Below are 144,179 nucleotides of genomic sequence, written 5' to 3'. Positions count from 1 at the left end.
GAGAGAGTATCCACAGCGCCGAGACCTACAAACAGTGTGAGTACAGAGGCACTGAACTCTGCGTTGCTCTGCATCGAGTAGAACTGTACAGGTGCACGGTTTCTGTTTAATCACTGACAGTTTCCTTACCCAGTCTTGGAGAGCCGAAGTAATAATTATTATCTCGTAATGATGTGAGTGTTTGGTCAGGTTGCCATCTTGCTGGGTCACGCAGTGTTCAGTGACGCTTATATCAGATCTGGGCCCCGTTGCTCGACGCTGCTTTAACTCGTTCAGGCTAATCGGCCGGATTCTCCTATGCTAATTGACTCAGCTGAGCTTGCTTTGAGGAAAAGCCGGACTCTGTCAGGTCATCCCGAAAGTTATCTGACTTGTCTTACTCAGTAGCCAGCTACGAGGAGCGGGCCCTGTGTCATTAAACTCGATGCCTTAAAGAACAAAAACGTCATCATGGAGATGAGAATTTAGTTGGTTTTATTACAAAAAGCAATACCTTCGTACAGTGACGTCACGCCATTGAGGCACCGGGGGCCTGTGCCATCGGACATAATTTCCATTGTTTTAGTGTTAAAAAAAACAAAAACATAATTGTACACTTTCCCTTTTCTTAACATAGCATGGGGTATAAATACATCTGGAAGGCACTGTACAGTAACAATTAGTGCCATGTTTGTGCTACTGTGTAGAGATGTAGACATACAAGTATGTTGAGCATGAATGCAGAGCAGAATATTAAGGTTTTTAAAAAAGCCGCTGTGAAGTCTCCCCTGAGGCCAGTTGTAATATCATTATTACCAGCAGCAGTCAGGTTCAGAAAGCTGGGAGGTGGAGTTTAAGTGATTACTGTTTAATGTGACAGAGTTCAAACATAAATAGTTCAACAAGAACAAATAATTGCTTTACTAATACTTTCAAGTGGGACTAAACACTTAGTTTGCAATTATATTTTTTTACCTGATCGTTCTTATACTTTGTACAATACAATATGAACACCATTTTTACGTTTTTTTTTTTTTTTTTTTCAATAAGAAACAGACTAGTTTAATTGTGCCAAAGATCGACTGGCAAGAGATGAATGTATAATGATGGGTTCCACTACAGCAGTGCTAGATGCTACCCTTACACTTTGTTTGGAACCAAGTGAAGATGTTTTTACAGTAATTACACAACACAAACAGCCGAGCAATTCTATTGAATAAGTATGTAGAGCAGTACAATAAAGTACCATTATATTTAAAATAACTTAGAATACCCTATAGATGTAGATAAAAGCATGAAATGCCAACCAAGCAATCATAATTTGTACCAATCATAATTTATTTTCCGACAGTGCTCCCCCCAAAGCATTTAGCTGCATGATGCCACTGCCTACATAAGAAATAACACCCCCATTGTGTCGAATCAAACCTACAACGTCATGTTTGCAGCAGTGTTTCTATACCACCACTATACCAGCAAATACATGTGTAATGCCTCATGTGAAAGCTTCTTTAGGTAGCCTACTAACCAGCCAGCTGTCCTAATTACGTGTAATCTCTATGTTAGACCCGCAAACGTAACAACATCCCTCAAACGTAATAAACCACAAACGTAATACAAATCTGCAGCTTTTAATGTAATAATCCCACTAACGTAATAGGTTTTGCAGGGATTTGTTTTACGTTTGCGGGAAGGTGAAAATGTTCAGATTTCTAAATCATAATAACTTCCCACAAATGTAATAAATCAGTAATATATCTGCAGTTTATACAAGTTGTCTTTAATGTCTTTAACAGCCAATGACATTTTCTTCCCACATATTCTTGTCCTTTAGATTCTTGCCTATTTAGTCTGATCAAGTGTTGTGTATACAAATGAGCAATAAATCCCAATCCTATTTATTCCAGATTTCTTCAAGGTTTTACTACAAAGACAAGTGCTGGAATAAATGTGGAATTAATATGATGGGGTTTAATTGCAAAAACAATTGATCAGTCTAAACATGCAAGAACCTACAGGACAAGAATATGTGGGAAGAAAATGTCATTGGCTGTTAAAGACATTTAGAGTGAACAACTTGTATAAGCTGCAGATTTTGATCATATTAGTGATTTATTACACATTTATTATCAAATCCCTGCAAACGTAATAGTTATAACGTATTACATTTGTGGTAGGCAACTGCTATTATGTTTGTGGGAAACTTTTTACTTTAGTGGGATTATTACATTAAAAGCTGCAGATTTGTATTACGTCTGGTTTATTACGTTTGTGGGATGTTGTTACGTTTGCAGGTCTAACACTCTGACTGAATTATTGGAGTTAGTTTCAAATAAATTGGGGGGAAAATGTGTGTGCATGTGTATGTGAGTGTATATATATGTATATGTTCTATAGCTCTACAATTAATCCACTCATACTTAAAATTGCTCATGTGGAGAACATAGGATTGGGGGTGAATCATCAGGGGTGAAATGTGCTGGTCTGTAGGAAATGCAGTTGCAAAGGGAGTGCTGTTTTTCATTTTTCACCAATGCATCATCATTATCATCCTGTCCATCTTGAAGCGGGGATGAACATGCATCTGCAATAGCGTTTGACATTGCATTTTCATTTTGGCCCAAATAATGCGTGCATAGATGGAACATGAATATGCAGATTTGGGATTTTATCATCATGTTACATTTTGAATTAACATTTGAACTAAGTTCTCTATATGCTTCCATAGATCAGTGTTTCTAGGACCCATCTTCCACCCCTGCAGACTATTATAGAACCATGATTAGAACTACACATTACTATGTATGTGATTAAAAAAGGAAGTTGACATTGATCACTTTTTTAAGTCTCATTTGTTATTGTATTGTATACCAATTGCAGCAGTGAAGAAGGAGGACCTGCTCAGCGACTGCATGAATAAAGGAGTCTCAGAGGGGCAGGGCCCCGTGCTGCATGCAGAGGAATCCCTGACGATTGCGTGCTCCGATGTGGACAGCAAGGAGTCTGTGGACAGGAAGGAGTCTGTGGGCAGCGGCTGCTTGCTGGAAGCACCATGTCCGCAGACTCCGGAGCTAATTATCTGGGAGATGGAGATTCCCCAGGTGAGAACACCTGAAGTGACGCCAGACAGTCTGAGGCAGGCTAGCAGGGAAACCCCAGACCTTAAGTAGCCGAGACTGAGCAAATTGGAGGGTCATATTTATTTCATACATTTACTACTTTGTCAGACTGCCTGTATTTCCCCAACCGTTTCAGAGAATATGCATCATCTCTACGACAGCCTGTGTTGTCTTTCAGACGTTTCGTTTATTTGTGTTTTTCTTTTGACATCAAACATTTCCTAAGTAATTGCACGTAAATGATGAATGTATTAGGATTCATTTAAACCTTGGGTGCAGGTAAGGTTGTGCTTTCAGGATGTTAACTGAGATCAAGGTGTATTATTATCTTTCACAGATAAGTTGGCACTGAGTGTGGTGTGGTCTGTGTGGAGTGTATAATGAGCATTTTTATTTATGTATTTATTTTAAACAGCATCTGGTTGGGAAGTTCCTCGGGGCGCACTGGAGACACATTCAGTGCCTGAAGTTGTCTTCGGGAGTTTCCTTTGTGGACGTCTCGAGAGAAACATCCCGGGACTTCCAGATCTGCCACATCGAAGGTGGGTGGAGATTTGTGTGGTGAATGACCCCCATTGCGTCTGACTCTCTTACTCGACTCCTAGGAGGCATCCTGATCAGCCCTGTGTTGTGTGGCAACATCTACTGCTTAACAGTAATTTATAATTAAGAGTATAATATTTTTAAATGTTTCCTGTACAGAAATAAAAACAACACAATGGCCACAGGAGACTGTAAAAATTTGATATTTAACACATTTCTAATGAAAGTGTGAGTGACTTGGCATGTGACTTGATCGGTGAGTCCCAGTCATTCGGCTGTAGCCACTGCTGCTGAGACACCAGAGTTTGAATTGGTTGCCATATGGAAGTGCAGACTGGTTACATTGCTGCCAAATCTATTGAAAATCTCTGACGGAGTCCAATGCCCCGTCTATTGATTCTCAGCCGACTGATAATAACTTATTGGGTTTTGTTTTCCTGTTGGTTTTATCAGGTACCCAGGAGCAGGTGGAGGCAGCCCTCACGGTGATTCGTGAGCGGTTTCCAGAGCTGGATACTGCCAACGTCTACGCACCTCCGCTGCCAAAGCTGCCAAGTGGTCCTGGGTGAGCACTTGCTTTGAGCGAATATATTGCCAGACCCCCGGTGTGTGGAATGCTGGTTAGCGGCGATTCCCACCGGCCCTACACACGTTGGGCTTCATTTCCACGTCAGAAATCTGGGAAATCAAACGATAATGTCCGCATTCTGTCCATTGAGTGAGAGTTCATGGTATTCAGTGGCTGATATATAAATGATGTTCAAACCCAGTATCTACTTTTAACAACTTTTTTTTTTTCAATGTTGGATTATGATGACCTTTTGTATTGTCCTCCCCTCTCTCAGCTCCTGCCCAAGGAGGGGAACTGCTTTTGCCCGGTGGAGAGCTGTCAGGAAGCGGCTCTTCAGATCCGGGCCCAGCTCCAGCTGGCCGCAGCGGATTCAGTGGCTTGTGGCTAAAGCACGGAAGTCGCGGAGTGGAAAATTGAAGAAAAAGAGTAAGAGGAAGTTGCCGCGACAGGACGTTGCAGCCACAGGACGTGAGGCCGCAGGGGGCGAAGTTGACTCTGGCAGCAGCATCTTCCCATTGGAGGATGGGATCAGCAGCGAGGACCTCTCGCAAAACACAGGGCTGTCCAGTCCGTTGCCTGAGAGCAAGGAGGACCTGCTCATCGTCTGGGAGATGGAGGTTCCCCAGGTGAGAATTCCTGAAGTGAGGTCAGACAGTCTGAGGCAGGCTAGCAGGGAAACCCCAGACCTTAAGTAGCCGAGACTGAGCGTGTTGGGGACTCACAGTTATTGGTTATATTTAAGTACATTACCAGACTGCGTGTATTTCCCTAACCATTTCAGAGAATATGCATCATCTCTACGGCAGCCTTGTTCATTAATCTTCCTGACAGTCTGCCCGGGCGAAGCGAGAGTGAAGGGCAGGGCCCGTGCGGACTTTCAGACGTTTCGTTTGTTGTTTTTTTATTTTGACATGAAACATTCCTTAAGTAATTGCACATAAATGATGAATGTGTTAGGATTGATTAAAACCTTGGGCGCAGGTAGGGTTGTGCTTTCAGGATGTTAACTGGGATCAAGTTGTATTATTATTTTTCACAGGAGTTTGTCAGATAAATCTTGAAGTCGGCACTGAGTGTGGTGTGGTCTGTGTGGAGTGTATAATGAGCATTTTTATTTATGTATTTATTTTAAACAGTATGCAGTTGGGCGGCTCATTGGAAAGTACTGGAGACACATGAAGTACATGAAGCGGTGCTCAGGGATTTCCAAAATCGACTTCTTGAGACTGCCTGACACCCAGGAGTTCCAGATCTGCCACATCGAAGGTGGGTGGAGATTTGTGTGGTGAATGACCCCCATTGCGTCTGACTCTCTTACTCGACCCCTAGGAGGCATCCTGATCAGCCCTGTGTTGTGTGACAACATCTACAGCTTAACAAAGTAATTTATAATGGTCTTTACTCTTTTTAATATGTGTTTCCTGTACTTCAGTTTATTTATTTGATTTGTGCAGGAATTGCAAACAGAAATAGAAATAACACAATGGCCACAGGAGGCTGAAATATAGGATAATTAACACATTTCTAATGAAAGTGTGAGTGACTTGGCATGTGACTTGATCGGTGAGTCCCAGTCATTCGGCTGTAGCCATTGCTGCTGAGACACCAGAGTTTGAATTGGTTGCCATAGGGAAGTGCAGACTTGTTACGTTGCTGCCAAATCTATTGAAAATCTCTGACGGAGTCCAATGCCCTGTCTCTTGATTCTCAGCCGACTGGTAATAACTTATTGGGTTTTGTTTTCCTGTTGTTTTTGTCAGGTACACAGGAGCAGGTGGACAAAGTCCTCACAGTGATTCACGAGAGGTTTCCAAAGCTGGACCTTACCAACATCTCCGCGCCTCCGCTGCCGACGCTGCCAAGTAGTCCTGGGTGAGCGCTTGCTTTGAGCGAATATATTGCCAGACCCCCGGTGTGTGGAATGCTGGTTAGCGGCGATTCCCACCGGCCCTACACACGTTGGGCTTCATTTCCAGGTCAGAAGGGATGTTTAAAACAGACAAAATCTGGGAAATCAAATGATGTCCGCATTCTGTCCATTGAGTCAGTGATCATGGTATTCAGTGGCTGATATATAAATGATGCTCAAACCCAGTATGTACTTTCAACAGCCAAATGCCAATTTTTTTTTCAATGTTGGATTGTGATGAACTTTTGTATTGTCTTCCCCTCTCTCAGCTCCTGCGCATTGGAGGTCGGGATCGGGAGTGAGGACCTCCCACAGAGCACAGGCCTGTCCTGTCCATTGCCTGAGAGCAAGGAGGACCTGCTCATCGTCTGGGAGATCGAGGTTCCCCAGGTGAGAACGCCTGAAGTGAGGTCAGACAGTCTGAGGTAGACTAGCAGGGAAGCCCCAGACGTTAAATAGCCGAGACTGAGCACATTTGGGGGTCAGATTTATTGGTTACATTTAAGTACATTGCCAGACTGCCTGTATTTCCCCAACCATTTCAGAGAATATGCATCATCTCTACGGCAGCCTTTTTCATCAATCTTCCTGACAGTCTGCCCGGGCGAAGCGAGAGTGAAGGGCAGGGCCCGTGCGGACTTTCAGACGTTTCGTTTGTTGTTTTTTTCTTTTGACATCAAACATTTCCTAAGTAATTGCACATAAATTATGAATATGTTAGGATTGATTAAAACCTTGGGCGCAGGTAGGGTTGTGCTTTCAGGATGTTAACTGAGATCAAGGTGTATTATTATCTTTCACAGGAGTTTGACAGATAATTCTTGAAGTTGGCACTGAGTGTGGTGTGGTCTGTGTGGAGTGTATAATGAGCATTTTTATTCATGTATCTATTTTTAAACAGTATGCAATTCCACGTCTCATCGGAAAGCACTGGAGACACATGAAGTACATGAAGCGGTGCTCAGGGATTTCCAACATCGACTTCTTGAGACTGCCTGACACCCAGGAGTTCCAGATCTGCCACATCGAAGGTGGGTGGAGATATGTGTGGTGAATGACCCCCATTGCGTCTGACTCTCTTACTCAACACCTAGGAGGCATCCTGATCAGCCCTGTGTTGTGTGGCAACATCCACAGCTTAACAAAGTAATTTATAATGGTAAATTCTATTTTTTCTATTTAACACATTTCTAATGAAGGTGTGAGTGACTTGGCTTGTGACTTGATTGGTGGGTCCCAGTCATTCGGCTGTAGCCATTGCTGCTGAGACACCAGAGTTTGAATTGATTGACATAGGGAAGGGCAGACTGGTTACGTTGCTGCCAAATCTATTGAAAATCTCTGACGGAGCCCAATACCCCCTCTCTTGATTCTGGTAAGATATTATTGGGTTTTGTTTTCCTGTTGTTTTTGTCAGGTACCCAGGAGCAGGTGGAGACAGTCCTCACGGTGATTGGTAGGAGGTTTCCAGAGCTGGATCTTGCCAACGTCTATGCCCCTCCTCCGCTGCAGCCACCGCAATGACGTCCTCGGTGAGCACTTGCTTTCAGCGAAGTCACGGCCAGTCCCTGCCCTTAATCCACTCGGCAGCAATGTGAAAAACAAACTCCTGTTGCTTTGTCTTAAATGCAGGCCTACATATGAAAAGTTTTTCCATATTGGTATGCTAGATCAGTGACAAAATAGTAATGTATTTAAGAGCCTACTAATCATCATAGCTAATAAAGAAAACACAAAGGAAAAAACAGGCAAAGGACTTATCCTCATTATACCTTATGAAAACATTAGGCTTGTCTTGGGGGAATTGACCCACTGGTGTCACAGCTAATGAGCGCAGTGAAGCTGTGACTTTGTGAGAAGTATTTCATTATAGTCAGGAGAAAAGTTGGTCATTGTCATTCGCAGAATGTCACACAGATTTCAGTCAGAGTAACATTTTCACTTTCTCCCACCATGCCTTGCAGCTGTTTCTACCACAGAGTACTCCAAGATAAATGAATAAATACTAATATTAGGCAACATTAACCTACCTAACATAACAACAACAAGAATAATAATAATTAATCTGTCTTGCAGATAAAAGTTCCTGAAGTGACATCCCGATGAAGCGGAAGTCTTATTGGACTGTACCGCGCCCCTGCCAGGTACGCCATCAATGCTAAAAGCCGGCATCTGCAATTCTTTTTTTGTTTGGTAATCAGGTGTGTGCGAAGAAAAGCAGTGTAGCAGCTGCTTCTCATGTGTTCACGCCCTCTGTCTGGATTGAAGTCCTTTCACACTTGTTACCTGACTCAGCAATACAGTCAATGAATAGAGCGCATAATAAAACCTACTTTCCTTTGTTCTAGGAGAGCATCCGTATTCCAAGGGGCAATATTGGCATGAGAAGAAATTAACTACCAACAGGTAAAAAAATGAATAACTTTATATATATAAATTTTACAGGAATACAGTTGTGTACAGACACAGAACCCTTAAATAAAGTTGCTCTCTACTGATCTCATGGACTGGAGGCTCATTCGTGAGACAGCCATGGGTTCCCTCTGGAGACCCCCCCGAGATCCATGTCTGAAATCTCCTCATCTCTGGAGGACTTGGCTCAATCTGAAGCCACACATTGTTTCCAGTGAATGGTGTCTAGAGTCGTGCCTATGTGATGTGAAGCTCTGCTCCACTACAGGCAGTTTGTTCGGCTTTTATTCAGCCTTTGCTTTTCAATCCTGCATTTAACTTGTGTATTGATAACAAAGAAGGCTTGAAGGGAAATCCCTTCTACAAATCCCATCAGTCGTCTTCCGCTCCCCCAATCAGGTCACAGAGGATGACTGGCACACTGCAAATTCCTCAGGTGATTCCTGGGTAACACCTGAACGTCTCATTCACATCCTACAAGCACTAACCCAGCTCTAGTCTGCAGCCCTGTCTCTAACCGTAACTGTCACCCACGTGACTAACTCTGAAGAATCCCACCAGACAGCCAGGGGTTATTCTTCTGTGCATTCGTTCATTCAGGAGGGAGGACGGAGGAGATCCAGGGCTGTGGAGTTGATGGACAGACAGGACGAGACGTGAGAGGACAGAGGGAAACCAGGGAGGAGGTGAGGCAGGAGAACAAAGTGGAAGTAGCACAGCTAACAGACTGATGAAAAAAACAGCCGATGGGAGGTAAGAGGGTGAGAGCAGGGGCCAGGGTGGAGGGGGAGACAGAGCGGAGATTACGGCGGAAGGTGCCAGGGGAGTGGGTGTGGTGGGGAGGGAGGAGAGAGAAAGGTAAAAGAGATGAAGTGGTGGTCTGAGATGACCAGGGGTGTCACAGAGAGAGCAGAAGGGGAGCAGCCTCTTGAGAAGACAAGATCCAGTTGGCGTCATGGCCTGTGAGTGGGGGGAGACGGTGACAGGAAAGAGTGGAGGAGGGGAAGAAATATGGCAGAGGGGGAGGGGTTGGAGCGGTGGATGTTGAAGTCTCCCAGGAGGATGGTAGGGGAGGAGAGTGAAGGGAGGGAGGAGAGAAGGAAGTCCAGTGGACCAGGAGGACGGTAGAGAACTAGAGGGAAGAGGTGACAGGGAGAAGTGAGTTCTACTGCATGGAATTCAAAGCTGTTAGTTGAGACAGAGGAGAGAAAAGAGGGGACAGAGAAGAGGAGAGGAGGGGAGAGCAGCAGCTCTTTCCCTCCTCCCTGCCCAGTAGGATGAGGGGAGTGGGACAGGACAAACAGAGAGGACAGGGCAGCAGGGGTGGTCAAGTTCTCAGGGGAGATCCATGTCTCAGTGAGAGCAAGGAAATCTAGAGAGAGAGGTGGGAGGCGAAGGCAGAGATGAAGTTGGCCTTGTTGGAAGCTGAGTGGTAGTTCCACAGACCTCCTGTGAGGGGAATGGAGGGGAGGGAGGAGGAAGGGAGAGGCAGAGAGATGAGGTTGGAGGGATTAGGGAGGCAGTGGTGAGCAGGTGTCCACCGAGAGGCAGGAGAGAGCAGGACAGGAATTGGAGAGATAGTCATAGCTGCCTAGTGTTGATGTGTTGTCTCCTCACTGGAGTCCTACAGCCAGAGTCCTCGCCCTTTGGAAGTGGGGCCCTTCGGGGGGGGGTCACTGACTGAAGGCTGCTGGCGCTGACTGCTGGTGCGGAGGTCCTGGAGGCTGTTAAATAGTCCACCTGGAACTAACTGGGACAGCGCACTCCTGAACTGCGCTGAATTACACTGCCTTGGCAAGAGCGCGCAAGTCCCTCCCCAGTGCAGCGACTGGGCGAATGCAAACTAAGTGTCTGAATGTCAGGAATGCAAACACAATGAACAGCCTGTTCTGATTGCAGAAAAGACGGCCAAACGCACAACTACACTGTACAATATCACAACAATAATGTGCAATGCAACTGTTTCTGATTACAGAAACTGTGGTGATAAATAGTAAAAATGCTAAGTAAGTAAGTAACTAACAAACTAGCTGCCATGCTTAAGGTTACCAATACAGGTGCAATATGTATTCAATGAAACAAGCTAAAACAGCCGGTACTTAGCTGAGCTCGGTGACTACGACCGCTGTGCCGTGTACGCGTCCTGGGATGAACGGGAAACAACAAAGTGCAAAACAAGCACTTGATCTGAAATGTTATAATGTATTATTGCACTTTTGTAATGCTTATATATTTTGTAAGTGTATAAGTTGTCTGCTATGAAATAATGATAAATAAATCGATTATAATCATATCCTGTGTCACAGTAATCCTCTTTAAATTGCACAAAACCACCAATAACCCTGCATGTGTCTGGATTTCTCACTTCCATTTTGTATAGACATCAGCACTTGACCCGAGTCCCAATAGTGTTTTCTGCTGTTTCTCCGGCAAACTCTCTTCAACGTTCTGCAACTCATAATAACACCATGACCATGTGCTAACATTGCCAAGATCTCCTTATTACTAAATGCAAGCCTGAAGTAAATCTTACAAGATCTGCTATTTGAGGCATTTTGTAGATTTTGAGACACTATTTTAAGAAAATGAAATTCGGGAAAGCAAATACTTAGAAGTCAGTGTTACCTCTTGTTTTGGCACTATAAATACATTGCAAATATCATTTACTTTTGTTCCTCAATATTAGCTTCACATTCACCCTGAAATTTGCAGAACATTGCCTGTCAAACACTCTACTGCCCTCCAGTGGAAACATTACATAAGAACATAAAGTTTACAATCGAGAGGAGGCCATTCGTCCCATCGTGCTCGTTTGGTGTCCATTAATAACTAAGTGATCCAAGGATCCTATCCAGTCTATTTTTAAATGTTCCCAAATTTTCAGCTTCAGCTGGGGAGTTTGTTTAGATTGTGACGCCTCTCTGTGTGAAGAAGTGTCTCCTGTTTTCTGTCAAACATTGATCATTTGGATTCTACATACAGGTGTGGTTTTATCTAATGATACTAGGCCAACTAAAATAATTTGGCCATAACTGTAGATCAATCTTACCAGCTCTGTATGAAGCAGTGCTTCCTGCTGCAGTAATCATCATCATCATCATCACCAGCAGCAGCAGCAGCAGCCTTTGTCAATCTACTGCTGGATGAAGGCCTCCCCAGTATGTTTCCACTGGTTTTCAAATGAACACTTCTCCAGCTCACAGCAGCACAACTTCTGATTTCATATTCCCATCTTCTATGTGTGTTTCTTCTTTTTGTATTTCTTGAGATCCATTGTAAAGCTTCTTACGTTCATCTTTGGTCTGTTCTTCTCTCAGTGTGTCCGGCCCATTGTTATTTTAACATCTTCACTCTTTCAGTTATGTCATACAGTATATGTTTGTTTGTTTGTTCTCTGATCTATTTATTTGTTTTTCTATCTCTTTTTATCATTCCAAGCAGACATCTTCCCATGCTTGTTTGTGTTGTTTCCAGTTTCTGTATACATTTAGTATGAATTTGTCAAAACTACATCTTAATGAATCATGGGACGGTGTTTTAAATGAAACAAACACTGAGCATTACAGACATCAGTGCTGTGTTTGGCACAGACAGTATGAGGCTCATTCTGAGGAGAACATAATTCCTTCTGCAGAATATGAAGGTGGATCTGTTTTGCTTGGGGTTGTTTTACATCTTCTGGTCCTGGCCCTTGTTAAAATTGAAGGAACAATTCATTCAAGTATTTACTAGTTCAGATATTTTGGCCAAAAACCTGTTTCCCTCTGGTAAGAATTCAGACTTGCATGCATGTGGGTCTAAAAAAGCAATGGTGAAGACAAAATCAATGTTCTTGAATGGCCACCGCAATCTCCAAACCTACGTCTGATCTGTAGTTTGAACTCAAAGCAGAAAGTAACAAGTGAAAACCAAGAAATCTGAGGGAGCTGGAGAAATCCTGCCAGGAACAGGGGTCAAAAATCCCTCCTGAGTCAGAACTTTATGAAAGAATACAGGTAGCAGACATATGCTTTAAAATAAATGAATTCATATTATATTATTTGTCAAATATGATGCTTTTGCAGTGTTGTTAATATTAATATTTATACATATTTTAATTAATGAACTATGTTTGTCTTTATGTCTTTAAGTGCACAGCCTCTAGCACCAAAATTGTCCACTTGTCTCTTAGATTCTTCTTATATGAAACAAAAGCAGTATAACACTGAATACATCATTTAGGTGAAGTGTAAAATAATATCATACATTATAAATAATATTATCAATGACTAAACAATAACCAAGTAGTTGTGGACAAATGTTTGACCTGAATGTGGTTAGTTGCAGACTCTGACCGCCCAGCATCTCATTTTGCTCTTGATGTGTAATTTATGCTAACAGTTATTTAAATGATCCTTTCCTGTCATCCAGCAGATTGTTCATGACTGGCAAACTATTGTTATATAGTTGAGTACAATTTTTAGCAAAATATTTAACATATACACAGTAACATACAAGAGGCAGTAGAAAACACATAAGTACATAAGGCCTGTCCTAGTCCTAATTCACTATGTCAAGTATTTACAAAAATAAATCAAGCCCAACGCGTTGCTAAATCAAAAATATAATTTCCTGTAACAATGACCTTTCCCCTCCTTGAGGCTCCTTTCTGCTCAGACTCTCAGTTCATATTGGACATCGGCCTGAAGATGTTGAATTGTGGTCAAATAGTTTTTCTTCTAACCACATCTGCTCTCTCTCTCATCCTCACTCTCACTTTCAGTGTTTCCTTTTTTGACACCTCTAAACAGAGTCCATAATCTCATTACGCATCACTGACAAATTCCTTTTTATTTTTTGAAGTGCAATATACATTCTACATTCATACATTTAGTAAATGTCCAGAAAGGATTATCTGATAGATTTATTCAGAGGACTGGATGTGCTGAAGTTGCAATCTTCATCAAAGGCTTGTGTTTCTTTTTTAGTAAATGTTTTAAAGATTTAAATGTACAAAAAACATTCAGCACACATAAGTGATTTATCAACGTTTCTGTGGAATTCTATACTCAAACAAGCATTTCTCATTTAAGGATGGAGAAGGACACTACAAATATAAAGTTATATTCTTACACATCAAAATAATAATAATGAGCCACCTGTGTCAGGTTGCAGATCTCTCTAAACTAGTAGACGGGCTACTGGCCAAAGCCGGGGGAAATCCACTGGTCATGGTCCACATTGGAACCAATGACAAAGGAAAAGGTAGGACAGAGTTTCTGCAAGACAAATTTAAAAAGTTAGGAACAAAACTAAAGAGCAGAACCTGCATGGTAGTTTTCTCCAAAATACTTCTGGTACCACGTGCATGGCCAGGGAGACAGGCAGAGATTAGACACCTGGTTGAAATCTTGGTGTAGGGAAGAGGGGTTTAGGTTTATGGAGCATTGGTCTTTCTTCTGGGATAGATGGGACCTGTACAAACCGGACGGTCTACATCTACGCAGAAGGGGGCTAATGCATTGGGAGAGCGTATGTGCAGAGTAATTGAAAATCTTTTAAACTAGGGACCAGGGGGGCAGGGAGCTCTGACAATGGGAGATGTTCCACTAAAGAAAGAAAACAAAGGGAAACTGCTAGTAGGAAAGTCCTGAAATGTTTGTACCTCAATGCTAGGAGTATAAGGAACAAGACATTAGACCTAGAAGCCACAGTGCTGGCGGGTGACTATGATGTTGTAGGAGTGACAGAAACATGGCTTACAGAAAATGATGGGGATGAATACAAGTTGAAAGGATACACACAGTTTAGGAGAGACAGGCAAAATCGAAGAGGGGGTGGGGTAGCATTATATGTCAGAAATGACATTGAGGCAGAAGAACTCAAATTAGACCCTAGAAACTAAACAATCTTTGTGGATTAAACATCTGAAAAAAAGATCTTGAGGATTAGCTGTAGGAGTGTGTTACCACCAAACTCAGATATTAATTGCACAGTGCAATCAGGAATGCATGTAGCAAGGATGTGGCTGTGGTAATGGGGATTTCAATTTCCCAAACATAGACTGGGAAAGTCTAGTTGGGACTACAGAAGCAGAAATATAAATGGTTGAGATGGTGAATAACTGCTTTCTAACTCAAGAGAGTGCATGCATTGACTTGATCTTTTCAAATGACCAAGATAGAGTCAGGGGGACACTAGTTAGAGAACCAATGGCAAACTGTGATCACAATATGGTTAGCTTTGAGGCATACTTTCAAAAAACAAGAACCAAGTCTAAAATAATGGTCTACAAATTTAGAAAAGCAAACCTTGAAGGTATGAGGTGGCACTTAGAAGAGGTAGACTGGAGCACACAGGATACAGATTCAGTTGAAAATGGATGGTTATATTTTAACAATATACTACTTGAGGTTCAGCAGAAATGTGTACCTAAACATCAAATTGAGGACCAAAAAAACATTGGCCAAAATGAAAGAAAGAAAGAAAATGTTGTATAGCGCATACCAAAGGGATAGAGATTAAACAAAATACAAATAATATGTATAAAGAACTGCAGAGAGATCTCAAGAAAGTGATCAGGAAAGCAAAGAGGGAAATAGAAAGAAACATAGCTCTTGGAGCTAAAACTAATGCAAAGAGTTTTTTTCAATACTACAACAGCAATATAAACAGCAGATAAATAGCAAAAATGGAAGTCTATTAGTAAACCAACAAGATGTAGCAGAGGTTCTCAATGAGTATTTCACTGTTTTTTTTTAGAAAAGAAAAAACAGATAACATGCCACAGGTTAACAATATGTCCAGTCAAACCCTAAGAGAGATCAGGATAAATGAGGAGGAGGTACTAAAGGGACTAGCAGAATTAAAAACCAACAAATCACCTGGGCCAGATGGGATATTTCCTACAGTACTTAAAGAAATGAGGGACATGATTTATGGGCCACTAACTAAAATACTGCAAAAGACACTTAGAACAGGGGATGTGCCAATTGACTGGAAGACAGCAAATGTCCAATCCACAAGAAAGGGGACAAAACTGAGCCAGGAAATTACAGACCACTCAGTCTCACCTGCATCACCTGTAAAATGTTAGAAAAAATTATTACAGAGGTGCATCTTAATGAAAACCATATTCTTGGAGATGGGTTTAAACATGGGTTTAGATGAGGCAAATCATGTCTTACTAATTTATTAGAGTTTTATGAACATGCAACTACAGCTGTAGATCATGTGAAAGCATATGATATGATATACTTAGATTTTCAGAAAGCTTTTGATAAGGTTCCACACCAAAGACTGATCCTCAAATTGGAAGCTGTAGGCGTTCAGGGTAATGTAAGTAGATGGATTATGAACTGGTTGATGTATAGGAAACAGAGGGTGTTGATTAGAGGAGTCGCTTCTAACTGGAGTGAGGTTGTTAGTGGAGTTCCACAGGGATCAGTACTAGGGCCTTTGCTTTTTCTAATCTATATTAATGATCTGGACTCTGGGATATTTAGCAAACTTGTCAAATTTGCAGATGATACTAAAATAGGTGGCTCAGCAGATACAATCTCGGCAGCACAGGCTATTCAAAGGGACTTGGATAATATTCAGTTGTGGACTGACACCTGGCAGATGAAATTCAATGTGGACAAGTGCAAGGTATTACATGCAGGTAACAAACATGTCCACTATAATTACACTATGGGAGGAATAGAACTAGATGAAGTAACGCATGAGAAAGACCTAGGAGTCTATGTGGACTCCTCACTTTCTCCATCCAAACAGTGTGGGGAAGCAATAAAAAAGGCAAACACAATGTTAGAGTATATTGTCAAAAGTGTAGAATTGAGAACAAGGGCAGTCATGTTCAGACTGTACAATGCACTAGTTAGAGCTCATCTGGATACTGTATACTGTTCTGGGCTCCACACTTCAAGAAAGATATCGCTGCTCTAGAGGCAGTTCAGAGGAGAGCAACCAGACTTATTCCAGGTCTGAAGGGAATGTCCTACTGAGAGACTGAGGGACTGAACCTTTTCACTCTGGAACAGAGGAGACTACATGGGGACTTGATTCAAGTCTTAAAAATCATGAATGGCATCAACCACATCAGACCAGAGGAGCTTTTTCAGATCAGCAGGGACACACGCACCCGGGGACACAAATGGAAATTGGGCTTCATGGCATTCAAGACAGAAAACAGGAGACACTTCTTCACACAGTGATGTGGTTGAAGCTGAAAATTTAAAAATAGACTGGATAGGATCCTTGGATCACTCAGTTATTAATGGACACCAAATGAATGCGATGGGTGGAATGGCCTCCTCTCGTTTGTAAACTTTCTTATGTTCTTATGGTAGAAAGCTTTGTCCCTGACTATTTACACTGTGTCCTCCTTGGGGATGTAAGACACATCTGGGCACGCTGTAAATATTAAAAACCCAAGTGTTACACAGGACATAGACCATCGTGTGAAAACAGTTAATCCACCTTGTGAAACAACTGCAACCAAGATCCATCCACAAAAAAAAAAAACACGTCTTCCTTCTCTTTACTACAATCACTGGATGCTGCTTGTTTATGCAATATATTCAATGACAAAGAGCAGCATTAACAGTTTTGACATTGAGAATTCACACTTAGCTCTTTGTGATTTTGTGGTTCTGGTAGAATCATTGTACAGTAAGGAGGTTATTGCATATAATGTTCATTTTTTGACACATCTGTCAGACAATGTTAAAAGACTCGAGCCCTCGTCTCTCACATCAGCATTTCCGTTTGAAAGTAATGGAGGTAAAACTTTTCAATGGCACACAGCATGTACAGTGAAGGAAAAAAGTATTTGATCCCCTGCTGATTTTGTACGTTTGCCCACTGACAAAGAAATGATCAGTCTATAGTTTTACTGGTAGGTGTATTTTAACAGTGAGAGACAGAATAACAACAAAAAAATCCAGAAAAACACATTTCAACAAAGTTATAAATTGATTTGCATGTTAATGAGGGAAATAAGTATTTGACCCCTTCGACTTAGTACTTGGTGGCAAAACCCTTGTTGGCGATCACAGAGGTCAGACGTTTCTTGTAGTTCATTCCTCCTCCTCCAAACACGGCGAGTTGAGTTGATGCCAAAGAGCTTGATTTTGGTCTCATCTGACCACAACACTTTCACCCAGTTCTCCTCTGAATCATTCAGATGTTGACAAACTTCAGACGGGCCTGTACATGTGCTTTCTTGAGCAGGGGGACCTTGCGGGCGCTGCAGGATTTCAGTCCTTCACGGCGTAGTGTGTTACCAATTGTTTTCTTGGTGACTATGGTCCCAGCTGCCTTGAGATCATTAACAAGATCCTCCCGTGTAGTTCTGGGCTGATTCCTCACCGTTCTCATGATCATTGAAACTCCACGAGGTGAGATCTTGCATGGAGCCCCAGACCGAGGGAGACTGACAGTTATTTTGTGTTTCTTCCATTTGCGAATAATCGCACCAACTGTTGTCACCTTCTCACCAAGCTGCTTGGCGATGGTCTTGTAGCCCATTCCAGCCTTGCGTAGGTCTACAATCTTGTCCCTGACATCCTTGGACAGCTCTTTGGTCTTGGCCATGGTGGAGAGTTTGGAATCTGATTGATTGATTGCTTCTGTGGACAGGTGTCTTTTATACAGGTAACGAGCTGAGATTAGGAGCAGTCCCTTTAAGAGAGTGCTCCTAATCTCAGCTCGTTACCTGTATAAAAGACACCTGGGAGCCAGAAATCTTGCTGATTGATAGGGGATCAAATACTTATTTCCCTCATTAACATGCAAATCAATATATAACTTTTTTGAAATGCGTTTTTCTGGATTTTGTTGTTATTCTGTCTCTCACTGTTAAAATACACCTACCATTAAAATTATAGACTGATCATTTCTTTGTCAGTGGGCAAACGTACAAAATCAGCAGGGGATCAAATACTTTTTCCCCTCACTGTAATTACTTTTCAGTCTGAAATACCATATATAATGTATAGTTATTCTCAAATCAAACCCTATACCTGATATCAATAACACTGCAAGTATTTTCCTATCAGCTAAATTAAGAATGTTTGTGGCATTATATTGTTCTTGACTTTACATAATAACTAAGTTCACACTCTGAAATTTAAACCTGCTCTGCAGTTCATGGGGAAAAAAATACTTATTCTGTCTTTACTATATATAACATTTTGCACAAATACACATTTTGCTGTGAAATTGAGAATTGTGGTCAATGGCTTTTTGTATATACCTGCAGAAACCACTGATAAAGTCATCTGATATAGATAAAGCTGGCATGGCACTTGTGCAAGTATAAGATCTACATTCAATATTATTTAATAACACTAGTTAGTCACCTTTTAAGTCTGCTTACCTTATAGGAAGGATATAGGGTGTTATCTTCTGGTAGGCCAGTGCACCTACAGCTGAAACTGAAAAGAAAAGCATTTAAAGCAGGTGGGATCAATACAGCACTAGACTGACACAGACACAATGGGTGGCTTTCTTTATGCTGGAGAGATGGTCAGTATAGCATTGCGAAAAAGATACATAAACCACAGCCTTAGCCTTTATAACTATATGTTTTAAGAAATGTAATGTTTTTTTAGGGCTGTCTGTTATAAGAGCTCTTTCTTATTCCTGTTTAGAATGTTATCAGAACATTTCCGGTTGTTATTTTGGACAAGTCTACATTGCTTTCTTAGTTACATATTCCTCTGTTAGTTCAATACATTCTGGCACAATACACAATTATTATTATTACAATGAATTGTCATAGGTTTCACTTATGAGGAATAGTATGATCATAGTCTTCATGGTGTCTCTGGGTTCAGTGTTGTCCTGCTGAGGAGCAGTCAGCTCTATTTCTGCAGGAGAATTCACACCTCTCTCCCTTCATCCTACTGCCACAGGGTGCATGATTTAATAGTTTGCATAATTCAACAACAAAGCAGCTGACACGTCTTGTTATAACACTGTGATCATTTCTTATCTTTCAATGCTGCAGGCACTAGAGATAAATCAAACATCACAAAACAAATCATGGAAATGTTTGCAAATGATTCACACACTCATTGGCTCAATTGCAATGACCTCACAGAGTTAGTATGCAGTTCTGTACTAAGCTGCAGACTAGCTAGTACGGTACTATTTCAGGATCATCCCCGGCTGCGGACTAAAGTTAGTTCCCATTGTAACGAAAAAATATATATAAATATATTTCAATTTAAACTCAAGACAATATTGGGTACAAACATATTTTTATGACACAAAATTCATATCTAAAGCTAAATTGCATTTCCCATTGCAAATTCCCGAAGGTCATCAACTACATTGTTGCTTTAAGCAACCAGCTGCAAGCAAGGCTCCCAGACAACCTAGAAGCCTTGCGAAACATGGCCTTGTTCAGTGTTAAGGAAACGCTAAAGCACAATAAAGGCACCACTGAAATTATTAAAGTAGCTGAGCTGCTTGTGTACCAGCCCCAAACAACTGACAACATTGTTTCCCAATGGAGAAACATCCATCTGTTTAGGTGGGACTCAACTGAAAATACAGTCGAGTTTTAGAGTGAAGTGAATAACTACACGGACTCTTCCAGGTCAAATCCATTTGCAGAACTGTGCGACGCTGCACTCGCTGCCCTCTCCTTGCCACACTCAAACGCGGAGGTTGAACGACGGTTCAGCCAAATGAGTGCGGTCAAGTCAAAGTTAAGAAATAGAATGTTACTGCACACTCAACTCCATGCTCCTGGTGCGGTATGGACTGAAGCTGGCTGGTGATACCTGTTACCAGTATAAACTACCAAGTGAAGTTCTGCAACAGTTTGGCACCACAGCAGCATACAGCTTTAAGGCCACTCCATCCTCTTCTGCTGGTTCCAGCTCCATGACCATGCAGTTGGACAGTGAAGATGAAGAGGATTTCCTTGCCAATCTATGATTCATCATATTTACAGTACGTATGCAAGGAGTGGACTTTCTAGAATTGGCGGAGACACACAGCTGATGGTGGCAGTGTGCACTGCAGTGTGAGCGAGAACAGTGGCGATGTCATTGAGCAGCTAGCCAGCCAAGCAGCCTGGAGAGAGCTGGAGAGAGATGCCTAGCGCACACATCATTATTTCAGTTAATTTGCTTGTTCAATAAGATAGCATATATATACCTTGTTATTAGCTTGTACCTATAATTGTTGATCAGTTAGGTAGCATGTTAACTAACTACCAATACACTGCTTAAAACTAGAATTGTTCAAGACAGCTGTGCCTCTCCCTGTCCTGTCCTACAATCATATTGATTCAGCCTGGAGAAAACTGTAATGCTTCCCCTGTATTGAACTGAGTGAAGACAGGGATTGTGTAATCCACCAGATTGCCACTCCATAAAATAAAATAAATCACAACATTGAGTGGAAGTATTATTACAGTTGGAGATTTATACTTCAATGGTTCTTTCCCATCCTGAGATGTTTATAGTAAAAGGTAAGTTGAATATTCCAGTGCACAGCTCAAAACAATATAATCATTACAAAGATGCTTTTGTTTAAATACTTTATTGAGAATTTATTTCAAACTATCACCTAAATCCCTTTCTTTTTTCTGAATTTTGTATGGTCACAGCTGGAGAATTATGTCTGATGGTATATTATGATATTTTGTAATAATCAGCTGATATGTGGTATATTTCTGATGGTGGTAGTGGTTTCTTGCACATGATTTGCAAATATTATTAAGCTTAATTAAATGGCATTAATTAATTCTCTCTAGTTTGTGACCCTGCTATATCTATATTATTGACTTTTCCTGTCAGGTGACTACTACACAACCCTCCTGTGTGCCAACCTGAGTGTCGATATTATCTCCCCAAAGGGCTACCTATGGAGGCTTTGCTGCTCAGGAAGCAGAATGCTTCATTTGTGGGACATGTTGTTCTTATCCTGTAGATAACATCAATACATTATATTCTATTACAAAAAGTTGGTTGGGAAAGTTGGGAGGGAATTAAAACAAAATCTACAATACTTTATTCAGAATTAATGGAATATTGAACAGAATAGTGATACGCAATAGATTATTACATTATTTTGTTTTATTATCTTCAATTTAAATGACCTGTAAAATGTGTTATGGAACTTATCTGAGAGGCTACATGAAATTGCATTTGTTTTATGTTGGTCTAAATGGCATTGTACAATGTTGATGCTTCAGTGTGTTAAGGAAGAGAGGACAAATTTATAGCAAGTATTTATGTATTATTATTCTGAAACAAAATACACCATGTTAAAAAATATATGCATGTATATACGTTTACAGAGTAATTACAATAGTCAAGGCAAGTCAGTTATGCAAGTCAAAGCACGTGTAGCAAACAAATTAATCAATAATGCAACTATTGCTTTATATGCATTCAGATTGTAGACACTGGAAATTGCAAGGTAATTCTATACTGAATTAAGTCATCTTAAACAGATCTACTAGGCTGTACATTAAGCAGTTATGCAGTGCAAATATTGATATAGAGTAGAATTTAGAAACATACAGAACATGTACAGTATGCATTAAACTTAAAAGTCTTCAAAATCATGAAGGGCATCGACCACATCAAACCAGAGGAGCTTTTCCAGATCAGCAGGGACACACGCACCCGGGGACACAAATGGAAATTGGGCTTCAAGGCATTCAAGACAGAAAACAGGAGACACTTCTTCACACAGAGAGTCTCACAATCTGAACAAACTCCCCAGCGATGTGGCTGAAGCTGCAATTTTGGGAACATTTAAAAATAGACTGGATAGGATCCTTGGATCACTTAGTTATTAATAGAAACCAAACAAGCACAATGGAGTGAATAGCCGCCTCTCATTAGTAAACTTTCTTATTTTCTTAACTAATTATTCAACAAATGGAGGGTGTGAATACTTTCCACCCAACCTATAAGAATACAGTTCACGTCATAAAGTACATATGACCCCATCCACAGTTACTAGGTGGCCCTGGGCCATCTCAAGTTAAGTCCTGTTTTATTTCCTGTTCACAGTTGAGGTTTTAGGAGGCCTAAGCGCGTTCACACATGTAGCTGAAAAGCAGACCTAAACTTGTGACAAAAAAAAATCTGCTAAAACAAAGCAGTTACGTACGACGTACTTAATGACATACACTGTATTCTTATAGGTTGGGTGGAAAGTATTCACACCCTTCATTTACATCTTATTTGGTAAATCATTTAGTTTAATGTACACTCCCCTAAAGGATTATTAGGAACACCATACTAATACTGTGTTTGACACCCTTTTGCCTTCAGAACTGCCTTAATTCTACGTGGCATTGATTCAACAAGGTGCTGAAAGCATTCTTTAGAAATGTTGGCCCATATTGATAGGATAGCATCTTGCAGTTGATGGAGATTTGTGGGATGCACATCCAGGGCACGAAGCTCCCGTTCCACCACATCCCAAAGATGCTCTATTGGGTTGAGATCTGGTGACTGTGGGGGCCAGTTTAGTACAGTGAACTCATTGTCATGTTCAAGAAACCAATTTGAAATGATTCGACCTGTGTGACATGGTGCATTATCCTGCTGGAAGTAGCCATCAGAGGATGGGTACATGGTGGTCATAAAGGGATGGACATGGTCAGAAACAATGCTCAGGTAGGCCGTGGCATTTAAACGATGCCCAATTGGCACTAAGGGGCCTAAAGTGTGCCAAGAAAACATCCCCCACACCATTACACCACCACCACCAGCCTGCACAGTGGTAACAAGGCATGATGGATCCATGCTCTCATTCTGTTTACGCCAAATTCTAACTCTACCATCTGAATGTCTCAACAGAAATCGAGACTCATCAGACCAGGCAACATTTTTCCAGTCTTCAACTGTCCAATTTTGGTGAGCTTGTGCAAATTGTAGCCTCTTTTTCCTATTTGTAGTGGAGATGAGTGGTACCCGGTGGGGTCTTCTGCTGTTGTAGCCCATCCGCCTCAAGGTTGTACGTGTTGTGGCTTCACAAATGCTTTGCTGCATACCTCGGTTGTAACGAGTGGTTATTTCAGTCAAAGTTGCTCTTCTATCAGCTTGAATCAGTCGGCCCATTCTCCTCTGACCTCTAGCATCAACAAGGCATTTTCGCCCACAGGACTGCCGCATACTGGATGTTTTTCCCTTTTCACACCATTCTTTGTAAACCCTAGAAATGGTTGTGCGTGAAAATCCCAGTAACTGAGCAGATTGTGAAATACTCAGACCGGCCCGTCTGGCACCAACAACCATGCCACGCTCAAAATTGCTTAAATCACCTTTCTTTCCCATTCAGACATTCAGTTTGGAGTTCAGGAGATTGTCTTGACCAGGACCACACCCCTAAATGCATTGAAGCAACTGCCATGTGATTGGTTGGTTAGATAATTGCATTAATGAGAAATTGAACAGGTGTTCCTAATAATCCTTTAGGTGAGTGTATATATGTGTTTTTAAAAAGCTATTATCAAGCATAACGTGTATTGTACACCGTGCGGTTCTCAATAAGTATACAAAAAATATTAATTATTTATAAAACATTATTTGTATTTATTATCAATATAGTTACATTTAATTGATATATTTATCATCTATGAAGCTCATTTCACATTATTATAAGTGTACGTATTAGTGTACTATTGATTTATGAGCCATGCTAATTTATAATATTCTTTAATATTATTATGATTATTATTATTATTAAGTTTAAGCATGATTATTACACATTATTAGGATAATTAACTTGCTTATGTTTTATTTAATTATTAGTTATAATTATATTTTTTATATGTTTTATCTATGTTTATAACAAGAAAACATTTATGTGTTCAGACTGATTGGTTTTATTTATTTATTGATATTAACAAGTATTAGCTGTCATTTTAAACTAAATGTATCAGAGAGACTGCATGATTAAATAAGGTTTTTTTAAATATATCATGTTATTCTATGAGTTATTATGAAGCATAGTGTTTATTATACCCCATGCGGTTCTATGAAAAATATGTATGAATTATGAGGGTGTATTTATTTATTTATGAAGCCATATTATTATTTATCATCATTATACTTATATTTATATTATTACCTATGATGTCTATTACACATTATTATGGGAATATGTTTGTATCTACTATTTACTAAGCATGTTTATTTATTTTATATTAGTTGTTTATTATGTCTAAGTAAGATTATTACACATTATAATGAGGATACGTTTATTCATTTTATTGAGATTGCATGTTTTTTTAAATATTATAGCTAATAATAATAAATATAATAGGATATGAGCTCTAATGTTCACAACAAACTATGTTTTGCGTATAACCGAACAAAACGGCTCAATTCTGCCTGAACGCTTCATTGGCCCGTAGGCTTAACTGAACAACAGATGGTGGCCTTTTCAGAGATCTGCAGCTCTGAGGAGCTCTGTAGTCATTTTGAACCACATGCCAAGACCCTGTTTCTCTTCCTTCATGATAATAAATACTTTGGGAAAGTACCGATGTATAGCGAAGTTGGGGGTAAAAACCTTACTGTGATAAAACAAGCAGCATCCAGTGATTGTAGTAAAGAGAAGGAAGCCGTGTTTTTTTTTTTTTGGTGGATGGATCTTGGTTGCAGAGTTATTTCACAAGGTGGTTTAACCGTTTTCACACGATCTCCTGTGTAACACATGGGTTTTTAATATTTACAGCGTGCCCAGATGTGTCTTACATCCCCAAGGAGGACACAGTGTAAATAGTCAGGGACAAAGCTTTCTACCAAAGATTACAGAGAAAGATTACAAACGAGAGGAGGCCATTCAACCCATCGTGCTCGTTTGGTGTCCAAGTGATCGAAGGATCCTATCAAGTCTATTTTTAAATGTTCCCAAATTGTTGCTTCAACCACATCGCTGGGGAGTTTGCCCAATTTCCATTTGTGTCCCCAAATCTAAAAAAACCTGTGGAGATACAGTACTGTGCAAAAGTTTTAGGCAGGTGAGAAAAAATGCTGTAAAGTAAGAATGCTTTCAAAAATAGAAATGTTAATAGATTATATTTATCAATTAACAAAATACAAATCTACATCAAATCCATATTTGGTGTGACCACCCTTTGCCTTCAAAACAGCATCAGTTCTTCTAGGTACACTTGCACACAAACATCTTGGAGAACTAACCACAGTTCTTCTGTGGATTTAGGCAGCCTCAGTTGCTTCTCTCTCTTCATGTAATCCCAGACAGACTCGATGATGTTGAGATCAGGGCTCTGTGGGGGCCAAACCATCACTTCCAGGACTCCTTGTTCTTCTTTACACTGAAGATAGTTCTTAATGACTTTTGCTGTACGTTTGGGGTCGTTGTCATGCTGCAGATTAAATTTGGGGCCAATCAGATGCCTCCCTGATGGTATTGCATGATGGATAAGAATCTGCTTGTACTTCTCAGCATTGAGGAGACCATTAATTCTGACCAAATCCCCAACTCCATTTGCAGAAATGCAGCCCCAAACTTGCAAGGAACCTCCACCATGCTTCACTGTTTCCTGCAGACACTCATTTGTGTGCCGCTCTCCAGCCCTTCAGTGAACAAACTGCCTTCTGCTACAGCCAAATATTTCACATTTTGACTCATCAGTCCAGAGCACCTGCTGCCATTTTTCTGCACCCCAGATCCTGTGTTTTCATGCACAGTTGAATCACTTGGCCTTGTTACCACGTCAGAGGTATGGTTTTTTGGCCACAAGTCTTCCATGAAGGCCACTTCTGACCAGACTTCTCCGGACAGTAGATGGGTGTACCAGGGTCCCACTGTTTTCTGCCAATTCTGAGCTGATGGCACTGCTGGACATCTTCCGATTGCGAACGTGTCTTTCATCTGCTGCAATAAGTTTCCTTGGCCGACCACTGCGTCTACGGTCCTCAGCGTTGCCCGTTTCTTTTTGCTTCTTCATAAGAGCTTGGACAGCACATCTTGAAACCCCTGTCTGCCTTGAAATGTCAGCCTGGGAGAGACCTTGCTGATGCAGTATAACTTCCTCACCCAGTTTTATTCCTCCTACACAGCGGTTTCTGTTTCAGTTAATGATTGTGTTTCAACCTACACATTGAATTGATGATCATTAGCACCTGTTTGGTATAATTGTTTAATCATACACCTGACTATATGCCTACAAAATCCCTGGCTTTATACAAGTGTTCCTAGAAGAATTGATGCTGTTTTGAAGGCAAAGGCTGGTCACCCCAAATATGGATTTGATTTAGATTTTTCTTCTGTTCACTCACTTTGCATTTAGTTAATTGATACATATAATCTATTAACATGTCTATTTTTGAAAGCATTCTTACTTTACAGCATTTGTTCACACCTGCCTAAAACTTTTGCACAGTACTGTATATACTTTGAAGGAAAGAATGAAAGCTTTAGGAAACACCTATGGGTTAACTGTGATAGTGATTTGGGAACATGAGTGGGCAGCTCTGAAGCGGCAGGATGAGGCTCCTGCCTTCCTGGATTCCTTTGATTTTCAGGAATGTCCTGAACCCCGGGAGGCGCTATGTGGCGGGTGTACTAACACCCTATGTTTATACTACGAGATTAAGGCCGGTGAGATCCTAGATTACTGACTTCAGTAGGCTGTATACTTTTGTCAACATGACCAGAATTTATACCGTAGGGCATCCGACCATAATTTATCGCAACTTTCTTGATCTCCAGCATTACTTTGGTTTGATCAATATGAGCATGTACCCACCTTGAGGATTTTTCTTACCAGTGATACCTTCAGGGAAACTGATGTCACTGCTATGTAGAACATGTGGAACTGAAAATCAGACGGTTGCCTGTCACCACAGCGCTGAGGCGAGGGTATTGACGGGGCTGTGGTGTACCATCGAGATTGCTAAGGCCAGGGTCAAAGGTTATAGGGTCGGTAGAGTGTATGAGGTCTGGCATTTTTCTGAAAAGAAACTTGTCATAAAGAGGCCACCAACAATTGTTTTATTTGAAAAGACATCAGCAAATGTAAGCATTGTTAAAAAGATCATCTGGGCGCTCGCCAAGTAGCCACGGTGAACTGATCCATGGGAACAGTAAAATCATCCTTTAAAAATGAGGTCAGAGTCATATTAAGATATAAAGCGGTTTGTGTATTAGGTAAAAACAGTGTGATGTGAACTTTATATACAGTAGTTACGATAAGCAGCTCTCAGCCCCTCTGAAGCCAGTTTCTCCTTGTCCTGACATTTTGGTATTTTCCAAGTATTGTCATTTTCCTGAGGTGTATTAAATGGAAAACATACAATGACTTTAATCTCCTCTCGCCAATCACTGTGAGGACTGTGTCTACCTGCTCCTGTGTACCCGACAAAGAAAAAGAGACGGGGCATTGGGCTCCGTCAGAGATTTTCAGCAATGGCTACAGCCGAATGACTGGGACCCACAGATCAAGTCAGAAGCCAAGTCACTCACACTTTCATTAGAAATGTGTTAAATATCCTATTTTCCAGCCTCCGATGGCCATCTATTTCTGTTTGCAATTCCTGCACAAATAAGAGAAATGAACTGAAGTACAGGAAACGCATCTTAAAAAGAGAAATTACTATTATAAATGACTTTGTTAAAGTCTAGATGTTGCCACACAACACAGGGCTGATCAGGATGCCTCCTAGGGGTCGAGTAAGAGAGTCAGACGCAATGGGTCATTCACCAGACAAATCTCCTCCCACCTTCGACGTGGCAGATCTGGAAGTCTCGGGAGGTGTCTCTTGAGATGTCGACTATGGAAACACCCAAAGACAACTTCAGGCATTGCATGTGTCTCCAGTGCGCCCCGAGGAACTGCCCAACCAGATGCTGTTTAAAATAAATACATAAATAAAAATGCTCATTATACACTCCACACAGACCACACCACACTCAGTGCTGACTTCAAGATTTATCTGACAAACTCCTGTGAAAGATAATAATACACCTTGATCTCAGTTAACATCCTGAAAGCACAACCCTACCTGCGCCCAAGGTTTTAATCAATCCTAACACATTAATGAAGATTAATGAACAAGGCTGTTGTAGAGATGATGCATAGTCTCTGAAATGGTTGGGAAAACACAGGCAGTCTGGTAATGTACTTAAATGTAACCAATAACTGTGAGTCCCCAACATGCTCAGTCTGGGCTACTTAAGGTCTGGGGTTTCCCTGCTAGTCTGCCTCAGACGGTCTGACCTCACTTCAAGTGTTCTCACCTGGGGAACCTCCATCTCCCAGACGGTGAGCTCCAGTGTCTGCAGACATGGTGCTTCGCTGGCGCAGTGGGGGATCTCTCCTGTTTCCAGCAAGCAGCCGCTGTCCACAGAGACCTTGCTGTCCACATTGGAGCCTGCAAACAGCACAGCAGCCTCCAGGGATTCCTCTGCACTGAGCACAGCGTCCCCCTCTGAGGATCCTTCAATCATGCCAACACTGAGCAGGTCCTCTCAGGCAACGGACAGGACAGCCCTGTGCCCTGCTGGAGGTCCTCGCTCCCGATCCCGCCCTCCAATGGGATGGTGCTGCTGCCAGAATCCTCTGCGCCCCCTTCGGCCTCACATCTTGTCGCTGCAACGTCCTCTTAATCATATTTTTCTTTAACTTTGTGCTCCTTGGCTTCCCTGCTGCAGCCACAATCTGCTGCATCCGTTGCGGCCAGCTGGAGTTGGGCCAGGATCTGAAGCGCCGCTTCCTGACCGCTCTTCACTGGGCAATAGCAGTTCCCCTCCTTGGGCAGGAGCTGAGAGAGGGGAGGACAATAACACAACAATAATACAACATTGAAAACAAAGATTGGCATTTGGTTGTTGACAGTATATACTGGGTTTGAACATAATTTATACATCGGCCACTGAATACCATGAACTCTCACTCAATGGACAAAATGTGGACATTATCGTTTGATTTCCCAGATTCCCCAGATTTCCCTTCTGACCTAGAAATTATCCCCAACACGTGTAGGGAATCGCCGCTAACCAGCATTCGACACACCAGGAAAGTGGCAATAACTTCACTCAAAGCAAGTGCTCACCTAGGACGTCTTGGCAGCAACAGCGGAGGAGGGGCGTAGAGGTTGGCAAGATCCAGGTCTGGAAACCTCTCGCCAATCACCTGCTCCTGTGAACCGGACAAACGGCAGCAGCTGAGGGTGGTAGTAGGTAGTGGTTATAAACATACAATAAAATAAACTACAAATGATGCCCACACAGAAGTGATTTTTCACTCAAAAGTGAAATAAACCTAATGAACATCTATTATGAATCATAAAGAGCATGGCCATTATAAAATATAAAGATCCAATTGCTATTATATTTCACATACTGTAGTGCCATTGGACACCTTTCTATAAGATATGCACTGAATGTCAAAAGTTGACTGTTAGTCAGGACTTCAGACGTCAGGAATCTAAAATCTGCCTCAAGTCTGTGTAAGAGTCTAGTCTAGATGTCTCTCCCTCATGTCCCTACCCAGGACATTGGGACTGACCTGGTTTTAGCACGCCCAGTCTCTGGTTTCCAAGCATTCAGTGGTTTATCTGCAACTTACTGAAGACCATAGCACCTCTCCGCTCCCCGCAGCTGCACTCTGCCCCACAAGAAACTGCCTGCAGATCTGGGCAACAGCCTCTGCAAAGACAGATTGCAGTGCATTGCATGTCCGTGTCAAACATCTCTATACACAGGGCTGCACAATGAAAAGGAAATGGCCACCAGTGCCCCAGGATGGATTCGAACTGGAATTAGCCAACCAGAAACAGCTGACTCTTCTCTAATGGACTTGTTGGCAATAGATAGTAGTGATACAGTTGCAACAGCACAGAAAAGACTTGACGACAGTCATATCTTCACTGACTAGCATCTCTACTGCAGCGTTTAATGCTTCAGAAAGGAGGAACAGAAAAAACACAGCCAACACAGAGGAAGAGCTTCACTCAGATAACAGATCCGCTCTTGCATACACTCTCATCACCCCCATCACCTGACGTGCTTCTGAAGGCATGCATCTCAGTTGCCTGTGTTATGATGCAGGGGGAATGCGAGGTTGTTGCGGTGGCTGCTGTCTGTCCGTTGCTGTCTGGGTGAGCGATGCTTGCGGCTGGCTGTTATGCCTTCCTAGAGGGGGGGCTCTGTCCCTCTGGGTGGCCGGTGCCCACACTACTCAGTGCTATGAGGCCCGCACTCCGGCCTCGTGGCAGGATTTCTCTGGGTCTGAGCCATCTCCGACAGGCCTGCTCCTCTTCCTCTTAAGTTCGATGTCTGGGTCCCCTGCGGAGGAGTCCAGGCCTACTTGACTTCTACAAGAGGGACAGTAACAGGCACACCAGACTGGATTAAAAACACACCGCTTGATTACAGTGGGACGAGCTCTCTTTCCTATGCTAATATGTTGTCCATATGTTCCTATTGCTGGACCTGCTGTTATTGAGCAGGGAGTCCCTAACGTGCTTAATGAATCACTGATGTTTTCCTGTGTTTTTTACACCACTTTACACCATTAAAGGGTCTATGGAATTTTCAGTGCAGATGTTTTTTTTTTCCAACTACTTTGGATAAAGACAGCAGCAAAGTAACTAAATAACACCAGGATCCCAGAGGATCTCAGGCCTCGAACCGCAGGACTGATGGGACCGTTTCTTTACATCTGAGTTCAACCCTCTCAATAGGCTTTTTTAAGGCCTCCGCTCATGACTTTGAGAGCTCACCTCCGCTGCCTATCTTTGGACTTTGTCCTTTTCTTTACCTCGCTCTCACAGGAGGATTCGTCTGGCAGCCGGCACTTCTCCCAGTTGTATGAGGAAGAGGAGGAAGAGGAGGAGCAGCCAGGCCAGTGCAGGCTCTCTAGGGGGCCGTGTTGCGAGGGCACTTCCTTCAGAGACCCATTGCCAGTTACGTAGCTGGAGGTCTACAGCAGGAGAGCAATGTGGGAGTTGGGTGCAAAGGTACTCTACCTGAAAGTGTGCATCCTGCCTCCTCTAGAAAACAGTTTGTGTTCATGCATTCACAGCGCCTCCACATTGACAACTTTCCATGAAGGTAAAAATGTTGTGAAGCCCCTAGAATGCAATGTAACAGCAGCCTGGTGTGCCTTGTCTATTCCCCTACTTCATTCCTCACTTCCCTACACACTAGGCCCGACCCACACAGCCGTGACGTGACTGCTACCTGTCTGGAAATCTCTTACCTTGATGTAGCAGAAGCCATGACAGTACATCCATGGTGCACCACAGCACTGAGACATGGATGGACAGAGATCCAGGTGCCCGGATAGTCAACATACTGTAGAAGAGGACAACGGGTCACCGATCAGTATCCAATGCATCGCCTTGTTAGTCAATTCAAAGAATAAAGCTTGTTCCTAAATCTTCTGAATAGGACAATTAACTCAATGTGGACGGATACGCAGGACAAGGACCTAACCAGTGCAGGGCAAGCATGCTGGATACCTTGGCAATCTTGTCTCCGCAATATCAGCGATATCATGAACGCGTTCGAGCTGCAATGAACAGTCTGCATCTTTAAGGGCCGCCACCATCTTCCTACATTTCAGTAGCACAAGGTTAAAAAGAAATGGATTAACAAATGAGTGAATCAAATAATGAATGCAAGGATACATGAATGTACAAACACATACATAAGCAAATTAATTAATTAAATGTAAGCAACAACAGAAAATGAAGGATGTCTACTTGTGGAATAACCCCTAACCCAGGTTACATCAGGGATTATATTCCATAGGTAATCCTCCTTAAAAAGTTAATCCCAGTTTGAATGGAAAGGAAGGATTGAAGAAATAAACCTTCCTTAGAGGTGGTTTAAGCTGTCCCATTATGGCAGCACATGTCAGGTAGACTTGAGCTACAAGAAAGAGCTCCACAAAGGAAACTCAGAGAGACTAAATCCGTTCAAATTTCCCACATTAGGATTTTTAAAAGACATTCCTGCTCAGTCCAAAGTTGTATAACAGTATAACTGTGTAGAGAAACAGAAGCCCAGGCACCCATTGAGGAAGCTCCTCGATTTTAACAATTTTTAAACCCTAAAACAAATAATCTATGAAATATAAGGGTTGTATTAGCATTCAAATGTACCTTAGCACAGACTTATACATGTATGTAAATATTGTGATGAGATCTGTTGTATGATGAGAAGTTAAACTTCCATTCAACAATTTGTACATAAAGCATTCAAATATCCATCATCAAATATATTCACATTTCTATTGAAATGATATGTTGCAATCTGTTTGATGTTCACACACCAGCGCAATACAATATCAAATTATTTTCCTACAATTTATATACAAGCGTTCAAGTGATTGATGTGATCAATCGAATAGATATATATTCCTATTATCACGAATATATTAACAGCATAGTTCATCTCCATTTCCCTTCTCCACTCAGGCAAGATTGTGCATGTTGCCTCTCAAACGGAAAGGATCTGGAACGAGACAGGCTTTTCGCTCTGAAGTGGACGTTCTCCCTGGTTGACATCAACAGCTGCTGTGTTTATATATTAGAGAGACTATAGAGGTTATTAGATTTGGAATAAAATATGGCCATTAGCACGGGTTCCCTTATAATCATTCCGAGCCTAATCTCACATGGGCAAACACACCAGACTTGTGAAAGGCAAGCCTACAGAGAACCGGCTCAGACAGTCCAGGGATAAATATAGCTGGGTCTGCATCAGCACATGGTTGTGGGTTTGTTTCGTGTCATTGGGGCAGTTATTTCCCAATGCAGTAGCTTTCTAAATGTGGAAAGCTCGGTCATCCCTTAGCTTCACACTCTGGACTTGACTCATCTTTAATACCATTTCAAGATAGACGCTTTTTGATGTGGACTGCGTAAGGTAAGATTTGTTTCATCTGGCTTGTTTTACTAGACTTTCAACACTACCGTATAGTAAAATTAGGTCTAGTCTATTTTTTGATTATGTTGTACTCTCAACAGCATGTATGTTTTCGGTAAAATCAGTTAGTAAGCACTTAAACAACCAAATGATACAGCTGTCACTATTTGTTTTGCAGCCATTAACCTGTAACCCGAGGATGACAGTGACGTATTCCAGTAAGGTTGCCAACGCGACGTTCTTTGGTTTCCACCGGCTGCTGCTCCGCTGGAAGGGCAGCATTTACAAACTGCTGTACCGGGAGTTCGGGGTGTTCGTGCTGCTGTACACCGTGCTCAGCGTCGTGTACAGGTACTGAGCTATTCATTGCCTGCTGTAAATCACTTTCCAATAAGGGGCACCGATTCTTCATGAATTAATATATGAATCCTACAGGTTAACATATGAGCTTCCACATATAACCCTAAAGCTAGTCTGTAACTTGATCCCTACCCTCTAACCTTGTTCTACATGTGACTGAACTCATATTAAATGCATAAGGTATTCTGGTGTTATTCATATGGTATGCATACATCAATTCATTAAGAATTGAGGCCCAGTATTGGAAAAATACATGTGATCAATGGCTTTAATTCACATGAACAGACACGGTGCCGTTCGTAAAATATGTATTCATCAGTTTATATTAGAGAGCATATTTCATTCTGGTTTTATGTTCTGAGAGGGGCAGTTTATTAAACAATATGCTCTCTGTAGCTTCTGTAATGCATTCCAAACAAGTGGGCTGTTTACTTGTATAGTTTTCATAATTTGTTTCCTACAGTTAACAAGCTAATATTTCATGCTGAATAGAAAATGTCACCAGGTATAATTTACTATACCACCACAAGCCACATATGTCTGATTGAAATGCTTTCAGACAAACACAAATATGTAATAAAAAGTGCAATGCATTTTACTTTGTAATCAATATGTTTTAAATGGAGTGAGGACCCGTTGAGAATGTTGATAGCAGAGCAGAGACTGGAACAGGATCGCTGGAACGCAGAGGGATGAGCCACGGGTATCCCCACAGCAACTACTGTATCTGTCTCTTTGTAGTTTAATTAAAAGCATGAAATATCCAATCCAGCGCTGATCAGACTACTCTCACATTGCCTACACACAGTATAGAACAACCAAGCTTGATTGGTTGGGGTTTGGGGGGGGGGGGGTGAAGCAGGGGGTAAAAAATGTCCCAAATATCAATTTTCTATCCACTCTAGATTCTTTCTTTCAGAAACGCAAAAACGTTACTTTGAAAAGTTGTCTCTTTACTGTGATAAATACGCTGAGCAAATCCCAGTAACGTTTGTGCTAGGTAAGTACATTCCCTTGGAGACACACAAAGAAAGCTGCCTTTGAAATGGCTCAGCTGACATTGCATGAAGCATTGCATGTTTTTGTGTAGAGATGAATGTAGAGCAGATACATGCGCAGTTAAGCTAATAATACTGTGGGTTTTTTGGGAGGCTGCTTGCAGTTGACTAACATTGTGCACTTTGTTTCTGCCTGTCCTGCTTCTGCAATCCTGTAGGCAAAAGGCACAGTTTTAAAGGTGTTGCTAAAAAGTTTTTACCTTTCCATTGACTCGCAGATCTTACAGACCCCTCATACATAAATGTACACCGATCAGCCATAACATTATGACCACCTGCCTAATATTGTGTAGGTCCCCCTTTTTCCGCCAAAACAGCCCTGACCCGTCGAGGCATGGACTCCACTAGACCTCTGAAGGTGTGCTGTGGTATCTGGCACCAAGATGTTAGCAGCAGATCCTTTAAGTCCTGTAAGTTGCGAGGTGGGGCCTCCATGGATCGGAATTGTTTGTCCAGCACATCCCACAGATGCTCGATTGGATTGAGATCTGGGGAATTTGCAGGCCAAGTCAGCACCTTGAACTCGTGATTCATCAGACCAGGCCACCTTCTTCCATTGCTCTGTGGTCCAGTTCTGATGCTCACATGCCCATTGTAGGTGCTTTCGGCAGTGGACAGGGGTCAGCATGGGCACCCTGACTGGTCTGCGGCTACGCAGCCCCATACGCAACAAACTGCGATGCACTGTGTGTTCTGACACCTTTCTATCACAACCAGCATTCAATATTTCAGTAATTTGAGCTACAGTAGCTCGTCTGTTGGATCGGACCACACGGGCCAGCCTTCGCTCCCCACGTGCATCAGTGAGCCTTGGCCGCCCATGACCCTGTCGCCGGTTCATCCGCTTTTCCTTCCTTGGACCACTTTTGATAGGTACTGACCACTGCAGACCGGGAACACCCCACAAGAGCTGCAGTTTTGGAGATGCTCTGACCCAGTCGTCTAACCATCACAATTTGGCCCTTGTCAAAGTGGCTCAGATCCTTACACTTGCCCATTTTTCCTGCTTCTAATACATCAACTTTGAGGACAAAATGTTCACTTGCTGCCTAATATATCCCACCCACTGACAGGTGCCATGATAACGAGATTATCAGTGTTATTCACTTCACCCGTCAGTGGTTATAATGTTATGGCTGATCGGTGTATGTATTCCTTTCAAGTCGTTTAATTTATCAGAAAAGCATATATAGTTTATTTCAATCCACAGCTATGGCAAGAAAGATGGTTGATATGTACAACAACCAGAAACCAAATGTCACAAGACACTCCAACTAAACAGAACCATAGATTCTCATAGCAAAAACCAGCAACAAAAATAAATGCCTCAAACTCATCCAATAAGCTAGAAGAAACAAAATAAGATTATCAGAACTAGAACTAAAATTGGCAAGGGTGGAATACCAGCCCCAACCACCAGGTGGAACTCTTTCTACCAACTATCTATGAATTAAAGCTATAATAAATTAGGTTGCAATTACATAGACCACACAAACAGGTCTGCCGCACTGCCCTGATGACTGGAATATTTTACAAAGAAACACCACTAAGAAACTTTCACTTTCCCAAAAATCTTTTGTGTAAAATGGCATTTAAAGGGATGGTCTCACTACATGTAATGTATATATGTTGCTTGCCATTTGTGTGGGACAAGCCCCATTTAGTTTTTCTGCTTCTGCGAGTATGATTGTAAGGAATGTGCACCTATCACACTGTAATGTCTGTCCATTATTAATACAGTCTGCTCCATTGCAAAATTTGAAATGTTGAAATTTTGTGGCAGAAATAGAGTACTAGTGAAACAATACAACGTTAGATTCTTGTTAATTTTAATATGATCAGATCTGCTCCCTTCCAGGGAATCTAAACAGCAGCAGGAGTTCTGCACTGTAGCTAGGAAGAGTGCTGCCCTAATGTTTCTGATGCCCCGCAATTTGAGTGCCAACATTTCCCTTCACAGCCTGGCAGAGTAGCATTATATTGACAATATTTTCCAATGGAGTATATGTAAGCTATATCTGGTGTGGTTTTCATGGGTCATTGGCAAGCAGCCCATGTGTTGTGACCCACCTCCCCATTAATCCTGTGCGTTGCCGGTGTTGTGCTGTTGTGTGGCCCCAGGTTTCTATGTGACACTGGTGGTGAACCGGTGGTGGAACCAGTTTGTGAACCTGCCATGGCCCGACCGCCTGATGATGCTGATCTCCAGCTGTGTGCAGGGCCGCGACGAGCAGGGGCGGCTCCTGCGCCGGACACTGATGCGTTACGTCAACCTCACCTCCCTACTCATCTTCCGCTCCGTCAGCACAGCTGTCTGCAAGCGCTTCCCAACCATGGACCATGTGGTCGAAGCAGGTAGCTTGGCTATTCAAGAATCTCACCGCACCAGAAATAAACACACTACAGCCATGTTGTTTACTAAACCCCTGCTTACCTGAGTTGACTACTGAGCTTGGAAAAAAAAAAAAAAAGATCTCTGCTGTTAATAACCCTGCATCAGGTTGCCAAATAACAGGGTTCAGCTTTTGGAAAAAGGCTTCTTTCAAACTCTGATCACAGAAGCCCAGAAGGACGAAACACAGGCAGTTATTTCAGTATGAATGTGGGGAAATGTCCAAAACAGGAGCTGTGTGACCCTCTGCGTCTGCAGCAGTGTAGGATCAAATGTCACTCAGAGATCGGTGCTTGTAAGGACAGCGAGACGGAAAAGGAAACTTTCTGTTCCCTTGAACACAGGTTTCATGACGGCAGAGGAAAGAAAGATCTTTGAAAACCTCAAGTCTCCTCACTTGAAGTACTGGGTCCCAGTTGTGTGGTTCGTGAACCTGGCATCCAAGGCCAGGAAGGAGGGCCGGATACAGGACAGTGTGGACCTGCAGACCATCTTGAACGTGAGCTCACCACTACCGCTTACCAGCCAGCAACAATCTCAGAAAGCAGTACTCCAGTGTCTTCTACCCTTCAGCCTTATTCCCAAAGCTTTGACTCACGCGTGTCTGTACACCTTGATATCCATGTAACTTTTCTGTTGCATTTAAAACAAGTACCATTTCAAGGATATCAGACTGTAACTCGCTTCAATAGTCTTTTGATTTGGCATTCTGTGTTGTTTAATTACCATATTAAATATTAGCAGAAGCAATGCATTTATCAGCAGATTAAGATAATGTATTAAAGCCTTAGCAGTAAAAACTTAACTCTTGTACATAAAGTCCAAGCAGATTTAATCTGTGATAAGATCAGTCAGCACATAATTGAATCTGTGCTTTTCCTTCTATACATGACAACATTGATTTAAATTATATTCATATATGAGGTTGATGATGAAGAACATAGTTTCAATACTTTTTTTTTTTCCTCTCCCAATACTTAAGGAAATTAACAAGTTTCGCACTTGGTGTTCCACCCTTTTTGGATATGACTGGGTGGGGATTCCACTCGTCTACACACAGGTAATTACTTATTGTTTTAGTTGCTTTAAACTGCTGTGTGAAGAACTGGCTATTGAAAACATGTATTTAAGATAGAGTATAACCCACTGTACTGGGAGATCACAGGTCGTTTACGGAGATGGAATCAGAAGAGTGTGCTGCCCAAACCTGCATTGAACTTTAGTTCCACGTTTTGCAAAACAGAATAATCTCTTTCTCAGTTCAGCAGGGGGGAAGCAAATCTAGACTGTAAAAGCTGCTGGGTCTTGACCCATCCTTAGCTCTTGAATGAATGATTTGCTTGGCTGGATACGTACTGCATTGGCTCAAGCTTTGGAAGTCCAGGTTGTCTCCTTCCTTGAAGTGCCCATCAGGCCTCACCTAAAGTGAGGCAGGACATGTGTTTAATGTTTCTCATTTTGTCTGGCTTCATTAGCAATCTGCAGTTACTGTTGACCACATCACACTCTTAAATTCACAGTGCTTCTTGTTTAACTCAAATTTAATCTCCTTATAATTTCTGAAAAGAATCGTTACAGATTAGAACAATAATTAAGAGGAACAGTAGGTGTGAGGAAAAGATTACCTACAATATGGTTATGAATATGAAAGCTTAAACTGATACTCCTCAGGTAGTGACTCTGGCCGTCTACACCTTCTTCTGTGGCTGCTTGATTGGACGCCAGTTCCTGGACCCCGCTCAGGGCTACCCCGGCCACGATCTGGACCTGTACGTGCCGGTCTTCACCCTGCTGCAGTTCTTCTTCTACTCCGGTTGGCTCAAGGTCAGGCGGCAGCTGCCAAGTTAGATCTAACTTTCCATCAAGCCTGGTGACACAGCCCACTAGGACGCGCAAGGAAAAGGTCTCCGAGATCTGGACACATTCCTTTACACATAGTCACCATTTGCAAGCACAGGCCGCCCTACTGCCAGTACAGGGCGAACACACACTTCCCAGCTTCTGAGGAAGGAAGAATAACAATGTACTGAACAGCAAAGCAGAACGGCTGGGGTTTCTTCTTTTCTATATATTCGTATCTCCAATTAGGTTTGAAAGCCTGAAGCCGATGCCTGAAGGAACATTTTAATGAGTCGGGTCATCAGCCCATTTCCAGGTTACTGGTTTATGGCAAATATAGATAATGGATTGTGTGTATTTATAAAAACTACAGGAAGCATGTCATTTATAACTGGACATCACTGTTGTTCCTAATCACCCCTTCAGTGCAGGAAACGTGACCATTTACCAAGGTTACTATGATCAGATACTGAAATAGCCAGGTTTGCACATGTATTATGTACATCTCTCTCTCTCCAGTTTCTTAATTGTTTCCTTCTGAAAGCAGGCATTTCAACTATATTTCCTCAGGTGGCCGAGCAGCTTATTAACCCGTTCGGGGAGGATGATGACGATTTTGAGGCTAACTGGTGCATAGACAGAAACCTGCAGGTCAGATTACTTTAAAAGGAAAGCGAATGGGAAATTGTAGTATTCCTATTCGTTCGAATTGTGCATGAAACTGTGCATGGCTGAACTTGTGGTCCAGTATACCAGGGTATGGGGTCTTCAGCTGTTCTCTGTAATGGGAAGGTTTCCCTGATGGCTGTGGATGAAATGCACATGAACATCCCTCACATGACCAAGGACATCTACTGGAACGACTCAGATGTCCGGCCTCCCTACACCATCGCTGCGGCCGACTACTGCATCCCGTCCTTCCTGGGCTCCACAACAGACATGGGGTAAGAGAACGGACTGCTGGCACTGGGGCACAGAGACAGCTTGTTTGCTCTGTATTGTATCGCATCTGCTTCATGCATACTTCTGAGATTGAGAGATCAAGACTGAATTGCATGCTACAGCAGTCTAATAGCAGGCAGAGGGAGACTTACAGAGGTCTTGCATTAATGAAGGTGGGGGATGGAAGCCTTTATGACATCACGTGCTGCCAAGAATATTGTGTACTTTGTAATTCCACAGTTTTAATATTGCTCTGTACATCTGTGGTCTTTCCTCAGTATTGGAATAAACCAGTATATTACCTATGCTGTGGAAGTTAACTTATTGGTTCTTACAATAACTAATTATTAAGTACTTGCCACTATGTAACTCCCCATTAAAGTATTTGAAAGTTGAATTAATAGGATGGAAGTTTTAGATTTAATACATTTTGGGTGGAAGAAAATTAAATTGGGAAACTGGGAAAGATGAGCAATGAAATTAGATGTATAAATTAGTCTTCAGATAATTCCCAAGTGTCTGCAGTGCCTGCACAGGCATTCATTAAAGAGAAACTACTTGAATGTCTAGTGCTGGTGAAAAAAATATTTTATTTAATAGACAGAGCACGTTCTGCTTGAAGCCTCCTGCCTCTGGGTCCAGTAAGTACCCCGAGTGATGAACGTGCAGAGGTTTTTAATTATTACCTTCCAAATGAAACAAAGATGTACAGAGCTGTAGAGAACATGGAGGTTTCCATACAGTCATCTCAGTCTCTCTATTGAAGTGTTAGATATTACATTCAAATGTTTGATGAACATCACTCTACTCACTTGTTTTTGGAGCAGGACTCTGGAAATGGCCGGAACTCTCTGGCCTCTGCCCCCAGCCCTCGTTTTGCACCACCCAGTAACATCTCCTTGCTCTTCATCACAGGCTATCCGAGATCGAGCTGCTGAGATACGAGGACTTTGTGCCAGAGGAGTTAAAATTCCGGCGTCGAGAGTCGGTCCGGGACCTTGTCCGCCGGCTGTTCAGCGTTCAGGAGAACCCCAACACCGCCCGCGGACGGGCCTCCTTCAAGCGCCACAGCAGCGAGTACTCCAGTGTCTTCTACCCTTTACCCACCGACCACTGGCCCTCCCACGGCCCAGAGGAGCTGACCAACAAGGTCCCACCAGACCACCGCTTAAAACATCCCTCCCAACATCTGTCCACACTGCAAGAGGTCAGCACCCAATCAACACCCAGCACCCATCCCCCCTCCCCTGTCTTTGAGGAAGTACCCATGGTGGTGGTCACCCCACCCCAAGCCAGCAGAGGAGACGGGCAGCAAGGCAACCTAAACACCCACAGCAACATGGCGGGGGGAGCAGACACACAAACCGGCACTGCTCAGGACACGTCCCAGTTCACAGAGAAGGACCCTGCAGCAGCTAGGGGACAGCCCTCCCCAGCAGAAGCACAAGGACCAAAAGAGCAGGGATCTAGCACACACCGGTGGAGCGTTCCGGCAGCCAGGAAGAAGATGAGGAGTCGTCAGTTCTCCCACCAAGGCTTCAAGGGCTCTCTGTGCAGCCTGCCCAGTCCCAAGGGCCCGGGAGGAAGGAAATGCCTAACCAGGACCCCCAGTACCCCTGCAGGACCGATCCCGAGCAGCAGATTCCAGAGGACTAGTAGCACTGGCCCAGACAGCACAGAGGAACCACGAGAAACTGACATCTTAGAGTCCAACAGCGAGGAGAAAGTATGGAGTCATGGCACTGGAGGACAGGAGTCTCTGAACTCATAGTAATCAGACCCCGTTTACAAAGAAGGCCAGCCATCTAATAAGGCCTCATTTGTAAAAGTAGGTAAGCAAATTAACACTAATACATACACAGTGTTCTCATAAGGGAAACAAAAACTTAAGCATCAGTGTATTAAATAAAAACCATCCAAATATTTCTGGTAAATTGCCATGGACATCTCTATTGCAGAAAACAGGAACAATTCCTTAAATTGTGGAAAATATTAAAACAAACTAAAAAGAAACTAATGAAATGAAAAGTAAGAATTTTAAATTAGTCATGTAAAATAAATGTAACCACACTTCAAGAACAAAACGATCCAATTGGGTCTTGCTATTCAATCACACAATATACATAGTTGTAGATTAGATCCATTTAATTAACCAAAAACACATGCGTATCTCAGTTTCGAAGAGGTTTTATTTCTCCTGCTGTAGTTTCACAGTGGCAGTCATCACAGGTTATGGAGAGAGTCTTTCTCCATTGGCCGGTCTACAGCGCCACTGGACTGCCATGCCAGGCGCGTGCAAACCCTACCCTGTCGTTGCCCCGGTCAAAGATACTGTAGAACTCAGAGATGAAGACGTCCCCCAGGATCCAGAGGGGGCCGGAGGCAGTGTGGATGTCCACGGCCTGGAATCCACTGTAGCAGATGTGCTTGCCTCCGTACATTTCCTTAAAAGAGAAGATCATTGATGGATTCATTGACAGTCAGGTCATTTCTAGTATGCACACTATGGACACAGAATGCCACCATCCTATAAACAGGAGATCAAGTGCTCAATTCAACCTACAAATTGAATGTAATTTGGTATTTATAGAGGGTATTTATAAGATTAGTAGGCATAATCAAACAACCAGTGTAAAAACTTTACATTTCAAGACCATTTCAATTGGAACATAGTAGACCTGGAATTGTGTGAGGAGGGTGAACGGATTCTAAATAAAAGCATTTGTTTGTACATGAGATTGTATTGATTGTACCCTTTACATTAATTCATTATTTTTCATTCAAGCAGTCATTCTGTTGCCTCCCTGACAAGTTTCAGACAAATTCAAGTTGTCACTCTCGCACATAGTGGTATTGTTGCAGCTCACCTTCCTCACATACGACTCCGCAGCCAACTTATACTCCACGTCTTGGATGGTGAACTCCACCTGGGGCAAGCTGGACAGCCGGGCACAGTCAATTTGAAACTGAAACAAAAACAAAAAGACCTTTCACTACACAGAGCTGACCTTGACTCAAAACAGCTCCACTTCTTAAACTCCCATTAAAAAGTTATAGACATTTATTTTTAAGGAGACCATTTCGATCTGGTCAAAAGATCGGGTTTCTGCAGACCCCCAGTGACAGAGCAGTGCGATCTTCCTCCTCACCTCCCCCTGCAGTGCCGGCGTGGCCCCGATGAGCTCCTGCAGCTTCAGGATGTGCTTCGTGGGCCCGGTGATGAGAGAGGTGCCCGTGTCCACGATGGCCTGGCAGCCAGACGCACAGAACGCCATCTCCCCCTGCACCTTAATACTGCAATCACAAACACAGACCAGCTGCCCTTCATTCACAAGACCATTAAACAGAATTAAAACGATCACCAAAAGTATATATACACTGATCAGCCATAACTTTATGACCACCTGCCTAATATTGTGTAGGTCCCCCTTTTGCCACCAAAACAGCCCTGACCCGTTGAGGCATGGACTCCACTAGACCTCTGAAGGTGTGCTGTGGTATCTGGCACCAAGACGTTAGCTGCATAGCCTTTAAGTCCTGTAAGTTGCGAGGTGGTGCCTCCATGGATCGGACTTGTTTGTCCAGTACATCCCACAGATGCTCGATTGGATTGAGATCTGGGGAATTTGCAGGCCAAGTCAGCACCTTGAACTCGTGATTCATCAGACCAGGCCACCTTCTTCCATTGCTCTGTGGTCCAGTTCTGATGCTCACGTGCCCATTGTAGGTGCTTTCGGCAGTGGACAGGGGTCAGCATGGGCTCCCTGACTGGTCTGCAGCTACGCAGCCCCATACGCAACAAACTGCGATGCACTGTGTGTCCTGACACCTTTCTATCACAACCAGCAATCACTTTTTCAGCAATTTGAGCTACAGTAGCTCGTCTGTTGGATCGGACCACACGGGCCAGCCTTCGCTCCCCACGTGCATCAATGAGCCTTGGCCGCCCATGACCCTGTGGCCGGTTCACCGCTTTTCCTTCCTTGGACCACTTTTGATAGGTACTGACCACTGCAGACCGGGAACACCCCATAAGAGCTGCAGTTTTGAAGATGCTCTGACCCAGTCGTCTAGCCATCACAATTTGGCCCTTGTCAAAGTCACTCAGATCCTTACTCTTGCCCATTTTTCCTGCTTCTAACACATCAACTTTGAGGACAAAATGTTCACTTGCTGCCTAATATATCCCATCCACTGACAGGTGCCATGATAACGAGATTATCAGTGTTATTCACTTCACCCGTCAGTGGTCATAATGTTATGGCTGATCGGTGTGTGTGTACACACATGCATATTGCATTCTGTTCAACTGCTGATTTCAGTGACTGTACTTACAAAGGTTTGTGTTTTTCCAGAATAGGATTATCCTCACATTTTCTTTATTTGGTGTGTAGGAGATCTTCACTGTATGTCCCATTATAAGATTATAAATCTCCCCTGTACATTTGTTTTTGGTTTTCAATTAAATGCAGCTTATTATTAACATTTCAACATATAAAATTAGAATGACATAAATTAAGGACTAGAGACCCGAGGTGGAATGAGAACCAAACTGCCCTGCAGACCATGAGGATTACAACTGCCCAGCCCTGCCCTGGAGTTTACCATGTCACTAAATTTTCTGCGCAATACGGAATTCCCATTAAAAAATGCAGGGAAAAAAACAGCTTCACTCTGGACTTTATAGAACGGTTATACAGGAGTATTAAAAAATTCACTTACTTGTCTATTTTGATTTGCCAGTATGTTTTCTCAGTCACTGGGACCCAGTTAATGGGGCCCCTGTACAGAGACTCATCAACTCCACCCAGGATTAGCTCTCCACTGTCCTCCGTCCCTCTGGAATGAACAGAAGTACACCGAGAACTACAACACCTTTGTACATTTGAGTTTAGAAGGCTACACATTTTCCTATAAATGCTACAGTTCTGATCAAAACAAAGAAAAGAAAAGTAATCCATCAGCATTTAGTGTCCAAGACTAACCTGAACTTGCTCCTGGGGAAAAAACTGTTAATTTAATCAAAATGAGCAGATGAGACTTGTAGTCATGACATCAACGTAACAAGATAAGAGAACAGAAATGAATGGGAAGACAAACCTGCTGAGAAAGAAGGAAAACACAGGGTGCTTCACCAGGCTCTGTGACAATATGTTGTCAAACACAGGAGTGCTGCCCGCTTCAGCCAGCGACGGGTAGCCCAGCCCCAGGACGCCATCAAACTTAGCCAGGACGAAGGTGAAGCCCGGCTCAAACACAGACTCCCCAAACTCCTGGTCAGTCACAACTAAATTTCCGATCTTGGGTATGAACAGAATCAACAGCAGCCATTAGAGATACAATAACCCCAAAAGGTTGTTTCGCTACAATCAGAACTACAGACGGTTGACAAATTAAAGGAAAAAACACGAGCCGCCAGATCAGCTTCAATGCTCTTGGCACAGATTCTACGAGTCTCTGACTCTACTGGAGGGATGAACACCATTCTTCCAAAAGATATTCCCTCATTTGGGGTTTTGATGATGGTGGTGGAGAGCGCCGTCTAATACGTCGGTCCAATATCTCCCATAGGTGTTCAATTGGGTTGAGATCTGGTGACTGCGAAGGCCATAGAATATGATTCACATTTTCATACTCAAACCATTCAGTGACCCCTCATGCCCTGTGGATGGGGGCATCGTCATCCTGGAAGAGACTCCCATCAGGATAGAAATGTGTCACCATAGGATAAAGGTGATCACTCAGAATAACTGTAATGATTTGCAGTGACCCATTGCCTCTAAGGGGACAAGTGGAGCCAAACCATGCCAGGAAAATGCCCCCCACAGCATAACAGAGCCTCCAGACTCCCTCACTGTAGGGGTCAAGCAGTCAGGCCTGTACCATTCTCTTGGTGTCGCCTCACATGCACTCGCCCACTCAAACACGAGCCAGTTGAGCGTCTTTGTGTCTGAAGCTCCTGCCATTCGTGCCCCAATAATGATGCCTCTTTCAAAGTCACCGAGATCCTTTCCTTGCCATTTTTAACCAAAAATCGGGGTCAACTGGGCCTGCTCAGCATTTTTTATACATGCCACAGAGCATGATAGGATGTTAATTGCTTAATTGTATCATGCAGTACACCTGTTTGGAGGCATCTACATTCATTATGTCCCTCCACTCATTTATTCAGGTTTGTCCTTTAATTTGTCACCAGTCTGTATATTATCTGTACAGTTAGAAGGAATGTCCATCCGTTTTTAACCTTTTCGCATTGGTGAGGTTTACCAAAATATAATGTTGCCATAACTTTCAAGAAATCAAATCACAGGATGATTGACATGCCCTGGATTATACATTTCAGAGCTATCAAGGCCAGTGTAGTCTTTACCTTCAAAATGTCCATTGCCACCACACCCAGAAGGTGTCCCGAGCCATAATGAATGGAGAAGGTCTTCTCACCGTGACTATACGTTGCGGATTCGAAGGACCTGAATCTACGGTGTGTATCTGAACGGAGAAAGGCAGGGAAGTGTAAAATGACTTTAAAGCTATGAGAAAAGTTGTTAATGGTCTTCCTTTGTTTGAGGCCTTGAGCTAAACCCGAGTCCTTCACAGCTTCATATATTCAAATCTGCCGTGAATTAACTTTTAGATTCACCTCGGGTCTAACATAACTATTCCTAAACACAATTGAAATAGACACTGCTGTAGGAGCAATGCCATAAACTGCTGAAGATGCTGCACTTTGCAGGGAGCTCCGACTCTTAGGTACTTGCTATTGAGATGTCCATTTTGTATGTCTTGGAATGAGTTTATTAAATCATAGGTATATCATAATTATGCGTATTCGGTAGGATTAAGCAGGATAAAGGGTTTTTTTTCTCCCCAGGTTCAAATCAAAGGCACTTACTACAGGCGTCACTGACACAGTACACTGAGGGCACCCAGAGGTTTGATGAGCCGGTGTCAAAGACCACTGTGAAGTTCTGAGGTGGGGTCCCAATACTCAATTCACCGTAATACTGAGCCTATGAGCAATGAAAAGCAAGAGGTGGGTCACTGGAACCGTACGGTCAGAAACGTACAGGACTGATTTATACACACAATCAACAGAACACCGTCAGTCTAATTGGAACGGCACTGTTACAGTGGCAATATTCCCCAATTCATCTATACAGTATGATTGACATGTGACCAACATTCAAGCTAGCTTGGCAAGATGTGAATGTGATTTGGTGAAAATAAACCTTCTATTGCATTGTATGGGACACATCACTAGGCGGCGACAACACCCAAAATAGAAATCCATCAACATCGCACAAACAAATCTGATTACCGATTACATCTACTAGATCGTTTGGCCCCTAGAGGACTCCATGGTCCACCGGTCGGGGATCAATGACAGTGCAGTATTGTTTATACGGGCTTACGTCCATGAAGTTGTACAGTGTTTCCCTGGTGGTCCTGAGGCTGGAGGTCGGCAGCCGGGTGGGGTAGCACTGAGAGTATCTCCGAGCGAACACGTCCGGCTGGTGGTCCCTTAGGAAGCTGTCCAACTGCTGTGTGGCCCGCAGCTCACTCCTCAGGGACGAGAAGCGCCTCAGTGGGACCCTGCGGGAGGACTGGGTTCATCTCACTACACCACCGTGTACTCTAGGACTGCCTTCGTGTAGTGCAGACCTGCACAATCCCACCCACCCCATTGGCGGAGCAGCGCAGAACTGCGGACATCTGCGCCACATCTATGCGACCTATGTGCTGTAGAATAAATGTCTTCTTTAAAAGTACTTTTGTTCCCAGAGGATTCGTTAACCGAGGTGTCACTGTGTGTGTGTGTGTGTGTGTGTGTATTATATACACACACACACACACACACACACACACACACACACACACACACACACACACACACACACACACACACACACACACACGATGTGAAAGCCTTTGATTTGGAAAAATACATATACAAAATAAAATCAATGGAAATATACAGTATACTTGCACCACCTGAGCAGTTTGATGATAAAGTATCAGCAACGTGTTCTATATATATAGTATTTATTTATGGTATCCTCATGCCTTGCTTTGCATATAATTTAATTAAAATATTTGTATGAACATGTATTCATATTACTAGGAGGTACCATTCAAGAAACAGCATGAGGAAATTCTTGAAGCAGACAAATCAAACTGTATTGTTAAATGTAAAAAAAAAAAAACAAATATATGCCCTCCATTGCAGTGAATAAATAATCCAATAATGCAATTAAGATAAAAACTCAGACAGTGCAGGCTTACTCACCTTGTGAAACAGTCAGCGGCTGGACGAGCGCACAGGAACGCCACAATGATCCACTTCATGCTGAGTTGGTGCTTCATGCTCATCTCCCCTGACTCTCGGTGTGTCACTCTGAGGGGCAGTGTATTGGGCATGGGTTTGAGGTCAGACTGCCACAGGTGCACTGTGCCAAGGCCTGCCACAGAGGGGGGGGGCGCATTTCTGGCTCACTTTCACATTAAATTGAGAGTAATGTTGATACCACATAAGCAGAGCTTGTGTCACTACACACACACACACGTGTCGTCATTAAAAACTTCATAGCAAGGCTTGCCAACCACCCAACAACACAGCGACACTAGAGGGAGTATGAACCAGCTAATGCTTTCTCACCTCAGTAAAGAGTGATCATTTTATCTACACTCATAAACCTAGCATGCAGCTGAAATGTTTAAGCACTTCATTTTATTTAAATGATCAGCAAGGATCTTCTGTAATCACTTCTGGAAACACATTACCAATAAACTAGCAAATATATGTGCTTGGCTTGTAGGATCACTGGTTAGAGAGCAGTGGGTTTTCATACTACAGGAGAGGGCATTTTGACCTCAGTTTGTCCAAACAGGGTCTACATATTCTGTCTAATCAAACATTTGGTAAATAATCTACTGCTTATCTATTCAAAAGTACCTCTAAAGCAGGATTTCAGATCTGTACTCTTGTAGGCATTGATCAGCTGTTATTAATTCTAATAATATAGCTATTTTCTTTGTTACTTATTACAATTAAATGTGCAATGATCTTTGTGTTGCACTGCCAATAACCTTCAAAACCAATCAAGCAACTTGATGAGCTAAAAGAACAATTCACTTTTTTGAATTTAATTCAGCCAGACTTGTATTTTAGAAATCAAATTAACAACATCAACAAGAGAGCTCTAGAAGCGGTGGGGAGTTTAGAGACAATAGCAGGGTTAAAAACACCTGAGGTTAAAGATAGTTGTAAAAGTCCAACTAGCTGAGAGTGTAGAGAAATGCAGGAAGCTCAAAAACACAGTTCTGTTTGTTTTAATCCATTTATCATAAAGGCAAATTTACAAGAAAATGAATAAAAACTCACCTTTTAGAGATGAAGTGGCTGAGTGTTCTTTATGGCCCAATAGGTTCCATCTTTCAATCGTTATTTTCTCTCAGTCAGCTGCATTTGCACATAATAATTAGTCTCATTAAAGAATCACAGATGCAGGATTGTCTGTTAAACTTCAGTTGCGATCCTATTAAAATGCTGGAGAGTTCGCGGAGAACTCAGACTTCAGTTCACGGATTAGTTAAATTACAACAAAAATAATAATTAAAATTATAACTAGACAGACAGACATTAAAAAAAAAACAGACTGTTCAGTTTGTCAGAAGTAAACAATACAATCCAGAAATAGTTTTTTTCTTTAAACTTTGGCGTTGATTATAGCCAAATTCGATACATCTTGTTAATTGATGGGTTAATGCACACAGCTGCTGCGAAATAATCAAATTGTAACTAATTGAGATGTACTTCAAGGCCAGGCATTGGTCCCAGTAAATGGGTAAAGACACTGCATTGTTTTGTAACGAATAAGAGTTATCACATTCTTATCACAAGTAGGAAGTCTGTGTTTTAATTCTTACTGAGCTACACATAGAGTTCAATGCTTTCTTAATTGGACCAATTAACACATTTATCATGGTCTTCAGCTGTTGATTTTATATATATATATATATATATATATATATAAAATCAACAGCTGAAGACCATGAATTATATATATATATATATATATATTTTTTTTTTTTTTTCTCTCTTGTGTGACAAAACAGCAGACACTTAGCAGAGCCCCACTCTTACCATCTCTGCTTGGAAAAGGCTATTTTAAGGCTGCAATAAGACTGTAAACAGTGTCAGTGATTTCCATTTCCGGCCCTTTATTCCCGAGGTCCTATGAGGGGATTGCTCAAGCTCCAGTGTGTTCAGTTATCATGCAATAGTTTGTTCGGGGGCAGATGTTTTGTTTCAAATGGTGATGGCATGTGGAGGCGGTCACAAATTCTAGGAATTGTTCTTGATAGAAAGGCCACTTAAGTGCACTGATAACGTTAGGGATCCCAGCCGTTTCGTGGCATCTAAATGGCAGGAGCGTGACTGAACTGGAGTGCTGTGTCCAGATCTGCGATCACCGGACACGTCCTCAGTTGTCACAGGCATTCCACAGGCCCTGGAAGGCGGGACGCGACATCCATTGCAGGAGGGACTGTGCTGGTTGGTCTTTTCACACACACAGTGAACGCCTGCGAGGAGCACGCCGGAGCTGAGATTTCTGGCATTCCTGGTCTCATTCTGCAGTGCTCACTAAAATGGGACACAACACTGAAGAAAACTGATTTTGAAACACTTCTTCCACAGAACTTCAAGCCCTAACTGAAGAAGAAAATGGCTCACACCCGTTTGTTATAATTTGCCACAGAATTTGTCACCTTATTGGGAGTTTTTTCCAGACCGTGCAGACGATGGGAAACACAATCCGAGGAGCCATCGCCTTCGTTCCCTCTGAGAAGTGCCAGAGATTCCTGGTGGGGGAGCTGAAGGAGATGCCCATGGACCGCATGGTGGACCTCAGCGGGAGGCAGCTGCGGAGGGTCCCCCTATCAGTGTGCTGCTTCGGCGAGCTGGTCAAGCTCTACCTGAGCGACAACAACCTGCGCAGCCTCCCCCCGGAGCTGGAGAGCCTGCACAAGCTCCAGATCCTGGCGCTGGACTTCAACCTCTTTGGAGAGCTGCCACTGGTGGTGTGCAGTCTCAGGCAGCTCAACATCCTCTACCTGGGAAACAACCGGCTGCACGCCCTGCCCTGGGAGCTGAGCCTGCTCACCGAGTTGAAGACGCTGTGGATCGAGACCAACTACTTCACCGAGTTCCCCGAGGTCATCTGCCAGCTGAGCAACCTCAAGACCCTCCACATGGGCTACAACCAGCTCCACTCCCTGCCTGAAGAGCTGTGCGGCCTGCAGGAGCTGCGCAGCATCTGGCTCTCCGGCAACCAGCTGACCGAGTTTCCCGACGTGCTGCTGGAGATGCACTTCCTGGACGTGATCGACGTCGACAGGAACAAGATCCGCCGTTTCCCCAGCCTGGTGCACCTGAAGGGCCTCAAGCTGGTCATCTATGACCACAACCCCTGCGTCAACGCCCCCGCCGTGTCAGAGGGGGCCCGGAGAGTGGGCCGCTGGGCCAACAACAAAGAGGAGGTCACAGAGGAGAAAGGGAAGAGAGCCGAGCCACCGCCTGCGCCAACTGAAACCGAGGAGCCCCCTACTGAGATGCAGGCCGAGCCATGCCAAGAACCTGTGGCCTAGGGCAGCGAGGAAAGTGTCTGGCGTTCTTACTGTGAAGTTCTTATTTTAAACAGGATCACTGGGAACTACAGGATTAGAGCGACACTGTGAATTGTCAACATCTCACACAATGCTTACATGCTTAGTTACATCACTACTGAGCACGGCACTTCGTGGGTCCATTTATGGGAGTTACAAAACTAAAACATTTGATTGTGGATCTTACTTGCTGAGGATACACAAGGTCAACTCAATTTTCTTCTCATAGAATAAGAATGACTCTATGGGCTTCAATGCCTCTTCACATTCCTGAGGAGCTCAACATGGAAGGTCAGCATCAAAGGATCACAATCCATGGACTAGTCGTGAGTGTAAGGATGTGGGCATGTTAAAGGTGGGCTTGGTAAGTGAACGCTCGCTACGGACCCATTTCCTGTGTCGGACTATAGAGAGCTGGGTGCGCTCTTAACTCAGTAACTCATGCCTGAAGTGAATGGCTATCAAATCTTAAGCAGCAACCTATATTCTACTTCATATTCTATTATCTAATATGTTAATTATCAAAATCAAGTGCATTTAAAAAAAATGCACCCTCCCCAATTACTTTATCTGGTGTTACCATGTTAATAAAACACCTGGCATTATAAAAGCATAATGAATGAGCTGTGCTGAATACACAAAGCAGAACTGCCCGTCTATGGTTTGACATCCGTTTTTAAACTCCTCAGCTCTGATTCTCCTCACCTGCACCCCAAAGTAAAGACAAGTTTGAAGTATTCAGAAAAATAATGGATGTAGTATAAGCTGATTTTTCAGACATTGCATTCGCAAATTAACTTTACCTAAAAAAACATTGTATAAATGTACTAAATCAGCTTTTCTATGTAGGTGTCAGTTATTTTAACTTTCAACACTGTTTTGAACCATAAATCCTGTAGTGAAAGCTTCAAATAAACAATTTTAAAAAGATTAAAAGCAGTTATTTTCTATTAAGATCATCCACCACAATGAATTAGAGCTCCTTATTCATTTCTGAGAGCTGTAATGTTACATTTGGCAAAACGGGATGCCTTCTTTCCCTCCCACCCCTGGAAGACTGGGCCGTGTTTAAGCTGAAGCCACTCACAATACTTGATGCTTAAGCCCCAGTTCAACCAGGACTGGACTCTAGAATTGTTTGAATCCATTCCTACAAATGGGGGAAATAAAATGTAGCAGAGCACATATCAAACAAGACCAGACTGTTTTCCCCTTTTATGCAGGTTTTATTCTTTATCAAATAAGTCAATACAGTTGCCTTGATACAGGTACATTGATGGAAACAGCTACACTTGGAAGCATCTACACTCAACAGGAAGGCAGCGCCCTCAGTGGTAATAAATAGCCAAGCTGGTCCACGTCCTCTGCCAGCCCAGAGCAGGCCCCCACAATTCCTCCGAGCCCCCACCCTCACCACACATGCAAGACACACTACAGGGTCCCGATGCTCTTAACAGGGGTGGTGGTCCGGTACTCGTTTCCTGGAAGCAAAGAGGGAGAGAAACAAATGAGGAATGTCCGTCACACTTCTGTTCAGGTCTCTACATTAAATGTGCAGGTGAGCATCATATTCTTGTGAAATGTAGTAGCCTATTCTCCCGATTAACTTTTTCAAAACCTGCAATGTTTCACAGCCCTGGAGCCTTTATGTGGCTGCGGCCCCTCCAGGGTATTGTGTGATGCTTTTGGCGTATCTGTGGCCCTGGGGCCTCACCGTGGCGCAGCCTTGATGATGTCATCCACGCGCAGGATCATCTCCGCAGCCTCGGCCGCGCTCAGCAGCACCTGTCTCTTCACCTGGAAGCTCTCTGTGATGCCCAGCTCGGCCATGTCGCCCACAGTGCCATCGATCATGTCTGGGAAGGAAACCGCACACATTTTCACTAGGAAAAACCAAGAGCATCTGGTACGATCCAGAACGTCACCCTAACTAGCTTATTTGTGGTTTTATTAAAATGTGTTTAACTGCCACAGGTCCTGCACTTACTGAGCCCAAAGGTGGTCTTATTGTCCATGTGAGCCGCTCGAAGTTGGGCCACCAGATCTGCACTGTCATAGCCAGCGTTGTCTGCAATGATGGTCGGCAGCTGAAAGAGAATTGATTAGATGATCCTCCCTCATGAGAAAATGGTCTATCCTCATTACTACAAATAGCTTTACATCCAGGGGAACAACAGACAAAACTATGTACAAAATAAGCAGTGAACAGCATTGTTAACAAGCAAATAGATCACCAAGCTACAATTTTAAGATGCAATTAAATCTTAATTTATGAAGTGAGTAGACCAGCTGCTCACTGCATCGCTTAGGGGTTGTGCATTAAAACCCTGCTGATCTTTTACCATCCCCCAAAAGATCGAGTGGGACTGAGATCTAGATGCATAGCTGTGAACATGTATGGTTTACGGGTCACTTAAACATTAACAGCCCGAAATAGCACAGTAAAGTGAAGACATGAGCTACACTCAGATCCTCACCATTCGCAGCGCTTTGGCAAAAGACTCCATGGCCACAGCTTCCTTGCCAGGGGTTCTGTTTGCCAGGTCTGTCACTACATTGGCCATCAGCATCTCTGAGCAGCCTGTGGAAAGGACACGAGAACAGATGAGCAGACTGCTCTCACCAACAACCCACAAGCACAGAGACCACGGCATTGGGTTCACACAGCTACTCACCTCCACCAAACACTGTCCTGGTCTCCTTGATGGTCTGGGCGAGGACGCAGAGGGCGTCGTGCAGAGATCTCTCCGCCTCGTCCAGGATCTGCTGTGTGGCTCCACGGAGCACAATGGTGCAGGCCTCGCCTTCAGAGAAACACAAGAATGACTCGCAGCCCTGCAGAGCACGGCAGCCCCTGCCTCCCACCAGTAAAATCACACTGAGATTTCAAAGAGAACACTTTAAAACCGAAATGTCTGTGTTTTAGGAAAATATTCACTATTAATGGCTAATAAATCTACAAGCAAAATCTCAGCGTAGTGTAATTCAGCATATTCCAGGCAAATTACGGTCAGGCTTACCCATGGCCACCCCCGAGAAGTGGATCAGCTTGTCCTCTCCAATCATCACCTCTTCAATCAGCTTGCAGCTGCCCAGCTTCACCAGCTCAGGGTGGTCGAAGGTGGAGGAGATTTCTCCCCCTGACAGGCGGACAGTGTTACAGGACACGTCACTCTGATGCCCACAGTTTAATACACAAGATTACTTTTGAAAAAAACTGCAGTTTTCCTAATCAAACTATGATGGCTGTTGTCCCTCCTCTCCTCTCCGGCTGTTTTAATGCTGAAGTGTGTTTATAGTATACTGGTGCAGAGTCATTACTGTATTCATTCACAGGGGTTTCAAATGGCTGCAACCAGGCTGTTATTCTATTAGGATTTAGTCCAAAAATCAAATTGCTTCCTAAACAAGGGAACATTGCAACACTTCAAAATTTCCACTGACTGCACACTTGTGAAGGACGGGTTTCTGCTTCTTATGCAAGAGTGCTTACCTGTAACAAGAGCTAGACGCTCAACACCCATAAAATCTGCATGTTCAATAGCCATGACACCCGCCGCGGCAAACATCTGCTCAGGGTAGTTATAGATGAGCTGCCTGTGAAACAAAGTTACAATCATGCGGCTTGAAGGAACTCTGAGCTCAACAATTATTTTCCCAGGAAAGCACAGAGACATTACGCATGAGCTGCCGATGCCGAGAACTGGTTCACTGCGACTTTGACACCATACAGTCCCATTCCCTTTTATAGGCACACTGTCACTGAATAGTTTGTCTACAGCACGAGTACAGTAGGAAAAATGTTACTTAAACTAACAATCCAAATTCCCAAACATGAACAGCGAAGGGAACACGAGATAAGGTTTAAACGCTCAGAGGACTACAGGGCCGATTTTTGGCCCAGACTTCCACCCCCATTTTAGCCTTAAAAATTCTACATAGCAACAAGTCTTAACCATTAGGAGAGAGGTTTGTTGTGAGTATTAACCAATCAAAAAGCTTTTAAAACAGTATTGTTTTTATTGGTTAAAAAACCCATCTCTTAGGGCAGATGGCGACATGCTGTGCTCACTAAACGAGAGCGCTTTTAACTGCGTCTGAGACTAAAAAAATTGGTTGATTAAGTTTAATCATTGTAAACTTCATTGGGCACATTTTTGGGAGGTAGAAGTTCAACACGAGAATGTAAATGGGAGGGGGTGAAGGTACCGAGTAAGAAGTTTCTAGTTTATTTCAGATGGTTAACCTAAATGTCAGAATCCCCCCTTTCAACCCAAATTAGATAACCGCTAAGATTAAGAAATACACAGAATCATTAGTCCAAGATACACGATCGTCCGATTTCTGGAGAAAACACATCGGCACCTATTAAAACATACGCGTTTACAATCATTGCAAAGTAAGCCATGTACATTAATTGTTACGATTAAATTACTGGTAGTAATAACGACACGTACATTCGAAGATGCTTTTATATTTATTCAATATAGCAAAGTCCGACCGGCTGATTTAGTTTGTGTTGTTTTGCCTGTAGTTCTGACAAGCTTCTAGACAGGTGCTCCTCACCAAACTGCTCCCTCTTGAACAGTTATTTGTAAACTTTTTTTTTTGTATTTTAAAAATAACATTCTGGGGATTCGTATACATGATTTTTCAAGTATTTATAAGCCGGGATAATTTGGAAAATCAACATCGTTTTGAGAACAATGGTATCTGTATAACATAGGTTTCTTTGCTAATGCACATTTCTGTATTAATTCCAAAACTAAACGAATTATAGAATGAACAACTTCAATGTCGTGATATAGGTTTCATATGATCATTACTTAATTTTACAGAAATATAATTAGCTGTGCGATACCAAGCACTGTGATTTGTGCAAGAGCGCTGTAGTCCGGACGCGTAGAGCGGTCGCTGTGAGCTCAGTGCTCTGGGGGGTTTAGTCTCAGCTAGTTATGATTCATCATACTTTAAAAAAATATATACATTTCAAATAGTTGTCCTACCTGGGTTAGAACATAAAGATGCCTTTAAAGATGCTTAATAACAGTATTCGGTGTTGTGTGTAATAAATCACAGCATTAAAACTGATAAACATGAAGACAGGTTTTCAGTTGGCTGTAGGATCACTACAAGGTTCCCTCAGTGTATCCCTTCAGTGGCTTGAAACCTGGTCTGCTAAAATTAAATCAAAATGATAAAACAAGATCTGTCAGTGGAGAGGTCTTGGCACATCGCGTACCTGTTAATGAAGCAGTTGATGCCATGCTTTAGGATGCGCTCCACCTTCTCCTTCATCTTCTCTTTCTCGGCCTGCTCAATCTCGGCAACCTTGGCGGTAGAATCGACACGCACCCGAGAACCAAAGATCTGAGGGACCGGACACACAAACATCACAACAGGGCCACTGGATCTTTTTTCGGCCTAATGAATTAAATCAAGATACATAACCTATAGCTATATGGTTGTACTCTAACTTTCCCACATACCTTGATCTTGTCTGTGTCCATGCCAGTATTAGCAATAAGTATCTTTGCATTCTCAATTCTTTTAGGCTGGTTGACACCAATCTTCTTATCCAGCAGAAAGCCTACAAATAAAGGGGCAAATTGATCGAGACAAAATTATTCTCGATCACACTCAATGACTAAAAAAAAAAAAGACCAATATAAAACTTGTTACTTTTAATTCAGCAAAGTACAAAACGTCTTTAAAGTTTTGAAATAAAAATAAGGATTACCCTCATCCAGATAGGAGTCAGTCAGACTGCCGCCCAGTTTCTTGATGACGTGGATTGCCTCCAAGTTGCCAGAGCCCTTGAGTCTGAGCACGGCCTCCACAGCCAGCTTGGAGAAGTGCTCTTTGTGGTGAGTCAGCAGCTTGGAGGACAGGGTGGTCCTGGCGATGTTCATCAGGTCCACTCGGAACTTAGTCTCATCGTTTCTATGAAAGTGCAACACAAGGGAAGGGTAAACCTCAGAGAAAAGACTTCACACGATGCTTCCACACCTCCAACACATTGCCCTGGATTACTTGAAGGGATTTATTGCTTCTTTACCATCAAAATGGTCTAGGTTAGTGGTACTTGTCCAGCTTTCTCTCAGAACAGTAAAATATCTGTACAGAGAGCTCACCATCTTAGGTCTCCCCTCTCCTATGGTACAGTGACCCCTGGTGGACGCACATTGAGGAGGAGAGAGGTTTTTCTGTCAAATCACTCGGTAATATAGTGTATCGGGACCAGACAATCCCTTTGTTCCTCACCCATGATCCACAGCTGCGTTCTTCAGAGCTTCCCTGGCTGCCTGTGTGGCCTTCCTCCAGCCAGCAATGATGGTCTGGGGGTGGATCTTCTTAGCGATGAGGAGTTCAGCTTCCTGCAGTCAACAACACAGATATTAATTCTACACAGAACAAAGCTAAAATAGTTTTTAATAACCTGGAATTAAAACAATACATTTCAATAGATTAACTAAGTTTGTGTGTGGGGCAGGGAGCTCTTGCAGGACATAAAAATACAGCACTTTAATATATTTCAACCAGTGGTGACACTTTGGGGGTTTACAATTTGAATTCAGCTGTAATACAAAAATGCTTCTGAGCCATAAAGACTGAAGCAACATTTAAAATGTATACCTATAGCCCCCATGGGTAATAATTCCAAACTACTGTGATTACTATACAAAACCGACAACACACAACTGGTCCTTACCCTCAACAACTCTGCTGCAAGCACTGTGACAGATGTGGTGCCGTCCCCAACCTCATCATCCTGCACTTTGGACATGTCTGAAAACAAACCAGCAACATTGAAGGTCTAAAACATACAAGTCAAATGACATACAACTATCCTTGTCTTAACCTGGAGTCCACTACAAAAACCCAAAGTTATTTATGCACAGTAATATTAATTAAAAATCACTGTTCTTATAAGTTAGAATTATGCATGTCTGCATCACCCTGGGTAGACAGTTAAGAATAATCAAACATTTAAACACTTGGCAAATCTACCTTTAGATTAAGCTACTAAAGTCAAAAAAGGAAACATTTCAGCCTCCAAGCCCGAAGCTGTGGCCTTCAACCCAGCAGCACACTCACCAACAAGCACTTTAGCAGCAGGGTTGTCCACTCCAATGGCCTTGAGAATTGTGGCCCCATCGTTTGTGACAGTGACCAACCCCTCCCTGCCACCACCCAGGAGGATCTTGTCCTGTGCAGAGGACAAAAGTATTTTATATAAAACATGCATGCTTGGGGATAAGGCCAGAGTTGCAGGACAGTCTGAAGGCCCTGTGCGAGTTGTGGGTGTAAAACCTTTCCCCCCCTCCGCTTTCCTCGATGACACAAATCACATTTATGACACGTACCATTCCTTTTGGTCCCAGAGTGCTCTTCACCAGGTCTCCAATGGCTATGGCACCAATAAACGAAGACTAAAGAGAGAGAGAGGGGAAACATTTCTTTAATGAAATGACTAGCGCACAAGTCAAAGTGCTGCACACAACATCAGGAGAAGAGTCCCAGAGGATCGTGCAAGGATGTACAGCGCAAGACTCACCAGTCGAGCGGTTTCCGCCTTCTCCTCATCCGCGCCATGCCGGAAGATATTGACCGGTGCCATTGAAAGGGATGCCTGCAAAACAGTCAAGTTAGTCCTTTTGAATGCAGTCAAAATAATCCACAGTCAAAACCTGTCCTGTTAAAAGTCACTTCAGACAATGGGAGGAGACTGGCTTTGAGTGACAGACTGACCCATACAGGTTATCCTAATTCTACACTAAATACAACTGACCTATGATGAAGAAACCAGAATGAAGAAAGATTCAAATTAAGAACTATTTAGACATTCACAAACTTATTTTATTCATAAAGATACAGCTACGCAAATTTAAAACGGAAAACACAACCCTAACACAATCATAGAAAATAACACTTCCACTCATTATGCCCTGGGGCCCAGTATTGCAAAGAGACCATCAAAGTTATATGAATGTAGCTAACGAGCAGAAGAAAAAACTATATGAAATGACTAATGTTTCCGGATACAAAACGCAGGGCACCGAGTCTGCAGATGAATGAAACGCAAAGCTGCCAGCCGGACAGCAAACGGCGTTCAGACCCTAAATGGCAGCAGCGCCTCTCTCACTGCGCAGCTGCGGAGCTCCTCCTGGAAACCACTAGAAGCCGGTATGGCGGCCTGCGGCCCTTCACTGCGACCAGCTTCACATTTCTGTCAGCCACGCCGCAACGGCCGCGAAATACAAGCAAGACACAAGCGAAGCAAAGACTACTGTCCACAAAATGGAGTAAAATGAGCCCGCACTAGTTACAGACGAAAATGGCTAAGACGAGAAATGGCCCAAAATGATGTGGCAGAAAACGGCAGTTCTTTCATTCGGACCCTTTTCGAGCAAATGCGTCCTGCGCTTCCACACACGGCAGACTCGGACGCGGCGGTGTGGACAGTAAACCCGCCTCTTACACCGTCTCTGTCCGAGAGATGGATCCGTGCGGGATGCGAGAGCCGGACCCCGGTCTGGGAGTGGAGCCCATGTGCTTCTCCGCACTGACAATCGCACACAATACCGCACTGTGCGCCACTTACGAGGGGGGCATTTTGTGTATCCGAAGTGCCTCACTAACACCTGACAATCCTGCATATAACGTAAATACATTTTAAGCAGTATCTTAAAACCGAGAACAGGAACCCCGCTCACCATGTTTCCTCCGGTATAAAGGGCTGCAAACACTCAGTCAACTGTCTGTCGCGGCGGGTGCAATGGCGTCTAGTAGAATGACGTAGTGACGTCACGACGCGCCGTTCCTTAAAGATACACACACTATTTGAGTTCCTGAGTCTATTTTGTGAAGACTCTTACTTATAATAAAACAATATTAAACGTCATGGTCCGCTGGCTAAATCGCAATTTTTACTTTACAGATAGTTCTGAAAACATTTAAGTAAACGTGTTAGGAGTCAGGACGTTCACATTTGTGCAAGTTATCTTGGAATATATTTGTCATTGCGAAATGGCTTGCTGGTTTCTATGGGAATGTAAATATGCCTTAACTACTTTACATCATATCAGTATGTAATTGAACAAAACAACTCTCTCTCTCTCATATTGCTGTTGTTTGTTTTGTTCAATTACATACTGATATGATCTAAAGTATATAACTGACTGACAGTTCAGTGTTTCACTTCCACTCAATGGACATGCTTGCTATACTTGTTCATGCTTTCATAAAAAAATAAATGAAATAAACATAAAGGCTTGGCAAGGTGGCATGGTGTAAGCAGAGGGGCAGTGGCCAAGTGAGGGATTAAGGGTTAATGCCCCATTCTCCTGGGGAGGAAGCAAAATATGTGACCAACAGCAGATACTCTTCTCACTAGAACTTGTTTCCAAATACTTTTTACTCAACTACTACTTTTAAGCAACTACTACTAGTATAATAATTAGTATTAAATAAAGGGATATAAAATATTAGATTTCAGGAGCACAATGGGAAATCACACTGCAGCACAGCATTGCAGAGAGAATAAACACCATTTTAGCCTCTGTTCAGCAGACTGTAGAATTGAGAACAAGGGCAGTGATGTCCAGACTGTACAATGCACTAGTTAGAGCTCATCTGGATACTGTGGACAGTTCTGGGCTCCACACTTCAAGAAAGATATCGCTGCTCTAGAGGCAGTTCAGAGGAGAGCAACCAGACTTATTCCAGGTCTGAAGGGAATGTCCTACTGAGAGACTGAGGGACTGAACCTTTTCACCCTGGAACAGAGGAGACTACGTGGGGACTTGAGTCAAGTCTTCAAAATCATGAAGGGCATCGACCACATCAAACCAGAGGAGCTTTTCCAGATCAGCAGGGACACACGCACCCGGGGACACAAATGGAAATTGGCCTTCAAGGCATTCAAGACAGAAAACAGGAGACACTTCTTTACACAGAGAGTCGTCACAATCTGAACAAACTCCCCAGCGATGTGGGTGAAGCTGAAAATTTGGGAACATTTAAAAACAGACTGGATAGGATCCTTGGATCACTCAGTTATTAATGGACACCAAATGTGCACGATCGGTCGAATGGCCTCCTCTCGTTTGTAAACTTTCTTATGTTCTTATGTATCTGAATTCGATGTTTGGTGTTTTCAATCGATTATAAATCAATAATTGTTGATCTTATTCATACAAAAACTACAAGTAACATACCAGGTATCACAGTGAATCAGTTTGGTATGTGTAGCTGAAGAAATGTACTAGCCTAGTGTTCATTCAAACATAATAATAATAAAGATCCTGCAAGAGGTGAAGACTATGTTCTCACATGCAGACTAATAACAAAAAAACTGCAAGAGAACAGTACTGCATGAAGAGTAATTAATACAATTCCTTTAACAAAATGTACTTCATTGTAGGAGGCACTAATTTACCACTTTTCCTAAAAGTAATGTACAATGTCAAAGAAGGGTAAGAATACTGGAACATGCATGGTTCATACTATACATGTATCATACAATATGCAACCTATGGCATATTAGAAAACAGATTACATTAACTACTCTTGTATCTAAGTTGTGTGTGTAGACCCTATTATGTGCAATAGACCACATTACCTTTCTTCTAAGCTAAAGACAAATTTAAAGGAGTCTCTTAAAACTGTACAGTCTGTGTAAGAAATGTGTTAAAACCTGTGCAGTCTGCATACCCTCTAGCTAGACCTCCTCATGTCATTCCTGTGTCTCTCATGTTAGTTACATGATGAGATTCTTGATAAAACAACAGAACAGAACAGATTTGTGCTACTTGGCATGTTCCAAAATGTGAGCTTCAATGATTCTCAATAAAGATAAAGCACCCTTCTGGCATTCACTTGCCTTATACCCTAGTATATTTACATACAATTCTGAATTTTGTTTCCTATGGGTTTTCATAGTGTTACTATTAGTTAGTATGTGGAAATTATAGTAGATTATGGTCCCAACAAGCATTTAAAAATGTGCTGGTTTCTAATTCACCATTGGTGTTGAAGGGTTTTAAATTGAATAGATGTACACAATGCAGCCAAGGATTCTATATATGGTATTCAAAGTTTTTACTGTATCATTTTCAAGACAATCACTCAGAAAAAGTGTACAGCAATACAAACTGCAAGACACAAAAACACTGTAGATTTTTTTTATTGCCATGCTACAAAAAATAAGGTGTTGGCACTGATGGCATTTGACAAAAATGTAGATATCACAAAATACATGGTATGCTTTTCTTTTTTTAAAATATCAACATTTTGGTAAACTAATATCCATACCCGGAAAATGCAAACATCAAAATAAATTTAAATTAAATGCTCGTACATTACTGTGGCAACAGCTCTAAGTGTGTTGGTTAATTTGCTGCATAGTATTTCTCCTGAATCTCACCAGAGAGGAGAAAAAATAATAAAAATAATGAAGGAATGTTTACATCTGTCATGAACCCGAAGGCTCAACATTCAAGGAACATTTTCTAAAACTTTGTTTGGCAAGGGTTTTCTTTTTTTTCTTTTTTTAAACTAAGATTTAATGGGTTTAATAAACAAATCTATTAAACTACTTTATACACAGTTCCTATACTTAGGCATTTTTAAGGTAGGTAGAAAAACTATCATTTTTATAATGCAAGTTAGATCATATAATAAATCTTACAATATAATACAATGAAAAAAGTAACCAATGAAAAGTTGGACTTGAGACTTAAGATCCTATGAAAATGTCTGACAGTTTCATATATAGCAAACAGTTTTTTTGCTTTCATTATGATGGCCATAAGGACACTTGATCGTACTGCTGCACAATGTACCAGCCAGCCAGTAGATCTGGAATAAAAGAATAATGACCTTGTAGTTATGGATTAGATACAATGAATGTTTCAGTTTAAAAAGCTGAGTTTATTAAAGCATTGTTTCCAGCTTGCATGCAAAAGGCATTAATCATTCCTGCTTGTCTAGGGTACACAGAGTACTAGAGTACTGCCAGGTGGAACTCAAACACAATTGCACTTATACAAAAAAACAAATAAAATTAGCACACATCCATTTGCACCATTTTCTTCTTATTATGAACATTAATTTTGGCGAATATGTAGTGGAGACGCACCATTAGTGTCAAACATATCAAATATGTTGATACTGAAATTAAAACAGTATTAAAAGAAAATTTAGTGTTTTTAAGATTTATAAATTGAGTGTAGTGTTACAGACAACTGAAAGAAAAAAAAACATTAAAGCCATCACTGATTTGTACCAATAGAAATGGGAGCAAGAATATCATCTACCTCATTACTAACATTGTGTCCGGTTCCAGCAAATCACATAGGCACTGGTAAATTAATAGGTTTAGTAAACTACAAAGTAGCAAAATATCATAGAATAAGATAGTGTAATATGGCAAGTACCTGGTCTACTTTAATTCCCTTTGAAAGTTAGCCCCAAGTACCCAGTGTAACTCCTCGACTACATTTAAGTCTCTAAAACATCTTATATTTGGAATAGAAAGTAAAAAATATCTGAAGCCCTTATGTCTTCCAAAGTTGTTTTTCATCCTGTTTGTAAGAAAGGAAAAAAAAAAAAAAAAAAGGTGCAACTTTACACAGTGCTATCTAGGCTCACATAGGCAGGTCTGTACTATTGTGTCGCGTTTTCCTTGAAGTACCATCGTCGCGTGGCAATGCTTTCTGCAAACTAGACATGGCGGCCGTGCGCTCTATGTCTATGACTGCGTAAAGTTCTGTCCTGCGGGTGGGAGTCTGCGGAAGGGGAGTCGTTGGGGTTTTGGGGGTCTGGGGATTGTCCGAGTCGCTGCCCCGCTCCATCTCCACCTCGATGTAGTTTAGCTGTCTGTGCTCGAGGCTGGAGCGCCTGAAGTCAAAGTTAAATACTGTTGGGGTGCAGTCCCGGCGCCGCACACTGTCCAGTTTGTGGGCGCTCAGGGGTACCGTTACATTCTCTGTGTTGACATAGTTGTGCATGGGGTCAAGGTTGTGGTGGTAACCATTGAGAGATGGCGTCTTTGGTCCAAAACCGTCTTCCTCCTCCTTGCTGGGCTTAGGAGCTTCCCAGACGGGAGGCAGGGAGGGCAGGTTCTCATAGTTCAGCAGGGCAGTCCTCCTCTGCGCAGAGTTGTTGGCGTTCAGAGGGTCTGCGCTGGTTGGGGTGGGGATAGGTGCTCTGTTCCGGCGGGCAGGTGGAGCGCTGGGCAAAGCCAAACCATTGATGTTCTCGTACACCAGTTTGTTGCTTGGAGGGCCGTCCTTGCGCTCGTCGCTGTCGTAGCCAGTGTCCCAGTCCGCAGGGTTGGTGCTGGTACTGCCAGTGGCCACACCACCGTTGACACTACCAACGGGCACGGGCGCTTCGTGCACAACGCCGCCCCCGTCGGGCTCCGGGTCTGGCTTCTCCTGCTTCTCCTTCTCCATCAGCTGCCTCTGGACGGGCGTGGGGCCCAGGATAAATTTGACTGCCTCCGGCTCCAGCAGGACCTGGGGCTCGGTGTCGTCGGGCGAGGCGAGTGGCCCACTGGCAAGGCTCTCTGGGTTGGAGAGGCGCAGCTCCAGGGGTGCGTGGTCACTTGAGCGACTACGCCGCTCCTCCTGCACCCCGGTGGTGTTCACGTACGTGTGGACCTGCAACAACAACAGCGCCAAGAACAGCATCAACAACAGCTCAGACAAACACCAGGAGAATCACCAGGAGACTTGACAAATAAATCTAACTGACACGTTCTTCCACAACCACTTTATACTATAAGGCCTTCGGTTATGCAGTTTAAATGCTATACACACAAAGAAACATATACACACACACACACACACACAAGAATAATTGATCTCTTAAGAAACCAGATTTCATTTATAAAAAACAAAATAAGACTACACTAAACGATGCATCTTTAAGATATCACCTCAATCCATCACTGCGGTTGCCTCCTAATTGTATATATCATAATTAAGCTCTAAATAATAAAGAAAAGATTGGGTAATTGTAACAAACTACCCAACCTCCTGGAATGCACAGAAACTATGAATTTCTCATAAAATTAAAAAAGAAATATATACTTGATAAACACCAAGAATACTATTTTGCTTTTTTACAAGAAAAATGTACTTTTCCTGAACATCTACACACTGCATATTAACCAGATCTCGCATTTTAAAATGAATGCAGATAAGTTAGCATTCTATACACTAAATCTATGCGCACATTGCAGAGGTCCAGGTTAGCTTTTTGAAATCGCCCTCCTAGGAGTTGCAGTGACAGGAATTCTTACCGGCTCATCTGCGACTAACAGAGGATGCGTTGACTCCTCCCCCACAGACGGGAGACGGGCACTGCCTACAGAGGGGTGCCTGCTGGAGGGGCGTGAGGAGGTATCGCCAAAGGATGGGTACCGGCACCCATTGGGTAAACTGGGGGATACAAAACCTGGGGCTGCAATGACAGGTAAACATCACAATATAAGCAGAGACAGACATTTAAAAAAAATAAAACATCTTTATTGCTATTGCAGGGGTGATGCTAGATGTGTTATATGGCTGGTCAGGGTAATCAAAATGCAATATCTTTTGAGGTAGGTGTGCTGAAAGTAAAACTGGGACAATTCACATTCCCTCGCAGCAGTGTGCGTCGCCCTGCATCTCTGAAGAATAGCCTCTTCCAAAAGTCTACAGACTAACACAGAAGTGGAAGCATAACTAATCATCAGATATTCATTTATGTCACAGAAATCTACATTTCCATCTAAGTGAAAAGATTGCACAGTAAGATGGAAACTTCGATAGTGTAAGTGTGCGTTTCATTTGTTTTGTTAACATTTCCCAACACACTTACTAGTTGGCGTTCGAGGCGTCCTGGGAACGTCGGCGTCTGTTTGGTTGTGGTTTCTCTCCATCACTGGCTCCTCCACCACACTTATGCTGTTATTCTGCATGATTTCCTGGAGCATGTTGAAAATCTCCTCTGCCCGGGCACATTTAAATGCAAATATACCTACAAAGAAACAAAGCGGGCGCATTATATTTTCTTACTGGTTCACATGAAAAACGGAATTTGCATACATAAAATAAATGAAGAAATATTACACCATCACCACCACATACAAATAACACCAACAACAACAACAAAAAAATACGCAACAGTTAATGCAGATCCTAACATTCAACAACTGAGAGGATAGGGGTGAGGGGGTGCTAAGACAAAGACTGTACAAAACAAAACATTTACAATACTTCTTCTGGATGAACAAGGCCAAAAACAATCATAAAAATCACAAAAAAGTTTCTTTACTACAAATTCTGCAACACACAAGGAACATCTGCCTTGGTCTGCTCGGGACGGCGTTCACCGTAGACAGCAACATTGTGCCCGTTTACCATGAACAGCACTGGGAACCAGACTTACCATCGCACTCACAAATACCAGACATGTCCAGTCCCAGCTGTCACTAGCTCATCCTTTGCAAGCATTAAGTTAAAGTTGACATTCTCACATTAAAAATGGCACAGTCCATCACTTCAGTAGTATCATCTTGTTAAGTACTTAAGGACATTAACATGTTACATATCCAAATCGGTCTTTAAAAGGCTACAAAATCTCAAAAACTACAAATGCTCACACAGACTGTACATCCTTATTACTCTATTGACAATATGGAGATGTTTGGAAGGGAGCGAAATCATAATAGAGAAGTTTATTATTGTTTTGGTTCAACTGAAACACTGCTTCTCATTGGTCATGCAAATCCTACTGAAGTCATGATCTGAAAACTTCTTTCACATTAACCTGAAAACAGATTCTATGCAGAAGGACCCTGGGCAGGTAAAGAGCTGTTCACTTATTTCTGCAGGGGTCAATTAATACAAATGCACAGCAGCAGCAGTGAAAACCTTTCCATTAAATAATTAAGAAGTCTTTACTAATGTATACATTTCCATGCCATTAAATACTAGTCCTTTCTTTTAGTCTGCTGCACATTGAACAAGAATGCTATAGTAGTTTAATCACACATGCAATCTGATGGAAGAACATATACATTTTATATATATATATATATATATATATAAATAATACATAATATATATATATATACATACATTTTAATGGTAGGTGTATTTTAACAGTGAGAGACAGAATAACAACAACAAAATCCAGAAAAACGCATTTCAAAAAAGTTATAAATTGATTTGCATGTTAATGAGGGAAACAAGTACTTGATCCCCTATCAATCAGCAAGATTTCTGGCTCCCAGGTGTCTTTTATACAGGTAACGAGCTGAGATTAGGAGCACTCTCTTAAAGGGAGAGCTCCTAATCTCAGCTTGTTACCTGTATAAAAGACACCTGTCCACAGAAGCAATCAATCAATCAGATTCCAAACTCTCCACCATGGCCAAGACCAAAGAGCTGTCCAAGGATGTCAGGGACAAGATTGTAGATCTACACAAGGCTGGAATGGGCTACAAGACCATCGCCAAGCAGCTTGGTGAGAAGGTGACAACAGTTGGTGCGATTATTCGCAAATGGAAGAAACACAAAATAACTGTCAGTCTCCCTCGGTCTGGGGCTCCATGCAAGATCTCACCTCGTGGAGTTTCAATGATCATGAGAACGGTGAGGAATCAGCCCAGAACTACACGGGAGGATCTTGTTAATGATCTCAAGGCAGCTGGGACCATAGTCGCCAAGAAAACAATTGGTAACACACTACGCCGTGAAGGACTGAAATCCTGCAGCATCCGCAAGGTAACCCCTGCTCAAGAAAGCACATGTACAGGCCCGTCTGAAGTTTGTTAATGAACATCTGAATGATTCAGAGGAGAACTGGGTGAAAGTGTTGTGGTCAGATTAGACCAAAATCGAGCTCTTTGGCATCAACTCAACTCGCTGTGTTTGGAGGAGGAGGAATGACCCCAAGAACACCATCCCCACCGTCAAACATGGAGGTGGAAACATTATGCTTTGGGGGTGTTTTTCTGCTAAGGGGACAGGACAACTGCACCGCATCAAAGGGACGATGGACGGGGCCATGTACCGTCAAATCTTGGGTGAGAACCTCCTTCCCTCAGCCAGGGCATTGAAAATGGGTCGTGGATGGGTATTCCAGCATGACAATGACCCAAAACACACAGCCAAGGCAACAAAGGAGTGGCTCAAGAAGAAGCACATTAAGGTCCTGGAGTGGCCTAGCCAGTCTCCAGACCTTAATCCCATAGAAAATCTGTGGAGGGAGCTGAAGGTTCAAGTTGCCAAACGTCAGCCTCGAAACCTTAATGACTTGGAGAGGATCTGCAAAGAGGAGTGGGACAAAATCCCTCCTGAGATGTGTGCAAACCTGGTGGCCAACTACAAGAAACGTCTGACCTCTGTGATTGCCAACAAGGGTTTTGCCACCAAGTACTAAGTCGAAGGGGTCAAATACTTATTTCCCTCATTAACATGCAAACCAATTTATAACTTTTTTGTTGTTATTCTGTCTCTCACTGTTAAAATACACCTACCATTAAAATTATAGACTGATCATTTCTTTGTCAGTGGGCAAACGTACAAAATCAGCAGGGGATCAAATACTTTTTTCCCTCACTGTACACACACACACACACACTATACATATATTAGGGATGGGGCGGTATTTGATTTCAATGGTATGTTAACAGTAGGCAAAAATACTGCGATAACCAATATATCACAGTATAAATCATGCAACTATAGTTAGTTCTCTATAACTTGTTTAATATACTATGGAGCTTATTTCACAGCCTTAAAGGAAGGGAGGGAGCGACAGCAGAAATAAGTCAAAAGAATGCTGGGCTGCTTTTATTATTTAGGAACTGTAATGGTTTTAAAGCCCAGATTAATTTGTTACGCTGCAGATACATCCAATGTACGAACAAAAATGAAAAAATAGTTCCAAAAAGTGCAGTTTATTTGCTGGTAAACAGAATTAGGAAATAATTGGTCATACTGCTGAACACTTATACTGATTATTTAAAAGCATTAGCACACAAGACTATACAGTTATAGCTCACTTGGCACAATAGAAGTTCTAGAACAATTAGTTCTAAACGGGATGATAAATACATTTAATTAATAAATTAGAAAAACGAACATGAAAATGTGTTAAATACTAATATAAATATGCAGTTAAAAACGAACAATAACAGAATAATAAACATACATTTTATTGGCATTTTAAATCTGCCAAGTTCCTGGCTCCTGACTGATGCTCTAGGTTCGTTTTAGTTTCTCCCTCAGAACTTTCACTTCCGGTATGTTTTGGGAAGATTATAATTGGTCTTCTCTTTAACGTTCTCTCTTTGCTTTGATTTTGAATTGATTCATTTTATTTTTTAATTGCATACCACATCTGAATTTTTTTTAAGCAGCTATGCCATCTATCTATGCAAGGCAAGACTTAGTTTTGCCCATGTTTGATATTGTAATGATTTTTTTTAATTAATGAATTAATTCAGTTCGTGCTATCATGAATCAGTGCATAACGGATTGTGCGTTTCAGTTTTCAGTTGCAGTATACATCTCTTGGCTGATTTGGCAATGTTTTAATTGCCAACCAAAAGAGGTCAGCAGAGGTAATGCAGAAAACAATCCGTTTAGTGCCGTGTATTAATTTAGCTTCATGTTAGGCATGACATACACAGCAATTTAGAGAATATATACAGAACAATGGCACTCAGTCTTTATACTGAGTGAGATTCTGTTAATCATATGCTGGGTGAAATTGATAACATTTTTGGACACTAATTTGCATACCATGTATAACGGACCACCCATTTACAGAACCAGGGTGCTGTAATGAGCGAGGAAAGCTGGGGGACACATTCAGGACAGCACCCCGTGAGTGAGCTGATGTGTGTGCACCGACTCACTGCAGTGCATGACTGCTACAGCGTGACTTAGGACAGAGAGCAGTGGAAGCGCACGCTGACCAACATGAAGCAGGGGAGGCCTGGGTCGGTACCTTGGCCAGTCTGGCAGCGCCTCCCGCTCTCGAAGGAGAAGAGGTTCGAGTCGTAGCCGTATCGACGGAGGCACAGGTACGGCCATTTCACAGCGTCACGTCTCCGGGTGTGCAAGATAAGCTCCGTCTCCGTCAGCTCCATTATGCCGGAACCCAGCTCGTTCCCATCATCGTCCACGTTTATTACCTGCGGAAGGGCGAGGGGAGACAGGGGAATGGTCACAATATAAATAACATCGAACAAGAAATGCATACCTCTGCTTTTCATGTGTATCAACACCTGGAATACCATGAGTCAGTTTCAGGACCTATGTAGTAGAAGCTAAGAGGTTATTTTGGCCTCAACCCCCTTGACAAAGGGAACGATGACCTGGCTTTGATGATGATTTCAACATACCTGCAAGAAAGCAGACTAAGTGTATCCTTTACAGAGCGGTTCATGTTAAGAACTGTCTTTCATAGGGTTTGTAAACAAACAGCCGACAAGCCCAGCCAAAGCCGTTTAACTTGTTTACAATCATTTCATAGCATGATGTAACACTCACTGGCACCGGAGCTCAGACCCACCTTAAACTTGTTTTGATGGTTATCTGGGATAGACTCTTTATCTGGACAGCTACAGCAGCTACCCATGGCTTCTTTAGAAGACCATTTGATCTCTGAAAAAACAAATTAAGAAATATTAACCTCAATCAGATACCACATTCAGAGATGGCACTGCTACAATTATACTACTGTCACTTTATTTTTATTTTTATAACTGTTAAAACCAGCTTTTTATCTTGCTCAGTTGCACTTTTAAGAACTACAAGACAACGTTTCAAAGATATGATGGTGCTAACAAACAAATGTTATATTGCATATTTTGCCCAGTAGGTATAAATGAAAGCTACACACGCTAGGAAGAATTTACATATGAATTACATACAAATCCAAAGTGGTAGTAATTGGCATGAATTCAGTTAAACAGAAGGGAAAATTCAGTCTTACTATCATTTAATTGGTGTATTTTTGATAAAAACAATGAAAATCAATTCAGCATTGGGATCTTTAAGTTTCTGCATTACAATATGATATTGTTTGTTTTTTTATTAAAAATAAAGTTGAAGTTGCCAGATTTTAGGTCACACCTATATAACAATTTTTGTGAAACACACCAGGTCCTAATTAAGATGTAGCTGCTATGCTGTTAAACTGTTGTTTTAATTGAAGATTTGGAGGTTTAAGAAAAAACAATCACCAAAACAGAAAAATGGTGTTGAGGCCCAACTTGTTGTTGGTGATGGAAAGCGCAGGTCTTTCACCAGAACCCAGTGTCCTTCAGTAACAGCAGCAGTCCGACAGAAGGACTGCATCTATAGGAAAGTTATATGAGATGCTGCCGGCTCGTTCCAGGATGGAGTGCCAAGTACTTGAGAGCCTGAAGTTATTGATCCTTCCTGGAAAAACGCATTAACTGCTTTGCCCGTGAGCTCAAATGTTCCTGACAGGCCTGCACCGTCACAACGACACTGCCACTAGTCCGCAGACTGCGGGGGGAGGATTATCGGTTTCCACTATGACATTACATTTTTGGCATGAAATTTGACTTACAGTCTCAACAGACAAATTAATTAGCATTATTTACCAGTTTGTTTTTTGTGTGTGTCCAAAACCTGGTCTTCTGATAACCATCATGTGAAGATAACATATTTAATAAGGTTAGAGACCATTAAAAGAAAGCATATTTCGGTTATCACAAGACGGGAGTCTGAGAATTCCTGATGTAACAGATATTCCTGTTTCATGAACCATCACAAATGAATATCGTGCTTGTGTCCAGCAGGGGGCAGGAAAGGCTCTCTGTCAAGGGAACTTACCTAGATCTGGCCATCAATGTACCTGGTTTGCTCCCTAGTACCTGGACTTCGGTCATACTTCACGGTATCATGGCCCCACCACAGTACTGATGACGCAAGCCTGGAAAGAGAACAGAATGAGAACTAAACCACACTCATACAATACAATGAAAATGATGAAGCCATCTTGCATACAAACAAAATGACAATACGGTTAAATGCAGTGGACCAAGTCCTGAACAGTACATTTTTATACACATACATACAATATATTACGACACACAAACCGTTAAATTCACTTGTGTGCTTTTGACTGTCCAGTGCTTTCAGAGACACTCCAGTGCACAGTTAATCAGTAAATATCTGCTTCTCTCTTTTGCAATGTATTCTCATTTCCACAGATGCTTATAATTAAAAGCATTTAATAAATACGGCTAAAAAAATCCCATAACAAATGTGAGATCAGCAAATCTTAAGACATAAGGTTTCTGATGTGGAATTACTACAGTCTGTGGAACGATCCAAAAAGCCTTCACCTTAGTCCAAGATCATGATAAGAAAACAAGCCAGGTGACTTCAACCACCCCATAGCCAGCTGCAGTGTGGAGATATCAAAACAAAGCACTGAAGCGTTAACGCACTTTCAAAACAGACAGGTGACACAACACCATAAGCTGCAAACCCTAGGTTACTTTTTTATTATTACATTTTAATACCCCTGTACACAGGGATAGTCCTATAATACTACTACTTTATCTATCTCCCATTCAACACTTTCATTTTAATCCCACGTTGATTGACTGCATAGTGCTCAAATTGACTTAAAAGGTAAAGGGAAAAAAGACAACAGTTTTCCTTCCATTTCTCTCGAAATCATCAAATTCCTTAATCCTATTTGAATGCAGTGTCTGAAGGATCCCTGAGGCAGCCCCACATGGGGCCTGCGTAATGGAGGTTGTGTGTTGTTGTTGGCAGTGCCAGCACAGTCACCAGCGAGCTGTGGCCAGGGCATTCACTTCAGGGAAGACCACCAGGCACCGAGCAGGGCCATCAGTGAGTAACCCACCCCCCTCCAGGCAGCCTCCTCAACTAACTACTCCAGAGAGACACTTTCCACTGTGTGAGAAATTCAAGTGAAAAACAAGCCAAAGCCCTTTTCAACAAATAGAGTTTTCATGTTAACTCTAACCTTCTTGAATTCCTTTAAAATCTATGATCCTTGGCATTTAATACAACACAGCTTGAAAATATTCATAAACAAAGTACAATGCTAAGATGTAAGTGTAATTTACAAGTAATCAGACTAATCTCTGCAACTGAGGTAAATTTCAACACCAACTCCTGCAATCTCTAATTACAGTTGCAATGTTACAGCCCTTCTCTTTTTTTCCCCTCTCAATTTGCTCCACCAATCATGTCCTACTTAAACCTGTTTTCATGATTACACCCCAGTACTTGTTTTGCAAAAATACTCCCATGGCCCAAGTAGTTCATGGGAATTATATGGTAAAAGAGCAATGCATATTAGTGTGGTTAGCACAGGTTAGACCAGGGGTGTCACTGTTGTAGTGGGAACATTTATCATTTTCTTTTACTGTTTATATAGTTAATGGTTTCATGTTGTTAATTCCATTTTGTCTATAAAGCAATCATCAGATTGTACTTACTCCTTTCTGGGGACTACTTATTAGTTTCCTGGAGTTGTATTATACCTATTGCCTTAATTGAATAACCTAAAAGGTAGTAGCTGATTTAATCAGCTGAAACAGTTGAACAGTAGGTTGTGTGTTTTGGGGCACAGGCATTGGGTTGAGGACTTCAAACAATGTCTTCTGCTGCCTGAATGGTGACCAGCACCAATAAACACAAACACAATGACAAGAGTAATACATTTAGGCTTATGTTAATTATTATGCATGTGGCAAATCTATTTTAATGAAATGTAATCAGTTATTTTCTTCAGTTCATGTGACTTCTTCATCTGTGTATCCTGAGAATGTACTAAACCAATACACTGTATTCCACCGTGAAGGATAATCCAGCAGTGGAACGATTAGCTTATTCCAAAATCATCCAACAGGGGTAAATTAATATGTATACATTTCATAATCTATAGACAACAAATGTCAGCTCATAGAAGGTATCCAGAGGTATAATGGAGCACATATTTATTCATGAGGTAATTCCTTTTGTGAGAAAATAAAATTAAAAAATAAACTACATATAAAAACTTTATGACCACATATTAGAGAAACACAATGAAGTACTTGTTCGATTTTAATGTTCTTTCATCACATTTTTATTTAATCTCAAAAATATGTTAATATTAAAATTTTAAAGAGAAAGGTAATTTGCATTTTTGAGACTTAATTCCATACTTTGGGAGCTTTAAAATAGGCATACAAAGAATTAGCAGTTAGCGGAATCTTTAAATACACAGGTTATTTATACATCTTTGACTTGCAAATTCTCTTTGTGCGCTTGTCTTTTCATATGTCTATAACCCACACAATGTGTGGCATTGTACAGCCTATTTTGCATGCAAGTTCCACGCGTGGTGAGTGGGTTCAAGGATCGAGCATCAGCTGAAATAAGAAGCCAGGACTGAATTCCACTGCAAAATCAGCGTATAGTCAACAAGTGTATTCATACGTTACTAAGAAGTAAAAATAAACAAATCAATCTCAGCGTGGAAAATAAAATGGGAAGATACAGATACGGCTGCAATTAATTTGAATTCATAATTTACTTATTTAATACACATGGGAATAGAATTCACTCACTATGTTACTGGGCTAAAAATACTATGGACAGCTAACAACTGCCATGCTTTAAAATAATGTAATTTAAAATAGGTTGACAAAAAAACAACTGGCTAACAGTTGTATGAAAGGGATGAATTTCATGCACTAGCACAAAATAAAAAAAAGAGTAGTCGGTCTAGTCTTTTTTCAGCTAACCATCAGGCTAGATAATCGTTACACAAACAAAAACGTTCCGAGAACATTTCAATATTACTTCTGGTCAGTGCAGAAACACAGCATTTTTGAAACACAGTGTGTATCAAACCGCTTTGATGATTGAGTGCTTGGAGGTATGCACCGAATAGAAAGCGAGCTTGTAATGCTTCAGGTGACAACTTGAAACCATGAAGATAGTATACCTGTAAGGAGCTCCCACAGGATTAGCAGAAGACTGTCTGAAAAGGGTTAAGCACTTCAGTAAACAACCACCACAAAAACAGCCCTGGCTCCATTGTAATAATCCCTACATTGCACCACATACCTTCATAATTAATGTAGATACTGGCTACTCTCCTAGAAAAAATACACCATCTTTTCTTTTTGGGGAGCATTTGATCCAACATAAGCAAGGGGGTCTATATTTTAGATTTGGCACATTAAATAATTTGAAGTTTCTTGGGTAGAATATAGGCCTAACCCACAAGGGAAGGAAGAAGGGGGATACAAATCACTAAACATCCCATTTTAAAATTAATGTGTTTGTTTTCTCTTTTGCTTAATAGATTTGATCGATAGATTAGATAAATTCAGCACATTAGTTCAATCAGATGGAGGGAGAGGTGGATACAGATACTAGATCGAAACAAAAGAGCCTTTGACCTTTGAATGAACCGTTCATCCAGCAGACACCCAGAAAGACGGATAGGTAATTAGACAGACCGAAGGATGCACACACGGACAGACGGACAGAGATAGACCGATACAAAACCAAAAGCAGCACTGACTCTTGAGTAAACAGTTCATCTTGTACAGCACGCTATCTAAAACAAACAAACTGAAATGTCTTTGAAATGAAGAACCCCGCAGCACACATTCTTCACAATATTCCTGCTGTGGTGCTATTCTTGGCCAGCCTAGGACTGCCTTGCATCATTAAAAGGCACAATATCGTGGCCCAGCGCCAGACTTAAACCAGCGAGAGAGATCTCTATTCAGACAGAACCGATTCTGTGAGTTGAGCAATTCCTTGCTGCTGGTGCTCTCTCACATGTATTTCCTCCAACAGCGACTGAGATTTAAGATGTGCATACATCCTGAAGGAAGAGCTCTGAACTTTCAGATCAGCGAGAACAGCAGAGAATTTAATCATGTGTTCAGACTGTGTTTTTAAAGGAACACAATCACCTGAGGAAAGTCTGTAGTAAATACATACCCTTGATTGCAGTCTGGCCACACCTACATCTACATACACCCACACACAAGGTTTCGCCCCATTACAACAGCTTAGACTTAAACCTCTCAACCATGTCAATACTCACATAGGTTTATGTAAATGGCACTAAAAAGAAAGGAAAAATGTTTTAAAAAAACATTCTGTACTGCTAATTTTAAATTATTTTGTAAAGGGTTTTCTTTAGGATGAAAATATTTAATAAAGGGGGGGACCCAAAACTTATCAATGTTTTCACAGAAATGTTGTAATCCTGCCACAACTGCTCAGTGCATGAACATGTTAAAACAGACCGAGCACAAATCTCTACAGGGAGGCATTAAACTTTAAAAGGATTATTTATTAGACTTACTTAATGATCAATTAGGTACAGTAATTAAATTGGTTCCTGAAAAGGTCCTGTCATGGAATGGATTAGAAAAAATGCCAGTTGAGTCATTCTCCTCTGGTGCTTAAGAAGTTAATAACGCTGGTTCTTCTGTACATGTCAAAAATGATCAATCATTTAGGAGTAAGCTGAAACAGAAAAAAAAAAACAGCACTAAAAAAAAGTGACATCGCAAAAGTAAAAAGTTATTTAGGGTGCACATTCCGAGTGAGGGATTTAAGTGCTTATGATTATAATTTATTGTTACAGTTTCAACTCGGGTACAAGTTCATTAAAAGCGCTTTACATATTAGATACAAATATTTATTTTGGATGATGTTATCCTGGAGTTTGCTCATTTTCTCCCTTCTTAATTAAATAAACAAAAAAGGCTTTCATTTAAATAATTCTACAGCCAAGAAGGAATAGCTAGAGAAATCCCAAATCAATACACATCTGAACCATTTGATTCTCATTTGGAATGCTAAACTGTCCTCAATGAACCTCATGTTACCCTACAGAACCTTACAAGCTTAGAGAGACCAATTCATCAGTATATCCAGCTCTACATGCATTACTAATATGAAAACATGAGGGATGAAAAACAATCCCAGGGGAAGCTCTTGAGGCATGCCATGCAGGCATTCAAGTTTAAATGTGGAGAAATGGACAGAGGTGGACAGAGTATCATTTTCCAGGACCATAGCGCTGCCAGTAACTAAGCAGGGGAGTTGCTAACCTTCTGTACACCAAAGTTTCCACAGCTGTGTTTAAAAGAGTCCTACCTGCACTGGGTGAGACCTGCACCCAAGACCACCCCAAAATAAGAATCAGAGAAGGCTAGCAACAGCAGCAAACCCCATCATGATAAGATTAAAAACTGAAAGAAAACAGACACCAAGATGCGTCACTGCTCCCTTTATTTCCTACGCTGAACAGCCAAACATATATATTAGAAATACAGAAACCACAGGACAAAGACATAATTATGGCATTGCTCAACTCGAGATATTAAATGAGCTGGTAGCTGAGATGACTTTTTATACCATTGTAAATGTTGCACAACTAATAACACTAAAGAACTTCACTCGAACCTGTGAAGTGCTTTTGCTTTAAACTGAAACAACTTTGAGTACAAAAGGGAGTTGTAATGACTGCCAGCAGATGACTGGAGGCAGATAGCGTGGGTGGTACAAGCAATAAAGGCTGGATTAAAATCAGTGATCAGCCACTCACTATACGCCTCACCCTAAGACTTGTCACCAGATTCTGTCAGAGCGAAATATGGAGATTCTTCAGGCCATTAGTATGAAGAAATAATTGTCTCTCTTTATAAGGATTAAGAACATTGCTATAGAATCTTTCTTTCCTTCTTTAAATGGCTTACGCTCTATAATGGATGTTTTAAAATACAGATAATTCAGTGTCATGCAGGGATGTGGTTAGTTAAACTACTGTAAAGAAATATATGACTAATTACATGCTACCAAGTCTGCCAGAGAGTTTTAATGTGATAACGTAATGAGCAATGCTACTTATATTATAATGAATTAAAAAGCCAGATATAATCCCAGGATACCCTCTTGAAGATGATGAAAAAATGGAATGGAATGAATTCAACATTCACAGTCCAGAAATTTATATTGCTCCCTTCTCTGCAATATTTCATTAGAATTATGTCACCAAATTAATAAGATTATTGTTTGTGGGAACTTAGAAATAGGATATTGTATTTAAGGCAGGTAAAACCCAACACACACGGAAACCCATTTTCCAGAACTACCGATATTTCAGGTTTGCCGATTGTTCTCAGAAACAAGGATATGAACAGAACATGTTACTGCTTAATAAACACATCTAATAAATATTCAGTATTCAGAGAGACTCCCTGTGCATCCAAGTTGATCATGTGGCTAGGCAAGATATTTATTGCTGATATGCTAAATAATTATCTTGATATGTAGATGCATGGGCCACTTTAATTAAAGCAAAGAGTAGCAAAAGAAGCTAAAATAAAATAAAAACTACAATGCAAAAATAAGGGGGGGGGGTTCTATATAATGGTTAATTTAAATAAAATGTTATATGGAATCTCTCTGCTCCTCAATTCAATATCCACTCCGTTTTTCATACATTTCAATTTCTGTGCCTTTAACAAAAGTTATGTACAATTATCTGAATGAAACACCATCCAATATAAAAGGGAATTCCATTGTGTCTAACTAAAGAGATTTCTTATCGATTGAGAACATTTTCCTAATGTGTGTCCATAAAATGTTCATTGAAAATCTACAGATAAAGCAAATACACATTATGTCAAAGATGCCTTATGTCATTATGTCAAAGACCTCTTCAAGCCTCAGAAACTGTCTCCATAATCCACCTCAGTGCAAAGGGATACAGTAAATATAAAGTACAAGATTATGTGCAGTTTTCTTTTAACATTTCAAATTATTACAGATAGAATCAACTACTTTTTATCTGCAGAGGAGTTTTTAATTAACTGTGTTCTCAGTCACTGCTGATACCAGTTTATTGAACTTAAAATAAAACAGCTGACAGCAACTTTTGGCAAGACGTTTTCATTTCTAATTGCTTAACAAGTTTAGGAATTTAGCAAGATGCCAGCACTAAACAAAATGGAAACTCTGGGTGGGAGCAGGGGGGGTGTTTATGAAGTTCATCATTCTAGAATGCATTTGCAAAATATTTCCAAGTTAGATAATACAACCAAGAAATTGGTCTGAATTTCCAAGAAGTTAATAATTTGAGAAAAATTCTAGCTTAATTCATCACCACATTCCTTTACCAAAAAGGCTTGTCTTCAGATGTATTAGCAGCAGTCAGGGCTTGTTGTCGAGAAAGACTCAGCTCAGTTTCAATGTGGACTCCGTCACCTCACTCACCAAAATTGCACACTGCTGTTTACACTACTCCCCAGACAGATTCAAGATGAGGCAGAGGCCAAAGAGAGTGAAACCAAAATTTATCCCAATGATCGCCTTTACTAAAGTATAATCTAACACAATTACATAGCGAAGAGCAGAGATGATGCATCACACAACACTGGCTCTTCACAATTTCCTCAATCCCAGACACCGCTCTCAATTCATTGTACAAAATCTCATAATGGAGTTCAAATTTCCACTACTCTTGAAATTTGTAGGCAGTTACTCTGATTATTTAAATTGTTTAGTAAATAAACTTGAAGATTTACATGCACTTAACAGATAGTGGTGAAAGATATCACTGACCATTATCCAAGTACTGCAACAACTAGCAAAACTAAAGACTGATAAACTGATCAATTAAAAAAATAATGGTTTTGCCAGTTAAAAGAAAAAAAATAGGAAAAAAAAAAAAACATAAGTATAAAGGTGTGGGGAAAACAAAGCTGAGAAACAGGCACAACATATTTATCTTAAAATTCATGTTTGGAAGCAACTACTCAATTATTGAATGCCATGACATTTAAACTACAAAGAATAAGGACAGTACAGCCATTGCACCTCATGCGATTCCCATTGTCAAGCTTTTGTCACCAACTTGTAACCGACAGGTTGCTTACTTCATTTATTCCAGGCCACAGAGCCTCCTAGTTTATTTTTCCTTGCACTAAAGGTAGTGCAACTTGTATAAATCAATTAAAATAATTGGTCCATTTATTACACATCTGTTCAGTTTTCCTTTGGAGAACACTTAACTAGGAAGTGATAACCATGCCTAGTGTCAACTAACCAAATTATATTCCAATACAGCACTGAAATAAGATCCCTGATCACCAGTTGCAGTGCCATACTGTGCCCTAGCAATGTGTGAAAGTTAACTTGATTGCACTTACACTTTTAAATTAAAGTATTGTAGGTTGAGTATTTTTTTTAATGTATTTGGAAGATTAAACATTTCCCTAAATTAGCAAACTACATTTCACTATGCTATGATTCACTAATATTAATCCAGGGATAATACCCATGAGATTCCCAACATCTGATAACCCCAGTGGGACAGGGCCTCCAGCCAAAATCCAGCCCCCAGAGAGAGCTCCCCAGCACAACCACAGCTCTCACCTCTCACACTGGGCCGCTCAGTGTGACCACAGCTCAGACTGGAAGTCTCTCCCTCTCACATGCCTACACCTCCAAATACCCTGTATCCATGAGCAAGCCCAGTGAATTAGCTAAGCAGTGATGTCATGTAATGCGGCATGATCAGATGAGCTAAGACAACCCCTGCCCACACAAACCTTACCAGCAGACTTACTCACACCCAAACTACAAACTCAAGAGCAGAAATTAGCTTTTTTTGAATATATTATTTGGTGTTTTTCTACTTCTTGTCCAGATTTTCTTCTGTAAAACAAATATAAATCATAAAAACATGATGGAACTGTGAAATGTAGCTTCAAAGGTTTGATTTTGTTGAATAAATGTTTTGTGGAAACATCATGTGCTTGTGATTATTAGCAGGTGAGGGTACAGGGAGCAGTTGTGCGTTTGGGCTGCAGAGGAGCCGGAGAAAGGGCCTATTGATACTGCAGAGATGGTGCACATTGCACAACTGTAACCTCTGAAGGGGCAAAAAAAAAAAAAGACATTTAAACACGAGAGAACAAAGCACAGAACGCTGCATTAACACAGCAACCTTAACAAAGAATCTCACACACCATTCTGCACATCGCGCTACAGCAGCTGCCTGCATTGTGATACAGCCCTCTAACAACTCGCAGAGCCCGTGAAAACCTGCAGGAATGCACTGATTATCTGTGAGGGACAAGGGGGGGGGGATTTTGAGCATGGTTCCTAGATTGCAATAACCCTTCAGGTTTTCCTTTTTTAAATTTAATTTTATATTCTTCTTTTATTTATTTATTTTTTTCGCACCCCCCACCCCAACAACTCCGCAAGAGGCTTGTAAACTGCCAGCCAAACCTGACTCACAGTATTTGCATGTGGGTAGCTATTCAGTGTCACCAGAGGTCATTTTAATGTTGTTTTACATTTCTAAAGGATTTTAATTATATAATTACATTACTGGAAAATGTGAGTCAGGATCAGGCTCTTACCTAGAAATGGAGAGTCCGGAATCGAAATTTAAAAAAAGCCACTTATCATTCGCACTGTTTGCTTTTTTTTAGGATCATTAATGATAACTTTGTAGTAGATGTTAAATTAGCATAACATTTTACTGTTTATAAAGTGCTAGTCCAAACAGAGAAGCACATTTTTAGTTTGTTCATGTTCAGACCCCCCGAGGCACATCAGCAGTGGATAGAGGGTGGCCTCGGACTACCTGGCGATCACTTTGCGATCTTCTCAGATAAAGGGGCTACATAAACACAAGGTTTTACAGTTACAGACACTGCTTGTTTCAGAGTCCACTAATCTTTCCAGGTTGTTAATTCAAAACAAACAATTTTTTGAGCAAGTTAGACAAACAAAGAATTGATTACATCTTACTAATGGTTTTACCTTACAGTTCTCTTGGCATGTTTAAGCATGAAGAACACATCTCTGATGGTGAACACAGACTTACATCCTGAAAGAAAGAAAAGTCAGAATTCCCTTGTCTGACGCAAAACAGCAAAATTCATGAGTTCGGACAACCCCAATGGACGCATGCAGTAGAAGGTAAATAGACTGGCTTGAATAAGGGAACGATGACCTGGCCATGAGGACAATGCCATCAGACCACCCCCCTCCCCCGAAGTAGGTGGAATAAGCCAAGGAGCTGCTGCAAAGGTCTGTTTGAGGTGGTGGTAGGGATGCAAAGCAACGAATGCTGGGAAAGTGTGGGCGGAAGCCACCAAGGAACATTTACACTACAAGCTCTAACATTTAAATTCAGCGGTCACTGCTTTCATTAAAGATCTAAACACTTAAAGGCTTAAATTAATGGTGATAAGATAAAACTGAAATTTTAGCAATAAGAAGCTTGGGTTAAAATACTGATTTGCACACGTCATGCACTTAGCAGATAAAATCAAGCAGGAGCACAACGCAAGCATCTCTAGGTCACGTCTCACAATCATGTTTACCCTAGGCCAGCACACTGATAACTCCAGTTGAGTTGTGTTCTGTATGTTTATTTTGTTGCTTTAGTAATCTGCTGTCAGAGGCTAGGTAAACCCACACAGTTTACACAAGTACAGTCATCCTGTAACAAGATCACTGCAGCTCACTGGTGACACCAGACGAAGCAGTTTTCTCAAGGAAATAGACAGGTTAGGAACAAGCCAACCACAACAAACAAATACTGTACATAAATTAATAGTCATTGAAAATTCGGTATAAATATTTTCATAAATGTATAAACGCACAAGTCTTTGCAAGACACAGAAGTATAGAATTTGCTTCTAGTTTATTCTTAACACATATATGCCAACACCCTATGAAATCATAACTGGAACAACAAATTAACCAAACATGTTGACAAACCTTGCTCAATATGAATAAGCCCAAAGACAAATGTATAACCTAATGCTTTTATGCACATTCTCCATTCAAAATGTCTTGCTTCACTGAACACATTTACAAGTTCTACAGAAAGACATGAGCAACAACCTCTGTGCAGTTAACAGCTCTAACTCTTAAAACAAACTTAATATAACACTTCCACTTCCTAAACGTTCATTCATTTAATAATTTGGGTATTTTTTTATTGCTTCCATAATGTCCTTTAATGTTAAGAATTGTAATGAGAAGACTTCCATAAAGTGAACTTCAGGAGGGAGGGATTTGGTTTTGGGGTTTTTTCTGATGTAGGAGGGTAAAACACATAGATGCTGATGTCTGCAATGCCTATATTAAACAAAGGGATGGGAGGGGTGTTACTGTGCATGCAAATACCTAAGTGCACTGGTAGCTGTTATTATAAATGTTAAGGGGGGGGGCTGTGTGGTGTACTTGTACACCCAGATTGGTAAACTGGCATTCCAGTAACCACACACAAGCTCCGGCAGTCTTGGATTTTCTGCATGCCGCCCACACAGTCCTCTTTGAGCGTGTGATTAGGAGGGCTGATGCATGATCACACCGAATTCCTTCCCTCGGCTCACACACCAGCAGCTTGCCCTCTCGGCTGCATTCTTCTTCAAACAGCCCCCGTCACCCTGGCAACCCAGCACTCCTATTATGGCCAGCTGGTCTTTTGAAAGCAGCCTCAGCTAGCGTCTGAACTTTTGTTTTACTTCAAACAGGGAAAAGAGTTTACTTTAACTCCCACACCATTTTCATACAAAATGGACAGAGGCCCAGCCACAGCACAGCCTGTGTTATAGACAGCAACATGAGAGAGCCACTGCGAGACTCAGAGAGAAACGGAGAGAGTGGGGAATGTGTTTTTTTGTTGTTTTTTTTAATTTACATCTTATGCCATGTATTGATGCATAATTTGCCATGGTTATACAAAAGTAAAATAGCCTGCTTCACAAAAGTATTTTTCTGTATTGACTTTCACCTTTTTGCAAACTACTTAATTTGATTTCGCCAGATGTCTGGAGATTTTACAGCACTTCGATGGATAATATGGACAAATATGCCAAAATAACAAATGAGCGGAGCTTAAATAAAATCTCGCATTGTTAAAATTCAATCAACAAAAGCAAACATAAAAAAGCATAAAAGGTTTCACACTGCAAAAGGCACGTTTTATCCACCTGCCCCAAATAATTTCACTCATGAATTGTATTGCCATGAAGGATTTTCCAATACTTCTGTTCCTACTGCCTTATTACAATGATGTAATAAATCACTTTTTATGATCATGTGGTAGACTAAGTGACAGAGCATTGACAATTGGCATTAGCCCAACTGCAACCTTAACGCAGAGGTTCCAGGCCAGCCAAACAAAGAACAGGTTTCAGAGGATCCATTTAGCACAAATTAACGGCACAGCTAATTTCAACAGACTACTTTATTTGTCATCTACTGGCCATTATTTTTTAATAACTATGAGTTTTTTTATGGTAATACTATTTTGTTTGCAAATTGTCAGACTTTCCCAGATCTACCACTGTTCTAGAAACACTAAAACCACAGCAAATTATTGATCCAACTTTATTAATATTTTTACCGCATACAAAAGTGCAGAACTGTGACATCACAACACCAGGAACTTGCGTCCAGGGAGCATTCCTACAAACATAGATCTTAATCTGATGATATTAGACTTGCCTGTTATTTACCAAAATATAATACAGCAGTAAGTATAAATTGCTAAAAAAAAATACATAAAACATGGATATCCTGGATATTAAAACAAACCACGAACAAAAATGGGAGAAGTGTGAGCACTGTGAAATGATTTTGAGAATTGGGCACCCAAAACAAAATTATGGCACCTTCAAAAATACCTAACTCATAATTTATCTTGAGAATAAGAAAATTTCAGATGGAATAGATTTCAAAGATTTCCATATAAGTCTAGTCTCTTTAGATAGGACTTAAACTCTGCATATCTTACAGGGGGGTAGGACATGACAGAAGGCTCCTTAACTATTCCTAATGGCACCTTGCTGTGCAGCTTGTGGAGACCACAATCCCTTTCTACACTGAGTGATGTGGCAGCCCGGGGCTGAAGCATCTTTCAACCACAAGACTGAAGTCCTATTGTTTTACAAATTCAGACATCAAGCAAAGAAGAATAGAGCTATTAATGATGAGAGCGTGGTGACAGTACTGCTGGCTAAACATTTTCTACTATTCCTACAGCGCAAGCAGAATAAACCATGATGTGGCGGGGGGCTTCTCGATTCCCAACTCAAAGCTCTGGCCAAGGTCTGCATGAAACCCTTCTAGAGTATAGTTTAGCCACTTTAGCAAAGGCATAATTAAACATCACAAAAATACAGGAGATGTTCTCTGCTTTTCCACATATTCAAAAGGTGAAATGTACCTGAAACGCCAGCAGACACTAGTAGACTAGCTACAATTTTCTTTTTTTAAGTTAGGCCATTTCAAAAGTCCTCTCTGTGAGACAGAGGTTGTTAAAATTGTTCCCGAAGTCAATGAGCCATGATCTTACTGCAGCCCTGAAAATAGAGAGTCCCGGATTCACCCTCCCCAGCAACTGCATCTGACCTTGTAAGGCCTGTGGACTAGTACAGGGCAGTCTAACCTGTACTCTCACTATTATCTGAATTCTTCAGAATATTTAAGGATTAACCAATTTGACCCCTGACCTCTACTTCAGCCTTAGCACAGAGACCTTGCACTAATAGCAATTTCCATGATTGCACTCTGTGTGAAAACAGGAGGCACTAAACACAAACAGAGGTGGTGTATGGAACAGACAACATGTACAAAATTAAGGAAAATACCTTTACAAATTCAGGCTAAACCTATAGCCTTCAGCATGGTTCAGAAGTTTGATATTTAACAAAATTGTTAATTGTGTTTTAAAGCTCACAAAAAATACTTTGTGGGAATTGATTGTTGCTCCACTTCTCTGTGAATGGTATTAAGATAGGGTGGATTAGTCTTGTGTCTGTCCATGTGAAATCATGTTAAGGACTGTATAAACAGGCCAGAACTATTTGTTACGTAAGATTTTGTGTTTAGTTTTTAAAGCCAGTTTATGAATCATTCAGAAGTGTGGAAAGCTTATATATATATATATATATATATATATATATATATATATATATATATATATATATATATATATATATATATATATGGGAGAGAGAGAGAGAGAGAGAGTTTACATTATAAAACAACATGTATCCATGACAAGAAGAGATGCCCAAAACATAAGCATTCAGTAAGAAGGGAAGAAAAAAGAAAAAACAGTAGGTAAGCATTATAAACAGCTACTGCAGGTGAAGATGAAAGACAAAACCAGTTACTCAAGATGACACAAAGCTCATTAGCCACGCAAAGTGTGCTGCCCTGGAGCTACAAGAGCATGTGAATTGAGAGAGCACTGATAGACAGAGAGCTCAACTCTGCAGGAAAGTACCCTGTAGTTCCAGCTCAAAGTGTCTCCATGCCTGAACCTTAGCAATACTAACATGACCATAAAGAGAACCTTAAAAACAAAACAGATCACTGCAAGTTATGGATCTAAATGGTATAAGGGTCTAATTACATCACTGACGTAGCTTGTTTTTAGGACTTTGTCTCCACACTGCTTTTTCCCAGCAACCACGCCTGGGGAGTCTAAGAGAAGCCTCAGAGCTGGCTTGGAGCTGTCCTGAAATCAATGCAAGGATCAACAAACCTCAGGACAGCTCCCACAGGACACGCTTTTCAAAATGCAATGCCCCTCCATTTCATCACATGTCCAAATGAGAAACAGGAACTCTGAACAATAACAAACCCTCACAAGTCTGTCCATAAATACCTCTTAATGTCAGTCATCTTCACAGCAGTGAAGGCGCATACATACCATCTCACAGCTCATTTGGACCATGCTATAATTAGGAATGGATTCAACTAGCACATTTTTTAATTACTATTAAGCACATTGAGAACAAATGTTGGTCTCAAGTAATAAAAACGTTTTCTAAAGACCAGTGTTTTATAGTACCTCCCCAAGATCAAGTTTATTAAGTATCATCAGTGTTATACAGCTACTGCAGTGGAGCTGCAGTGGGCTCCCCACACCTGATCTATGATCAAGGTCTTTATTTGTGTGTGTAGTTTGTACAATACAATTGCAGTTCGTTTTAAACAAGCCTGCTCTTTCTAAAGATGTGCTTTGCTCAACCTTGCCAACCATTGATGCTAATGGTTTCTTTTCTAGGTCAGAGTTTTGGAGAAAGGGAGTAAACAATTTGTTTTTATGCTCTGCAAAGGCTGCAGCACTTCAAGTTTTTACATCTAGCATCTTTTTCACAGACATTACATAAGCAGCTTACAGTAATTTAACTCCTTATTTGCAGTTTTAACCATTGCACAAGCTCTCAAAGTGCTTTAGGAAAAAAAAAAAAAAAGCTTTTTGGAGGGTCATTCACTGTTACCTCAGCTACACAATCATCTTGGTCCCTCACCTAGAAGCATTACACCCCCACACTTTTACACACAGGCTTTGAACTCATTATTTATTTCCCAATTAATTATAATTAATATGTATTAATACAGGTACATTGTCAAATGTTATCATGTCAATCACAGTAGGTTAATTAGAATCTTCTAGACATTATGTAGCCTAATTCTGGTGGTGTATTTGTTAAACTAGCGAAGTCCAACTGTTGAAAATATTGCATTAAATACATATTATAAACCAGCAAGTTGCCTTGGAGAAAGACATCTGCCAAGTAAATAACTTCATCAGTAAGCATGATCCAAATTAGAAAATAATTTCTAATTTCAACTGACTGCAGTACAAAATAAGAAAACAAAAAAAGGATTCTGCTGATGATGCAGCAAACAAATGCAGCAAACAAGCATTCAACTTACTTTACATTGCTGCATAGTAACATTTGTAAAAAACGTGTATTTAAAATCAAATGTTTTTAAGCTTAAATTTGGCTTTAGCAAAACTAATTGGATATCAATTTGAATGAGGTCCTACGAAATGGGAAGTTAGAAGGTATAACACACTGCTAAATAAGGAATTCTAGAATGTAACCAGTTCAAAGCAAAAATAAAAATGTCTAGCCTAAATTCATCGGCATTGAAGGAGGGCAAAAACAGATATTCTGGATGATTTGGTACTGTTGCAATGGAGAAGGCGAGTAATAGTGCAAACACTTCCAAGGTAATTTAAAATATGTACCTTCATAATGTTAAGAAAACATACAATAGTCAGCATTGCCCTTTTGGCTTTTGTGTTCAGCGTATAATTAAACACAATGCACTTTCATTACTTTTCAACCTTTGCCACAATCGTGCCACCCTGCCAATGGAAATGAAGACACAGGAAATGCAGCCAGAGTAATCTGAGATTCAGGTCTCTTGCATCTGTCAATAATTATAATAAAAAATAAAACAGAAAAGTACAGTATTTTATACTGTAAAGGCCATAGTTCAAATTGACACTTCAACTCTGAAGGCAACATTGTAAGTGCCATTACCTGTTACTGAAGAGATAAACATACTAAAACAGAAGCCTCCTCTAAATAATGGTGTCTGCAACAAGGATATTGAATCGATTACATATTTATTTGTCAAAAATGATTCACTCTTACCTCAATACATGTTTTATTTCACTGTTTAAAGTAAATCTGTAGAAACCTCCACTTCTGCACCTAAGACTTCACATCCAGTGTATTTGAAATGTTTGATAAAAGCAATGAAAGAAAAGAAAGGGTGAAAAATATATTTAATACCCTAAAAACAGGAAGAAAGCTGTATAAAGCAAATCAATATGCCACTCTGATGGAAATGCATGTACTTCTTGTTCAGAAATTGTGTCCCTCTCACAGTCCCTTCAATCCTGATTTTGTGGAGTGGCTCTCTAGATCCATCCAGCTTTTAAACTAAAACATGTCATTTTTAAACAGCAGTTTAACATTTTCTGAGTATGGTCTGTCAAATGGGATTTAAATAGTGTGAAATATTAATATTAAAATTTTACAGTAATGTATAGACTACAATTTATTAGGGATGCAGAACTTACAAACAAAATTGAACTAACAACTATATACATGTCCAAACTGACACGTATAAGCAGAGCAAACCAGGTTCTTTTCAAACCCTTTCAAACAGACCAAACCCTGTTTTAGATTAAATCAGCAGTATGTTTGGGCATCAAAGTGGATTTTGCTATATAGAAATATAACTCACGCATGATTTCACTTTGGTAACCAAATATTTGATTTAACTACTGCATCATAGAAAGAGTAATTCTCACAACCTTTAATAAGAAGTGACAATGTTAGGCTATATCATGTTCTGTGTCACCCTCCTGTTAATCAAGGTTTTAAATAATCAGGATACTGATCCAGCAAATATCAACATATGCTGCATATCACAATTGTATGTGCAATATGGCCTATGCACAAATAGAAAAGGCATTTGTATGACAAAAAGGAAGAAATAATAAGGAAGAAATAATTTCACTGCAGTCAAGGGTACTTGTTGCTCCCCTCCCCTACAAGAAAACCATGCACTCCCAAAACAGTGTTCTTTATACAAATAAGTTAACAATATAATTGTCTCTAGAAATGGTATTGAATTCATATAGGCCTTACTCATTTTTAATGACATTTAGAGTGTATTATCTGTTGGGAGGCAAAAATGTAAACCTAAACATTTTAAAACTTTAGTTTTTTTGTTAGTAGGATCTTTATAGTAGTTCAAGCAGTGATGAGCTTGGCATACATTTCTAAATCACAAATGATTTGAGAATATAATAAAAGGCAAATGAACAGTAAATGTGGTAAGTACATGAAACAAATCAGTAAAATTAAAGAAAAAATAAGATTGTAAAGAAAATGTATTTATTTAACTTATCGTATTTCTGTTAATATTCTGAGTGGAGCTATCCAAGCCTCACTGGTTTAAGGCTGGGCTTTCAGACCAGAACACTTAATAAAAGAGTGAAAATCAGATCTGCTCACTGAAAGAGGTGGACAGTGCGCAGTGGTGGGAGAATGCAGCGTCTTTGCCTTGCAGAATTTGACATACTGTTCCCACGGTTACTATGATAACATGTTGTTACTGCATTGATGTGAGATGGTAGTTTAATATTGCGAGAAGTGTAGCATAACATCCTCTATAAATTCAGTTGTGCTCCTTTTGCTAGTATTTGTGTGGTGCTGATCCATATCACCTTCAATCTAACAGGAAGAGGATTTAAAAAAAAAAAAAAAAACTATTTGAATAGAATACAAATGTAACCACTAAATGTGGAAATGAAATACTGTACATATGCACTCAAATAATGTGCTTTAATATATGTGGGGACTATTAACAGAAGCACTAAAGTTAAATTAAACAGATTGCTTTAGACTGCATGGTTATTTCATTACAGCACCATAGCAACTCACTCAACCCATGTATAATATAAAGAAATGGCATGCATTAGGTATATTGGAACACTGATTTGCGTAAAGATATGTGGCAAGAATTATAGTCATAAGTGGGTTAGACATTAGTAGTACAGTCCATATCAGGCTTTATCACACCAGATGTATTTCGGGACGGAGTCCAAAGTAGCCGTGTGTGGTCAAATTTTGGCTTCCTGAAAAATAAAGCTAAACCACAGAGTATGCACTCATGACACTGGAAGAGGATAGAGAATAGTGTGGAAAAGGAATAAATCAGGGACACACTCCTCTTTTGCTTTTGCCTGAATATCCCATCTCATTCAATCAAATGTTGCACCAAATTTCCACACAAACCCCTTCAAGCAGTTAAATTATTGAACCTGATTCATTTCACTGTTTGGGCATGTCAGCAAAGTATTTTGTTTTTTTACACCCACGCAAATAAAACTATTTCATCCTGCATTTCATTTACATTCTGTGCATTTTTCCCCATGGTCTGAAGCACACAGGGCAATTATATATTTTTTTCAGGGTTGCATAGCAAAGCATGTTTATTTGGCAGGCCAATCATAATTTGACAAGTGTTTAAAATGTTCTTCATTGTCTATAGTATGAAAATATTTAAACGATCTTCTATACAAATGTGTTTTAAATCTACAACATGGACTTCAGTTTTAACCAGCTGCACAGTGTGGAACAAATTGGGTGAAAAGGTCCACAACATGAATGATTAAAGCAAGCGTCAGAGGACTTTCTCTAGTAGCATTTAAAACAAACAAAAAACACTGGTCCTAGCTGTGAGAAGAAAACTCCAGGTATTTCCTGCACTGGGCAAAGCACCTGAAAAACCTCAGAAGGATTCCCATGACGGGCAATATTTAAGGAGGTTGTACTAGTTTTCGATTAGACAGCAAGAAAACCTACCAAACACATAAACCCCACATGAAAGCTGTTGAAATATGGCAAAGGAAGTGCATAATCTTCCTCGACTCCAATACAGATTTTACATAGTCATGAAAATTATTATAGAGTACAAGAAATGACGTTTAGAAGAACCAATTATTTGGGTAGAAACCTACAATCTTTCACTGGCAGTGGTCTTTGGATGAACAGTGTCAGCTGGGCAATGCAGCTTAGATCATCAGAATTAAGGACTTGTGTGTAGTAAGGATAACTAAGGGTATCTGTTAACAATAATGGTGAAGGTAGATTAGTTATTATATGCTAGAAGTCATTAGTGTATGAGATTTAGGTAAAATATTTTAAATATATTAATTACTAATGGTACCAAAGGGTGTGAATGTTGAACAGCATTGCCCCAACTGTACTGTTGTTTTGTGCAAGCGTGTGTAATGAACTACAGTCAATTAAAAAAATTAATTCTGTAATTGGTAATTATAATAATTAGACAGGTGCTTGCCAAGGTTCAACCTCCTTAAATGGTAATTATACCATATAATTCACATAATTAAACAATTACGGTTCAAGTATGCCTTTATGTTCCATGTTTAAACTTTTTTTAAACACGTAATCCACTGTATACCAGCATGACATCAATGAATGACCACTACAGCTTTGCCAGATCCATACTGAAATTAACTGGAGCACATCAAACCTGGCTACATTTAGTACAGTACTATACAGTGCCTTTATAAAAGACCAGTAATAAAAATGCAAAATTGAAAATGTGAAATGATGTGCAAAAAAAAAAAAAAAAATCAGAATTACTTGCAATTTCACACCACATAAATTAGATTAGATGCAACTATACAATGTATGTTTATGCTTGTTAATGTTTAATTGTAATTTACTAAAAAATATTAGGCCCAAACAAAATCTAAGATCAAGAAATAGCCTAATGAGGCTGCTTTGTAATTTAAATTTAAAAATCTGATCAAAAGTCTTGCTTGTTGTGAATATTTAATATTTTTTTCTCTTTTAGGACAAATAATCATCTGCCTTGAAATTGACCACATTGTATAATCAGAAGAATAAATCTTACAAATATAACCTTGTTATATCTGGTTCGATAAATGGTATAAATTGTGCCGTTTTAAGTGGATTCAAGTAAACCCAGATCTTCCAAAAACGGCCAACCCAGATCACGTCCAACTTCTTGACAAACGTGTATATAAATTATAGACACAACCAGAAGATCTGTTCCCTGTATCATTTGTGTGCAAAACTATGATCCATTCATTACGTCCACGACAACTAAAACTTAAGTTGTGGCGTTCATCATCACCATTTAAGAATTGTATAGTGAAGCAAATAAATAAATGGGTAAGGTGAGGACCACCATTTCATTTAAACTGATAAGACAAAAAAAATGTAATTGGCAAAATTAAGATTGTATTATTTTATATATTAGACAGTATTTGTGTATGATACTATTCTGTAAGGGAGACTTGGATGCAACAATGTAGAACATGCATGCTGATAGCCACCGCATTACTATGAAATTTGCTCAGCTCCTAAATCTATACATTAAAGTGATACTTTTTCAGCCATTAAATGTTTAGTTATTAGGGTTTGCAGTTGTACTAAATTACTGTGTTGGAGTGCTATTATACTAAGGTTATCAACAATTACAAAGCAATTACTCAGACACTTGATTTATTACTGCTCTCTCCGTTTGATAAAATACAAGATTTTCTAGTCCACCAGCATTCACAAAATAGTCAGTCCTCTAATCTAAAATACTTAGCAACATCAATGAAATGTTTTAACTAATTAAAAATAATAATTAAATAAACTATTGTTTGCGGTATTCGGACTACAATGTCTTCACTTGCTTAGAAATTAAACTCTTACTCTAAAAAATATGTGGCTGGTTTCACAGACCTCGATTATCACTAGTCTAGGACTGCTCCACCTAAATTAACATCAAGTATCCATGACCAGTGCTAATCTGGGTGTGTGAAACCTGCCCATAAAGTCTATATAGGAACCACAAGGCAAATTCAACAACTACAAAACACTTTCTGAATTTCAAGAATAATCCACTTGAATAACACAAAACAATCCTTTTTAAAGACATCAATGGACATAAGAAATCATGAATGTTCAGACAAACCTTGAATTTTAATTCTAAACTGGTTTCTTAAATGACAAAAAGGAAAAAAAATGAAAATTCTGATTGAAGCACCTTTAAGGTTCAATGGGAAAATCAATGGTTTTCATTCTAAAAGTTGAGGATTATGCTTAATTTTAGTTCTGTCTGCACCTTATGCAGTTACTCTAATACGGGATATGGGTTGAACTTCTTTAGATTTATTGTAACAATTACGATGCTGATGATCATCATTATTATCATCATTATTATTATTATTATTAGAAGGGAGGTATTCACCATTAAGGATGTACCCTGACCAACGTTTAATTGATTGGGTTGTTCCAGCTGAATGGTATGCGCAGTTTAAATGTTTCCACAGCAGGTTTCAATGCAGGCTGTACGTCTTCCTTCACCGCTCACTGCCACAAGAGGATCTCTTCCTGGACCTGAACAGCATGAAAACCTTTCGCCTACAGATAGCCAGTGAAAGGAGAGTCAACTAACAGAGACATCAGAACCCCAGTGACTCAGAAGTGATTCAGCCACTCGCGTTTGCATGTTTATCATGCCCTGACAATCTTGTTTGGCTTTCTGTGGGCGGCGGGTATCGACAGGTCATTGCCATAATTTCAGCAAATTAACAGCAGCCTCGCAAGCCAGAGAGAGAGACACTGGGACAGAAACAGAGAGAGCAAAGTGAAACAATTTGATCCCTTTGTCTAAAAGAATGAACAGCAAAACCCTGAGAAATGTGAAACGCATTTCTACAATACATGAAGAAGGAAAAAAACCTTTGCTTAAAAGAACTAGAATACTCTGGCACAAATTATGTTGGTGCATTACTTTTAGATTAGGCATTCCAACACAAGTGTGAAGTCTATACAATTGTACATTATGCAAACATGACAGATTTTTTGGTTATATTATACAACAATTTCAATCATAGTTTTCCCACCCACTTCATCCTGTATTTACTCCAAGCCAATACTGCATTTTCAACACAAGTGTCTGTACTTCACTTCAAACTGGTGGTGCTGCTAAGCAGTGAGAATTCACAACTTCTTTCAGCAAAAGATGCCAGAGTGAGAAAGATTTCAATTGGCGGAGAAAGGGAGAGAAAAACAAAAAAAGTGTGAATGCCTCCAATAAAGTGTTCACTTTGTGTAGCCTATTCTGTTTATCTTTTTATGATTTCTTTAAATCACCCTTTTGCACTTCATAAATAATTACTTGCCCACAAACGTTTTTCCAAGGTGGAGAGGTTATTAACGCAAAACTTTCCCCAGTTCTGTGAATGGTTAATTGCCACAGTATGTCGCGTTTTAAATTTAACTTACACTAACAATAAAAGCCTAACTGTTTAAATAGCCCCATAAATACAGTATCTCACTTATCCTTTCTGCACTAGGAAGGCATAATATCTTTCACTATATAAAAGCTCACATTCTTTGCAACTCCTGGGTTACATCCAAATTTTGACATTTTAAACGACTGGCATTCCAACACTCTAGTGATGGAAGAGCTGAATTTGTTTTAGCTTGAATGCACCCTTACTATGAGGCAGTATTCATTGTATGGCTGTTTGTGAAATGAGTAACCCTTTAGTTTCCCTAACAGTCTCAATCATCCATCCTATGAATACTCTATCCTTTGTCTCCCCTGCTGAGTATTAGACATGTCAATCTGGAAGGCAGAATCTCAGTTACATTCTCGTACAATACATTTCTAATAAATGAGTTAGAACCAGGCAGATCCATTGTCAAAGTCCTGGAGTCGGTTTTAAGCTTTTATTTTTTGATAAATTACAGGGAATAACTGTATAACCTGCAATGACAATAACCAATACAAAAACCAAGTCAGAATCAGTAGTCTGTACATTTATAGTATATTGCCTGAACAGTTTTGCTAAACAAAAGGATAAAGTTAATTGGATGTGATCAATAACTGTATGACAACCTTCTGTTTTATGTTACACTTCCAACACCTGACAGCTAGACCATCTGAAAAGAAGAAACAATCCCTGTGCTGTACTTGAGCTGCTAAATATGTTCATCATGATGTACTCACTTAAAAAGCATCTGCAGAACAAAAAACAAAAAAGCAAATTCATACTATTTGCTGTAATGTGTTTAGTCTTAAGCAACAGATATTTCCTGATCTCCTAAACAGCTCCAAGTCTATGGCTGTTGGTTTTATATAATACAGTATAAGCAGACAGTTCGGCAACTAAGCAGGGATAAGTTAAACACTAAACTATTTACAAAAAAAATACAACTGAACAGTCCACATTGAAGGTATACATCTGAATAAAATTAAACAGAACAAAAAGTAGTTTCGACTTAGCCAGATTGTAAATTCTACTGGCATTCATGCCAATGAAAATAATTCAGTACCTGGTGGTATTTGAGATTGTATTGTGCATTTTGATACATGGCCTTCAATATAGTTTGTGTACAATATAAACATATTCAATGCTCAGATCAGTGGTCTGGAGGAACTGCATGTGATAGATTATCATGATTCACATCATCTTGATAGTAGTTTAGCTGTAAAGCATCACTATTGGCCTGCATTGTCATGCAATCCTTGGGAAAGAACACAGAAAATAATTCCTTCAATTCTAAACTTAAACTGAGGTTAAATTGCTTTGGAATCTATCAATTGTAAAGTAATATTTTCTTGCACGTATTAGGCATTGGATGACCAGTAATGAGAGTAGCACAAAGCAAATGTAGCAGGCCTGGGTTGGAATCATGCTTTGATGACAAGTGAATTATATCTGGTTCAGAATAAAAAGTATTGGACTGGCCTGCAACAAAAAATAAAAAAGGGGTTTCCCACACAAACAGTGCTTTAAAACAGCATAAAGAAGGGATTGCAGCTGAAGGGAAATAGACATTTCACACTTGACCCTTGGGGGAGAAAAAAGGCAAATGCGCAGATATCCACAAAGCCGTGTTGTATAAGCTCCCATGACACCAAGAACATTTCACCATCCCAGTGCTAAGCTAGCTAACTAACTAAATAAATAATTACCCTAGGCAACCAGCACCTTTCACATGCTCTAACTAATTAAAAACATGAAAATGCAGAGCTCTGGTGCTTTTGCATTTAAAGGAAGCTGCCCAGGACACCCCAGCATTGCAGATTGCTCACTGACGCACATTAAGAATTTCATTAAGCATTTAACTTCCCTGAAAGACTGTTTGAAATATCCAAGAGCCATTACTATGACAGTTGCTTTTTTTTTTTTAGTTCATTGATCGTTCTCATAGGAGAGAATCAGAATTATTAATTTACAAATGTAATCAAAGCACAGAAGGAACAAAATGTAAAATAAGAGGTAATTTCTTCCTTCAAGAAGCTTCTCCTTACTAAAAAACTGCTAATAAAATGTATTAATCAGATTGGCAGCAAAAGCAATAAACATTTAACTGATCAAAGTCATCTGAAGTAGTATTATTCATTGTTCAAGGATAAACCTTTAAAAAAAGCATTGCCTTAGGAGAGAAAGGGAGGGTTATCATTAGAAATTAATTCTCTTGCCCTCAAACTGAATCAATAGCATTTGGATGTAGTCATAATAATGCCAAACAAAACAAAACATATTTGTAAACATTTACAACTAACATTCTAGAATAAATATACAACAGACTTTAATCTATTAAGATCTTTGTAATTAGTCTCATATATATACAAGAACTTTACTTATTTTAAATATGCAATTGAATTTGAATTCATCACTTGTGATTTAAATCACATTACACTTTGACTCATTCGAACCCTACAGGCATCTTAGTAAAATGTCAAAATCTCAACCTTATTACTATGACCTATGCAATGCACATTTATAATAAATGAATGAAAGGCTTACATGGTATTTGTACATTATTTCAGGCAGGAGTTATAATACATCAGCACAGAGGATTGAGAGTTTAGGGCTTAGGGCTTCTTTTACAATGGTCAAAATTACCGTTTATTGATTGTAAACAAGATAAACCCATATTATAAAACATACAATTAAATATGAGATTCCATAAGGAATTGATTTACATGGGAAAGTACTAGGGTGCATATTCATCATTCCAGTTATATAATATGCACCAAGTACATTTTTGATAGTGCTGATGAAGAACAATTGATCAATATAAAGTGCCACAATTAATGTTTAAAGTTGGTTCAAGTGTGGTTGTCCCATTGTACACCTGGATACTTGTAATTAGCTGAAAAGCAAATGCATCCCCTTGTGATCCACCTGAGAATATTTCGTAAAGCTGGTTGCTTTAGCTGTTGATGATTGAAAATTTAGAATCTGTCCCTTTCCATCAGAGAAAATTAAGCTTCAAATAGACCCAGCACACAAGTGCATAACTGAATGATGCATCTTTTAAATGAAAGCACTTCAAATTTCAAATCGAAACACAAGTGCTGATTAAAATAAAATATCCAAGCCATGGGAGATGTGAAATCTTAACTTCAGTCAAACTAAATTTTTGCAGTTTCTCTAAGCTTAATCAATATTAAAAAAAAAAAAAAAACTGATAGAGTACTGATGAACATGTATTTATGAAACTAAATAAATCACTGAAAACAAAGACATTGTTTCCAATAAAGGCTGTGAATCCTTTGAACCGCATGTTTAAACTGCGTAAGGAAATAAATGCCCTCTGCATTAAGTATAATTGTAGCATAATTGTATGGTTACTATTTGTTTTATATGCAGAACACTGTGCAATAAGTCATTAAAACAAGCACAATAGCTATGCTTCACTATTTTGTTGTTATACAAAAGTGAACTGACAATTAAAATGCACTACAGATGTAATTTTTCCAATCTTTTCTACAATCTGCACACTTTACTATGAACAAACCACTCTAGTAAATAACCTTGAATGTATTAATTCATAACAGGCTGCCTTTCATTCCTTATGTTTCTAATGTATACAGAATCATTGTATAAGTCTTTTGTAATTTAACATGAACACTTTTTTTTGCCTTAAACATCAGTTACAAAAAAGGTTTAAGGAAGATATCATAATTTAGCCTAGCGTGACTCTAAAAGTAAGCAATAGACAGATCAGATAACACATGAATTTAAACTGGACACCAACTAAGGCTTCATTTTACAGACACTTGTTCTCCAAACTGTCCTATTATCTTTCTGCTGCTGCTGCTGTTGTTGTGGAGGAAAGGGAGTGAATCCTGCTGCCCTTCACCCATTCAGTCTTCACTTTCAAGCTGCAACTGTTTGTTGAATGACCACGGTACACAAAACTATGACCAAAATGTTTTCTGAGCTGGCATGGGGAAAATGATATAGCCATAGGCTGTACTTTGTATTTAAAAACCTTAATTCTTGAGATGGGAGAAAAACAGACATAACTAAGTACAGTACTGGAATGGAAACTATTAAAGATATTACATTTGTGGTCCTGAAAGCTTTTATTAAACTTTGTTTTACTATCATTAAGTTGGAAGCATAAAGTGTAATGTAAAGTAAACTTAACATACACATGTAAGCCATTAAAGATAAAAACGTTGAATGGTATTAAATAAACAAAATAAAGTTGCAAATGTTATTGTTACTAGGCAATGAAAACGGTGTTTTTAAAGATGAGTTCAAGTTAAAAACATCTCTCTAAGGACTGTAAGCCCTCACTCTTGATTGACACTGCCTTCTCCCATTCATGGGTAGCTAACAATTACGAGCTGGTGGGATGAAATTACTCGTTTTCCTGTCTGTCTGCTTTTCCAAGTAAATTTAACTTTTCAGCCAATTTTCCCTGAATCGTAAGAGGCTAACCACATGGTTCGTGGTTTCAAACTGAGATAGATTACGGTTTCATGCACAAAGTCGCAAAACAAGGGGGAAAGTTAGGCTAAAAAAACAAAACAAAAAGCTAAGCAAACAACTAAAAGCAAATCCATTTTCACGTTACCCCAAATGGAGGGGTTTGACGACATCCAGAATGTGTTATTCCAAGGACGACATTTGGCATTTGAAATAAGGATGGATTAACAAGCAACAGCTGATAAACAGGACAACACAATAATAACCGACACTGAAATACACGTATTGAAGCAGAGCATCATCCTCCAGTACAAACACCGTTTCATGTGTATACACTTCTAAACCACCCCCAAACACAGCCTAGGTGGGATAACAAGGCTATTCCGAGTGGATGTCTGCACAAATGTGTATAAAAACAGATAAATAAATGAAAGAGCTTCCTGGACCCTTCCCACAAAGAGGTAAAGCAGAAGTACACACTGAATACAACCGACCCTTCCTGGCGCTGTGCCATCGACATGTTACACTATTACACTCCGGAGCTACACTGTTGCTAAACAAATCACATTGCTGCCAATAAGCAACTCACTTTCAAAATAAAACAGCCACTTACAACCCATCCTTTCATTTAAACTCAATTAAACATATGCCAACGTGTTTTTACACTCACATCTTCTTAAACACAAAAAAAAAACCGAATTAATCAATAACGTGCATATGTGCCTATACATAGTAAACGCTTAAGTCGTTTTCAGAGCGATTGCACTGTTTCCAATTAACTCGGGGACACCCCTTTGGATAATTAGATGTAGTAATTGCAATTAAGTTTAACTAGCCCCGCCATTAACCACACGCTAATGGCAGTGTTATTGCACAGAGCCACTACAGACCCCCCTCCCCGGGGGTCCCGCAGCGGCGCAAATACCGAGGGGCTTTTCCCAGACACAGACACTTTCCGCACACATTTCACTGCGTTTGTCTACAAAACAACCGCGTCTAACAGTCCCCCCAGCAGGGTTTAAAGCTCACTTTTGAATGGACACCACTACGTGCTCCAGCAGCAGCAGCACCGAGCAGGCAGACGCAACTCCCCGGGAAACACGCTCTGACTCACGGTCGCTCCCGGGCTGCAGCAGCGCTGTAAACCCGTCCTCCCAGGCGCCGCGCAACTTTGCAAAGTTCACACCCGTAAGAAAGAGTCAAAGGGACGTGTGTTGTGCTGTGCGATCCCCCCACCTCGACCACCAACCCGGGGGCTGCGACCGTAAATCTGTCACCCGGAGCTGTGAAGAAGCCCGGCCAGCCATCTCCGCGTCCCCCTCGCACGCAAACTCCATAACCGCTGTTTACATACACATGCGGGGAGAGCCGGAGCAAACTTACCGGAGAAAGCAGGCTCGCCCTCACGGGAGGAAGAGAGCGGGCGGTGGACGGGTCCCGTGTTTGCTGTGCTTATTAAATCCCTTCTCCTGACTCAAGAGGGGGGGGAAAAAGGAGAAGAAGAAGGGAAAAAAAAATAACAGCCCAAACCAAACTCCCGTCTCTTCTCACTCTCCGTGACAGAGCGCCAAAAAACAACCCCCAAACTTCACCCGCGGCGGCTTCCCGTCCCCCGCACACACGGCTCGCCGTTTCTCCGTCGCTCCCGGGTTGTCCCGTGTGCCCCCCGGGACGTGTGCTGCGGGGTGGGGGGATGTGTTTGGAGATGTTGGTAAATGGTGCGCCCAGCCAGGCAACTTTCCCCTCGGATCGCCCAGCCTTGTTGTAAAGCGCTCGACCGCACAGCGACTCCGGCTCCGCCAGCGCAGGGCCTCGTTCTGGAGTTACGCTCAGCCCCACAACTGCATCCGGGTCGCAGCTTGTTTGAAAAGTTGGGGGTGGGAGGCAGCCCTGTGTTTTGTTCTCTTCAGTTTGGTCTTTTAAGTGAATCCTTACATAAGTGTAGTCTTAATATATGGAAATGTATGTATTAAGGAGGGGATCATGTTTTCTGATCTGCACTGATTTTTTTAAATTGTATCTTCACTCTGGAGTTAGTATTGCCCATGCTCCAGGATTGTCCTTAATCTTAATCTAAATGTATATTAAATAGTGATTTAGAGTTATCCTTTTCTTCTCAGTCTCATAAATAGGTGTTTCACAGGTTGCAGTTGTGCTCTCTGACCACCATGTCTTTTGTATGATTTGAATCTCGGTCTGGAGGTTTATGGAGTTTGGCCAGGGTTGGGTTTGCATTCCCATTGTTTTAGCTGGACCAGATTGACGAGAGCATTTGGCATTGCTTCATATATTTATGTTGGATAGGATTGATGGATTTCTTTAGTCCCATTCCCTCCATAGTTTTTCTGAACTTCATGCAGCTGAAATTTCTGCTCATGTTGCACATTTACCTAGGCTGTATTCTCCACCTTATGTTTCCTTTATAAAGTCCATATATTTAGGGAACAGCAATGCAGAGATTATTAAAAGTTAAAGGAGACATGATTATTATTATTTTTTTCTGGAAGCCTGAAGCAATAGCAATAACATTTCAATGAACATGTTGTGGTGCATCCCACTACGAAGCATTGCACTTCAGCGATCCTGGTCTAAAGGATTGTATCCTGATGTATATATAGAATCTGTATTAGGGGAAGTGGATTCCCTGTCACTGTCACTTACATCACTCAAGGATAATTGATGTGTAATGAACCGGGCTTCTGACCAAACAGAAAATGAAGGCAATGTGTTGGCCTGACTGTTTGTGGTATAATTGGATAACTAAACAGATCCATAACATGTGCCTGGTACACCAATGGTCTTCAAAAGTTATATCTGCTAGTGTATGCCAATAGTCATTTTTCCAAAAAAGGGCAGTGCTCTTTGGCAGGGTCACATTGCAGCTGAAACTACTTGTGCAATGCAGGTGTGAGAAATGGTGTCGGGGCTTTACACCTCTGTCCTGGCCTGGCATGAGATGAAACCTGAAAAAGTGTCGACCCTCTCACACTGCATCTGTCTGTTTTGTACCTCCAGGGAAGAAGTGAGAACAATAAAACAAAGGAATGACAATTAAAAGCAACAGAAAATGTGTTATTACATATTCACTGAACATTTTAGAATAAGTTGGAAAAGGACAAAAGGTCTGCACGTTTTCTCTATAACTGCATTTCCACCCTCTGGTTCCAAACATCCTCATTCACTGATTGGGGTATTTGCTGTTTCAGTGATTCCTTTTACTCTTAGTTGTGCGTTGATGGATGTAGAAATCAACTACTGACATGCAGGGACTGTGTTGGAGCACAACTATTTCCATGTCCATTACGCAGTGTGTTTGCATCATGCTGAATGAGTCTGGAATGAGCGATCAGCTAATCCCATCATCGCCCTGATTGGTGGATGGATCAAGCGGCTGTTTGGTTGGAGTCAGATGGTCACTGACCATGTCACTAGGGCAGTACAGAGTTTTTATCAGGGCAGGCAGGCTGTAGAGCTGTGACTCGATCTGTACTGCCTTTTCATTGTATAATCGTCTGTGTTGTTTAATATAATTTGAGCCACAATGCCATTAACCTACACATATGCCTCCTGTTATTCCCAGCATGCACAGATACTTAAATGTCTCAATGCAATCAAAATAAGTTGTAGAAGAGATCTGAATGGATGGAAAATGAATCCATAAGCTTTCATTTTGAGTAAAATTGAACTTTGCTGTATAACAATATGACTCAATTTCTTTGTACTCAAATCCCCTGTTATGAAACAACCTCTGTGATCCTATGGTACGGACTTAGAATTTGTATTGCAAATTAGACATGCTGTATAATAAAGTAACAGTTTTATGAAGGCATGGTTTATACAAGGCTGTTATGTAATTCCTTGTTTTTAATCAATAATGCATCTCAGCCATCATGTCGAAATATAACGAGCGCACTATTGGGTAATCACAGTCTATGTTATGTTATGTTATGATGAAGATAATTGGATCTAACAGTTTGAAATATTTTCAAATATTGGTGTTGGCTAGGGTTGGGGTTCTGTCTATTATCTGATTAATAGCCCTAAGAAGAGCAGAACCCCAGTTCCTGCCAACAAAACAACAATGATGCTACCCCAACAAATCCACTCTTCACCTATTGTTTATAAATCACAATTATAAATGTCAGGATAATTGAACTAATATATTCACTAAATTCATTACATTTAACAAAGGTACATCCTGTGAAACTTGCACCAGTCCCATTTAGTGTTCTGAAATGTTGCTGGTAACTGAAGAATTTATAAATCCTGACAATTCTCTGCATGGGATGACATTTATACACAAGATAAGAGGTATAGGCTCCACACTTCAAGAAAGATATCGCTGCTCTAGAGGCAGTTCAGAGGAGAGCAACCAGACTTATTCCAGGTCTGAAGGGAATGTCCTACTGAGAGACTGAGGGAACTGAACCTTTTCACCCTGGAACAGAGGAGACTACGTGGGGACTTGATTCAAGTCTTCAAAATCATGAAAGGCATCGACCACATCAAACCAGAGGAGCTTTTCCAGATCAGCAGGGACACACGCACCCGGGGACACAAATGGAAATTGGGCTTCAAGGCATTCAAGACAGAAAACAGGAGACACTTCTTTACACAGAGAGGCGTCACAATCTGAACAAACTCCCCAGCGATGTGGCTGAAGATGAAAATTTGGGAACATTTAAAAATAGACTGGATAGGATCCTTGGATCACTTAGTTATTAATGGACACCAAACGAGCACGATGGGTCAAATGGCCTCCTCTCGATTGTACACTTTCTTATGTTCTTATAGGGATTTCTGGAAATGCTGGAAACTAATGCTAACCATAACCCAACCAAGCAAAACTGTGTTGGAATTAAATGGAAAAATCCGATTTGTGTTGGGTTATAGTTAGTCCTAACAGTAATTCAGAACCCCAACCTTAGCCAACACCACAATATGAAAGTTCATCCAATCTTTACCCATCTCATCTCACTTTAGCCAGAAGAAACACAGCCGTAACTAATGAAAGTCAAGATATGTTGTGTAATATAACACTAATCCTAACCTGACCTCAACTGTGCATTACACTAATGTTTAAGGCTTAGGACTGGTTTAGGATTTGTATTGGGCTAGGGATTAGCTAGTTGTTACATTAGCATTGGCATTGTGTCACTAATGTATAGACCTAAATGGACAGGTCAAAGATTTAGAATAGTTTTACATTTTGGCATTGGGTAGGACTATAGGCTATTAAATTATCATTAGCCTTAACAATTGGTAGGCAAACCTAGGCAAAATTGAAAATGCAAATACAAAACATACTATAGTGAAATGCATCTGTTATGGTAGGGGTTTTGAACATTTGCAAGTATAAATCTCTGTTGTGATGTTTTAAATGCTCTGTGGTGACGGCTGTTGAGGTCCTTGTACTGGGGTTTGAGAAAGTACAGCGCTACACATCACCAGGTGTTACAACAATGGTCACAATCATTTTACTTTGTTCACAGCCTAATCAGTTTGGAAATTTACATCATACAAGTTTATCACAATCACTGTAGGAGTACCCCAGTGGTTTCTAACCATCTTAAGTCACTACAAGAGATTCCAACAGATCAGAAATCTATGGAAAATCTTTTTCGGGAAGCTTCCAACAGATAGATAGCAGCCCGAAGATTATACACTTTTGAATGAAAGTTATCATCTTCAAAGTATCAGGATGTTAGTAATGAAATGAAACGTACAAGTACTAAACTACTGTGGTAGCATGTGCATTTATTTTTAGGTAAGTATATATATATATATATATATATATTTGGGGTGGTGTTGGATCCTGTAAAATTTCAAAGCCTCAAAGGGGGTCAAAATTATAACTAGCTTCTTTGAGGGAAAGAGTGGGAGAGAGTGTTCAGCCAGGACTCAATGGGAAACAAGAAACATTTAAAGGTTTGTGTTTCTATTTGCAATCTATTGAAAATACAATACTTCGTCCTGCTTTCTTCAGAAGAAAGTCACTGAAGAGAACTGAACACCCACACACCTCTCCTAGCAACATGTGGCACCACGTTTTCTGTTTTAAATGTTTGTGGTTTATAAAAGGTGCTGAAAACTGGATTTCCACATATATGCCCTACATAACTGAAATCTAAGAAAAGTTACCAGTGTGAACATTTTGAAGAAAATTATACTGAGTCGTCTTATTCATAAAATAAAGATTCAAGGAATTTGGAATCAAAAGTAAAACCAAACAGAATAATGTAATACGAATCTGTATTGTTGCTTTCATTTCACTGTCCTTATTTGTTACAAACAATGTGCTTCATCCTTTAGCAAAAAGGGCTGCATATGCCAAAACCTGAAGAAAAAGTGTGGCTTGACTAGAGGTATGAATGCTAATAAAGTTGGAAAAGGGATGGTTTTCTCTGCTGCAGAATTAAAATAGGTCAGTGTTTCCGCTATGACTGATGAGTGCTAGGACTGAGATGGAAAAATAAACACATGAAATAAAATTAAAGTTTGTTTCACAGCTGCGCATAAACCAACCTGCACTAAGATGACATCATGGCTGCAGCCTTAATTGCAGCCTTTCTTATTATGCAATCATTTAAATATAACTGATGTTTTTTCATATTTTAGTCTTGTGCTTCACTGTCCAAAACCTTACTATTTCCCCAGGTGCACTCTTTTAAAAGTTGCAAAACGAATGAATCAGGTGAAGGTTAGTGCTGGCAATGCCTTTCATGTGAAATATTTCGGCAACCAACTGGAAGTCATCATGGTTCAGCTACGAAAGGAACAACAAATGCTTGGATTGAACAAAATGGTCTTAACTTTCACAAACAAAGCAACAGAAATTACTCTTTTACAAGCATTTTACTATAAACGTCCATTAAAAGATGATTCTGTAACATCTCAATGGGGCAAAGTTAAGGTCAGGCAGTGACAGGGGTGGGGGGTGGTTAGACCAGCATGTCAAACTACAGGGAGAGTTAAATAAGTAAAGATGCTGCGCAGATGCTTGGAATGCATGTGCCCCATTTAATATTGACTTTTAACAGCAGGCAGGTCAGAGACAGGTCAAGTTGTTGTTTTTCTTTTGGAAGGGAGGGGTGGGAGGGTGCTACCATAAGCATAACCATAAGTCAGACTCCCTCCATGACTGTATTCATCATCTTCAGGAATAGATGGTCACGTTTCTTTTTATTTTCTTAACCACCTAGTGGTAGAAGACTGCCAGCACAGGGAGAACCAGAAACCCTGGCTTTCAACCCACTGCCCTGACAAAGAGGAGCCCTGCAGTACCAAACAGCATTGCTAGTTAAGGGATAAGTCACTTGTACCTCCATGTCAAATGCAAATTTTATCATAAGAAAACAGCAGTTTGAATAAACATTCACAAATACCCCTCCAATGGTAATTTGTTTGCTGGCTATTTTCCAGAAGGTATGACATAGGTGATGCAGAACTGTGTAAGTTGTTTTTTCAATGTTATTGCTATAAATAGCTCAACAACTGTAGTTTGGTTGACATTGAATGTTCTGTTTATATAATGACATTAAAGCAGTTGTGTTTTGGTGCATTTACAATTTCATGTGTTAAGCAGCATGAATTGTCTTCTTATCATTGCTTTTTTTTTCTCAAGCACAAAGAGTTCACTCTACCAAGTGAAGGATGCACAACAATGCATTTGCAGGACTGAAAAGGTCCAAACCACATTCGTACATCTTTTTTTTTTTTTAAGTAAAGAAATTGATCAATACAAATAAATGTTGTTGTAAGTGGTATATTCATAATTGTGCTGTTGGTTATGTAGGGCAGTGAATACTGTTGGCTTTGGCAGGGTAGATTATATAAGCATATTTGTTTTAAATTTCTTGGAGGATTAATTCAGTAGGAAACAGCAAGCCTCTGCCATTTAAACAATTACACAACATGTGTTAAAAAAGAATATGACAATGTTGATGAGCTCATGTCTGATATTCTTTTTTGTTGTTGAAATGTTATGCCTTTTGTGAGACAACACTCTTTCCACACACCACCCCATTGCAGGCAGCGACCTCTCGTTTATACGGCAGGGTGATGTCATTGCATCCCACTCGCAGCAGCACGTTTCAGTGACATCACTGGCATGTCCAGCCAGCTCTGAAAAGGCAGGAGAGGCCTGAGGCCGGGTTACCTCGAGCTCCACTTTCAAATTGTAACACGTGTTAAAACAGATCACCAAAACATGCCCCCACATAGAGCAACTGCCATACAAATGTGATTCCAATGACTATCATTATCTTAAGCTTGGCTCTTTTATAGGGAGGGTATAAACTCGCATTTAATTTTAGTATTGATAAACCCCAGGTGTTCAATTTTTGTTATTTCTCTCATGCCATGTTCTGTATTATTTATAGTAAAAGCTGTATATAGTTTAAGTTCCTGCTCTATTTAGCCACCTCTACCTTATTCAGAGGCACTAAACATTACTATCTACGGCTTTCTACAAACGTACAAATGTAAATAGTGCTAGTTTATACTGGCCAATAATCGCTTGCAGTGTTTTTCAATAAACCACTGGAAGGAATGAATAGGGCAATGAATATATTATGAATATACGATTGTTATGAGCTTTAACCAAGTGGTTTATCCCAACACTAATGCTACTGAACTCAAACAAGCAGGGACAGGTGAGGGAGGCATTTGCAGGGGAACCATCAAAATGAAACCACAGGGAACAGCTAGCTTAACATATTTCCACACACTATGGTAATAGTCCCCCATTTATTTCTGCACTCAGATTGTTTCTTTGCTACATAAAAGGGGTTTGAAACCTCACAAAAACAAGAAAAACTCTGCTTAAAACAAGGAAAATAAAACCAGTGGTCCTCAATTTAGAAACCAATTGAAATACCCTCTAAAAATTCAGGAGTAAGCGTATGAGCATTCAACCCAGCCTTCAGTCAGAGACCTGAAAATGTCAGTCACGTCACACAGAAGAAACAGAGCTAAAGAATAAGTAAACAGCTACAAGATAATGACAAAACAGCCAGGAATACTGAGAGGCAATCAGCATGGCCAAACTTCCTCAGGTGTTCTTGGGAAGGCCTGAGGTACAAAATAACCCTGACCTCTAGTGTTCAAACTCAGCCTGTGTGTGAATCTGAGCTTGACCCATGAAAAATGGAACCTGTCCCCGCTTCAGCTCAAAAAATGTGCTGGCTTATGAACAGACAGCTGCACTAATGCAATGTTCTATATAACATGCGAAAATACACTGCATTAGGTAAACAGGCATCAAAGAAATCATACACACTGATGCTTATTCTTTGCACAGCCACTGCAATCCTATTCCCTGTATCATTAACCGATAACTATAAGGACTACACTTAACCAGCTGTACAAACGCACATGAAGAAAATGTCCTATAAAAAACTTCCAGAGCTCGTTCACTTGCTCTACTTGTACAGCAGTATTGCTAAATCTAACCCACAGCCAAGCACTGTTCTCCTACAACTGACAACAGCAACCTTTCCCCCGAGAGAATATGTATTAAACAAAATGTAAAGAATACATAAAAAAAAAGGCAAAACATATTTTTTACACTACAATAAACAAAAGGAACAACACACAATCCTGCAGGACATTTTCTTGTTAAAAAGTATATCAAGTACATAAAATGTACACACAAAACAATTCACTAAATAAACCCCCCCGGGACACATTGAGCATCAATTGCATAAAACAATCATGTTCAGTTGCAACTGGCATGACTGGTCAAACCCATTGCCTTCAAACAGTTCTACTGCATCCATGACAATAACTTTAATCAAGTGAATAGACAGCATTTCACTGCACTGGTTCTTCACACTGGGAATTGGACAGTTTTACGTGGTGTTATTAAGTGTACTGAGGATTGTGTGTGCGTGGGGATGCCAGACAGCTTGCCACTGCCGGACGGCTGAGGAGCAGCACCACCGCGGAGCCGAGTTCATGTCCTCAGCGGCTCCAGACACCCAAGTTCATCAACCCACTGCAGTGCTGCTCAGGTGTCTTTGATCTGGTCCTCCTCCTCCAGCTTGCGGATCTCGCTCTTCAAGAAGTTGATGGTCTCTCTGCTGGCTTTCAGTCGCTCCTTAAGCTCTGTGATCTCCAGACTGGTCTTCTTCTTCGCCGATTCCAGCTTCTCCTTTGTTTTCAGCTCAAGCTCTGCAACTACAGCACAATGACCCATCAAATTAGGAATCACACCAACAGATCAGTTATGTCCCAATACACGGTGTGTGTGTGTTTTTATATACGTTATTATGAAGATGAAAGTATTGATGGATACATCTAATTTTCATAAAACAAAATGTTTTTAGGTGAATAATGGAAGAGGATGTATAAGTAAATCATTTTGCTGCTTGTCACTGAATTTGTAGAACAAACAAGCATCTCAGTCCTACTGAATTCTTAGTCACTCTTCAAAACCACTAGCTGAACAAGTCAACCCTCTGAAGTTTATAAACGTTGCACACAACTGTCTTAAATATGAAAGTAATAATGAAATCTCCAGCTACTTGACAGCTGAAAATAATTATTAAGGTATATTTAACAAATTAATAAGATTAAGGGTTAAATGGCATATTCCAGCTAAATCCAACAAGTCAGGCTGGATAAGGCTAAGCTTTCCAAGCAAGTCACACCTTTTTAACCCCAAAATGTGCAGCACACAAAAATGCTGGGTCCGTGTCATTCCCCCATCACAGTAACTTACACTCTGTCTCGTGCTTGTAGGCTCCCAGGGTCAGCTGTCTTGATGTTGTCAGTAGCTGCTGCATCATTGCAGTTGGATCCTGAAAGATCTGACACACAGACGTTGTTGTGAGAAAAAATATAAGGTGCTGTATCTAATTCAAAGTGGGTTATAACTCTTAAGAGTTTTTCTTGTCTTGCAACAAACATGAAGATGATAAATGTGATTATGGCTTCTTATTCCAAACAAAACGACAGAACTGCAGCTGAAAAAGCCTTAATGTTAGCTTAATACCAGTGTTCTCGATGTCACAAGCACTAAAAACAACAAGATCTCATTTTGCCAACCTGAAGAAAAGATTATACTTTGTTCACTGGGTGGTACATGTGTCTGCAGCGTGCCAGATGTATTGACCATGGCCTTACCATCTCATCATAGAACTCAGAGACCACCGTCTTCTTGGGCATCGCGCTGGAATCAGACTGGAAGAGCTTCAGCAGGTGATAGAGGGTGACCTGGACAAACAGGTCATTACCTTAAGCCATATTTGTAGAACAGGAACAGGCACGTCTGCAGCACACCTTAAAAACTATTTAATTTTCTAATACATTTTCTAATAAATGTCTGAGTATAGTTTGCCATCTCATGTTAGGAACGGAAGTGAGATTCTTGCCTCCCAACACTTTCATGGTTTGTTTTAGTTTTTCTCAATGTTATTTCCATTGACACAGGTTTAACATTAAATATAACAGTGAAGACATTGCAGGAGATGTTTAAATACAATGCAACAAGTTCTTTAAAAGTGAATAATGACCTTTCTTTGTGTTACAACAGCAAAAAAAAAAATATGAATATGATGTGATTTTAATCAGTCTTCAAAAAAATGTAGAAAAAAAAATCTGATAGATATGCAAGGAAATCAAATGAGAGTTTTGTGTGTCCAAATTACAGATAAACAGAAATCTGAACTATTTAATATGAACAGATGCAAAATCTAATACTCACTGGTCTCTCATTAGGATCAATGAAGAATATTTTTATTATGATTTCAAATTCACCCCAGCCAGTCTCTGTAATTTCATATGGTGGTTTTGTAACAACTGCAACGAGAAAGGAGATTGTATAACTCAATAAAACTAATTGTCAACATTCTTAATGACAATATAAAAACAATTGATGTAAGCTGGCATGCTATTGGGAATTACGCTCACTCTCAACAGTCTAGAATTCACATTTTTCTATATTGAATCACAAGGTAGCTATAGTACCTCTACCCAAAAAATAGATTACAACATATTTGCGGTTATTTAGCTCTCTGTGAAGGTGTTCTGCACCAGTAAAGTTCACTTTAACACTCGGCTTACAGAGTACTGTATTCATACACTGAAACATGTTCATTAAAACATCAGATAAAGGTGTCTCCCATGTCTTTCTCCTTGATCCATGTGTAATTAAAAACGAATTATCAAATGTTGGTGCCTGACTACTGTGACTGCTTTGGGGCGAACATAGACGCAACTCTGATTTTACCTCTCAGTGGGTTTCCATAACTTTCATGTAGTTTGAACTGTATCTTCTTGACATAAGCAGACATGTCCTAGAACACAAATCATATGATTAATTTAATATTAAGAGGCAAAAAGAAAAGGTCCAGTTGTTTTCCTATAATCCCAATATGGAAACATAATACTGCTCAGTTACTGGATGGTAACAAGGTATATTCTTGGGTGAGAAGTTTTTTGTGCGTGTGTATAGTATTTGAGGTATATAAAGGAGCCCTAGCTACAAACTACACCCATTTTACACAGAACTAAATTCACTTTACTGTAAGTAAAACAAAAAACAAACAAAAAACATGACCAATAAACCGATTTTAACAACATAACTGCAACCTTTGTGTAGCCTTAACCAATATGGAATTATTAGAGCAATGTCACTTATGAGATGACAAACAAAATACATGTGTCATTGGATGGGGAGGTTGATTTGCACACAGTGTTAACACACCTCATTCCTGTAAGGCTTCACGTACACCGTCCACTGATGCGTGTGTCCATCCTCCTCTCGCTTCTTCCCAAAATACCGAGCCACGTTTCCATACACGATGGGCTTCACGATCGTAACTCCCTGAAAGACAAGGAAGTAAATGGGTAAGAAACCTGCCTTTACAGCGATCAAAGCCTGGGCTGAGGACACCACTAGGGAGGGTTACATGTTCACTCTTCAGATGCTTTATGTTGTTACTGGGACATCACCCAGAAATACAGATTCAACACGTCAATACGACTCCGGTGTTGAAAAACAATGTTCAATGTATTCAATACGTACATCACAAACAGAGACAATGGGTTCTTAATTAAGTCTAACTAAGCTCCACTGTGCGTTAACATTTTTACAAACGATATACAGATGTTTATGAACGCAACAATCACCAAACGAAACAGATTAAGTGGACAAAAAATACGATTCAACAGGGATATATTTCTTACCTTAACTCTCCCTCCGGAATCTGGACCAAATTCAGCCATCCTCTTAAACATAGTATTTTAAATGGAATATGTATTTCAAAGGAGTTTATCTCCTAAGTAGTAGACTGGTACAGTGTTGTATAGGATCCGACTCATTCAAGTATTTTAAAAAGAAGGCCATGTAACCTCTGAATTTGCAGTCTTGAACTCCGTAGACCTGCGAGCAGTCATTCACACTACGGCAGACACCGCGGTCCTGGTGCAGCACACGGAACTGTCCCCCGGCGGCTTCCGTCCTCCGTGTGCGCCCGGCCCTGTGTCCGCCCGCTGCCCCGCCGTGTGCAGAAAGGTACCGCTTTCGGCCCGGGAAATGAATCGTCTGACAATTTGCATTTTTGTATTTACTGCTCTTCGCGTTAATGTACTTTTAAAATTATTATTGTTTTTTAGACATATCGGCAGTTATTGTACGATGGCGTTTTATTTTTAAGCCCATATTTGGGGGATTTGCATGAATTGCATTAAATTTGGAAAGGGTAACGGTAGGACACAGTAATGGAAAGTTTTAGGCATGCTTTCCCTTCCCTCTGTATTCAATCATCTCTGCACGCAGCTCACTAAGGGAATCACTTGAGTAAACTTTATAGTTCTGCTAATGTTACCAATCAAAATGCATGACGCGCGTTGCTAAAGTGTGGTTAGGACACTAGTGAACGGTGCAGTTGCGTTTAGAGGTAATGTACGTACCTTAGACTGCCGTGTACGGTCTCAAAAAACCCTTCAGACCGGAGAAATACTGCGCCTATTAAGGATAAATTCACAATTTAAAAGCATCCTCTATAGATAAAATCGATATTAAGATGTATTCGAAGGCTGAATACTATTTCACTTCGGGCTAAGACTCTTTAAACACGGAAACAGCAAGTTTGCGGTGTGTGCGCCTGCGCGCATTGTAGTTGATTACCAATTAAGCCATCAGGGCTTTTCCATTCATTCGGCACTGAAACGGTTCCTTGAAATATCCAATCGGAAAAAATCAAATCTGCACTGAAACAAATCATACAGTTGTATATAGTCTTAAATGCATATTTTAAAATTAACCTGTAAAAATCCCTTTACAGCTACACATAAGAACATGATATTGACCACGGCTGGTATATTAAAGGGTTACAGGGCAAGTTTTGGGGTTATTCACCAAATATAGTAAAAGCTAAATTCTTGCCAAAAGTTAAAGAGTGCTCATTTACAAAAATCTACTTCTTACCCAGAGGGCACACTGTACACAATAAATACACCTTGTATTTTCAAAATCAAGTTTTATTTGGATGAATATAAATACAAGCTGTATAAAGGAAAATGCTATTTGACTCAATGTATATACACTGCACTTGCTGTAGAATCCAGGAACAGCCATTTGCAGGACAAAAAAACCCTTCATAGGCTGGAGTTATAAAAAACATATCAATCCTTCCTGGCATTTAACTTATTTGGATTCCATTTCCCAAATCTATATTAGCTTTAAAATAGCCAAGACACGGCCGACAGGTCAGTTTTCAGTCCTCAAGCTATTTGTTCAGTTATTACATCTTCAATGCTAACCCTGCCAAAAGGGAAACTTACTCCCTATACATTAGTCCGATTACAATATACAAATACTTTAAGACCATGATCATAAAAGGCTTAAGTTACAGGCCTATGCCTTCAAATTGCAGAAGTACCACCTTTCAATGCAAATGTCCTTTCCCATCCAGGATTGTGACAGGAGTCCAAATATAAAGGCACTGCCAATTTTAAACTTACTGTTAACATTTCAGCTTCACCTTCAAGAGCAGTACTCCAGGCTATACATAACTTACCTTTTGGTGTCAACTGGAATGTAGTTAAATTCAAGAATTTTTGAATTTTGAAAAGCAAAGTATAAAAAAAAAAAAAAGGGGGTGAAGTACATGCCAGAGGCTACAAATCAAGGATTTCTGTGGTTTTGTATCAGCACATACAAAAGTGCATTTGGCAGGAATAGTGTAACAATGCACTTGAGACGTAATGCATATACATTCCTACATAAAGGGAATACATTAAATTTGACTTAGCCTTGATGCAATTGGAAAAAATATAATTGTTCAGTGCAATTGTAGTCCTCTTGAGATCATGCCAACAGAAATTTCAAGAAAGGGCTGCAGTGCATCTACATCAGAGCAAACTCCAACACAACTGGGAATAAGGTTTGAGACGTTATATTGTAGTTTTTTTATTTTTTATTAAGGTCACAGTGTGATGTGTTTTATTCATAGACAGCCTTATGAAAATATTAACCACTGGAGTCCTAAACTTACCTGGAAGCTCATTTCCACATTATATACAGGTTATAAAGCCAGACAGACAGACAGACAGAGACAGACAAAACAATCTTAACCAGATATCCAAAATACCATCCAGGGCTCTCTACACATTTGTTTCCATATTTAAAATCAATAGAAATGTTCATACTAATATATACATTTGTTTTCTAAAGCTCGTATGTAGTGATAAAGGCAAGACCACTTCATAAAAACAAAACTCAAAAGGCTGACTGTAGCCCGAGCCCTCTTCCACCTGCAGTTTCAGCCTTTCAATTATGAAATAACCGATGCCCTACACCAGCCACCCAATTTGAACACATGAAGGGTTGCGCTATGCTCGGATAATCCCAAGTGGAGATAGCAGTGTCACATTTTAAAGAATGGGCAAAACAAGAGGCCATGATCATAAACACTTAATATATTCTCAAAATTAGCAAAATCTATTTTATTGAGAACACTCAAAACAGGACAGTGCATCTTTAAAAAACGTTCCCCTTGGTATAGTACATTTAACAGTGGTTGTGTAGAAGGACTAGATCTCTAATATGGTACATTAACCCAAACTCCCCCTCAGAGGAAAAACAAAAAAACAAAAACAAAAAAAAACCAGAGATTGCCCCAGTTTTCCAGTATTAAATAGAACTACTCATTTGTTCAAAAATAGTATACGAGGATCCCCAAATGCACCTCACAATGCAACTATAGAATAACGGACAGGAATGTAGACTTGTCAGTGACAGCATTAATTATACACATTGTTTTCCTTAGACTGAGGTTTGCGAGACTTTGGTATAGCAAGTATTTCTGTACTTTTAACAGCACAAAATACATCGGACAACTACGATAGTTGTGGGGGGCAATTACTACTAATTTTATTACTCGGCACATATGGACATACATACATAAATAAAAATACTGGGCTGGGTGGGGGGGGGGGGGCTGGGAAAGGACAATCTACATTTTTTTTTTTTAAATAGCAGTGACAATGCAGATATAATTACATACCTTCTCAAACTGATGTACTATCAAATTTCCAATTTCTGAAAAAACCTGTACTACTGGAGTAATATGATATGAAGGGTTTTTAATCAGTTGGGTTGCTGCAGTCAAAACTTTGGGGCATTACACTGGCTCCCTCAGATGCCAAGGGACAGCCTACAGGGGGGCACAACTCCAGTCTTATAGGGCCAGGTCTGCAGCTTCTAAAGGCATATTGAAATTGATTGCAAATTTAAAATATGAAGTGAGATCTCAAGGCCAGGAGAACACCCACTGGCCCTACATGTGCTGGAGCTGTACACTCCTGCTCTTCACCTACCTACTCCATTATTTACACTTTAAAACACACGCAGCACACTTTTCCCGAGTTGACCTCGATGAGTAAGTTTGTCAATTTCTTCCATATTGCCCAACAAAAGAGAAAAAAAACAATGTAGTTAAAATTCCCAAAACAAATTATGAATTGCATTTCTGTATGGAGTCTGGAACTGGTGAATATCATGCAATATGAACAATAACAAAAAAAAAAAAAAAAAAAAGTGCTTAAAATCTATACAACTTGAGATTTGTAAAAAAAAAAAGTTTAAAATGTAATCTTAATGTGTACTTAGCAACCAATTATGTATTTTTTTTAAATGCTCACAGCAAAAGCCATTTTGAAAATACACTAGATTAAAATTGCACAAACAGTTGAAAGTTAAGAGTTTTGTTGAGAAGCATTTTCTCAAGACTACTGGAGTAGCTCATCTTTTGTAACAGACAACATAGTATGAGTCTAACCCAATATCAAAGCTGCCACTACCTAAATATTAAGATGTATACATCCACAAAATGTACTGGATCTGTAGCAAACATCTTTAACAGCTTTTAGTTAAATAGAAGCACAAAATTTGTTACAGGAGGCTCATTTTTAACAGGGATACTATTTGGTAGGTCATCAAAAGTTGGAACATTAAAATATTAACATCCCTGGTAAAATGCATGATGGCTTTTCAAATGTTAGTGAAAATGGTCAATCCCCAGCTAAGAGCATAGCAGTGGCATTTCAATAGTTAAAACAAAAAACATTGCCTACAAAAATGACATTTTAACAACTAGCTTCAACTTCGTGATATGGTCTGTGTTAAAAGTACTATACAGACTACAATACAAAAAAGCAAAATGAAAAACAAATGAAAAAATCAAAAGACATTGGATTTCTTTTCAGGAGTTCACTGCAGAAATCACTCCCTACATTAGAACTATTCTGCTGGTATGGAAGACAAAGTAAATTTATAAAAAAGAAAACAAAAACAATCTAAGTATCTTCTACATGTAGGTCTCCTCTCAGGTATTTAAAGACCATGAAGGCTAGGCATCTAATGCTGCTCTAAGGAGGCATCAGCTTTGCACCGATAACCACACCAAACTCACTCAACCATAGGACAAAAGTTTTGCCAGAACTTGAATTTGTTAGTAAAACCTAAAAATCAAACTTCAATCTCTATTTAGGGTTACACTGATAGTGAATTGTTTGCATAATTATAAAGTTTGACATTAACCTTATACCTGAATTTTGCTGAAAGACAGAGGCTCGGTATTGAAAAGCCATAAGAACACCTTTCAAAGAGGACATGCTACTATGAACAGGGGCACCGAACACAGACCATATCAACCTCCTACTTCACAGCTGAAGCCATTTAACGGTTAGGAAAATTCAATGTGAAAAAGTCTTCATAACACATTTAATATAAATGAACAAAATGGTCGAGGAATGCAAAGAAAATGTGCAGCATTTGAACAAGTATCAGCCCCAGTAAACAGTTTATTACAACACTAAATCTAGATTTAATAATCAAAGCTGTGACGTTTACAGACATTATCTGAACATGGAACATTCTGCAACAAGGAAAAGAAAAAAAAAAAAAACTATAAAAACAATGCCTCTAGTGACATTTTAAATTGTTTACACATTATGTCAAAATGGTTTTATTTTTTATTTAGTTTTTTTTTTTTGGATAGAACAGGCATTTTATTTTTTTTGCAAAGCAGTAACTTTAAATCACACAGGTTGTTTATCAAATAAAATGTTTAAGCAACATAAAAAAATAAAAAATAGAGCCGTCGGTTACCATGAGTGTAGGTTTGCTTTACTCTACTGTTGCTGTGTCTTACACATCCTTGAAGACTGAAATCCACTCCTGTCATGTGCAGACAAACAGGCTAGGACAGTCTTTCCCTGAAGGGCCCCTCTTCAATTGCAGTCTCATTCCTCTTCCTTCAGCTGTAATGTGTCAAAACGAATGTTGTAGGTTTTTTTTTTGCTCATCCCATCATTACACACAATTTGTCTAACTACACAACATTTAACATGCAGCGCTATAGTAAAATCATTGCACCTTTACTGACACTATCACATGATAAGGTCAGGACAAGCACAAAGTGAGCAGCTGAAGTCATGGGAAATTGAAAGCATCCCAGGGTTAAGGACCATGTAGATTTTAAAGGACATTTAACACTCCTCTCATCCGTGCACCACTGGGCAAATTAAATTGTTTTCAACACTGAAAAGTAATGTCTACAATCATACTTTCCAAGGGCTGCAAATGGCAACAAAAAATCCAATTACTTGTCAGTGTAGGGAATGACCAACTCACAGCCTACAGCAAAGAGCAGGTGAACTTTGTGGTTTGATCAATAAATGTTTTCCTTTCGTTATTCAGTGTTTTAGTACAAGGTTAAGTAAATGTTTACATAAATACAGACCCTTTAAAAATAAGGGCTTTCATCATTCTAATACCCACTTTATGAATACCGCCTACATCAGCTCTAAACAAAGCCACTGTGTAAGATAAGAGGGGTGGGGCGGGCAGGGGTGCACATGGTTTTGGAAGACCAGAAGTAAAAAGCAGAGGGGTTACAGACAGCAGTGGTGCTTGTGAGAGGAATGAAGTATTTCAAAACAGTGACACAGGGATTGGGAAAAATCCATGTACAAATATGTCCTTTCTGCTCCTCAATTAATGCACCTTATAGACATATGCAAAAAGTGAAAATTCCACAGATAATTGCAGTTTTAAAGTCTGCCATGCACCCTCTCATCAAAAAGCATAGCAAATACAATGAGTTCCCACATGGTTCAAAAGGTTAACACCACACCCACATCCATGAGAAAAGTGCTCTGTAGATTTTACATCATATAATGCTCTTAAGTGCAAGCACTAAAAACTTTAGTTAAAAGTTTGTTGCTTTGAAAGGTTTAATAGTCCAAGTGCATTCCTCCTAACATTATAAATGAAGCCATCAGAATGAACATTTCCTGACTTGTGCAACCAGGTAAAACTCCAATAAAAATGTTCCTTTAATTAATCAAGGACACATTCCTCTAAACCCAGAGTATTCAGTTTAGCACGGTACTATAAAACGCCTATTAACCAAGAACGAATCCTATGTAAACTAGATGAACTCCCCACTGAGGAGTCAATGTTACCCAAATCAAAATACGAACGTGCACTCTGAGATTAATCCAATTAGTCAAGACTATGATGCTCAGGGTAATTTACCTGGTGCAAATTCAGGGAATGTTCAAATTCATGACTTTCTGAAGTGCTTGCAATCATTATGCAAAAGCAGCAACTTTTCCTTAAGCCCACTAATACTGCAGTCAAATTGTGGTCACCTTCCTTCCCCAATAATGGGCATCCTGCTGGAAATGTACGCTTCCACCATGACCCCCCCATTCCACTGCATCGTCGCAAGATTATTCATTCCTTAATCCATGCCAATCTTTATCCGCACTGGGGGAAGCGGTGGATTTCAGAGCTGATCAAGACTCATTCCACAGTCACACAGTTTTGAAACAGGTCATTTTAATCTATATGGCTGGATGCAGTGGAACAGGCTGTGGCAGCATAAACACTAAGATGTGCATATATTAAGAGAATCACACAAATGGAAGAGTTAAATTTGTAGGAGAAAAAACCCAAACAAACAAACAAACATCAACAACAAAAAAATAAAAGTCAGCACTGCATTCTTGATACCTGCAAACATCACTGATACTTGAAGACAAATTAGACAAACAGCTAGCAACAGGTTTCTCCTGTGCAACCCTTCAGTGTTAATATATACCTGGAATACTCAATGAACAAGTTAAATGTTAAAGAAGTAGACCAACTGCAAATACACTCAATAAGTAAACTCAGCAAAAATTATAATAACCCCCCTCATTAAGAGCCACTATAATTGCAAAAAAGGATTTATGGTGCATTATACAAGGTAAGGTGGGATGTACAGGATTGCAGCAAACTACTCAAGTTGTACCCTCACCTTCCAGTTGTGCAGATTCAAATCTCAAATATAATCCTTTTAGAAGGTTAAAAGGTGTAAAACTTTATAAATCAACTTACATTTGTGGCAGTTTTGGTATTTTTAATATTTTGTACAGCCAAATGAATGCTGCTTCCAGATCAAAACTTGAGATCACCTCGTCCCCTTACAGGCAGGACTGATGTAGACGGGTGTCCTCCAAGCCACTGTATTACCAGAGCCAGCCCATCTAAAGACAGCACAAGAAGCGCAACTTCCCTTACACCCCCCACAGAATCTTCGGCTACTGAAAATAGCACTTTAACCCCCATAATGGTTTGTCTTTTTTTTTTTTTTTTTAGCAGCATTTGTTGTGTTTTTGTGGTATTGAAATTAAATATGAATTGCCCAAACTCAATCCTTACACAGCGAGGTTTCATTGAGAAGATTTCACCCATCTGCATTCTGTCCCACGTGTACTTGGAGACATTTTGATCAGTTGCATTAAGAATAATGGGGCGAAGCACACCGATTCTATATACATGTAAACGCATATACATGTGAATTGCCTGACAACTAAAGGGTGCTATACCACCAGAGGTGAAGCAGCACACATAGTTTTGCCAATATGGCAGTACCCGTGTCTCCTCTCCTACACAGCACAACCAAGCGGTGATGGGGGCCGTCCCAGTGGTACAGTTGGCCATAGCAAGCAAATGACTAAGGTGGGATGGAACAAAGACATTGGTTTTCAAAGTTGAACCAATAACAATTGAGTGGTTTCCTTGCTACAACCCTGTACAGAATCATGGTTTCAAATAACTATGAACATGCCGACAAACTAATACTGCACCCCTCAAAAACAGGCAAATAAAACCAGATCTGCAGAAATCACGAAACCTTCAAAGGCTATTGTTCCTAACAATACTGCACAACCTCAGCCTCTGGTTACAAAATGCACAGGATAACGGCTGAAAACTACAAACCAACTGAACATTTCAATAATTGAAATGTGCGCTTTTGAAAAGCAAACATTTCACCTATATGCTTGTATAGCTATATGGTCAAGAATGTTACATTTTAAATAGTCTGGCAAAAATGTTGTACAATTCAAACACTGATTTGGGGTTTACAGGAAGCGATTAGATCACCTTTTCCACGGGTAATGATTTGTTAAAATGAAAGACGTTAATGCCAATGTCACTTCATACAGGCTTTGTCAAAAAATACACCCAAAACTGGGGGTCAATAATTTCTGGATTATGACATGGTTCTGTCAATGAAAATGAAAGCATTAAGGCAGAAGGCAGTTCTCCCATCACTTTTAGGTACACACAAATTATGCAGATTCTCGACATTAGATTCCTGTTACAATCTAAATTACACAATCAACCCCAAACGTTTATCCCCATGACAGGGTGAAAATGAGATGTCATGAAATGAGGAAACAGATCTTCAGAATTATAAAGTGCTGTTTAACATTTCAAGATGTGTTTTGTTGATGTAACTGACTACAGTTACAGTATTTTTAAAGGTTTTAATTAAGACTTGGTAAACTACATTTTGTATTTTTTAAATCATTACTATTTTACACATAATGCAATAGGTTTCTTGAATAAAACCAGTTTAGTTTTAACCCCTTTAACATTCTAGGAATTAACAGTAAAATGTATTACAGCAAGAAAAACCTGCCTAGTATGCATCTTTCTATGATCCCAAGGTTTAGGATATTTAAAATGTCCCTTTCCCAAGACTTGCTGCCTTGCAATGGAACAATATTAAATGCAGTACTTTAAATATGAACACTGAAGTGGTGTACAGCTCAGTATTCACTTAATACAAAAATACCCAGACACATACGGAAGACTACATCGAGTTTTAAGTGCAAAATATTACCATTACATTTTCAAGAATCATTCAGTGGTAACTATCACATCCTCATTATCTTTTGACAGCTGAGAATGGAGCTCTTTGAAAATGCAAGAGCTAACGAAGCCTTTTCAGCACTTCATTAAGGACACTTTCAAGGTATGTACTGTGGAGTCTTTTGCAGATACCGAGTTTGAACAGTTACCACAGAATGACCTTAATCATAAAACACTCCACGCTATAAGACCTCAGCAATGCAGAAATGAAACAATGTGCATGGAATTGTTCAGTACAATATTTTAAAGATGTACAACACAGCTATGAACTGGACCTACAGTAGTCCCTTTAATGTACCCAATTTTTTTGCAGTCTGTAAGTACTTAAAATTAACAATGTAAATACAATTTCTTTCCCAGCCCATCATTACAAATTCCCAAAATTAAATTAGCTTACTGACAGAAGATTTTAATACTGTGGGAGTTTTTGGCAGAGGGGGGAAATTTAGGGAACTTTTAAAAGAGTGGCATTTATAAGCAACAGTCTGAAAGCAAGACAAAGGAAACATACATTTCACAAAAGAAAGTCTTGTCAAACTACTGTTAAATATGTGGTGTTTAAAAAATAAAATAAAGTATTGTGTATGAACAGTCTAAAATCAGAACCCCAAAACTACTAGCAAATGTTAGTATGAAGTGTGAGCTGAAGAGTATTGAAACATGATTGTTAATTACCTAAATTGCAATGCACCTGTAGTTCAGTCTATAGCTAGTAGATTTCACAAGCTTGTATATGTCCATTCAATAAAAACAAGTGCATTAATTAGGAATATCCAGAAAACAATGAACAGTTTAGAGCCTGAGAGAATTTGGTTTAGTTTACAAAGCAATCTTGCTTGAATCAATGTAAACTATTTACTAAACATTTCCATAGCCAAACTACTAGAAGGGCATTTAATTGTGAATAAGACAAATTCAATGTATAACAGTCCTGGAGAACCTAAAACTGTCTCAACTGAATAATATTAATAGGCTTTGGCATTTCTAGTCGGTCTAAGAATGAACGAAAAAAAAAAATCCAGGGTAGTCGTCATACAGAAACTATTTAATTTATTAAAGTAACAATTGTAGATTCACAATAACTACTTTCCAAAGTGTTTAAGGCACAAACGCCCCCCACCCCCCCCCCCCAAAAAAAAGAAAACACTAGCTACATATTTTAAGCATTTGCAGATTTTTTTGCAAAGGCCAGATAGACGTAAAAAACTCAAGTCTTTAAAATCACGTAGTGGTTTGTAAGACACATTAGAAAATTGAACTACGTACAACTGAGACTGTAATATATGAGCAATTGAATCTGAGGTAGTTTGGGCACTAATCCTAAACAAAACAAGTATGGCTTCATACATAACCTATGCTCATAAAGTTTTTTTTTTTCCTTTAAACAATAGTAGGCATTCAATGATTGACTGAACACTTTTCCAGTTACAATTTACTGAACTTACTACTCTTCGTAAGTTCAGTTTCATTTTTCGTATGTTTTTTTTTTTTTTTTCAGTACAACATGAGGGAGAAAAAAAAAAAAAACTGAAAACCAAAAAAAACAAACAAAAAAAGGCAAAAGCAAACATATTTGAAGCTAAAGCACATATACAGACAATTCCACAGGTAGCAACAAAGCGAAGACAATGCTTTGGAGCATGCAGGTGCACAAACAAATTTAACTGTACACTAAAGAGATCTTGAGATTCAATCATCATTTCCCAAAAAGGTATATAGGGGGTGAGAAAAAATAAAAATCTTACAATATTAAAACATACCTACCTGTACCTACCAAAACTACCACAAACCACCTGAGGCACACTGTGTGTCCTGCAGTGGCTTCTTTTGAACCTCTGCCTTTTCTCCTAGAGGATGAAAGAGGTCAGTATGTTCAATGGAGAAAACAAGAAGGGCCAATATACACACCTTCCCTAGCGGTGGCGGTACTCCCTCTCTCGGTCCCTCTCGCGGTCGCGGTCTCTGTCTCGGTCGCGGTGTCTCTCGCGCTCCCGGCTGCGTTCCCGGTAATAGTCGTCGTGGCGGTCGCGGCTGCGGGACTTATGCCGGCGGCTCTTTTCCCTGGAGCGGCTGTGGTCCCTCTCCCTGGACCTCTCTCGTCTTCTGAAAGGAACACCATGTCTCACTCGCACGAACAGCATCCTTCTGCCTCGCATGTTTATACATTTAAAATATCTGTGTATTGCTTTCCTGTGCTATTGTCAAAAAAGAATATTCAGATGCACCGTCAACCCCTGTAAGCGTTTGCCTTTGAAACTGGCAGGGATCCATCAGTTGGGAAGGCAATCATTACATTTTAACACTAGGGTTACATAAAAGACATAGTAGGACCTCAGGCCAGCATTCTTGCCCTCCATGGAGTGAATATAAGAAACCAGGGGGAGGAGAGCGAATAAGTTTTACCTGGATCCAGAGCCATAGGACTTGGACTCTATCCCATGTAGACAGTCCTGTAAAGAACTGATGAGAACTTTACATCTGTCATCTGCAGAGACCTTGGACTGCTTTATGAGAGAGATGGCAGTGACCAGGGTCTCGATTGCACTGCCATAGTCAGCTGAAAAGGAAAGAAAACAGTCACACCACTTTTCCATTTCGCATTGGCTTCAACAATTCCTAGCAGCCGACCTCACTCTCACTTTTCCCCAGACACCTTGCCCGTGTCCAGAAGATGTGGGAACATCTGGCGAACACTTCCATGCATCTCAAGCGTCTTGAGGCCCGAGTGCCACCTGAATAAGTATCTGGGCTCACCTGCACTGGCGTCAGACACGGCCCTGGAGATGGCGCTGCTGGAGATGGCGCGATTTCTGTTCATGATCTCTTCAAACTCAGCCTCACTCAGCGGGGTTCTGGCAGCATCCATTTCCCTGCAAGAGTGAAGAGAGGGTCGGTTAAAAACAGCTCTTGTTGCTGATCAGGGGATCAAGCTCTTAAGAAAAAATAAAGATTCAAGGTAATAAGAGAAAGATCAAAGGAATTTAGTGACAGAACTAACAAATGACAGGTGATTCCATTTCTTATTTTAATATAAATATTTAAAAAGTTTTGGTAAAAGACACCAAATCCTTCAAAACTTCAAATAATCGAAAAGCTTACCACAGATGGATCATGTCTACCATTTAAAACTGGTTTATTCACTTTTCAAACAAGCAAAACAAAAACAAAGCAGCATACACTCAGAAAAGCCATGTTACAGCTTACGTATATATTCCTGTCCTTTGCCGCCAGTATTTACTAACCCTGAATCACTTGAATCGCGCAAGTGCTGGTCGCCATTTTTCAGATTGACCACCCCCTCGTTTATCCACGGGTCTCGGGGTCCTAGGTCGTACCCGCAGATTAGCGAGGGTCGCGGATTACTGAAATTAGCCAAAAGGGTACATTCAGGGTTACTAAGAATAACTACTCTATTAAAAGTTTTATATTTTAAAAAGAAAAGAAAGAGAACAAAAAACAAACATCTTAATACATTCTAAAAAACCAAAAGCAAACATCAACCCTTTAAATACCAGCACAAGTTTCCAACTGCTGCTTAAGGGAGAGGGATTGGCTAATGTCTTTGCATCGCCATGGAATGTTAGGACATTTCCAAGTGTCTTTACATAAAGTTTTTGCACTTAAACACATGCTGCATGTATTAAAGTGGACATAAGTAAGCAATGAAGTTCTTAATCCGTCTACACAAACTGACCATTTGGTTACCCACTACAGGGAAGCTAACTAGATATCCATCCTAACAAAGGAATCTGCCACTCATTCCAAAAAAAAAAAAAAAAAAAAAATCCCTTCAGATGTTGGATGACCTTAAAATGACCAAAAATAATTCAACTCCAGGTCAAATGCAAATCTACAAACACACAAATAGCCTTGCTGACAAAAATACCAGGATAGAATCTGAGGATTGTAAATGGTTCAAAGCATGACAAAGCATCACTGGTCTCCCAAGTACTACCAAAAAAAAAAAAAAAAAATGAATTGAAGAGATCTGAGTGTCAATTAAGATTCCAAAATCCATCACAAATTCTTCCAATGTGGGCAAAACCATTAGCAGACAGGAACAACAAATCCTCACTATCCTTTTGCTCCACTGAAGTCAAATGGTTCTGAGCAGCACACCCTTGGAAACCATAAAACTGCAGGTGTGTATCTATATATTAAATTATACTTGACAGCCACACATTTCAATTCATTTGGACTCCTGAATGCATGCAAGAAAGCCTTGGGAGATTAAGTATACTTTAGATGCAGCTTGTGTGAATCCAGCGTTGGTACGATCGACACTATGCATTATTACATGGAACAAACATCTTTGAGAACTAGCTACATTATAAACAGGAAGAGCAGTTATTCAGACCTGCCTTGGCCTCCAGCTTTGAAGTTGGAATTATGGAATGTTAAGACACTGGTTTGCTGGTATTTTGGAATGTCTGCCTAAATTGTGGCTAGTTATAATGTAATCTTCTACTCAAACATTAGTCTGTGGAGGCAAACTACAGCAGAACCATCTCAGTCTGTTAAACTTGATATCTAATTTTACCAAATCACTACTACTACTACTACTACTACTGGAAGACTGATCGTAACCATTACAGAAATCCTGTTTTCCAATTCAGGGGTAAACATCACCAAGTGCATAAAAATGTACAAATTGCATGACATTTTCTAAACTGCAATTTGCAACTGCACAATGGAAAAATAAGAATTATGCGTTTCTCGTAGTAATGGGAAAGATTTTGCAGTTTGATACAAAGAATAGCTCCAAAAACACAGAACTGGACAAACATCCTATGGTTTTACTCAGCTGTGCATGATTAAAAAAAATATTTTACTGTAAAATGTAGTTGAAATTCTGGGATACACAGAACTAATAAACACTAGTGTACACCGAACTAATGAAAAGGGAAATTCGATGCACCAATGTTGAACTTGTTAAAACAAAATCAAAAAAACACTTAAGTGAGGTAGAACTGTACGGATGAAAAGTTACAGAAATACATTGAGGAAGACAGACATAAACCAAGCATGCAAGTCATCTTTCTTCTGCAATGTAACTATATGAAGGATACCAAAAGAATAGGCACATCAGAAATGGAAAGGAAGAAGAGGAGGAGGAGAAAGTTTAATTTGCTGCCTCTCTGCTGCTCATCAATACTGCGCAGGACACTGTTTTTTAAACTAATACCAGCATGCCAAAGTTACCTGCCAGCGGGACCATAGTCTCGGTCATACGGAGGCGGGCGGCCGTAGGGATCAGAAGGTGGGGGACCTCGGCTGTCTGATGAGGGCATGCTGCTGTTTCCAGGGGGAGGGAAGAAGGCAGGGTTTACGTGTGGGGCTGGGGGAGGGGCGCCAGGTGGGGGGCCGGGCATGTGTGGTGGGGGTGCCAGGGTGATGGGGGGTCCGATGGGACCTGGGGGGCGGGGAGGAAAGGGTCCGGGAGGAGGGGGGGGGCCCTGCTGTGGCGGTGGAGGTCCAGGTGGGGGGCCATAGCCTGGGACTGGGGGAGGCGGGCCAGGGGGGAGGGGGCCCATTGGGGGCTGCCCGAAAGGTTGGCCTGGGAACATGACTGGCGGTGGGGGGCGATCGCCTCTGTTGGGGGGCCCTGATAGAGGTGGAGGAAGAGACTGCCCAGGGGGGGGAGGGCCAGGTGGGCCAGGGGGACCAGGGGGGCCAGGTGGGGGACGTGGGGGTCCTTGTAGGCCTCCTGGAAGAAAACACAAAAACAGACACTTAAAAATTAGAGTCTAAATCCACACACAATCCCAGAGAAATCTGACTTCAGTTAAAGTTTAATATCTTAAACAAACCTGGAAAGAAAAGTAAGGTTTTAAAGGCATGCTTATCCTGCTCATCTTGGTCAAAACGAGTCAGTCACCCTTTTAAAAATACTACAGATTCTCACATTGCATTTAAAGGGGGGGAAATGCATTACTTGGTTGCACATATTAGTATAACAGAATGGTTGCAGCAAAAATAAACTGTCCTGAAACCCAGAGTTCAAGGAAATCATACGATATAGAACTCAATTCAATTCAGAAAATGAAAGCACACGCTCAAGACTGGGAAACTATTCTCCTGCTGTCAAGTGACAAGACTCCCAGTGATAAAACATTAAAATAATGCCAGCGTACCAGTTAGGTCCTCCTGCTGGCAGAAAATCAAACTTACAGAAGTGTATCAAACTTAGACAGCAAAGGAAAGTCACATTAAATCAATTAATTGATGTAACCATTGAGTAAAATTAAAACTACAACATAAAATAAAAAGCAGACATTTTGAATTTCAACATAAAAAAAATATATATTTCATATATTTAATATAGTACAAAAATAACTCATTTAAACTGAAAACTGGAAAAGTAATTCTGTAAAACCAAGACACTGAGGAGTAGTCAGAATTTATTGGAATATTATTCCTGTAATGACTGTCCCAGGGAAGAGACCTTTTTAATCTGCTGTACATTCATGGAGACAAACTTGTTTTTTATACTCAGTTCAAATCCATAGCATAGCACTTGTAAATTTCCATGGAGATATATATGTATATGTATATATATATATATATATATATATATATATATATATATATATATATATATATATATATATATATATATATATATATATATATATATATATATCTATATATATATATATATACACACCTTTTTTTTTTTTCCCCCAGTAGCAAAGGACTTTTCTTTAAGAACAAGAAGTCATTTCAGATCGTTAAGGCACAGGAAACTGATGCCACCATTTTGTACTGTTTAGTACCATAGAGCAAATTAGCACAAGTGAAAGTTGTAAGATGTTTATCACCATATGGGGGAAAAAATATTTAAAAATGAAAACACAATGCGTCTTGCAAGCCATGTTTTTAAATTGATTTGTCAAAGATTTACAATAAATATGTTTAACTGTATAGCACACAAGCAATCTAAATAAACACTTCAAAACCAAGTTTCCTTTCTTAAAATAAAATCCAAATACTAAAGAACAGAACTTCAAATCCAAACGTTTGAGGAGGATTTACCAAGCAAGTGAACAGAGGAGGACCCCCCCCCTGCATATTTAAGGGACAATTTAAGCAGGAGTAGGAGTCCTGCATGTCCGTACAGTGGAGAGGTAGGTGTCCATGCAACTTAATTTGGAAGGAAACCTGTGTAAAATATGCAGCACTGCAGCATTAGGACAGGATAAATCACAGCACTATAAAGCGCTGGCCCTCACAGGATTCTCCACAGCAACAGGGTTCAGGAGAACTGGAGAAGCAAGTTGATGACAAACTACGGGGGTTGGAAGTGCAATTTCTTCAACTTATTTGAACATGGGTTTGCAAATCGTCATCTTAAATGCACTGAATCTGGGCTTAAAGGAACGTAGGGATACAAAAAAATACAAAAATCAAAAACTGTACTCCACAAGTACAGCTCTCAGTCCAAGATGACTGAAGGTGTAGTGCGAACATAGGTGGTTGTGGTCACAGCTGTCAGTCTCTAGTGTTACTCCAGTCCAAGAATATTGAATCTAGTCTAATGTGATCAAGAAATCTTAAATAACTCGGCTGTTAAAAATCCAAACAAATAGACAAATTAACATTTCCTAATCACATTAGTAATGCAGAAAAAAAATGCAAAATGCTGCACTTGAATTCTCAAAAATAAGTGTCAGCAGCAGCTCTTGTGGTTCAGCTCTTGGAGAGAGTCCGTACCCCATGAAGAGCCACATTGGACCCCTGCCTATCCCACAGACAACTATTCCTACCAGCCCCGGCACAAACCACCACCCTACTAAGAGTTTAAAGCTGGGAGTCAGCTCTTGACTCCACAAAAACGGGGGTCCATTCTTAACATAACACTAATCAATAGGAGATGAGGCGTTTCACCTCTGGGTCGCCAGTTCGAATCCCGCCCCGGCTGGAAGCAATTGAAACTCATTTCCATCAGATGGCTGTCCTGGTGCCTATGGGAAATGAGTTGGGGTGGTCTCAGCCCAGATCCTAGTGAAAGAAAAACCACAATCACAACTGGCACCTTTGCTGGCAGTAACACACAGAGGAGCCAAGGCAAAAAAAAAATTAAGCTGGCTGGACCACCCTCACACCCCCATAGAGGGTGGCCCCTCCAAAGCAGGGTGGAGACATTTTGGGGTTCAGAATAAAAGGTCTATCCTGGGGGAGGGCCCTCTCACCACACATTTCTGCACGTCCCGAGCAGGAGCGCTTCTAACCCAGCACTCTTCTCCCAACACCATGGTGCCTCCACCGGGAGATTTACCTGGGAAGGGCGGTGGCGGCCCACCGGGACCGGGAGGGCCAGGGAAGCGGTCTCCACCGGGGCCGGGAGGTCCAGGGAAGCGTCCCCTCCCTCTGCCACCCAAAGCGAACGCGGCACGAGAAGACGCTCCAGGGGGGCCAGCTTTCCCTTCACCGGACATCTGACCGGACTGTGTGGCTGAAAGCAAAAAAGAGAAAAACAAAAATAAAACCAAACAGACAATTAAATGACGGAAATCTTCAGAATTGCTCCGTCGATTCTCCTTTATGCATTGAAAACATTAACTAGTAATTAAGACCAAGAAACCCACCACCGATATTAAAGTCTAGGATTTGATAGATCTTTAAAATGCCAGTTATGGCACCCACCCAACCACAACACAAGAAATGGTGCTGGAGCATTTGTTTCCTCAATCCAAATTCCACTCCGCGAACGTTTCAGGACACCTTCGAGCCAAACACTCACGCTGTTCTTTGCAATGAAACAGAGTTTAGAGTAGTAGGTGCTGTGATGCATCTTAAGTGATGCACAATTGTGCACACACAAAGACTAAACAAAAAACACCTATGTTTGGCTTGCAGGCCTTGATACATTCACTGTAACTCAGAATGCTGAAATAAATGCTCTTCAAACCTTCATTTCCCCCAAATAAGAACACTTCACTTATTTAGTGCATTTAAATAGCTAACAATTATCTGCTATTTAGACACATGCAGGACATTTGCAGTATTTAACAGGACGGTACACTTACCAAAAACAAAACAGTACTGTACCGCCTGGTTTTATATGTGCATATAAAATATAAGTGCAGGAACATTCCAACAACTAATTTGGGCTATTTAAAATTTAAACTGCTACTTCTGATAGGTCTCGTGGTATGTTTTATAACTTGACACTATCAGATGTACAGCAATACAGATAGAAGACTGGTATCAGAGACACAGTTTCTCTTTAGCATTACTGCAGTTTTTGTTGAATGCACAAGTCCTGCCTTCTATCGACATACTTTTCCTGGATTGCATTTCAAACTGACTCAGTGACTGTTTGTTACAGGGTGTAACGATGGGGTTCTGCCCATGGAGTTCCCTTTTCGACAGCAGGTCCATCAGCTTCCTGGAGGAGGCTTCTGATCCGACGCACACCAGGGCAAACCTGCAAAGAGCACAGCAGACTATTACAGCACGGGGACGAGATAGCATGTAGGACCCACCTACACGGCTACAATCTCTACATGGAATCCATACCTCACTGCCTACCTACAGACACATCCCTGTCCTTCCCCTGTCAGAAAGGTTGAGATGGAGACAAATGTAACGCATCTTACCCCTTCGACTGGCCATTGGCCCGGTTCTCAAAGAACTTGATCTCCAAGACGTCATTGATTCCCACTGACCGAATGGCATCAGTCAAATCCTCGTCTGTCGTCCACTGAAACAAGGATAGAAGAAAAGCAAATCAAAAAACACAAAAACAAAATGTACATTCAAGGAATTAAGAGACCACAATTACAAAGAAGGAAAAGGGCTAAGACATCAAATCAGATCAGAACATATAGCCTGGCTGGCAGTGCTTACCCATGTGAGATTTCCAATATACAGGGCGATCCTCTTGCCAGTGTAGGTGTAGACCACGTTGGTAGGTGGCCCCTTGCCCACATCATCACCACCCGCTGGCGGCAGGTTGTCCATGTAGTCCCGGTCCTCGGGGGCATCGCCATTGTTGGCAGAGGGTGAAATGACGTCATCGTACAAGTCTATTTGCTCGTGCACATTATACTCAGCCTCCTGCATTACAATAATCAATGAAATGGGGAGAGAGGTGGAGAACATGTTATGTTATATACAGGCCTAAGGTTTTTAATTCTACAAAACATAATCATACTGTTTTTAATATAGGTATTCTGGAACACAGTACTACATGGAGTTTGCCAGCAGCACAAGGCACAGCATATTCTCTTAGCTAATCAATGATCTATTTTGTTTTGCATATTTACTACAGCTACCTGTAGCACTCTCTCCAATGTTTTCTGTAGTAAAGCAAGATTTAGTCACTGTAAAATACTTTTTACTATAAAAGAAAAAAACTTTCAAAACCAATAGATTTGATGGGATACAAAATGTTTTGATCTGAACAAAGTGAAATGAAATTAGAGTTTCTTGAACAATTTCTATGTGGAAACTATTTTAGAATTATTACCAAACAGGAAAAGCAACTGGAAATAAACCCTTGGTTATACTCTGCAAGTTCAAGGTCCATCAGTGTTTACACAAATACATCAAACTCATATTGCACTACTGTCAACTCCTGCTTCCTGTAGGGGCCTTTCATGTAAGCAAAGTTTCAATATGATGTTTCACCATCTGTGCGATTGTACTACTTCAATAACCTATGGCTGCAGTCCAGGGTTTAGAGGCTCATTTTCAGGTCATGATTTAAAAGCTTTTCAGCGCTCGAAAAGCCTATCAGCAGAGACAGAAACAGTTTGTACTGCAGAGCCCTTACAGCATTGCTAATCTGACTACTTATCTTGGAGATTTCCAAAACAACCTTCCATCGTCACAAAACTTCACCAGCTCTGCATCAGGCTTTTCAAAAGCTACTTCATGAGGCTGAATGGGGAAATATCCAGGGTCAAACAGACCAACTCGGTGATGACCTAGATTCCAAGCAGATCTTCACTTCCCTGCCGAGACTGTTTGCCATCCATTGCCCTGAATTCCAATCCCACAGAAGGTTGATTGAAATGATCACTACCATTTTAAAACCCAAAACATTGGAAATTGAAAAAGTTATGTATAATCATGTTGAATAAAGGCATTTCACAGAATGCCACAGGCCCAATAGTTAATGCAAAAGCTATATTTACTTATTTGCAGGCACCCATTTCCACAAGATTCTGAAAAATATACTACGCTGATTTCGGTTACTGCTTCAACAGCTTAACTAAGGTGTCATTTATCTTTCCTTCCTGATGAGTACAATTTATAAATCACTTTGCAGTTGTCAGAAGGGGTGGGGGGGTGGGAGTTTCCTTCACACTGCTGTAGGACACTTCTGAGGAATGCTGGAGAAAGGCATCCCATCAAATCAGTTTCAAGAAAGCTTCTCTAGTAGCCAGTAGTTATGGCAGCCTTGACTATAGCCCTCTGTCAATGCTTTCTTCCATAAATGTTGTAAAAAACTATGAAATGCAGTGAAAATTAGTCATGCAAGTTACATAATCAAATCCTGCTCTACAAAAAAAAATGCAAAGGTGCTTTTAAAGTAATTGATTAATAAAAAACAGCACACTAGAATAACTACCAGGACCTCCTGAACCTGACAATAGCAATAGTTAAGCTGCTTTCTTGCGGGTTACAATTAAGATTGAAGCAGCTCAAGCTCATAGATGGTGTTTAAAAACAATGAGACATATGCATGATTATACACAATATATTAAGGTTTAATGAAGACAAGTATGAGATTAAACTTGTAAACGTTCACGAATGCAAACGTTAAGAACGTATAATGTCAAGTCTGAACAGGTTAATTAAAATACTTAACCTTCACCCAAGTGTCTAAGTATAAAAATTTTCCCCAATGCCAAGCCTGCTGAACCTGCCTCTGGGAATTCTCCAGAAAACACTATTTCCACTCCCCTGTACATTGCTGCAACTTGCAAGGTGTTAAAAGTCTCCGAATCCTAGGCATTCTGATAACGTTTGGACTTTGCTTCCAGGTAAAACTAAATCAATGGATTTTAATATAAAATCCTATGACAGCAGTAATCCTAATCACCAGAAACTTATTAATGGCATAAGCAGTTACTAAGATTCACTGTGACTGAGATCAGATCAACTACCTTTGTAGGGTTTACACCCTCTCCATCAGTGGACACCAATGTTGTGCAGACGAGACTGAACCCACTTGTAGCTTGGATCTAGCATTATGGACATTGGACTGTAGTTAATTTAACAGACACAGTAAGCAAAGATATTACCCCAGTTGGCCAATACTCTCTGAACTTCAAAATGGAAGCTGTAGGTATTCAGGGTAATGTAAGTAGATGGATTATGAACTGGTTGATGTGTAGGAAACAGAGGGTGTTGATTAGAGGAGTCGCTTCTAACTGGAGTGAGGTTGTTAGTGGAGTTCCACAGGGATCAGTACTAGGGCCTTTGCTGTTTCTAATCTATATTAATGATCTGGACTCTGGGATAGTTGGCAAACTTGTCAAATTTGCAGATGATACTAAAATAGGTGGCTCAGCAGATACAATCTCAGCAGTACAGGCTATTCAAAGGGACTTGGATTATATTCAGTTGTGGGCCGACACCTGGCAGATGAAATTCAAATGTAGACAAGTGCAAGGTATTACATGCAGGTAACAAAAATGTCCACTATAATTACACTATGGGAGGAATAGAACTAGAAGTAACGCATGAGAGAGACCTAGGAGTCTATGTGGACTCCTCACTTTCTCCATTCAAACAGTGTGGGGAAGCAATAAAAAAGGCAAACAGGATGTCAGGGTATATTGTCAAAGGTGTAGAATTGAGAACAAGGGCAGTGATGTTCAGACTGTACAATGCACTAGTTAGAGCTCATCTGGATACTGTGGACAGTTCTGGGCTCCACACTTCAAGAAAGATATCGCTGCTCTAGAGGCAGTTCAGAGGAGAGCAACCAGACTTATTCCAGGTCTGAAGGGAATGTCCTACTGAGAGACTGAGGGACTGAACCTTTTCACCCTGGAACAGAGGAGACTACGTGGGGACTTGATTCAAGTTTTCAAAATCATGAAAGGCATCGACCACATCAAACCAGAGGAGCTTTTCCAGATCAGCAGGGACAAGCGCACCCGGGGACACAAATGGAAATTGGGCTTCAAGGCATTCAAGACAGAAAACAGACACATCTTCACAATCTGGAACAAACTCCCCAGCAATGTGGTTGAAGCTGAAAATGTGGGAACATTTAAAAATAGACTGGATAGGATCCTTGGATCACTTAGTTATTAATGGCCACCAAACGAGCACGATGGGTCGAATGGCCTCCTCTCGTTTGTAAACTTTATGTTCTAACTTCACCCCGGATGTGAGCTGGTGGTGTGAAACCCCATATATATATATATATATATATATACACACACACACACACATACATACATACATACACTATACATCACATTTATTGCAAAACAAAGCAAATACCTTAATTCAGCTCCAAAGCTTTCTGGCTATACATTAACTTAAAATAATGCAACATGCACATATATAACCTGCTTCTTGGATTATGTAACATGAATGTAAAAGTTACGCAATATTTGTTATGTTAAATTGTTATTACCACACCGGTACATTTTCAATAAAATGCAAGACTAGACAAGCGAAGAGAATTATAAAATACCATACACGTGTTCATTTGTACCGTTTCTACAAGAGGCACCTGAAAACTAAATATATAGCCAACCTGGCCCGACAACACCAAGCAAATCCCCTCCAACACGATCACCGATAATCTTACAATCACAGCCGTGGACTTGCGCAGATAAAAACTTACTTTACATCGATTTGAGTTTTTTATTTTTATTCGTACTATTAATAAGTTTCCCGTTGCATCTGAATGATCGAGCCCACGACTGGAAAGGGCAATAAAAACAAAAACCTAGACGATACTGTGTTACCGCAGACATTTTAAATTCCCGAGCTAAATCCAATTGCACATCAACCCCCCACACGCTCGGGCGGCAGCGGGGTGTTTACCCGGGGCTGTGGCGGAGCCCAGAGAAACGGTGGCCCGGGAGGGTAAACAACGTACGACACCTCGGCGGAGCGGCGGTCGAGGCCTAGCCATCCTTTGGAGCCTCCGTCTCCGCCGCACGAACAATGGGCGAGCTGGCGGGCACGCCGCGGCCGAGCGCAGCTGCACAGACGCGGGCTCGGATCGACGCCGGCACCCCCAACAGCCCCGGGCGTCTCCGAGGGGAGATGGTCAGGGCAGCGGGTCGCCCAGGCCGGTGTTTACAAGCGCAACAGCCCGATGAAACCTGCGCGCCTCCCCCACCGCGTACAAACCCCCTCGAGGTGTCCCTCCTGCCCGGAACCAGCAGAGCTGCAGCGCGGCGGCGGCTCTCGTCCACCCCGCGTCTGGCGGCTCATCCCGGACATGCAAAAGCCTATTGGTTTTCTTCTGGAGCGCGTCTGCGTTTACGGTAAAAAAATGCACCCGCTCACCTGGTTAAACTCCTCGCCAACATCCGCGTAAATGTCGATGTGATCCACACCGTCGGCCATTTTCCTCTCAGCCTCCTCCTCCGCCTGCCTCTGACCACAAAAAAACAACGAGCAGGAAAACACGGCGCGTCACATCCGCCGCCCGGCCGAGGGGGTGTGGAGGCGGCGGGGTTTCAAACAACATGGCGGCCCCTGTGTAAGAAGTGGAGCTTGTAAGATGTGGGACCCTGCCGAAAACAACACGCCGTTGTGCAATGTCGTTAGTTACAATGCGTTTTCTTTATAACTATGTGGCGTAACATTATTGCAAAAAACCCAGACCACCTTTCCTACCAGGATGCTCCCATTGCCTTGACATTTTGCTTTTAATCCTGAAAATAACGTCTAAATATTAAAGAGTCAGGATGATAAACTAGCGAGGTGGAGTCAACATGTGTCTGTAGCTATGAGGGACATTACTTAAAAATATAATAAGAATACACGTATAAATCGTGTTTTTCTATGCAATGCAATGGTTATTTAATGGAAGGAGACGTCTACAATGTGTTTCTCCCACATGGTGGCGCCCACTTGTTTTACTAAGATGGATTTTCAGACATTAGTTCATCAATGCAGAACATACTTTTTATAGCACAACAGGGTTTTAAAACGGGAATGGATTTTAGGTGGGGGGAAGCCACTTCTGCTTACGAATTTCAATAGTTTTGTAAATGTTGTGCTATACAGCTACAATATGACACGATGTATACAATCACTTTGATCAAATATCTCTCTAACTAGGATGTGTCTGGAAAGAGTGTGTGTTATAATAATGATAATGGTCACAGCTGGGAAACGGATAAGCCTGTATTAACACACACTGTGGTTTATCTGGATGCTGCTGTAAAACACCCAGACTAGTTTATTAACAGCATTGCAACAACCATTACAACATAAGAACGTTTACAAACGAGACGAGGCCATTCGCCACATCGTGCTCCTTTGGTGTCCATTAACTGAGTGATCCAAGGATCCTATCCAGTCTATTTTCAAATGTTCCCAAATTTTCATCTTCAACCAGATCGCTGGGGAGTTTGTTGATTGTGACATTACACAACTCTTTCCTAGTGTCCGTCACCCACAGTGTAGCGTATTAACAGGTGCAGCACCTTCAGCAGCTGAGGACCAGACATCATTTTGGTGAACGACGCAGAGGCACTCATTGGTTTTCCATTTTAACATCTCTCAATTTTGAGTAATATGGAGATGTCTCCAATTGAGTAAATCCATGACAAATTATTGGATGTGTTTACAATGCCAGGATTAGTTAACTGAGTGAGTAAGCAAGTTCAATTCTCTTAAGTATTGAGCTGGAGCATAATCTGGGCCAGGAGCAAAAACAACAACAACAACTACATATAATGTTATAACTACACACATAATGTCTTAATTACATAATGTCTGTGTCATTATGTAATTATGTAAGAACCATAGTGAGTCAACAATACTGTTTACTGTTTTACAACTAGTTATTTTAGTTTTGTTTGATCTGCACGACAGCCTCACATGTACAGAATGTAGATGCAAGATGATCTATTCTGGGCCGTGACTAGAAAGATAACTATATTCGATCGTTTCAGTATAAAAGGCAGACTTCAAAAAACGAGAATATCTTCATTCAATCGTCAGTGAGTTTCTGAGTTACACGCATCATTATGCTGTTGTTCAACTTCTGCTGAGAATATGTATATTGCCGTAATACATACAGTACTTCTGTGGCCATACAAAAAGTCTCTGTTGATGAAGTCAGAGTCATAACTGGATTTTTTGAACAGAGAATGGGATGTGACAGGTCATTAAGACACACAAGTTAAGTGAGTCTGAGGCTGCCACCCCCTCTCTTTAAACTATTTACTTAAAAGTCCAATTTCTTAACCTGAAGTGATTTTGAAATTAGTAGCCATGATAAGGGACAGCAATCATGACTATTAATTGTAATGTTCATTGGCCTGCAGTTATTTTGGCAGCTGTCGTTATTTAAAGGAGTTCTGCTACTGCTTCCTTTGAAGTGGCGGCATGCTTCTAAATCATAGCCAAATGTGGATTTCAAGATAATTATTGACAATGGAAGAAGTATTTGATGACTTCATCCATCGTGCATCAAAGGATACATTATGATAACTGCTGACAGACTTTAAATTACTGACTCATTTTAGTTTTGGGTTGTTATTATTTTAATAAGAGTTTGTTATGATATACTTTATTTCATGACTGAATGACAATTATCTTGAAATATATCATGTTTGTCTTTGACACAGACCGTGTTAAATAATCAGTACATTTTGTGGGTTTATTTTGCGTAGTATTATTTGAAATCCAACTACGTCTTACGAGAAATCTTGCCTTATTCATCCCATCTAGTCATGCTGTTGGTATGAACTTGGAAACAATGGCCTGCGTGACTCAGACTGATTTCTGCCGTGCATCTGTTTGTTTTTACAAAACAACGTCACTGATTAGCACCAACATTATTTGTCTGTTTTTCGTTTTTGTTTTTTTATCAACAAATGTCAAGCTTAAAATGTCACAGGAGATGTTTCAGTAAACAGGCATTACAGTTTTCAAGACATTCAGAACATGTCACAAACTCAGGGGTGTGATTTTTACACAATTAGAGGTGTCTGAAGCCTGTTTGTTTAGATATACCTGGTTTAAGGAGACGATATCCGGTTGTGTATAGGCAGAAGCATTTAGAGCAATGGGATCTTTAGAGGAGATGTATTACAAAATGACTATTAACAACAAATCACATGGCTTAAGAACTATGCTACTACTACTAAAATGTATTGTTTGGGCTCCTGCCAAAGACACCAACACTTTAATTTAGCCTCCATCAATCGCAGCAAACACGCAGAAAGACTTGCTGGAGATGGTACGAACTGCTGCCAGTGGTAAGCCGCTCAGAAAGCCTTCTCTCAAGATGACTATCCAAAGTGAAATGAATTCCTGTACATGTCCTATAATTTATTTCAAATGTTCTGCTAGTAAATTTTCCCCTGTCATGTCCACAATGCCTCCATAGCAAGGACTATAAAAAGGCCATATATATGCCATATACATTTTGAACAAGTCACTTCAAGAAAGAAATAATAAAATGGTTGTAAAAATACAATTTGGAAAATCTTGATCCATACTACTACTACTACTACTACTTATATTATTATTAATAATACTTATAAGGCAAGATTATTATTAATAATAATGACCCCAAAATTAACTGAAATGGACCAATACCCTCATTATCCATGGTAAAACATATATGACTACATTGGTCCACAATAGTATTGCTTTTGTTTGCCCTTCACTAAATTAAACAAATTCACTGCTAGTAGATTATGAAGTGGATTATGTCTATGATGCCTCTGTGCATCCTTTCACTCTGTCAAGCTGCTCTAGGTTTCTGAATGAATTTCCCAGCATGCATGGAAACATTTCTTCATCCACTCCATTTTATTTTAATATCATTGTCTGGGCTCTGTTCTTACTAGTAGTACAGGGATCTTGGATTAAGGAGAACTCTGATTGAATGTTTATGTCTTTTGACCAATAGTGGACAACTGGGGTGAACTATCCACCGTCCAATATTTGTTTGCTACAATTGTCCCTCCCTTAGTAACTAATTTATCTTGTTGTTTATCGTTAGTGACACACTGCTTCAATGTGATCTGTCAATGTCCACAAACACAAATGGCTCTTGTTCATGTGACATGTAATGTCCTGCACCTGCTATCGTGCTATTTTAGACGGCTGTTTAATCTTCCCTTTCCCAGTGCTGACTGAAGGCCTGCACACTGGTTAACACACTGTCAGTACTTCTTCATTTTGCAGGGGATTTACATTACATTTAATTGTTGAAAATACAACAGGGACCACACAAATTATGACCACAAATGTGTTTGGGCAATAGTTACACACTACCTGACGTGATTAATAGGATGTGCATAAATATAGACAATTGTAGACAATCAATTCAGATTCTCAGTGGGTGAACAGTGTCCTCTAGTGTCCATTTGTGCTTAATTATTATTATTATTAATGATAATGCTATTATTTCAAGTACATTTGTTTAGTGTAGGGTATATTTATAAGTAGATAATCGTCTCTAGTCGCTACACTAAATGCTGTTGTTTTGTAAAAAAAGGTTATAGGCAACTATTACATTTGATACATTACACCGTGTAACAGTATTTTATTTTTTTAAATGTTTTGTAGTCATTTTTGTATTACTTTATTATAAATACATGTTAATTTGGATTCATATGTTTTTTTTTCTGACTTCATGTGAACGAAAAGACACACATTCGCCTGTTTTCTCATTGGAAATAGGTACATTTCAAAATATCACTGTCCTGGTCACAAAAGCAAAGTTAAATAATAGCCATTTTCTATACTGTTGAGGCAGAAGCAATTAGGAAATAACACTTACTACCCAGGAACAAAACATATGTTGCATAGTGTTATCTATATTTAAAACGTTTAAGTTTCATAAATGATACAAACACTCTAAAAAGATGCAACGTGTTATCTTTTAAAAGAAAGTAATGGGAGAATGGCTGTAGTTAATCCTACAATAATGCCTACTCTGTTTCGACAGTACTGAGGAACACATTTTCAGAAGTTTGAGTCTTATCAGTATTTGTTTTGTACACGTTGGGGAATGATCAGTCTTTTGGTTGTATTTGGCAGTGATGAGTGAATGTTTTAGGTCTCAGATGACGACTTCTGCAGCTGCTCTGAAGGGCAGATGCGGCGCAAAGACACAAACCGGCGAGCAGATGAGGCGCTGCTGCGTCTGCGGGAGTCTGTAGATGCGCTGCTGGATGGCGAAGTGTGCAAACTCCGCCTCGACCGGGTTTCAAAGCCAACTCAAACCAGAGGAAGTGTGTCAGTGGCCGCAGCAGCGCTAAAGGCGGGGATAGAGAGGGTAGGTACAGAGCAGAGCCACAGCCAGACCCCACACCCGTGGCCGAGACCTGCGGGGCTCAGTGACTTCTCTCCCCGGGACGAGCTGCCAGGGCGGACCGACTGAGCGCTGCTGCCGCTGGAGACGCGCTGCCCGGGGAAGACGGCACCTTTTAAATACATCACTGTACAGTTGAATGCTTTTTTTGAAATGCATATATAAACTTTGCTTTTATGACAGCTATTGATGTTACTATAGTTGAATACTTTGTTTTATATTACATATGAACTGATGACTATTAATAACATAATAGTTATTATTATTATTATTATGTTATTAATAACGTTAATGAGTTATATGTAACTTGTTTAATTGAATTAATGCTATAATTGATTACATTATGTTTTTGTTTGTTTGTTTTGTATATGACATTTATTGATGACAGTGCGACAAACAGGACTAGGCAATGCAATTGTTGTTTAACCGGTGCACTCCTTTAAGACCGGAATGCGTTTTGTTCAAATTGTGGTACAATGGAAAACCAGTTACCTGTACTATATTTGTAGTCTGCTATGGGGTGTGATTTGGAAATATGCATGCCCGTCACATGGGTCTCTATTGTTCTAGATTTTACAGGAATTCTGCAAAGTTCACAAAATTAATATAATTGTGATGTGGCGTATGGAGGGTAATCAGTGCCAAAATTAAGATGAACATGAAGATGATTATTAACATGAAGATGCAGACTGTCTGCTTTTACAATGTTTACATAGAAACTGGTCGGAAGTCAGAAATTTCATCCCAGAGAAATAAAGATGATTATGAACCTCCTTGTTATGAATATAGTAAAGATGATTAGAAGGTCTGTCCACCATTGCTCTGGGGTGAAATGTCTGACTTCCGACCAGTTTCTATTGTGAATGCAGACAGTCTGCATCTTCATGTTAATAATCATCTTCATGTTCATAATCACGTTCATCTTAATTTTGCCACTGATCACCCTCCATACTCCATAGTGGCGTCTCAGTTCTGTTCATTGAATGCATTCTTGTAGGGCAGTGAAATTCAAAACTATATAAAAAGCCTATGCATATCACATCATAAAAAGTCACTAGGGACAATTTCTGTGTTTGAAAAGGCAAAAAAAATAATAATATAAAAATAAAAAAAATAAAACCCTTGTCGTTTTAAGAAACAAACTAAAAATAGATAATTTTTATTAAATGATGATAATCTTTAAACATTTTTATTTTGATTGGTTCATCTTTTTTTGAGGGAACAGTGGAGCTCCAGGAGACCTGCAACTTGATTTCCCTCATGCAACAGACTGTGCAGCTTCATTCTAAGTCTATATCTTAGAAACAATATTCACCGGTGTGTAGCCATTGGACACAGCGACACATCAATGACTGAATATAAAAAGTCAGTCCCGTAAATTATTGCTAAACAATTTTTCAGGATTAGTTTTGGTTTTAAGTTAAAATACACTACAAACAGCACTGATTCATTCTAGTATTAACCATTATGAATTTGCATTGTAGAACACTCCAATAGCACCAATTTCAATCACCAACTATGTATGTTTTCATTGTAAACCTCCTTCACATTTCCATTATGATAGAGCCTGAAAGAGAGCTAAACTGAGGGGAGCTTTATTAGAGTAGATAAGTTCAGAAAGCAGCCTGATAAACCAGATCCAGTCCACAGACTAACTAAAGAGGGGTGTTGTAGTACATTTGATCATACAACATGACAGCAGCAGACATTTACCATAAGGAAGCGATAGTAGTCTCTCTTTAACTGTATCCATTGTCTCGCTGTACCCCCCTCTGGCTATTATCTTACAATGAGACGTCTTGCTGAGCTTCTTAAGTCTTATACATATTTTACTTTCAGATGGCTGAAAACCTGTTTCTATATTAAATGGCTAGCAGTAATCTCATTGAAGTCGCACGGGTGTGTTGGTTACTGTGTGTTGTGTGTCTCTTTCATTAGGTCTCTCACAACTGGATGATGTTTCTCCTCTTACTGTGCGTCTGCTTTGGGACCCTGACTTCATCGGTCTTGGGGCTGGACTTCCGGTACCAGAACACCAGAGAAGTAGAAGAATATTTGAAAGCCGTGAATAAAAATTATTCTTCCATCACATACCTACATAGTATTGGAAAGTC

The 144,179-nt window shown here is 40.4% G+C and overlaps 9 protein-coding genes across 18 annotated transcripts in view; 4 read left to right on the top strand and 5 right to left on the bottom strand.

Moving 5' to 3' along the window:
* Positions 1-10,763, top strand: part of LOC136771963 (uncharacterized) — a 10,843-nt gene extending 80 nt beyond the window's left edge. Inside the window, exons 1-13 of the mRNA XM_066724556.1 lie at positions 1-36; positions 2,860-3,080; positions 3,514-3,640; positions 4,095-4,206; positions 4,487-4,838; positions 5,349-5,478; positions 5,973-6,084; positions 6,391-6,511; positions 7,023-7,152; positions 7,539-7,653; positions 8,198-8,265; positions 8,470-8,527; positions 9,134-10,763. The exon at positions 1-36 is cut by the window's left edge and continues 80 nt beyond it. Coding sequence (XP_066580653.1) covers positions 2,892-3,080; positions 3,514-3,640; positions 4,095-4,206; positions 4,487-4,838; positions 5,349-5,478; positions 5,973-6,084; positions 6,391-6,511; positions 7,023-7,152; positions 7,539-7,645 — 1,380 coding nt within the window. The 5' untranslated portion in view covers positions 1-36; positions 2,860-2,891 and the 3' untranslated portion in view covers positions 7,646-7,653; positions 8,198-8,265; positions 8,470-8,527; positions 9,134-10,763. The remainder of the gene's footprint in view (positions 37-2,859; positions 3,081-3,513; positions 3,641-4,094; positions 4,207-4,486; positions 4,839-5,348; positions 5,479-5,972; positions 6,085-6,390; positions 6,512-7,022; positions 7,153-7,538; positions 7,654-8,197; positions 8,266-8,469; positions 8,528-9,133) is intronic.
* Positions 10,764-33,314: 22,551 nt separating this feature from the next.
* On the top strand, positions 33,315-42,730 carry LOC136771586 (bestrophin-3). The gene is made up of 10 exons (XM_066723984.1): positions 33,315-33,403; positions 33,582-33,754; positions 34,669-34,763; positions 36,943-37,176; positions 37,558-37,712; positions 38,196-38,273; positions 38,885-39,037; positions 39,623-39,703; positions 39,845-39,996; positions 40,910-42,730. The coding sequence occupies exons 2-10, from the start codon at positions 33,603-33,605 to the stop codon at positions 41,763-41,765; spliced, it is 1,956 nt and encodes a 651-aa protein (XP_066580081.1). The 5' UTR covers positions 33,315-33,403; positions 33,582-33,602; the 3' UTR covers positions 41,766-42,730.
* Positions 42,166-50,222, bottom strand: nots (nothepsin). 3 transcript variants are annotated; one of them, XM_066723989.1, is made up of 11 exons: positions 50,139-50,222; positions 49,377-49,454; positions 48,282-48,453; positions 47,407-47,587; positions 46,887-47,004; positions 46,365-46,483; positions 45,095-45,294; positions 44,717-44,833; positions 43,144-43,288; positions 42,862-42,960; positions 42,166-42,438 (listed from the first exon to the last, which is right to left on the bottom strand). In XM_066723989.1, exons 3-11 carry the CDS (start codon positions 48,410-48,412, stop codon positions 42,256-42,258), a joined length of 1,293 nt encoding a protein of 430 aa, XP_066580086.1. In that variant the 5' UTR covers positions 48,413-48,453; positions 49,377-49,454; positions 50,139-50,222; the 3' UTR covers positions 42,166-42,255. The 3 variants fall into 3 exon arrangements, with proteins under 3 accessions (XP_066580086.1, XP_066580087.1, XP_066580088.1); XM_066723990.1 differs by lacking the exon at positions 50,139-50,222 and having other exon boundaries at positions 49,377-49,588; XM_066723991.1 differs by lacking the exon at positions 50,139-50,222 and having other exon boundaries at positions 48,282-48,389; positions 49,377-49,586.
* A 124-nt stretch (positions 50,223-50,346) lies between these two features.
* Positions 50,347-52,965, top strand: lrrc10 (leucine rich repeat containing 10). Its single transcript, XM_066723992.1, has one exon. It carries the CDS (start codon positions 50,798-50,800, stop codon positions 51,641-51,643), a length of 846 nt encoding a protein of 281 aa, XP_066580089.1. The 5' UTR covers positions 50,347-50,797; the 3' UTR covers positions 51,644-52,965.
* On the bottom strand, positions 52,865-60,533 carry cct2 (chaperonin containing TCP1, subunit 2 (beta)). Its single transcript, XM_066723988.1, has 16 exons — positions 60,379-60,533; positions 59,220-59,294; positions 59,029-59,094; positions 58,760-58,871; positions 58,374-58,450; positions 57,926-58,038; positions 57,402-57,604; positions 57,151-57,251; positions 56,904-57,031; positions 55,155-55,258; positions 54,682-54,801; positions 54,337-54,465; positions 54,139-54,242; positions 53,649-53,748; positions 53,376-53,517; positions 52,865-53,142 (listed from the first exon to the last, which is right to left on the bottom strand). Exons 1-16 carry the CDS (start codon positions 60,379-60,381, stop codon positions 53,112-53,114), a joined length of 1,608 nt encoding a protein of 535 aa, XP_066580085.1. The 5' UTR covers positions 60,382-60,533; the 3' UTR covers positions 52,865-53,111.
* Positions 60,534-62,833: 2,300 nt separating this feature from the next.
* frs2a (fibroblast growth factor receptor substrate 2a) lies at positions 62,834-101,798 on the bottom strand. Of its 2 annotated transcripts, XM_066723985.1 has the most exons (8): positions 101,237-101,798; positions 72,535-72,634; positions 71,916-72,030; positions 71,243-71,334; positions 70,676-70,862; positions 66,533-66,691; positions 65,973-66,133; positions 62,834-65,328 (listed from the first exon to the last, which is right to left on the bottom strand). In XM_066723985.1, exons 3-8 carry the CDS (start codon positions 72,028-72,030, stop codon positions 64,312-64,314), a joined length of 1,731 nt encoding a protein of 576 aa, XP_066580082.1. In that variant the 5' UTR covers positions 72,535-72,634; positions 101,237-101,798; the 3' UTR covers positions 62,834-64,311. The 2 variants fall into 2 exon arrangements, with proteins under 2 accessions (XP_066580082.1, XP_066580083.1); XM_066723986.1 differs by lacking the exon at positions 71,916-72,030 and having other exon boundaries at positions 101,237-101,795.
* Positions 101,799-108,582: 6,784 nt separating this feature from the next.
* Positions 108,583-113,327, bottom strand: yeats4 (YEATS domain containing 4). Its single transcript, XM_066723995.1, has 7 exons — positions 113,045-113,327; positions 112,563-112,682; positions 112,086-112,152; positions 111,561-111,655; positions 110,981-111,070; positions 110,577-110,664; positions 108,583-110,032 (listed from the first exon to the last, which is right to left on the bottom strand). Exons 1-7 carry the CDS (start codon positions 113,093-113,095, stop codon positions 109,863-109,865), a joined length of 681 nt encoding a protein of 226 aa, XP_066580092.1. The 5' UTR covers positions 113,096-113,327; the 3' UTR covers positions 108,583-109,862.
* Positions 113,328-115,792: 2,465 nt separating this feature from the next.
* cpsf6 (cleavage and polyadenylation specific factor 6) lies at positions 115,793-137,189 on the bottom strand. 5 transcript variants are annotated; one of them, XM_066724442.1, is made up of 12 exons: positions 137,067-137,189; positions 132,426-132,635; positions 132,176-132,279; positions 131,858-132,003; positions 130,852-131,028; positions 130,461-130,574; positions 127,776-128,280; positions 125,816-125,935; positions 125,328-125,443; positions 124,977-125,130; positions 124,482-124,676; positions 115,793-118,624 (listed from the first exon to the last, which is right to left on the bottom strand). In XM_066724442.1, exons 1-11 carry the CDS (start codon positions 137,124-137,126, stop codon positions 124,487-124,489), a joined length of 1,896 nt encoding a protein of 631 aa, XP_066580539.1. In that variant the 5' UTR covers positions 137,127-137,189; the 3' UTR covers positions 115,793-118,624; positions 124,482-124,486. The 5 variants fall into 5 exon arrangements, with proteins under 5 accessions (XP_066580539.1, XP_066580540.1, XP_066580541.1 ...); XM_066724443.1 differs by having other exon boundaries at positions 124,482-124,673; XM_066724444.1 differs by having other exon boundaries at positions 131,885-132,003.
* Positions 137,190-141,654: 4,465 nt separating this feature from the next.
* Positions 141,655-144,179, top strand: part of cpm (carboxypeptidase M) — a 22,176-nt gene continuing 19,651 nt past the window's right edge. The window contains exons 1-2 of one of the 3 annotated variants that reach the window (XM_066723811.1): positions 141,655-142,029; positions 144,004-144,179. The exon at positions 144,004-144,179 is cut by the window's right edge and continues 8 nt beyond it. In XM_066723811.1, coding sequence (XP_066579908.1) covers positions 141,850-142,029; positions 144,004-144,179 — 356 coding nt within the window. In that variant the 5' untranslated portion in view covers positions 141,655-141,849. The other 2 variants (XM_066723812.1, XM_066723813.1) reach the window with 2 other exon arrangements.

Source organism: Amia ocellicauda, chromosome 15 (assembly GCF_036373705.1).
Source record: "Amia ocellicauda isolate fAmiCal2 chromosome 15, fAmiCal2.hap1, whole genome shotgun sequence".
Classification (NCBI taxonomy): domain Eukaryota; kingdom Metazoa; phylum Chordata; class Actinopteri; order Amiiformes; family Amiidae; genus Amia; species Amia ocellicauda.
Note: the sequence above shows the minus strand (reverse complement) of the source record. Positions and strands in the feature narration are given on the sequence as shown.

Bases quoted from the DNA above. Each gene is read 5' to 3' on its own strand.
- LOC136771586 (XM_066723984.1), top strand. From the start codon at position 33,603: ATGACAGTGACGTATTCCAGTAAGGTTGCCAACGCGACGTTCTTTGGT. The intron at 33,755-34,668 runs GTACTGAGCTAT...TATCCACTCTAG, and splicing joins GTGCTCAGCGTCGTGTACAG to ATTCTTTCTTTCAGAAACGC. The intron at 38,274-38,884 runs GTAATTACTTAT...GATACTCCTCAG, and splicing joins TTCCACTCGTCTACACACAG to GTAGTGACTCTGGCCGTCTA.
- nots (XM_066723989.1), bottom strand. From the start codon at position 48,412: ATGCCCAATACACTGCCCCTCAGAGTGACACACCGAGAGTCAGGGGAG. The intron at 47,005-47,406 runs GTAAGCCCGTAT...CATTGCTCATAG, and splicing joins CACTGTACAACTTCATGGAC to GCTCAGTATTACGGTGAATT. The intron at 45,295-46,364 runs GTAAAGACTACA...TTCATACCCAAG, and splicing joins TGGCAATGGACATTTTGAAG to ATCGGAAATTTAGTTGTGAC.
- lrrc10 (XM_066723992.1), top strand. From the start codon at position 50,798: ATGGGAAACACAATCCGAGGAGCCATCGCCTTCGTTCCCTCTGAGAAG.
- cct2 (XM_066723988.1), bottom strand. The intron at 57,605-57,925 runs GTGAGGAACAAA...GCACTTTCATAG, and splicing joins AACGCAGCTGTGGATCATGG to AAACGATGAGACTAAGTTCC. The intron at 53,749-54,138 runs GTGAGGATCTGA...ATTCTCTTTCAG, and splicing joins TTGCCAAAGCGCTGCGAATG to CTGCCGACCATCATTGCAGA.
- frs2a (XM_066723985.1), bottom strand. From the start codon at position 72,030: ATGCAGTCCTTCTGTCGGACTGCTGCTGTTACTGAAGGACACTGGGTT. The intron at 71,335-71,915 runs GTGATTGTTTTT...TTGTTTTTTCAG, and splicing joins AACACCATTTTTCTGTTTTG to AGATCAAATGGTCTTCTAAA. The intron at 66,134-66,532 runs GTAAGTGTGTTG...CTGTCATTGCAG, and splicing joins GACGCCTCGAACGCCAACTA to CCCCAGGTTTTGTATCCCCC.
- yeats4 (XM_066723995.1), bottom strand. From the start codon at position 113,095: ATGTTTAAGAGGATGGCTGAATTTGGTCCAGATTCCGGAGGGAGAGTT. The intron at 112,683-113,044 runs GTAAGAAATATA...CTTGTCTTTCAG, and splicing joins ATTCCGGAGGGAGAGTTAAG to GGAGTTACGATCGTGAAGCC. The intron at 110,665-110,980 runs GTAAGGCCATGG...TCTGTGTGTCAG, and splicing joins CTGAGTTCTATGATGAGATG to ATCTTTCAGGATCCAACTGC.
- cpsf6 (XM_066724442.1), bottom strand. From the start codon at position 137,126: ATGGCCGACGGTGTGGATCACATCGACATTTACGCGGATGTTGGCGAG. The intron at 130,575-130,851 runs GTAAATCTCCCG...TTCTTTCACTAG, and splicing joins GCCGCCACCGCCCTTCCCAG to GATCTGGGCTGAGACCACCC. The intron at 128,281-130,460 runs GTGAAACGCCTC...GTTTTCTTCCAG, and splicing joins TTCGAACTGGCGACCCAGAG to GAGGCCTACAAGGACCCCCA.